Here is a 134,606-nt window from a genome sequence, read left to right as displayed (position 1 = left end):
TTATTTTACAATAGGGCAAGAAAACAAACACTAACCAAGCTGGTGGTAAGACCACAGACGGAAAGCCAACCTAAAACTAACGATAACGAAAAACGCACTCGGGAACTGAAACTAAAACTACACGAGTGGTAAAGCGGGTAAGAAGCTAATACAAACAAAAGGCTAAGAAAACGAAAGCTAAGCTAGAACGAGGAACGAAAAGAGACTAAGCAAATAAGGCTCAGTGAGACACTCGGATAAAGAAGCTATACTAAAACACACGAAGCTATAACTAGGAATAATAAACTACTCTAAAGAAACCAAGGATCACGAAGCTATACTAGCACACGAGGCTATAACAGGAATAATAAACTACTCTAAAGAAACCAAGGATCACGAAGCTATGCTAAGCACACGAGGCTATAACAGGAATAATAAACTAGACTAAAGAAACTAAGGATCACGAAGCTATACTAAAAAACACACGAAGCTAGCGGCTAATAACTTAGCTGAGGGAAACCGGAGAGGGAGCGGGGAAGGCAGGCGGAGCGGAATGCAGACGGCGCAGCAGAACGGTGGTGAGGACGGGAAACCAGGGAGACGGCAACAGGGAGTCCGGCAGGGAACGGAGGGAGAAGATGAGGGTGGTTGGAGGAGCACACACGCTGGCTGGTGGAGTCCTGGGGAAGCGGAGAGACAGTTAGCCACAGAGCAAGCAAGGCACGGAGCAAAACGAGAGCTAGAACAAACACTGACTATCAGTTGATCACGGTCCGGCCTCTGCTGATGGTTTGGAGCTGGTTTAAGTACTGGCAGAGAGAGTGAAGTGGCGAGTCAAACCCAGGTGTGGCTCCTCAGCTTGATTGCACGGAGATGAGGCACAGGTGTAACCCATCAGCGCCGCCTGCACTGCCGCTCACGCCCACCTAGAGGAAAAGGAGGAAGGGAAAGGAGGGAGGGGGAGTACCGCCACTAGTCGGCGCCAACGGCCGTGACATCAGTGACATTTTCTGCAAGTGAATAAATTTAATATAATGGGGGATGACTTGTGCTTTGACTTTTGAGTGTGTGTTTTAAAGTTGCGGTGGGATTTAATGGGATTCAGTAAATTCAAAAAACTGATTAAACTGTACAAAGAGTGCAGAGAAGGATTAGGGCAGAAGTAAAGCTGTACAGTTTTGCTGTGGCAATATCTAACAATATTGAAGTCTTGGTGATTTGTCTCATTTCTGATGCACATTTAAATATGTTGCCATCCAATTAAGTCTTATCAGGCTGAATAGAGCAAAAGAGCCATTTTCTTTGCCTATTATTCTTGCAAGAATCTCATTCATTCAGCTTTGGAACCGCTGCTCTAATCTCACAGTACACAAATATACACAATTTGAATTGAAAACATACGGCTCATCTTGAGATATAACAGAGCTGTTCATTCAAACAAGATAATTACGCTCTGTTCTCTGAATGTTTACATGCAAGTGATTTTCCCTCTTCTAAACCTAAGTATTTTGCTCATATTGGCAGCATGTGGAGGATGGAGGTCCCGCCCAAGAAGCTGGACTGTGTGCCGGTGACCTCATCACTCATGTCAACGGGGAGCCTGTCCACGGTCTGGTCCACACTGAAGTGGTAGAGCTCATCCTCAAGGTCGGCATCAGTACGATTATTAATGCTCAGCTGTACTGTGTTATATATAATAATGTAATAATGTTTCAGTGGTTTTCGCTCCTGACACATTTTTACTGACTGTGAGCTCATTTTAATTTTTCCAAGTGGAAACAGCACAAAAAAATGTCAAATAATAGAGGGAACTCAAAAATGACTTCTATACAGTATGACTATGTTAGAATGCCATAAATAAGAAAATCCAGAGAAAAAAAAAAACTTTCTTTGATTATTTCTTTTATTTAAAAAAATGAAAAAAACATGGAATTAACATATACACAGTTTTTCCAAGTGCCTCAAGTTATTACCAATACTGGACAAATTGGGATACTTTGGATATTTTACTACTTAGATTTTCATGTTTTTCAACACTTGTCTCTTTTCTGCTCTGTGTAAACACAGCCTGCAGTTCAGCCTAGTTGGGTACAACTGAGTCACTAATGGCGTCTTTGTTGTGGCGAGGAGTGCAGAATTTTTAATTTTATATTTTACAGAATCTGATTAATGCAAATAGTTTATTTCTGGTAGATTTTTAAATGAGACCTGTCAAATAAAGTGATTTTGAATTGTGCAATATCACAATTTTAAGCTTAATTGCATACATACAAGATGCCTTTCAAACCCACCAGCAGGTTTTGGGGTTTGGAAGGTTAGTAACTACCTTTAAAAAAATCAGGCTAAGGCAAGAGCTGCATGTACATACGCTTTTCTGTGGAAAATTTTAAGTATCAGTCATGTCCTGTCATTTTTCTGTGCAGAGTGGCAACAAGGTGACGGTGACAACTACACCTTTTGAGAACACCTCCATTAAAGTGGGCCCTGCTCGCAAGGCCAGCTACAAGTGTAAGATGGCCCGACGACACAAGAGGACGATGGGAAAAGACGGCCAGGACAGGTAGCTCACACACCTGCATCACTGGCTGCATTGTCCTGGGGTCTCAGCTGATCTCTTGTTACATGAACACATTGTACATCATTATAATGGTAGGAGAAAGGAGAGGAGCTGGTCTTGCATCCAGTACAATATGCACAGTAGCTATCTTGTTTGCAATGTGTGTCTTGAGATTTGCATTTGCATTTCCGGTCTGGCGCGTTATAGGATGGCAGCATAGAGCAATAGGCTCCCGATTGTGGGAAGTAAAAGTGTCCGTATATAAGTCGAATTTTCTCGAAGACGTGTTACAGCAAGGGGGGACACAGCAGGGGAAAGAACATGCCCCAAAAAGTGAAGAAAACACAAACACGAAGAAATAAACACGACGAAGAAGAGGAAGGCGAACTGTCACAAGCTAGCAGCGCTAGCAACATGGAGGATGACCTGCAGATTGACACCGCCGCTGGGCCGAGCCAGGAAGCTAGCCTGGGCTTAATCTTGACAGAGCTCCGGGAATTTAGATGGGATTTCAGTCAACACCTTAACGGCATAAAAGAGGATATTAAGAAAATCGACAAAAGAATGGAGGAAGCAGAGGAGCGAATTGACACAGCCGAGACCCGTATCCAGTCCACGGAGGAGGTTCTAGTGGAAAGAAAAAACACACTAAAAAGAAAAACACAATTTGGAGGCTGAATACTGGAATTCTAAATCAAATAAGGGAGCAAATAAAAACAGATTTTAAAAATTACTTTGAAGAAAACGATAATGGGGAAGTATCTCCTCTGATTCTTTGGGACGCATCCAAAGCGGTCCTTAGGGGAAAAATTATAGGATACTGTGCTAATTTAAAAAAGCAGAGGAAAGAAAAATGGGAAAGTTTACAAACCGATTTAAAGAAATTAGAGAACATACATGAAGTGACATTAAATGAAGAAATAAGAAAAGAAATAGACAGGAAGAAAAATGAGTTAAATGAAATCTATTTAAATGACATTAAAAAGAAGATGATCTTCCTAAAACAAAGATACTATGAGGCAGGGGGGACATCGGCTAAACTACTCGCCTACAAATTAAAAAAACAGCAGGCTGAGAACACAATATTCCGAATACGGGATCCTTTGGCAAACTCCATACAGCACAAAGCAAAAGATATCCAACAATCATTTGAAACTTTCTACAAAAATTTATATACACAACCCAAAATAGATGAATTAAAGATGGAAGCCTTTTTTGATGTGATTAAACTACCCAATGTGACAGACGAACAAAATAAACTGCTTATCAATTAAATTACAGATGAAGAAATTAAAAAGGCAATATTGCATTTAAAACCCAATGAGGCACCGGGGCCGGACGGATTCCCATCAGAGTGGTATATGGAAATGAAAGACCATTCGATCCCTACAATGAAGGCCACATATAACCATGTGATAAAAACAGGCATAACTCCCCCCTCGTGGAAAGAGGCAGTGATCTCTCTGATACCAAAAGAGGGTAAAGATAAGCTGGAGTGTGGAAGTTATCGACCGATAAGTGTATTGAACCAAGATTATAAGATCTTTACCCATATTTTGGCAAAAAGAATTGAAAATATCCTTCCCCAGATAATAAGTTTTGATCAGACGGGTTTCATTCAACAAAGGCAGACACAGGATAATATTCGCCAAACATTGCATGTGATTGATCTTATAGTTAAAAATAAAATTCAGGCAGTATTATTGAGTCTTGACGCAGAAAAGGCATTTAATCGAGTGAGTTGGAAATTTTTATATAGAGTACTACAGAAATTTGGTTTTCACCAGACGTTTATTAAAACTATTCAAGCATTGTATAGCAATCCAAGGGCAAGGATAAAAATTAACAGCTCCATATCAAACTCATTTGACCTAGAGAGAGGGACCAGACAAGGCTGCCCAATCAATCCACTACTTTTTGCAATGTTTGTTGAAGCATTAAGACAGGGGGTCGTTCAGGACAATAAGATTGTAGGTATAAAAATGTTCAACCAGGAACATAAAATCTCATTATATGCGGACGACGTTTTAATTTATTTGACAAACCCAGAGACCTCAATTTTGAAAATATTGTCTTTTTTGGATGTTTTTAGCTCCGTTTCAGATTACAGTTTAAATATTAAAAAGACCCAAGTCCTAAATTTTCAATATAAGCCAAGCCAGACCATAAAATCTAATACCAAACTAAAGTGGGACCAAGAATATATGAGATACCTAGGAGTAAACAGACCAAAAGCTCTGACAAGTCTATATGCTCTAAACTTTAACCAGTTAAGTCAAAAATTAAAGGAAGACATAACAAGATGGAATTTGATACCAGTACTAAGCTTTGAGTCAAGAATTGAATCTGTAAAAATGAATATCCTGCCAAGAATTTTGTATTAGTTTCAGACTCTTCCAATTGAAATAACTGACAAATAATTTAATGAATGGGATAAATTATTGTCACGATACATTTGGCATGGAAGAAAACCTAGGATAAAATTCCAAATTCTTCAACTGACAAAGAAGAGGGGTGGACTTGCACTCCCCTGCCTTAAGGACTATTATAAAGTGGCCCAGCTGAGGATCCTCTGTTGTTGGTGCAACACTGACTACCAAGCCAGATGGAAAGAAATTGAAGAGAATGTGTCCAGGGCAGTTACTATTCAAGCTAGGTTTGAAGATAAAGGACTAATTAAAATCTTAGTGGAAATAGGTAATAACTGGATCAATTTATCTCTGAAAGTTTGGTTAAATGTTATTACTAAATACGGCCTATTGGAGGAGATAAAGATTCTTAATTGGTGCTCTCACGATATCGATTTTACCCCAAACAAACTGGACGTAAGCTATAAAGGATGGGCGCATCAGGGCCTTTCATCATACTGCACTTTTTTTGATCAGGGTAAAATGAATGATTTTCAGACACTTAACCCGAGAACACTAACGTCAGGTGATTTTCACCTGCACGATTTTTGTCATGTGATTTTCATTGTGTTGCTGCTGTCTGATTTGCATGGGTCCTTGGGTAGCTTCATGCTGCTCATTGATGTCATTAATGGTATGTTTGTTTCCCACCTCCCATCTATGGTTTTTTCAAGAGGCATGCGTTCGGGTGATTTTCACCCGACGTTAGTGGTAGAGGATGTCATATTTCATGGGTGGCATTTACCCAATGTTAGTGTTTTTGTGTTGAAATCAGGCGCTCTTTGCACTTTTCAAGGGAAACAACATTCAGGCCGGCCACATTCTCCACATAGCTGTCATCCTGTCACAGGCTTAGTTACTCAGGCATGCTAACAAGTGAGTAACATGTAGCTAATGTTAATTTACATCTGTAGTCATTAGCTACGCAGATTTCTTTTTTTCTACTAAAGCTAAGCTTTTAGCTAGCTAGCTACAAGTGAAGTTGTAGCACTCAGAGAGAGGAAAAAAGAAGAAATGTCCAGAAAATCAGTGAAATACCTGACTGAAAAGGAAATACAAGAGCACACTAACGTTAAAATTAGCAACACCATCATTAATGCCGGGTATATTTTATCCGATATAATATTCCGGATAAAATATAGTTTTCATCAATTTATGTAAAAGTGCAACACTGTATGACAAATTGTAGTACTGGAACATGTGAGTCTTGTCTGGTGAAGGCACAGTTTGGTTCTGGTATGTCGTCTTTCCAAGAAAATTCATACAGTCAAAAAAAAATTGCTAATTTTTCCCCTCTCAAAAAATGCAGTTTTTTTCAATCTCTGCCACAGCTGTCAGTGATGCGAAGACTGTGCCTTCACCAGACAAGGCTCACATGTCCCAGGAATGGCTGGACCAAAGAACAAGTTCCCAGCTCCAATATTTTTTTTGTTTGGAAATTTTTCGTTAAGGATTTCCTGATTTTTCAATAATTTTGCTGCCTTTTTATAGAGTCCCCCATGGTACCTTTTTTGTATTTTATGTGATATTGTACATTGGGAAATTAAAGAGTATTACAATTTGGCATAAAATGTATATTTTCCCAAGATGCCTGACCTATGTTTAAAAAGAAAGAAGCCTACTAAACATCTTGCTTGTGTGTTTTTGTGTTTGTGTCTTTTTCTGTAGTTTTATTTTTATGCAACACCCCATGTTCTGTTCTAATTAATGTTGTAATATGATGTGTATTCATATGGGGGAAAAAAAGAAGGAAAAAAAGAAAAAGGGTCAGACTGTAAAAGAATGTAACCCGTGATGATAGTATAGTTGACATGTAATGATCCTAAATAAAGAAAACATTTTTAAAAAAAAATAATGTTCTTAACTTCTACTCTTATTCAGTTATTGTCAAAGATCATGGGTATCTTTAATGCAGCAGCAAGGGGAATTGTCAAAACTTTGACAAAACAAAGGAACATGAAAAGATGGCAGGTGATATAATGGAAATAAGTGACCACCTTTAAGGTAGAGAACTGATCCAACAATACATGGGGGGAATAGTCAGCAATGTAACGTATATATGATTTGTAGCTAGTGTGCTTTACATGAAAGACTGCAAACTGCAACTATACTGAAATAGTTTCAGTATGTGTCATCCCCAATTTAAACCTGTGTTTCCTGTCTTTTTATTCTCTGTCTATCCTGCAGTAAGAAGCGTAGCTCCTTGTTCCGTAAGATCACCAAGCAGTCCAACCTTCTCCATACCAGCCGCAGTCTGTCCTCTTTGAATCGCTCTCTGTCCTCCAGTGAGAGTCTTCCTGGCTCCCCGACTCACAGCCTGTCTGCAAGATCCCCGACTCAGGGTTACCGCTCCACCCCTGAGCCGTCATACCTGGGTAGGCCGCTGGAAATACCCAATAGATACACTCTCAGATCAGTTTCAGTGTAGCAACTGCACACAGAGCAACTACATTTTTAGAGCAGAGAATTGGGAGTTCCAAATTTACAAAGCACGTCTCTTGGAAAGTGAGCTTTTAATGTTAGAATATATTTTACTTTTAAATCAAATGTGTGCGTTTTCCTCAGGGATTCTTCACATCTTCACTGCCTCTCTGCTCTCTTTAGGTGCTTCCTCCCAGAGCAGCTCTCCAGCCTCCAGCACTCCAAACTCTCCCGCTCCCTCTCAGCACATGAGGCCTAGCTCGCTGCACGGCCTCTCCCCAAAACTGCACCGCCAGTATCGCTCTGCCCGGTGTAAATCTGCCGGTAACATACCCCTCTCCCCGCTGGCCCACACACCCTCACCCACCCAGTCTTCTCCTCCACCCTTGCCCGGCCACACCGTCGGGAGCTCCAACACCACCCAGTCCTTCCCCGCCAAGCTCCACTCCTCGCCGCCGGTGGTCCGTCCCAGGCCCAAGAGTGCGGAGCCACCGCGATCGCCTCTTCTCAAGCGGGTGCAGTCAGCAGAGAAACTGGGCTCACCGCTGACCCAGTCCAGCTCTACAGGAGGGCTTGGGGGGCCACTGAGGAAACATAGCCTGGAGGTGCAGCACTCTGAGTACCGGAAGGATGCCTTCCTCTGTGAGCTCGGGCTCCAGAGCCTGCTGGAGACAGATGGAGAAAATTTGCCTCCTAATCCTCCGCCTCTACCCTCATTGTCATCCACTCCAGAGACTGGTGTGCTGAAGCCTGTGAGGAGACTGGGAAGACAGGAGTCACCACTTAGCAGGGAAACGCTGCTGGCTGGAAGGGAGAGGGAGGAGAGGGAGAGAGGACGGGAGAGGGAGAAAGAGAGGGAGGTAGAGGCTGGGACAAGTCGAGTCGGAGCAACTGGACCACAATCATCCTTAGTGAGAAAACCTCAATCAAGTGAGCTGCCCTTGAACTCGCAAAGCTCGAGACTGGGTGCAGAAACCACTAAAGCTATAACTCCGAGCACCCCTACCAAAACAGGAAGCTTAGGTGGTCAGAAGAGTCAGACAGACATACCTCCAAAACAACTAGACCCCAAGGTGGGCAAAGGTTTGCTGTCAAACAGCAGAGATCTCCAGGAGCAGCAGCTGGCAGGCAGACCTGAACCAAAGCAGGACAGAGACAACAGGAGTAGGTCCGGTTTACTTGGTGCTGCTTTTGGTAGGAGCTCAGCTTCTGCTGTGGACCAAACCAGTGGTATCCCCACAGCAGTGGCAGGAGGTGCTTTAAGCATGAGCAAAACTTTTAAACCATCAGGTACAGGGGACAACCTGAGAAAGGCCGACAACAGTGACTCCAGGACTCCAGACCTCGGCTCCAAAAGCCCCAAACTGCCAACTCGGGTCCTCGCTCCGGTTGTTCCCCCACATGGGCAGCCACTCTCACTGGGAAAGGTGAGGCAGGGACTCGGTCCAGTCAACTGCTACCGGGGAACCCTCGACTGGGAGGATAAGTGTCGCCTGGAGGTGGTGGAGGAGCATTCGCCCTCTCCCTCTCCCTCCCCGACCGCGGTAACCCCCTCCCTCTGCGGACCCTCCCTCTGTAAGTCAAGGCCTGTCTCCCCCGGCGACAAGACGAGCTTCGTCAGCCAGCTGACCACTGTGGCCAAAAACGTCCTTGGGCCAATCAAGCTCGGCTCTCAGGAGGGGGCCAAGAGCAAAGACCAGCAAACTAAGGCAGCAGAGGAGAAGCAGGGTGGCGCAGCAGGGAAGTCTGACACTCCTGCTGGAGGTCGAGTGGTTGTTGGGGCTGCAGTAGTGACCCAAAGCCCTGCTGGTTCACCACTAGATAAAGCTGCAAGAGGTAGCAGCCCGCCGAAAATGTGACCCTGCAGGGTTCTTAATTGGGATTTTAGTTTAAAAAAAAAAAAGAAAAAAGACCAAAAAAAATTATGCCTTTTTTTGGAGGAACAATGCAACAGATGACAAGCACTTAAAAACAATGTACATTCCAGTTTCAGAGTATATAAAATGTTATTTATTGATTCCAATCATTGACTGAATCTAACTTAAAACCAGGAGAGAAAAAAAACTACTGTAAAGGTGCATTAACTGTTGATTTTCTATTATTAATAATTTAATAAGAAGACTCTTAATGTAACGTGAAACACTTTATCAGATGTATATGTGTGGGTCTATGTGAACGCATGTCATATGGTATGTACTGTACATGTATAATAGGTACAAGAAGGTCAAAAAGTGCTTTACCGATCAAAACATGCTGAATACTGTGAATACCAAATCCAGTCACACTATTTTGTCTCTCAACCAGCCCTTTCTTCTTTTTACCGCTTTTGAACCAGGAGAGTGAAACTGTCAAATATTTGCATCCAGCAACACAAATTAACACACAGCACACCGTTCGGCAACAGTGAAGATGCTTGAGCTCGTTTATTCATCATCCAGCAGTTTACTTTCTCTGAGTGGTCAGACAAAGCCAAAGTGGGTACTTTGTCAGAGGATGTTACATCAAGCTCCTGTCTAGCTCGGTCTGTGTTTTTGTGTGTTTGGACACCCTGGGTCTATTTCTGATGGTTCTTGAAGGCTTGTGTCCTACTGCAGAGGAAAACGGGGAATGACAGAGCTCAGGCTCAGCGCTTATCTCCCCTTCGCAGGAGGGCTACCACAGCCTTTTTCTCCCTTCGCCTCTGACTGCAGCAGCAACACACACTCGCAAACACTTGTATTGCCACAGGAGATGACGGCGTCAGCAGCTGATTTTCATGCATTTAAATTCCTGCCCCTGTGGTCCACCAGTCAGGGCACGAGTGTGTTTGCGAGCAAGTGAGTTTGAAAGTGTGTATGTGTCTTTCCAAGGAGGTCATTACACTCATCATGGTCCACTCAGCAAACTTCATGACAGAAACCAGACTGGATCCAGTAAAAATTACAGAATTTTAGGAACGACAAGGAAATCCTCTGCTGCTTGATCAGCAATCTGCTCTGGCACAATAGAGGTTGCTTATATGAGTATAGTATGTAAAAGCATAAGGATGTGGTATAAACACATGCACAGTGAACCCAATGTGTTGTTTTCAGTCACCAAAATAGGAAGAGCAGGCAGTTGTGGATGTAGCATATAGTAATTTATTTGTTAAAGGGCTCTCTAGCTAAGGTAAAGGTTTGTGCATATAGACGTGGAACCTGTTATTGTAAAAACAAGGTTATCTACAGTTTAATTAGAATGACTGTGTAGTTAGGTACTGCAAGTTCGCTCGTCCAGATTGATAATTATAACATTTGCTCACATTTTGCTGTGTAACATACTGATAAAAGGTCAATCACCTGACAAATGCTCACAGGACAAACAATTTATGTTGCTCTCTCTCATTGGTCATAATCACTTCCTTATAGCTCATGACTTAGTAATTATCCAGTGTACATAATCTTATGCAAATTGTTTACAGCTGTCTGTGAGGGCTGCTGTCACTGCAGCACTACTAGTTCCTTAGAGGACTTGGGTAGACAGAGGGGTAAAATCTAGCTTTGATTGTTAAATGTCAACTTCTGCCAATGATTTGATTTATTTTGATCAATCCAGGTCCAAATGTAAAATGATTCAGCCAACAACAAGAATGGAAATGTGACAGCGAGGCAGAAGTTCAAAGATTAACTTCAAACAAGTGATTCATCTGGCTTAACGTTCAAGTTTGTTCTTCAGCTTTTACTCTCGACCATTTCGGACTGAGTGTTCATTGAACAGCTTTGCCAGGAGCAGTTGCTTGTTGAGCTGACAGGACTGTTTCATCTGTCTGGAGAACCAAAACAGTCAGCTGTGAGTGGCTGATTTCTGTGGGGAGCTGATTTCTGCTTCATGGGCAGCATATGATGCTCCCACATAACCTGTCAATAGATAAAAACATGTCCCATGAAGTACATGCATCAGTGAGTTTTTTTTTGTTTTTGTTTTTGTTTTTTATTCAACATAATACTCTACTGCCCTCCAGTGGTTCATAATATACAGTAGTGAGCATAATGAACTTTCTGTTTGAGAATGAGTTTCTTTATTGAAGCTTAGACCACTGATCTACTGCAGAATGGATGTTATTAGCCATAGGGATTACTGAATATGCATTTATGTTTCTAATGACAAAATATTTGCAGTAATTATCAAATGAACACTTGAAACATGACTTATTGTTTTTCCGTTGTGTTCTTCACGTGACTGTTAATTATATCTTTGGGAATAGGGAATACATTTTTAAATATACTATCTTATATATTGTACTGACAGGAAGGAGTCCTTTTATATCTTGATATAATAAAGGAGTCATCAGGTCAGCTCTAATCACCCGATTCAGAAAACTTAACTGTAATCGTATACAGCAATGATGTACACTTTCAGGCCTTTTCCCAATCAGTGGTGTCTATACTAGTGTTACATGTTTGAAAATTTCTTTTTTTTTTTTTTTTTTCTATTCGTGATTGACAGAGAGAGTAGTAGAAATGCACTTTATTTGAAAGAAAAAAAAAATCTTTATTTGATGGAATTGTTCGTAAGTTACTAGTAACTATCCTGTATACAAATAAGGATTCTACAAATGAACACAGGAGTCCAAGTATAAAAACATTCCACATTTCTCTGTTCACTGAAAGTGTATTTAGTTGTACCACTGGGGCATTTTTGTTTGTGATAGATGTGATTTAAATGCAGACACCTGAAGTGCAGTATGTGGAATAAAATTCAGAGATTTGTTCCAAAAATGTGCAGCATCTCACGTTTTTCTTGCTGTAATCATATATCCTGCAGCAGCATTTAGTGTATATGACCTAAACAGAGTAAACACGTGTTTGGCTACAGCGTGCATGCAAATAATCATAAATTACTGGACATTTTCACTGAAAAATACTACTTGCTCCATCACAGCTAAACTAACAGCAGATTGTGACTGCATTCCAATAATGATCCTGGTGATATTAATTCTAGCTCACCTGCATGACTTACTGTCTAGATGTGGGTTGGGTAGGGAGGAATATGAAAATTATACCACAAATAGATCCTTTTTTTTTATATAGCATTTATACTAATAAACAACTAATAAAGTGCAATTGTTGCTGGAATAAAGCCTCCATTATTGTTATTAGATACTCCAGTGCTTCTCCTGCTGTGAAAGTTTATGAATCAGGTCCCTTTGTAAATAAAAAGTGCTCTGTTTCTACCAAACCGGTCAAGAATGAGGTTAACATCATTTATTGACAAAACCAAATGAAGTGTAAAGTCCAAGATGGACAGAAAGGGAAAATTGGGAATTACAGTGGTGGCTGAAGTACTCAGATTTAATACAAAAAAAATATTAATGTTGTACTATGAAACATTCCATTACAGATGAAAGTCGTGTCATTGAAAATGTTAATTAGGTAACATAAAAGTATAATAAGGGAATTTATTTTATTTGGATTATAATTGGTGCATTAATGTGTAAGCAGTTTTTGTATGTTGCATCAGATTGCATGGATCTAATTTGAACTTTTCTGTATGAGGCAGCAACTAATGATTATTTCATTACTGATTAATCTGCTGGTTGTTTTTTCAATGAAGCAATTTTACATTGATTGGTTCTGACAACAGTAAAACAGTCAATCATTATTATCCAAAGTGCAAAGTGGCACCTTTAGAATGCTTTCTCAGACATTAAATGAAATTATTAACATAACTTTAGAGAAGAAAATCCTCAAAGGAGAAGCTGAAACCAGGAAATGTTTTTTGTCATTGTTACCTCAATAGTCTGATAGCAAAACATAATGTGTTATTAAACTATTTGTATGTTAACTAGGAACTACAACATTTAAACATCTGTAGTGCAGCAACGAGTACGATATTTTGTAGTGGAATGGTGGTATGAAGTCGCAAAAAAAGTATCAAGTTTGTACTTCAATACAAGCGTAAATGTGCTTGTTCCACTCCACCACTGGTGAAGGATCATCAGACAGCAGTTCAGTCCAAAACAATAAAAAAGTAAGGGTTTGTGGCTTCACGTCACTTAAGCAGGACAGCAATGTTGTGTAAAAAAAAATGCAGATTTTTTTATTTGCAAAAGTGAAACATCCCTCATTATTTTAAATCTGTGCAAATAAGATGTATTTATTAAACATTCAAAAAATAACAGAATATTGCAAGCTCTTCACCCTACTATGTGAAGTGCCTTGAGATGACTCATGTTGTGAGTTGGCACTTTTTAAATGAAATGGAATTTAATTTACATGAACACAAATACGAAGATTTTACATTTATTATTGGCTCATTTGTAGCCCAAAGTTCAGATTGCATAACAGTAGGAGTTAATATTAGCTAATAGCACCCTCGGTATGGATATAAGTGCAATATTATCCAATCAGCTTTCGCGCACTTTATGACTTCAGCCAATCGCGTCTCTTCAGGAAAGGACAACAGGAAGTAAATGCCCTCTGCTGTCTCAGGGAGCTATCAAAGCGGTGGCTGACCAGGGATCCAGACTTGCTATGTTCCGGCTTATCTTCGTCTATGTGTGTACAAATTACTTCGTTTGGTAAATGGAGGAACACTTACCTTCCTCACATCAGCTGTGTTTTGTTGGAAAATCATAAAAGTCTTTGGTGAATTAGCCCTGAGTGTAACGAGGTAACGCCGGGGCTAGCGTCTCATACCGCTGAAGTTAGCTTGTTCAGCAAGCTAGTGTCAGACTGCAGACGTATGCGAGCAGAGAGGAAATCGGCGAAATGAGTGAACCAACTACAAGGTACCGACCAGCTTAACCGTCGTCTGCATCAGGTATGTAGTTATTGGTTAGTGAATCTATAATTTAAGGCGGAAAATGTGTGTTTAAGTGTGTACTGTTACGCTACCGGCGACTCCTGTTGTACAGGATATTGAATTTACTGTTTGGGTGTTTAGAAATGGTCGGAAATCCAGCTGACATACTCAAAGAAACCACACACTGTCCGTGTCGTGACAGGTAATATTTAAGCATTTCTGCAGCAAAGCACTCTAACTATATTACCCTGTGAATGATAATGACCACCATAATCAGATGACTTTCACAGACGCAGAAAAAGCTCGACATACCGGTTGTCAAATGGTAATCACATGATGAGGGCTTTTTTTTTTTTTTTTTTTCTCACAGAAACGTTTTCATCAGTGCGATCGGTGACTACACGCTGTAGCACTGTCTGTCCTCTGCTGAAACTACTGCTCATCAGTTTCAGGGCAGCAGGGGAGTGTCGCTGGTGTTTTCCTAAACCGTTTTCGGGCATTGTGAAATTAGTAGTTGACTGATTTTTCGCGCTTACGCCGACAAATTTGGGTTTGTTTATGCTTTTTAGGAAAATCGGGACTTGACTTTGACCTGCAGATGTTACAACTTAAAAGTTCGCTCCTAGCTATTTGACAAAAAATAAACAAGAACAACAAAAAATACAGTGTATAGCTTTTTTAGGAACTTTTGACTAGGGCTGCAATTGCTATTTTTATTTCTTTTTAAAATCACTGGATATGATCAACATTATTTTAGTTACTCAATAATTGTATCAATACAACTCATTTCATAAAGAAACTTACAAAGTGTTTTACAATAAAAACAAGATAGTTCAAGTAAATAAGTTTCAAAATGGCAAATGTCACAAGATAATTATTAGGTAAACCCTAGCAAATACCAACAGTTAAGAAGAAGCTATATAATAACAGTGAGTCTTTTGTGGGATTTAAAAGATGATATTGATTTTGTCTGCTGAGACCTCCATGCAGGGAGTTGAGGTGAGGGGCCTGAACTAAACTTTACTAACAACGTAAGAGTTTTGAACTTCGAGTAGGGCTGTGCTCGGGGAACTGCAGGCAGTGATAAGACTCACAGGGAGTTAGCAGATCACAGATGTAGGCAGGACCATTCAAAGCTTTAAAAACAAGCAGTAAGATCTTAAATTTAGTTATTAAACTCATTAGTAACTAGTCAAAGGAAGTAAAGATTGGTGCGTGTTAAAAGCTTGGCAGCAGCATTTTGAATTAGCTGCAGTCTTTTAATGTATCACATGCTAGTACCACAATAAAGAGTGTTACAGTAGACAAGTCTGGAGGAGATGAAAGCATTTTTCAAGTCTGCAAGGGAGAGTAATGGTCTGGTCATGGTTTAGTTATCTTAGCTGGGCAAAGCAAGACTGTACCGCTTCAGTTACCTGAGCATCAAAAGGCAATTTAGAGTCAAAAGAATACATAAACTCAGACCAGAGGAGAGATTGTTAATGTTGCAAAAAATCAAAATGCAGTAGGAAATGGACATCAAAGTTTCTCAGATCAAAGAATGTCAAATCTAGGTTGACTTGTTTTGGTTGAGTCCAAAACCCTAACAATGTACTTTCACACTCAGCGTAAACATCACAGAATAAAGGGAGCTCATTTTCATTTTTAGCAAGCTGGAACCAGCAGAATATTTTTTCTCGAATTAATGTTATAAAACAATTTACTGTCCATCAACTATCAGCCAGTCAATTTTTTAGTTTGTCAAGTGGACAGAGTTTCAACAGTTTTTATGTAATTTGACAGTTTCTTGTAAGATAAACATCAGCACTTCAGCAGTTTCTACTAAAATTACATAACCAAGAAACGAGCATCACAACAAGTTAATCTGTAACATCAGTCTTTAACATCAGTCAGTCAGTAAAAACGTGTAAAAAAATGTAGTCGATCTGTGAAATCCTATTGACTAAAGTGAGCCTGTCCACTGCAATTTGTTGAATTTAAAACTGTTTGTCCTCTGAAGAGCTTGAGATTAGACAGCATGTGTAAAGTTTAAGACAGACTATTCAAATACTAAATAAATATGTGCAGCAAGAGCCATCTGACCACAGCCAGTCAAATCATGTTTTTATGTACATAGCTCTCTATTCTCAGGCCCTTTATTTAGATAAAGAATTTAAATAAAATAATACTCTCTGCAGGACACACAAGCTGCATATACAGCGCAAACCAAAGTACCAGAAGAAAAGTAGAATGCCAGTATTGACAGGTTGAAGAACAAGTAAATACTAAGCGTAATAAGTTAAAGAGTTTCAAGCTTTTATCCTGTGAAGCGTCTTTGAGTTTTTGAAAAGCGCTATACAAATAAAATGAATTATTATTATTATAAAGTGAGGGATGAAGATGTATGAACAGTTAATATTTTACTTTGTCTCTTGCTCCTTTTCTCCTCTTTCCTCCATCAGTCCAGTGTTGGAATGAGGAGTACCAGAGTTCAGCTCTGAGGGTTCAGAGGGATGAACTCAGTTTCCCCCAGCGCAGCACAGTACGTCGGGGGAGTGATGCAGGATGAGCTGGTGGAAAGTCGGAGGCAGCAGCCCCCAGAGCGCCAGAACAGCTTTGGACTCAGGCTGCCTCAAACTCCAGACACCAGCAGAGAGGCAACCAGAGAGCCAGATGAGATGGACAGACTCAAAGCCAAAATGATGTCAGCATGGAACAACGTCAAATATGGTTTGTAGTCCAGGGTTCTCGCCACCTTTATAACAGAGTAATGGCCTGTTACGCTACTGCCTGAAAAAGTTACGCTTACGTACATGTAAGGATTCCTGCTTTTAGGTCCTTTCACCAACGTTTTTCTTTTCTCTTTGCAGGTTGGACTGTTAAGTCTAAAACCTCCTTTAACAAGATATCACCAGTCACTATCCTGGGACATTCTTATCTGCTCAACAGTGAAGGTAAGCTCCAAATACATTGTAAAAATCAAAACCCTTTCAGCAGATACTGTTTTTCCTTTCTTGAAAGAGAAACTTTAAGAAGAACAGACCCCAGATGTTGTAGTGATGTGTGTTCTGGTTAACCACAATGTTATACACCCTTTTCCTTCTGAAAGCTTGTCTGGTTTACATAAGAAAACTGTGCAGTAGGAGAAAACTAGACAAAAGCTTTCATCATTTTCTTTTCTCAGAATAATTTGAATAATATCTACTGTAGATATTATATATGGATATATGTAATCTGTATAACTGAGCGTTTTCATTTGAAATTAACACCACACACAGCTTCTTGCTACAATAAATATTGCTCCTTTTCATTTTCTTTTTTTCCCTTTCTGTCCCCCCCCCATCCCTTCGCCTCATTCCCTCTCAGACGAGGTGGAGCGGTTCCGTCTGGCTTTTGTGTCGAGGATCTGGCTGACCTACAGGAGGGATTTCCCTCAGCTGGAGGGCTCCACCTGGACTACAGACTGTGGCTGGGGCTGCATGCTGCGCAGTGGGCAGATGCTGCTGGCACAGGGGCTCCTGGTCCATTTGATGCCCAGAGGTGTGTGTCTCTCCATCTGTTACACACATTTTTACATGGATTTGGTGGTATGAGACAGCCAGTCAGCGCCTTCTAACAGGCTGGTTAATTTTTGCAGCCTGATTAGCAGGGAAAAAAACTCCTGTTTTCGCTTAAGTATGATACTTGCATGTATTTATGTCTGCACAACACAAGTAAAACCAAAATCTAAAAATACCACCTGATCTCCTTCTATCCTCTGTCTTTGTCCAGTTGCTCCTCCTTATATTTCTGCTGTCTGCCTTTATTTAGTCAAACTTAGTATATTTAGCTGCTTATCTCTGCTAGTTTTCCCTTTGTTTTATCCCCATATTTTCTAGGCCTTATAACCCCTTTTTTGTTTCTTTCTTTTTGTACTGTTGTTTGTCTTCAAAGTCCCTTGTGCACTGCTTTTCTTCTGCTGTGTCTATTTATAACATGATTTCATTGTGTGCCCATACTAATTCTTATGCCACTCAGAAGAAACTACACTGAGTGTGAAAGACTGTAGGATAAAATACAAGCAGATTCCGCCTTGCTGTACTTACATACTAAGTACAAGTCTTTCTGTATTCTATAGATTGGGCTTGGCCAGATGCTCAGCAGCTAACTGATGTGGACTTTGAAGTATTCCGACCACGGTCCCCGGCTCGGGCCGGAGGGGTCCCCATCCCTTCCTTTGGTTCTCCGCGAGGATCCAACACCCCTGAGAAGTCCCTGTCAAGCAGTCAGGCATCCAGATGTGGCCAGAAGAAATGGCCTGAGTCTGTAAAGGACCGGCAAGCAGAACCCATCCACCACAAGCTTGTCACCTGGTTTGGGGATCAACCCTTGGCACCTTTCGGTGTTCACCAGCTGGTGGAAATTGGCAAAGGTTCGGGGAAGAAGGCTGGTGACTGGTACGGCCCCTGTATAGTGGCACACATACTACGGTAAGGGCTTTATGTTTAAAGAGGGAATGTTTTTACAAGCAAGGCTTTACTATTTTTTGAAATAATTTACACAGTTCACACAGTTAAGCATTTATAGCAGTCATGAAGTTCTTATTTTTTTCCCTTAGGAAAGCTGTTGCAAAAACCTCTGTGGTCCAAAACCTGGCTGTTTATGTGGCTCAGGATTGTACAGGTGAGATTTTTAGACAAGATATTTGTTCAGTTTCATAATTTGTGATTGTGAGAGTTAAGTTCAGAGATATCAGAATGTTCATCTATTTGCTCTAATATTTTTTTTGTTTTACGTCTTTGCATTGTAGTGTACAGAGAGGACGTGGTGCGTCTGTGTGATCTGTCACTAAGCCAGACTGTCCCTGATCCATCCAGCCAAGCCTGGAAGTCTGTCATCATACTGGTGCCTGTTCGGCTGGGAGGGGAGGCCCTCAACCCGTCCTACATTGAATGTGTCAAGGTTGGTATGTTCTGCTTCACGCCATTCATCCACTGATTCCTTTGTGTGCCCAAGAAGAATGTTGTAATTGCCTAACATAATGTCTTTAACATTTGTGTTCATTTTCAGAACATTCTAAAGCTGGATTGTTGTATTGGGATAATTGGAGGAAAACCGAAGCATTCGCTCTACTTCATTGGCTTTCAAGGTGAGAATCGGCCTCTTATTCTTGTTCTTGTAAATACTTAAGGGAAGTAAATGTTCCTCTGTGTTCTCAAGATAAATCAGCCATTGTATACTTCTGCTGAACATGTAACATATGTCTGCTGTCCTTAAATCTCTCATATTTGTTTCAGCACGTAAGCAATAGGAAATATTGGATTGATTGCATTGATCAGGAACTTAGATGATGTAACCGCTGCTGAGACAGACTTAAAACCTGGCAGGCAAACAAACACTTCCCAAAATTAACATGTCACTAATTTCCTCTTTCTGGAACAATGACTCTATAATAAAAGTGTGAAAGCCAAACCTTGTTATAGAGTTACACTTTTTAAGAGGGAAGTGGGCTCTTTTTTTTTTTTTTTAACACATATGCAGATTTTTACTGGAGCAAGCATCTGTCATTATTAAAAGGAAGTGAAATATATAGCTCTCTCTTGGCTTTGGCCTCTCTGCTCTGCTTTGATAACTGCTATGACAGTCAGTGGGGAACTAGATTTGAGAATAGGGGAAATGTTATGACAGTAATATATGGCAGAGCCATTTTTCTGTATGTGGTCAATTAGCACTTAATTGATTTTATAGTGTAATGCTGTGATTTATACACATCGACAAAATTGTTGGTACCCCTCGGTGAATGAAAGAAAACCCCACAATGGTCACAGAAATAACTTGAATCTGACAAAAGTAATAATAAATAAAAATTCTGTGAAAATTAACCAATGAAAATCAGACCTTGCTTTTGAACCAGGGTTTAACAGTATTATTTAAAAAGCCCGTTCCTCCATGGACTGTATTCCGCTGCAGTCTTCGTCTCAATGTTGAATTCCTCTGCCATGTCTCTATTCTCCTCATTGTTGAACTCTCCACCGTTGTCCGTTGTCCACGAGTGCATGAAGGAGTTGACGATCTCCAAGGGCTTCTTGGTCCTCACAATATTTCCAGCACTGAAGCATGTGAAGTGGCCGATGATGTGGAGGTACCATACACCGGGTTCCAGCTCATGTAGATCCATTGCCACAGTTTCGTTGTATTCTGAGGCTAAGGGCAAACCAACCGCAGGTTTGGGCTTGGTCCTGCTGTATCTCTGACATATCTCACAGTCACGAATGATCTCCTGTAGAATGACTGAACAATCTTTGTCAGTATTTCCAGAGCTTTGGATAAGCCTCTGCAACCGGTCTGCGGAGGCGTGGCCAAACTGCTTGTGAAGCTTCACGAGAACTTTACGCTTCTCTTTTGTAGACATCTCTGCTGTGACAATGAGAATTTCACTTTCATTACAGCTCACTTCTGCATTTGTATCTCTAATGTCCACACAATAGTGTCCCGAACTTGTGAGCTCAAGAGGCACTGGTTGCTTGACCATGACAACTCTGTCATTCTCCATGTCTAAAACAGTTCCTGCTCTCTTTAGAGACATTTTGCTCAGCAATAAGGGAATATTAGCAGGAACAACTTCAGTTACAATGTGGCATTTTGTTTGACCGATCTTGGCAGGAAGCTTTACTCCTCTGTTGGAGTGTACCACTTGACCATCTCCAAATCTGAAAGGTCTGCAGCTTGGAGATTCTGTCTGTAGCAATTTGTTGATTTGGCTTTGGCTCAGGTCCATAATGTAACTATCCAGCCACTTCTCCCCACAAACGGTACGTGTGCATGCAGTGTCAATGATAGCTGATCCCAGTGATTCAGCTAGGAAGATCTCAGAGTCCGTAATTACTGCTTTGGTAAACAGTGTAATGTTACACTCCTCTACGTTACCGTCTTCTGTCAACTTAACTTCATTCCTCCGATGAGGACAGTCTTTAGCCCAATGGTACATGCTCTGGCAAATGGCGCATTTTGTTCGCTTACCGTACTTGTCGAGTGGATTAGTACCTTTCTGTGGCTGCCGCTGTCTGCTCTGTGACGGGCTCTGTCTGAATTTGCCTGGTGATCGTTGCTTTGTGAAAAAGGCTGCATCTTGAGTCTCGCTGCCGTTGCTTACTCCGGTAGTTTTCCTCCGAAAATCCTCTTCAGTGCTGACTTCATGGAGGCAAATGTGAAATCCATGCACGCTGTGAGCGCTAGCTGCCTACTCTTCTCCTTGAGACAAGCCGTGTCCAGGAGTTTAAACGCCAACACAGCGTCAGGCAAGGTCATGTTGTACTTCTTCATGCGGTTGTATCTTTGCTCGAAATCTATTATGTAGTCCGCCATGGACACCGCACTGTCTTTGGATACCAAGTCAAAATGGGAATAAGCTTCATAAGCGCGGTCTTTTTCTTCTCTTAAGAATACCGCGTCCAGCTTAGCTAGCAAGGTTTCCATACCGTTGTCTTGGTTCAGATCATCCGCGGGTATTTCCAAAGCAGTCTCTCTGGCTCTCCCTTCAAGCCCCAGCACCACCGCCAGTGCCTGCTTCTTTTTGTCCAAGTCCGTAACAAGTCTCTTTTCCAGCACTCGTATGGCCTGGCTTCGTCGAACTTCGGCGGTACTCTGTAATTGGTAACCATCCTCTGCTACCATGAAAATGCTAAAAAAAAAAAAAACGTCTTTCGTTTCCGAGAAAGTTTGTTTTCACCGCCATGTTCATTGCCGGAGCAAAACCAATAACATAGAGAGGTCTCACTTCCTCCCACGATAGATCATTACCTCGCACAGGAAGTTAACAAACATAGCAGAGCCTCCTCCATGTTTCACAGTAGGGACAGTGTTTTTTTCTTGATATGCTTCATTTTTGCATCTGTGAACATAGAGCTGATGTGCGTTGCCAAAAAGTTCCAGTTTTGTCTCGTCTGTCCATAGGACGTTCTCCCAGAAGCTTTGTGGCTTGTCAACATACAGTTTAGTAAATTCCAGTCTGGCTTTTTTATGATTTGTTTTCAACAATGGTGTCCTGCTTGGTCGTCGCCGATGAAGTCCACTTTGGCTCAAACAATGACGGATGGTGCAATCTGACACTGATGTGCCTTGACCTTGGAGCTCACCTTTAATGTCTTTAGAGGTTGTTTTGGGCTCTTTTGTTACCATTCGTATTATCAGTCTCTTCGATTTGTCATCAAGTTTCCTCCTGTGGTCACGTTTAGAGAGATTGGCTACAGTCCCATGGATCTTAAATTTCTGAATATGTGCAACTGTAGTCACAGGAACATCAAGCTGCTTGGAGATGGTCTCATAGTCTTTACCTTTAACATGCTTGTCTATAATTTTCTTCTAATCTCCTGAGACAACTCTCTCCTTCACTTCCTCTGGTCCATGTTTAGTGTGGTACACACCATGTCAGCAAACAGCACAGTGACGACTTGTAACCCTATAAATAGGCTGACTGAGTGATTACAAGTTTGTAGACACCTGTGATGCTAATTAGAGGACACGCCTTGATTGAACATGTCCCTATGGCCACATTATTTTCAGTCTTTTCTAGGGGTCCATCATTTTTGTCCAGGCCTGTTTCATGAGTTATTTTTTTTAAATAATTCTGTTAAATCACGGTTCAAAAGCAATGTCTGATTTTCATTGCTTAATTTTCATAGAATTTTTATTTATTATTACTTTTGTCAGATTCAAGTTATTTCTGTAACCATTGTGGGTTTTTCTTTCATTAACCGAGGGGTACCAACAATTTTGTCCATGTGTGTCATTCCTCTCTATGTGGCAGATGAGCAACTGCTGTATCTGGACCCTCACTACTGCCAGCCGATGATTGATGTCACACAGGTCAACTTTTCACTGGAGGTTTGTTGCCCCAACTGCATGTCTCATTACCTCTCTTGCACCTTCATATTAGCCTTTTTATCTGTTTTTCTCGGATAATTCTGCACTTGAACAATGTCACTTTCACACCTAACAGTGTTTGTAAGTAAAATTAAAGAGCCCACATTTACAAGTTTCAAAAATATTATTTTGGGCTTTACAAGAATATGTTTACATTATTTTAATGTAAAAAAAGAAACATTATTTGCTGAAGCACTTTTGTTTTAGCCCCTGTCTCTTTTAGGATTCCCTCGTGAAAGCACAGTATAATTTGATTGGTCAGCTAGTCCGATGAAAGTCAGCCTATGTTGGTTATGTCGTATCTCTGATTATGAGAATGTAGCACTGGCAGAATTGGCTCCAGTGAAGACATAGTGGCAGACTGCTATGCAGCTGTTCATTCTTTCTTTGAAGCAGCGCCAAACTAGCCGCTAGGCAAGCATTATGCAAATATGTTGCATTGTGACATAAATAAGTAACAGAAGAAACACACAGACTTTAAATGAGGCGGCTCAGGCAGATGCAGGATAGTGTTTTCTGTGGGAAAGAATAACCCCTTTTGGGGAGAGCTATAAAGAACACTACATAAAACACTAAAGGAAGGGAACAACTCAAGAACATAATATGTGCTTTTTACAGATGGTTATCCAGTTATTGACTTGGTATCATTTGATTCTGTTGACATAATCCATGTCTCCTTTTATCACTCTGCAGTCGTTCCACTGTAGCTCTCCCAAAAAGATGCCCTTCAACCGCATGGATCCCAGCTGCACGATCGGCTTTTACGCCAAGAACAAGAAAGACTTTGAGTCTCTATGTTCTGCTGTTAGCATGGTGAGTTTTACACCCTCCTCCCACTTATGTGACTCTAATTTTAACAACAGTGATTGCCAGAAATGGGCAGAAAATTGCAGCTTCTGTTTTCTATTCTGTGTGTATCTGTTCATCAAATTTAGAGCAAAATGCTGAAACAATTTTTTCCATTAATTAATTGTTGAAACTAAAAAGGTGGCAGGTGTCTTAAAAATGACTAGCTACTACTTTTCTGTGTTTTACATAATTACAAATTCCATGTCTGAGTTCAGTGCTTTTAGGTGGACAACAACAAGCAATTTGAAGACATCACATTGTGCCCTGGGAAAATACATTTAATGCTGGAACAATTAGTCAACCGGCCGTTACTCTGCTACTACTTTGACAATTGATTATTTCAGCCATTATTTTAAGCAAATAGTGCCAATCATGCTCTGGTTACAGTTTCAGAAATGTGTGTCTTTGCTGCTTTTCTTTATTGTCTATGATAATAAATTTAACATCACTGTCAACATGAAAAAGTGACAACCAGAGCAATCAACAAAAAAAATTCTTAGTTGCTCACCTTCATACACTGTACATACTCAACACAAGTAATTGTGAAAATAATCCACTAATTATAACTATGGTAACTTTTGCCCAGAAACTTGTTGAAGGCTGTATGTGTGTACTCTTTTAGTCTGACATGTTTTTAATCCACCTGCATATATGATATACAGTCATCCTCAAATTTATTAATACCCTCCCATTCAAGATGGACAAAAACAGCTGTCACTGAAATAAGTTGAAATTGACAAATGTAATAATAAATAAAAAAATTATGAAAATCATGACATTGCTTTAAAATTGTGGTTTAACATTTTTTTTTCAAAAAAAACAAACAAACAAACAAAAAAAACAGACTAACAAGCACAATGGGACCTGTAAACTAATATTTTATTGAACAACCCTTTGAGGCAATCACTGCAATCAAGTGTCTTCTGTAACTCTCAATCAGACTTCTGCACCTGTTGATAGGTATTTTGATTTTGGCCCACTGCTCATCAGCAAAGTGCTCCAATTTGTTCAGGACAGTTTTTTTTTTTTGGTTTGTTTGTTTTTTAATTATTCTTTTCAACCACAGTTCAAAAGCAATGTCTTACTTCACTAAATTATAGTTTAGCAAATTTTTATTATTACTTTTTCAGTTTCTTGTTACTTGAGTGACTATTGTAAATTTTGCCTTTTCTTTAGTGGAAGGGTATGAATACATTTCAGGACGACTGTATTCTGTGATATTTTGAGACCATCTATTTGACTGAGTGTTTTTTGAAAATCCTGCCAGGCTCTGTCATCATCCAAGGAGAAGTACCCCGTCTTTACCTTTGTAGAGGGCCAGAGTCAGGACTATGGACTTGAAGGTCACAGCAGCAACCACAGCGGACCTGCAGCTCACATCCTTCCTCCGGGCAAACTGGGCAGGAGTAACAACAGAAGTAACAGTGATGAGTTTGTCTTCCTTTAAGGCTCTGAGGAAGATGCTCTCCCAGCTGCCACCTATAGGAGGCAGACATAGACACTTGATTTTGTTTAAAAGAGAGACACGACTCTGTTGAGGGTGTACCTGCAGGCTGGATATTGCTCTTTAGTGTGTCTCCCTCATCACCTCTGTGTGGGTGACAATTAAAAGCTAACAGGCATTAATGAGTACTGGCTGGAGCACTGCTTCACTGGTCGTTTCATCAAACATCTAAAACCCTCACAGTCAAGCAAAATTACACTCGACAGAAGATCTTCTTAATATTTAATGCGCTCACTGGTCAGGTGGGGGGGGCTGCCTCATATAGATCTTGACTTGTATATTATGCCATCTGCTGTACATCTCGTTTTTATCTTTCATTCTTTACATTTATTTATCAGGTTTATGAATGTGTGTTTGCGAATGTGAGTGATGGGTTAGTGTAATTTATTTGTTTAGTCTTTAATTGTACAGATGCATTGAGGAGTCCATCACGTTGCACCCCAAAAAAGGTTCAGATTCTTCCAGGAGCGTCCTGAACGGATGTGAATTCATTGTAGTTTGGCTGAAATCACACGAATGACCCTTGGGCCTCAATTCCAAACACCCGCAGCTTTGGCTCTTTATTATTTATCATTTAGAAACATAAAACACTCTAAAAAAAAATCTGCTATTACATTGTTCCTGCTGCTTAAAGAGCTACTACTACCACGTTCAGGTGTGAAGAGAAATGATCCCCTTCAGCTGGAGTTGGACGTCTGTCTTTACCTGTTTGACTCCCTCATGAAGCAGGATTACAGAGTGACCTGGATACTTTTGCAAAGTAAAAACTAAAACAGCTCTCTTTATTTAAGTACGAGTAAGTTCTACGTTTTATTTTGCAAAGTTATACAGCCAAGTAAATAAGACCAACTCAAGCTCAATAGAGTTCGATCTTTAAACTTCAGTTGCAATGTGAGTGTGTTTTGTTTGTCCCTTTTTTTACATGAAGGCTACTACTGGAAGTTGCACTACTACTGTTATTGAGTTTATTGTCCTGATTAAACTTCAAACACTGGAATTCCATTTTATTTGTGTGCCATACTTTGTAGATTTGTACATTTGAAGATCTGCACTCTATTTTGTTCATACCTGTAAACTGTGAAAAAGAAGAACTAAATGCAGTGGTAGTCTTTGGAAAATGATTTGCTCAGAAGAACGAGTGTATTAAGCATGACTTTGTTTTGCAGTTACACTGTGCTGGAAACTCGTCTTTCATGGTTCAGAGGTGGTATGACGCTAACTTGTACTCACCAACGGATGTGAAATATCTCAGCAAGAACCTAAAGATTAGAACACAAGCATGCTGATGTCTCCGATTTGTCACTGATATTTTCTCTTTCATCACAGTGGTGGATGAGTGCAGTAATTACAGCATACAACAGGAGTGCTTCCTCGTGCAATAGCACTTAAATGTCATTGATCCAAACTGAAACATTCCACAATAAGTACGTTGCTTCTACATTGAACAGTTGGGTATTTGCTCTTGTGTAAAATTACCAATAGATGGATGGATAGAACTTTATTTATCCCTTTGGTAGAACCTCAGGGGAATTGTTGTACTAGCAACAACACAACACCAACACAACATTAGTAATAATAGTAATAATAATAATAATGGATACAGTAACAAAATTGCCAAAGTGCCTAAATATTCCACACAGTCTGGTGATAGAGCATGATGCTCTATCTCACCCCAATGTCCTCACTCCTCACCCCTCGCTCCCCACCTCTCCCCACTTGCTGCTCCTCCCCCTCCCCCGAGCTCAGAGTTGAACAGTTTGATGGCTCGGGGAACAAAGGAGTTTTTGGTCCTGTTAGTTTTGCACCTGGGGAGCAGCAGCCTGTCGCTGAACTGGCTCCTCTGGGCGATGATGACAGTGTGCAGAGGGTGGCTGGCATCGTCCATGATGGCCAGCAGTTGTTCAGTGTCCTCCTCTCTGCCACTGTCACCAGGGAGTCCAGTTTCATGCCCACTGCAGAGCTGGCCCGCCTGATTAATTTGTCCAGCCTTGATGCGTTCCTTTTTGATGTGCTGCTGCCCCAGCACACCACGCCGTAGAAAAGGACGCTGGCGACCACCAACTGGTAGAACATCCACAGGAGTTTCCTGCAGATGTTGAACCTCCTCAGGAAGTACAGCCTGCTCTGTCCCCTCTTGTACAGGTAGTCTGTGTTGCATGTCCAGTCCAACTTGTTGTCCAGCCACAGCCCAAGGTACTTGTAGTTTTGTACAAGTTCAACCTCATGTGCCTCAATCAGAACTGGTCATGGGCATGGTCCAGATTTCCTGAAGTCTATGACCAGTTCCTTTGTCTTTGAGGCGTTGAGCTGCAGGTGATTTTCTTTGCACCAGACAACAAAGTCGTCCACCAGACTCCTGTACTCACTCTCTCTGTCATCCTTGATACACCCCATGATGGCTGTGTCATCTGCTTACTTCTGTATGTGGCACAGCCCCGAGTTGTAACAGAAGTCCGAGGTGTACATGGTGAAGAGGAGAGGGGCCAGCACTGTCCCCGGAGGGGCCCCTGTACTGCTGACCACAGTGTCAGATGTGGTGTCCTTCAGTCTGACATACTGTGGTCTGTCAGTGAGGTAGTCAGAGATCCAGTCCACCAAGCATGAGTCCACTCCCATCCTTTCTAACTTTCCCCGCAGTAGCAGAAGTTTAGCTTCTATAACAGTTTAGATTCTCTATACTACAGATACAAGGTCCACAGTAGACAATGCAACAAAAGCCAGTACATTTTATCAGGGATGTTTTATCTTTTCATTACTTTATGTGTATATCTTTATTTTAATAATAGACTCAATCATCCTTTTCTTGGAGGAGACAAAATATCTGAAGAAATGTTCTGACAATTTTTTTCTCACTTTTTGCTAGAGGGATTGTGCTCCTGTACCGTTCTCTTTTAAATATCATATTTATTATTATTATTATTATTAGCTTCCTGTATTATTTACTGGATTCGTTTATTCATAATTACCGGGTGATTTGCCAGCTGTATGTGTTATGAATTATTTGTATTCTTAAATGTGTGCGGCATTTCAGATGACTATTGTGCATCTTCAGACCTCAGTTCAGACTTAAACCACACTGTGAATAGAGGTTTGCTGCCGCTGCGCACGCATGCGCACTGCTGGACGGCCGTGACTAGACATTCGGTCATAAGATCGGTGGAGGGGGGCGCTCGAGCCACGTCGGTGAAACAAATCAACGGTTGAAGGCAGATTACAAAGAGGGTGAGTAGACTAATTGCGGTAACTGCTGCGTCTTCTTTAGTCTCCCCACAAATATCAGCTCGGGAGCGCAGAGATCCACCCGGGACTGCCTGTCCTGTGGATGCGGGTAGGTCAGTCGCACAAGCACTGTCCGCCATTCCCTTTTTTTAATATTTAACGAGACACCCTTTCGTGGTCTTAGAGAGGGAATTCTCAGCAGTATGTGCATAATTTACTGTATATCCCCGTCTGCAACTCCGGTTCAGCGGTGCAGCCGGCAGCTAGGGTTGATTGCATGTGCGCGCAACGGGTGATTTGGTGCAGCGCAGTAGGAGAATAGAGACTCCACATCTGATACGCGTTGGACAAAATTCACCCATCACCCAAAGATTGTGCACCCACATTCCTTATCAGAAAAGCACAGCTCAAGTCAGAAGCTCAGCTTCACTGTACTGTTTTTATTTTTATTTTATTTTTTTGTATCCTCTTTAATCAAACCACTTATTAAATTCTTATTTAGATAAATAACTTCTGCAAATTGCATTGCCATCGTTCTGAGTGTTGAAAATTTCTCTCCTTTCTGTCAGGTCCCTGCTGCTCAACCAGGAGCAGGAGATCCAGGGCCATGTCAACGCCAGATCCCCCCATGGGAGGCACCCCTCGCCCAGGTCCCTCCCCTGGTCCGGGTCCTTCCCCTGGCGCCATGCTGGGCCCCAGCCCCGGGCCCTCCCCAGGCTCCTCTCACAGCATGATGGGCCCCAGCCCTGGTCCTCCGTCCTCTGGACACTCGCAGCCAGGACCCTCTGGATACGGCCCTGACAACATGCACGCCCTGCATAAAGTAAGGACATGCAAACAGCAGCAGTCCCACTGAGACCCTCCACCTCCTGCTGATTAATTCAGGCCTCTATTCAACAGAGGTGGCCTCAAACCAATGCATTACTTATTTAGTCTGTAAGAATAATATAAATGTATAATATTGTAATAATGAATTAAACATTACAATCATTGACAGGCAGCAGATACAGTTGAAACCATAAGTTTACATACACTGTATAAAAAGACACATAACCTTTTTTTCTCACTGTCTGACATTAAATCAGACTAAACTTTTCCTGTTTTAGGTCAGTTAGGATTACCAAAATTATTTTTTATTTGCCAAACGGCAAAATAATGAGAGAGAACATTTTTTAGAGAACTTTTTATTACTTTCTTCAAAGTCAGAAGTTTACATAAAATTCCTTAGTATTTGGTAGCATTACCTCTAAACTGTATGACTTGGGGGAAATGTTTTGGGTTTCCTTCCACAAGCTTTACTGGAATTTTGACCTATTCCTCCTAACAGAACTGGTGTAACTGAGTCAGGTTTGTAAGCCGCTTTGCTCGCACCACGAGCCCTCAAGCTTTCTACAGGTTTGAGATCAGGGATTTGTGATGGCCACTTCAAAACATTGACTTTGTTGTCCTTAAGCCACTTTGCAACTAATTTGGCGGTATGCTTAGGGTCATTGTCCATTTGGAAGACCCATTTGCGCCCAAGCTTTAACTTCCTGGCTGATGTCTTGAGATGTTGCTTCAATATTTCCACATATTGTTCTTTCCTCATGGTGCCATCTATTTTGTGAAGTGCACCACTCCCTCCTGCAGCAAAACACCCCAACAGCATGATGCTGCCACCCCCATACTTCACAGTTGGGATGGTGTTCTCAGACTTGCAAGCTTCCCCCTTTTCCCTCCGAATATAACAATGCTCATTATGGCCAAACAGTTCAATTCCAGTTTCATCAGACCACAGGACATGACTCCAAAAATGAAGGTCTTTGTCCCTGTGTGCATTTGCAAACTGTAATCTGTCTTTTTTTATGTTTCTTTTGGAGTAATGTCTTCTTCCTGTCTGGGTAGCCTTTCAGCCCATGTCGGTACAGGACTTGTTTCACTGTGGATAATGACTCTCTTTTACCAGCTTCAGCAGCATCTTCACAAGGTCTTTTGCTTTTGTTCTGGGTTTGATATGTGCATTTCGCATCAAAACCTGTTCATCTCTGGGACACAGAACTCGTCTCCTTCCTGAGCAGTATGATGGCTGGACATTCCCATGGTGTTTATACTTGCATATAATTGTTTGAACAGATGAACTTGGAACCTTCAGGCATCTGGAAATTGTATCTAAGGATGAACCAGACTTGTGGAGGTCCACAATTCTCTTCCTAATATCTTGGCAGATTTCTTTAGATTTTCCATGTTGTCACAAAAGGCAGCAGTGTGTTTGAGGTGTGCCTTAAAATACATCCACAGGTGTGCCTCCAGGTAAATGTCAATTAACCTATCAAAAGCTTCCAAAACCATTACATCATCATTATCTGGGCTTTCCCAAATAGTTTGAAGGCATAGTAATCTTAGTGTATGTAAACTTCTGACTTTGAAGAAAGTAATAAAAAATTCTCTAAAAAATTATCTCTGTTTTTATTTTGGCATTTAGCAAATAGAAATAATTTCGGTTATCTGACTTAAAACAGGCAAAGTTTAGTCTGATTTAATGTCAGATAGTGAGAAAAAAAAGGTTTTATGTCTTTTTTTACAGTGTATGTAAACTTCTGGTTTCAACTATACAGTCTGTCATGCAGCAATGAAGATTTGCACCAGTACACATTCATTCACTCTGTTTTTATTATGTTTTGTTTTACTCTTTACACTTTAAGATACAACTGTCCCACTGCAGCATTTCATTAAGAGACACATGCCGTCACCAATGTTTATCCACTGTAACACGTACATAAAATCAAACCCTCTACCTAAATTTAGGTAGAAAGCAAAAGAAAAAGAAAAGAAAGTTATCTAAAGTATCTAGCAGAGGAAAAACCAGGAATAATGACATTTTTTTTGTTCATTAATACACATATTCTAGTATAGTCTGTTTCAGTATTGCCAGTTTTCCAGAATATTTTTTTGTCAGACATCATATGATTTTCCCTTTATAGCAATTTCACTTTATTTGTTTATTTTTTTCATCTACAATGCAAGAAGTACATTCTTGCACCTGTAAAACTGGTTTTGTTGGAAACCAGCGATTCTTTCCAATATTCGCCACAAAGAATCCACTGTTTTTAACATGTTTGAATTGACATTATCTAACACATCTTTACTGTGCATTATTTTCATATTATTACTGTTTTGTACTAATTTTAATGTCTTTCCATTGCTCCCCCCCAAAAGTAATACTTTAGCAGCTGCAACTGTCTTATAGTTTAATAAACAGATTTTCCAACTTCAGCACTGTTTGATTTCTCCCACAGCCTATGGAGGGTATGCACGAGAAGAGCTTGAGTGACGAGAGCCGCTTCAGTCAGATGAAGGGACTGTCTATGAGACAGGGCGGGCACAGTGGGATGGGCCCCCCACCCAGTCCTCTGGACCAACACTCACAAGGTAAACATGCTACATGGGCTTAAGCAATTTATTTCTTTCCAGCATTGTGTAAGATTGGTGGTGTGCTTTCAAAGTGTGACTTATCCGCAGTGGTGTGGTCATGTGGTCGACTGGCTCACAGGGAGTGTCTCTGCTGTCACAAGCTATGACATGATCTGTGCCTTTGTTTCACACACTTTATATTTACAAAAAAATGAGAAACTGAGAGTCATACAGTGTCACAGCTCAGTCTAGCTCAAACAAATGCAGTGTTTATGGTCGGGCAGCAATTTTGTAGTTTGGCCTCTGCTTGCTGTTTGCTGATAGGAAGGTGTACAGCTTGAAACAAGACCGGCAGACAGACAGGCTATGAATCAGTTTTGAAAAAAAAAAAACTTTTGAAACAACAGTCTGGCGGGATTTGATCAGTGTTTGGCAACAATTCTGAGCTTATTTGGCTACGCTGTCTGGCATTTGGCATTTTGAGAAATGCAGTTCACTTTCTTTCCAACTGTTAAATTAGAAAATTGTACCTCGTTCTTGTCTATGTGTTAAGTATGAATTTAGAGGCAGCAGTTGATTAGCTAGCTTAGCATAAAGACTGGAAACAGGGTAGGGTGAAAAAATGACAAGTTGTGGTTTTATGGGGTTGTATATGTGAGAATATGTCTTGGCCAGATGTAGCGAGGTCACTGTGCTTGACTTCAGGTCCACAAGCATATAATATATAACGTATATTGAACTTTTTCTTTAAGCACGACATGTGACTGACTTTCTCCACCTGTCTGTCTTTCTGTCTGTGTCTTCCAGGCTACCACTCTCCATTAGGCGGCTCTGACCACTCCAGCCCCGTCCCTTCAAATGGTCCTCCCTCTGGACCTCTTATGCCATCGTCCTCTTCTTCCTCATCCTCTGGTGGCCCTGGCTCTGCCTCTACGCCTTTAGATGGCCCCAGTGCAGATCAGCACACGTTGGGTCCTAACAATCGTCCAGGTCCTCCAGGCAGCTCTGGACCAGGACCCAACCCTGGACCCAATCTTGGGTCTAATGTCCCTAGCCTTGGTTCTGGTCTCGAAACTAGCGGCCCTACTGGCCCTGCTGGCCCTGCAGTTCCTGGTGGCCCTGGTGGCCCGACTCCCTTCAACCAGAATCAGCTTCACCAACTCAGAGCCCAGATCATGGCTTATAAGATGCTGGCCCGGGGACAGCCCCTGCCGGACCACCTCCAAATGGCTGTACAAGGAAAGAGGCCAATGCCAGGGATGCAGCAGCAGCAGCCCATGCCCAGCCTGGCTCCTGGAACTGGAGGGGGACCAGGAGGTGGTCCAACAGGACCAGTACCAGGTCCTGGGCCAATGGGATCAGGCTACAGCCGAGCTCATGGTAAGCATGCATGGGGAATGTCTGGAATACATGCTATGGTGGTAATGTAATACCTGCGTTTAACAGAGTCTCACGCAAATGCTCAAAAAATTCCCACAGTATTCCTCTGAGATTTTAAGACACCTGTGTTTTGAAGACAGCCTGTACTGTTTTGTGTCTTAGGAATGATGGGTCCCAACATGCCTCCTCCAGGCCCATCAGGGACCCCAGCTGGGATGCAGGGGCAAAACCCCAACGGACCTCCTAAGTCCTGGCCTGAGGGTGCGTAGTGCTGCTACCATGTGAAACCTGGCTTTCTCTTTTTTAGGAGAATCTCTGGTAAAACCTAGCTTAGATAGTAGTATAAGTGGAAATTGTGTGTTCATATGCAAGTGTGTAAGGTCAGTTCTGGTCTTTTAAGTCATAATTCAATTTTCTTGATTATAAATATAAGAGTCTGTGTCCTTGGTAAGAGGCTCACTTTGTAAGCTCTGGTCAGATATACCCTAATAATAAAGCTCATTCATTCACTTAGTTTAAATATAGATCTGTTTCATAGCTGAAACGTTTACATGCCACAACAGGAAAAGTACTAATTAAAACTTTAATGGAGGCTACATTACAATTAAAGGTCACAGTTTCAGAGTCATGGAAGTAAGTATGCTGCCTCGATATCATAACTGGCTTAGACACTTAAATGGAGAAGAATCTACAAATGTCATTAGTCACATCTGGGCTTTTCTTGCATACGGTTATAATGCTCATCATACTGTATTGATTTTTTTTCTGTCTCTTACCTCACCTACCTCCAGGCCCCATGGTGAACGCAGCTGCCCCCTCCAACGCGCCCCAAAAGCTGATCCCCCCTCAGCCCACTGGCCGGCCCTCTCCTGCTCCCCCTTCAGTTCCCCCAGCTGCCTCCCCCGTAATGCCCCCACAGACCCAGTCCCCAGGCCAGCCGGCACAGCCTACTCCCATGATGCCTTACCACGCCAAGCAGAACCGCATTACTCCCATTCAGAAACCCTGTGGCCTCGACCCAGTGGAGATCCTGCAGGAGAGGGAGTACAGGTACACCGGAGCCTTGAGGGGATATGTACTGTAATCTATCACATTTAGTTTAATGGTGTAGACTATGCCTGAATTACCATTTAACTAGCTGACTCTTCAGGACGAAGGCACTTAAGCAGGACATTGATTTAGAGATTCCTCTGTAAATGTATCGTTCTTTTCATTGTTACTAACTTCTAAAAAGCAGTATAGATACACCCACATTCACCTGCTTACCAGTAATATTCAAAATAATATGATAACGTAGTATTGTTTGCTCATTCAGGTTACAGGCCCGTATAACCCATCGCATTGCTGAACTGGAGAACCTGCCGGGTTCTCTGGCTGGTGATTTACGTACCAAAGCTACTATAGAGCTCAAAGCCCTCCGACTACTTAACTTCCAGAGACAGGTATGGACTACATCGTCTGCACATCTTTATCATAACAATAATGCATCTTTTCCATCACTGTGGATCAGAGATCTTCGCACTTTTTAGTGACAGTAGTCCAACAGATGAGCTCATATTTCTGTGTACACCGCAGCTACGTCAAGAGGTGGTGGTGTGTATGCGTCGTGACACAGCTCTAGAGACCGCTCTTGATGCCAAAGCCTACAAGCGAAGCAAGCGTCAGTCTCTACGAGAGGCCCGCATCACAGAGAAACTGGAGAAACAGCAGAAGATTGAGCAAGAGCGAAAACGTAGACAAAAACATCAGGTAACGGACAATCTGTGAAGTTGCCTGTGGCTTTATTGAAAGTGGTGCATTTTACTGACTCATTTCATCTTCCTTTCTGTGTATTTTTCATCTAGGAGTACCTCAACAGCATCCTCCAGCATGCCAAAGACTTCAAGGAGTACCATCGTTCAATCACAGGCAAAATTCAGAAACTCACCAAAGCTGTGGCCACCTACCATGCCAACACCGAACGGGAGCAGAAGAAGGAGAATGAGCGTATTGAGAAAGAAAGGATGAGGAGGCTTATGGTGAGAGTAAACCTTAATATCACCACACACAAAGGGTTACACAAGCATGCACATCACACACTTACCAGTATACAAACCCTCCTACACACACTTAACTCCATCTGTTATCCAGGCTGAGGATGAGGAGGGCTACCGTAAACTGATCGACCAGAAGAAGGATAAGCGCCTGGCTTACTTGCTGCAGCAAACTGATGAGTATGTTGCCAACCTTACGGAGCTGGTCAGAGCTCACAAAGCTGCACAGGCCCTCAAGGAGAAAAAAAAGAAGAAGAAGAAGAAGAAAAAGGTATGGGAAACAGTTCCGGAAAACTGAGTATCAGCGACCTGTCTTTCTGATTATGTGTTCTGTGCTGCTGATGTGTTTCAGTGACTAACACAGCTGCAACTTGGATGTGGTCTCTTTGTGATTAGTCAACTTCTGCTTATGTTGCAGCTTGAGAATGCAGAAGGTCAGACTCCTGCCATGGGGCCTGATGGAGAGGTGAGTACAGCAGGTGTAGTGAATGAAGACTTCAGATATATAAATTAATATATCTATAAGTAGATCGTATCAGCCTGGCCACCTTCTAAAGGTTCTATAGATGACAAATCACATTCACATACATTATTTATAGAAATAGTTTTCTTTAAATAAGCTCAGCCAACAAAACAAGCCCTATTCTTTATGTTGTTGCTTTCTACGGTCTCCATAGAGATGTCAGTTCAAAGCATGGATCAGATTTCACACAAAGCCTCAGGGGGCAATGTTCTACTTCCTTTACAGTTGTCATGGCAAGGAGGACAGAGTGCACACACTCAATGAAAGTTTTGTTCACTGAAAAGTCTCTCTTAATGAAATCTTCATCAGGTACAACCAGCACTAACAAACATCACGTTATATACAGTACATGTTGTGATCTGCAACAGGTGACCAAACATAAAAGCCAATAATCAGCTAGTGATCAGTGAATAAATCGTAATTCACAGGTCAACAGTTCAAATGTTCTACATGATAAACACACTTAACACCTAGAAGAGAATGGAATGTTTTTGTTGTAAGAAAATATTAATGAACTCTGTACTAAATTATTAATAGATATTTCCTTGTGGTTAAATGGGTATTAAATTGACTGGGCAGCAGTATCACTGATGTAATACTTTACCTCCCTGCACAGATTAATTATCTGAAGCTCCATCTCATATCCATCAGCCACCATTAAATGAAGCTTAATCATGCAAGCTCAGCTTGAAACATATCTTCCCTCTTTCCTCGGCAGCCTCTGGATGAGACCAGCCAGATGAGTGACCTGCCTGTGAAGGTCATCCATGTGGACAGTGGGAACATCCTGACAGGGGTGGATGCTCCCAAAGCCGGACAGCTGGAGACCTGGCTGGAAATGAACCCTGGGTGAGAGTGGATGGAGAAAGCAAAAGACTTTTACTTTGAAACGAGATCTTTTCAAAGTAAAAGTCATGCAAGCGGTTTGGCACTTGGTGCTCGTCTGTCAGTCTGTTGGTGTGTCAGCTGAAACTTTGGCATTGGAGGAACTGCCATTAAATCTAGTACAGGCAGGATGAGATGCTAATGTATGCACGTGGGGACGCTAAATATTATATTTATAAAGTTAAGTTGCTAATGTGCTAACATTCTAATTATTACCATAATGGAATAATATAACTTTTAAAAAGTATGTTAAATATTACCAAAATACATGTTAGTTTGCTAAAAAATGCCAACTGCCACAAGTACACATTACCTGGCATGCTAACAATATGCTAGCAAGGTACATGCTAACTGTATGTTAGTGTGCTAAAATTAGATGACTGTACAATAGGCTGCTAGGCATGCTAAATGTATGCAAGTTAACTAGCATCATATATTAGTGTCCTAAACAATGCATTGCTAAACATTGTAGATGTATACATTAATAAATAGTACAAAGAATGCTAATAGTATGCTAGCTACCTAGCTATATATTATTGTGCTAAGTACTGCATTGCTAAACGGATATTATATACAAGCCTAAACATTACCTAGCTTGCTACCAATATGCTAGTTAGATAACAATAACTATAAGTTAGTATGCTAAACATCACACCACTAAATAGATATATAAACGATTTAGCTTTACCTAGCATGCTAACAGTATGCAAGCTGGCTAACTGTATGCTTAGCATACTAAACACTGTGTTTCTGAACATCATAGATATAAACATAACCTAATATTACTTAGCAAGCTAACAGCATGCAAGTTATATATGTGATAGCTATATGTTAGTGTGCTAAGCATTGCATTTCTAAACATTCTAGATGTATAAACTATTCGTTACCGAGCATGCTAACAGTGGTTGCAAGCTAACTGTGTAGTAGTGGGTTAAACATTGTTTCACATCATTTATATATACATAGCTTAGCATCACCTAGCATGCTATCAGTGTGCTAGTTAGGTACATGGTAAGTGTGCCAGCTAGCTAAGTGTATATTAGTTTGCTAAACACGGCTAAACATCTCTACTGCAACTACCTAAAGTATATATTTATGCTCCACTAGTTATAAAGGTTTAAGAAAAACAAAATTTTCTTATTATTTCTCATCAGTTCAAAATTTTGTTTGCTTGTAATGTGGCTGAAATAGATATTAGGAAGTTACATGCACCTGAAAAAGACAATGTGAAAGTATAGATTTAGATTTTTTTTTTTTTTTTTTTTAGTGTATATGGTTTTATCATTCCTGTATGTCTGTGTAGTTACGAGGTCGCTCCCCGCTCGGACAGTGAAGACAGTGAGGAGGAGGAAGAGGAGGAGGTGGGTTGTGTTGTAAGAAATGTTCTAACGCACTTATATTCACACTCATATTTACTGCTCTAGTGAGTCGAAAACGACTTTTCACTAACAAGCCGTCTTGCAGGAGGAAGAAGAAGAACCTCAGCCTTCTGCAACTCCAGTAGAAGAAAAGAAGAAGATTACCGATCCTGACAGCGAGGATGTATCAGAGGTGGACGTCCGACACATCATTGAGTGAGCACATGTGCAACTTATTACACCTGCATTCATTGTAGTGCAAATTATTCAATTAATTTTGCCATTGCATGGTCCTGTAAGGTGTTTGAATATAGGTTTGAATAAAACTCAATATGTATCATACACAGGAATGCTAAACAGGATGTAGATGACGAGTATAGTGGAGCAGCGTTTGCTCGAGGACTCCAGTCGTATTACTCTGTGGCTCATGCTGTCACAGAGAAGGTGGAGAAACAGTCCAGCTTGTTGATAAATGGACAGCTCAAACAGTATCAGGTAAAGATGCACACACAAAGACAGACACAAAGCAATGATAAATGCTCATCCTTGACTACTGATTCCTAACAGTGTTTTTATTAAATTTCAGTTAATGTTCTTGTCATGTTATTTGAACACGGAAAAAAAAATAGTAGCCAATTTTATTTGAAGGTTTCTATACGTGATAAGGCATGTTATGACTGCTTTGGTAAAATGTTAAAATTCTAAATAATGTTGCACCACACAAGCTGAACTTTTATCTGTTTTAGACTTGTTTTTAGTTTATTGTGTTTTCATTTACTGGTCCTGTGCAGCATGAATATAGGTTAGCATGAAGAGACCTTTTTTGTCATTCAGATTAAAGGCCTGGAGTGGCTGGTTTCTCTTTACAACAACAACCTGAATGGGATCCTGGCTGATGAAATGGGTCTAGGAAAAACCATCCAGACCATCGCCCTCATCACATACCTCATGGAGCACAAACGGCTCAACGGACCCTACCTCATCATTGTACCCCTCTCGTGAGCTAATCCCCATTAGCTGTAAAAGTATTTTAGATGTTTTAATCCTCTTTTATCTCTGACTTTATCTAAGCAAACACTGTAAAACACAGAAAATGAACTGTTGAATAACAACTGAGCTGTTTCTGATTGACAGAACTCTTTCTAACTGGGTGTATGAGTTTGACAAGTGGGCACCAACAGTTGTAAAAGTGTCCTATAAGGTGAATTTTTGCAATCACACCATCTCCATTTTATTTTTATTTCTTGTTGCAAACTGTAAAGCTGTATCTGTTTCTGTAAATGCTTTGATTAATGCTATTGGAGCCTTTTGCTTTTTTAGTTTTATTTTAAAGTTCTATTTTTACTGTCTTTTAGGGGTCTCCTGCTGCCAGAAGAGCCTTTGTCCCTCAGCTGCGTAGTGGCAAGTTTAACGTTTTACTCACCACTTATGAATACATCATCAAGGACAAACAAGTGCTGGCCAAGGTAAAATGGGGTGCACAGACAAGGAAATGCACAAAAACCCAAAGGCAGTCATAGTGTAATTCTTTCACTCTACACATGTACACACAACAAGATTTTGCTGCTTTTTATAATTTATTTGCTAGTCATTCGAATTTGCTTGAGGTTTTGGTGTGTTTTTGTACGTTGGCTCCCAAACCCTCTAAATCCTCTAAAAGTATTTGAGTCTGGCCAATCTGACTCCCCCCTTCTGCTGCGTCTCAGTGCTCTCTCCTAGGTCCTGCAACACATTGACACGGCCTGTAAACCACGTCTCACCACTGTCCTCTGTGACCATCATGCTGCTATGCACTCATGTAATCATATAGGGTTCCTGACTGTGCTGAGAGGTGGGTGTTGTAGTTCAGGCAAGCGTTTCCCATGTGCTGGCTCAAGGCTCTGGCTTGGGACACAACCAGCTTTAGTCACGAGGACAAAGTGGACAAGAAAGCGTCCTTTTAAGCACTTTCTGTTTGTGGTTTGGTTGGACAGAAGCAATAAGGCAGAATATTGTTACTATGGCTTTATCCAGATGTACTCCTCTCCTGTCCTCATCCAGATCCGTTGGAAATACATGATTGTGGACGAAGGCCACCGTATGAAGAACCACCACTGTAAACTCACCCAGGTTCTCAACACCCACTACCTTGCTCCGCGGAGAGTCCTCCTGACAGGAACTCCACTGCAGAATAAACTACCTGAGCTGTGGGCACTGCTCAATTTCCTCCTGCCCACCATTTTCAAGAGCTGCAGCACCTTCGAGCAGTGGTTTAATGCCCCTTTTGCTATGACTGGAGAGAAGGTGTGCAGACAGCATGGGCTACTTTGTGTTTGGGAGGTTGCAACAGGTCAAATAGCAACGAGAAGTTTCTCTTTCTTCCTCTTCAGGTGGATCTTAATGAAGAGGAGACAATCTTGATTATTCGCCGTCTCCACAAAGTGCTACGTCCCTTCCTGTTACGAAGATTAAAGAAGGAAGTCGAGGCACAGCTTCCAGAGAAAGCAAGTCTCACCTCTTTCAGCAAACAGACAAGCATGCACACATCTAAACACACCAACACAGGTCCAAATGCAGATGATGGGAAACAATTCCTTCTATTACAGCATTTCTTGTGTTCTTTAGATATATTTGTGTGAAAAACGTTTTTACATTTCACAACAGGAAAAGCACAGATGTAAATAATAAAAGGGATGATGGCTGAATTCTATTTAGGTACTTTACTTTCAGTGTCCGGATGTTGCGCGTGCTAGCTCATTGACACGCCATCATGGCTTCCCAGGAATCACAAATCACAAATTAAACGGTATTAGGATAAAGTCCCTTTGTGAAGTTATATGACAGATACTTACTTTGTCTCCTCTCCGTCAGGTGGAATACGTGATCAAGTGTGACATGTCGTCTCTTCAGAGGGTGCTGTATAGGCACATGCAAGCCAAGGGGGTCCTGCTCACTGATGGATCAGAGAAAGACAAGAAGGTGAACGCATAAATACACTGACACTGAAGTTTTTAGTGTTGGATGTCTTTATCAATGTGCATCACCACAATAAAAGTCTACATTTGATTATGGACAAAACCAAGTACTAGTGCCTGTTCTGTCAGAATCAAAAATGTCTGGCTGCTGTTTGTGCAACATGATTTCATATTAGTGAATTCAATTTTGAAAAATAATCTTAAAACGGTATAATTGGAATCATGTTGGTTTTACAGTACAGGAAAATAGTTATGTGTTTACTCATTAGTCCTTTTAGGCAGAGCTGACATAATGAAAGGAATATTCACAATTCTATAAGTTAATTTTTATCTTCTGTGTTTACCAGGGCAAAGGAGGCACAAAGACACTGATGAACACCATCATGCAGCTGAGAAAAATCTGTAACCATCCTTACATGTTCCAGCAAATAGAGGTAACACTAATGAGTTGAGAGACTGCGAGCTGTGTCGTATAATAATAATTTCCAGGATATCAGGAGCAAGGGTAAAATAATGAAAAAAAGCCTTTTTTCTCTTTTTTCACAAGGTTGGCTTTATGTTGAAAATATAGGAAACTAAGTAATAATTACTCAAAATATAGCCACAATTAAACTGTAATGCTTGACTGTGTGACTAAATCACATAATACATTTTTTCTTTTTTTCTAAAGGAATCCTTTTCTGAGCATTTAGGATTCTCTGGTGGGATCGTCCAGGGGTAAGTATTAAATCGTCTTTAGGTCATGATCACACCCACAAACTGTCCCCCTTCAATCCTGTAAAAATATCCGTCAGTCCGGACCTGTACCGGGCATCAGGAAAGTTTGAGGTGTTGGATCGAATCCTGCCGAAGCTGAGAGCCACAAACCACAAAGTGCTGCTCTTCTGTCAGATGACCTCACTAATGACCATCATGGAGGACTACTTTGCTTACCGAAACTTCAAGTACCTTCGTCTTGATGGTGAGATACCAATTTATATGAGTGTTTATGTATCTGCCCTTAATTCTCATTGCACTTAATGCATTCTTTTCCTTTCATTTCCATTTCTTCGATGCATTTGTTTTTTCCTTTCTGTCTGCCTTGGTTTATCTGTTTCTTGAATTATTTCCCTCACCTGGTTTTCTTCGCTTTTCCCACCTTCCTTACATCTCAGGCACTACGAAGGCTGAAGACAGAGGAATGTTACTGAAGACATTCAATGATCCAGAGTCAGAGTACTTTATCTTTCTCCTGAGCACAAGAGCTGGAGGCCTCGGCCTCAATTTGCAGTCTGCTGACACTGTGGTTATTTTTGACTCCGACTGGAACCCACATCAGGTGCGATGCTCATTTATTTTAATTTACAAAAAGGCAAATGACACATATAATCGCAAATCAAGTCTCGAGCTGCCTTTTTTACCACATAGAAGCTTGTATTTGCAGGATGCTAACAGTGCAAATTGTAAAACTGTGTGTTCTACAAATGCATCGAATAAAATTGGAGCCTTTGCCTTTATATTAAAACGTTGTGACTTATTTTTGAACGTACTTGTGCCACAGCATCAGGATCCACAAGGAAGCTGCCACTGCAGCAACCATATTTTCTAATGTGAAACAATACTAATTATTTTTCTCTTTCTCCATCTCCTCCACAGGACCTGCAGGCTCAGGACAGAGCCCATCGTATTGGTCAGCAGAATGAGGTGCGAGTTCTGCGTCTCTGTACAGTCAATAGTGTCGAGGAAAAAATCCTGGCAGCAGCTAAATACAAACTGAATGTGGACCAGAAGGTCATTCAGGCCGGCATGTTTGACCAGAAGTCTTCCAGCCACGAGCGCAGGGCCTTCCTACAGGCCATCCTGGAACACGAGGAGCAAGACGAGGTCTGGGGTCAAGAAGTGTGTCTACGCATGAATGTGTGTGCGAGCACCAGAAACACACAATTTGAAGATTGTGCTTTCTTATGCTCTGCTTGCCAATGTGTGTCTGTTGTATTTAGGAGGAGGATGAGGTGCCAGACGATGAGACGGTGAACCAGATGATTGCCAGAAGCGAAGAAGAATTTGACCAATTTATGGTAAGTGTCTGTGTTTTCAGAAGAAAGTATAGCTACAAACCCACCTCAGCCGGAGTTTTCTCCCTGCACCTTTGTTTCTTTCCTCTTTACTTTTCTTCTTCCCTCCCCCAGCGCATGGACCTGGACCGGCGTCGTGAGGAGGCTCGTAACCCGCGGCGAAAACCTCGTCTGATGGAGGAGGATGAACTACCCACTTGGATTATGAAGGACGACGCCGAGGTTGAGCGACTGACCTGTGAAGAGGAGGAGGAGAAAATGTTTGGACGAGGTTCTCGGCAGCGGAAGGAGGTGGACTACAGCGATTCACTGACCGAGAAGCAGTGGCTCAAGGTTGTATATGGCAGCACTGAGAGACAGATTTCAGAATATAAATCCAACTGAAATACAAGCAAAAAATGATTTGCTTTCTAGAGTAAAGTGACTGATACTTCTCCTCCTTCTTCTTCTTCTTCTTCTACTTTGTGACTTAAATCGCCACTTCAATCTCACAGTCTGTCTTTCCCATGCAGGCGATAGAGGAGGGCACCCTGGAGGAGATGGAGGAAGAGGTGCGTCACAAAAAGACAACCCGCAAAAGGAAAAGAGACCGCGACCTGGATCTCCCTGGTCCTTCCTCTTCCTCGGGGGGTCGTGGACGAGGGGACAAAGACGATGATGGGAAAAGGCAGAGGAAGAGGGGACGACCGCCTGCTGAGAAACTCTCCCCAAATCCTCCCGCTCTCACAAAGAAGATGAAGAAGATTGTGGATGCTGTCATCAAGTACAAAGACAGGTAGTAGAAAAGAGCTCAAACTGTAGATTGTTACACATACAAAGCTCTTTCAGCAATATGTATTGTGTTTGTACCCAAAGGTAAGTGTGTGTTAACTGATTTTAAAGATGTACTAAGATATTTATAGACCCTTAAATACATGTAAGTTAAACAATGGCCACTTACTAATTCACAGGAAAGATTTGCAGTAGTTCAACACGCTGGGAAGAATCCACGGGCCAAACATAGAAATCAGCAGTTGGAGTGACAGTACAGTATTTTGCGTCAGTATATTACTTAATGTAGCTCCCTTACTCATTTCTGTAGTTTTTAGTTTGAGGCCAACTTCAGGTTGAGAAGTGATGTAAGTGGTATTAAAAGAACAGAGAAAAGTCACAGATGAAGATGATGTTTCATACAGTTTTCGCAACTACTGACGCTTCCCAGAGTAATTTAGAATCTCCCACCACAACCGTGAACATAAAACTAAACATCTGCTCTGTTCTCGGCAAAATTCTGATGTCCAAGCAGTTTTTGGGTGTTTTTGGCTCCTTTCACATTTTTACTCACTGTGGACTCATTTTTAACTGCAATATAAAATCCTGCACCTCCATGGAAACAGCACAACAATGACTAGACATACAGAGAACTCGAAAAGGTCTCTACAGGTTTTACCAATGCTGTAAACAGTAGTGATTTTAAATAGCATAGATATTTTGCTACTTGCTTTTTATATTTGCTTACATACTTTTCTGCACTGCATTACCACAGCCTGCAGTTCAACCAAAAAGTCACAGAATTCTTGTTATGAGACTGCAGCTGATTCACTAATGGCTTCTTAGTTGTGCTAACAGAGTTTGTTTTCCTTTTTATAGAATCTGCTGCCAACAGTTTGTTGTCAGCACATTTTAAAGTTAGACATGTAGAATAAAGTTATATTGAACAAATATCACACTTATTCAAAGAAATTTTGTTTCTACAAAGTTTCCTGACCAAACAGAACATTCCAGATGAGTAATTAAAGGACTGTCTAAAAGTTCTGTTTTCAAGTTCCTAGATCTGATAGATTTTAAAATAGCACGCTGTTTAAATATGCTCGTGATACTAATCCCAGGGAGAGACAACAGTTACTTCTCTACCATGTTTAAACTGATTATATTAGCCTGGAGGGGTGTGATTAGATGGACCTCTATCGGCCTCACTCAGATGTTAATAAATGATTACAGTCTCGTCTTGATGATGTCATCTCATCTCTTAGTCCCTCTCTCGCCTCCAACTTGTCCAGAACACAGCAGCTAGGCTTCTTACCGGTTTTAACAGACAACATCACATCACACCTATCTTGGCTTCCCTTCATTGGATCCCTGTGCATTTTAGAGTTGATTTTAAGATTTTACTGATCACTTTGGAAGTCGAGGCTTAAATCTAAGGGTGACCAAGCTTTCTCCACCAAGGCCCCTTGATTTTGGAACAACCTGCCTGAGGAGATAAGGCTTGCGGAGTCAGTAACTTCTTTTTAATCACTTCTTAAAACCCATTTTTATCAACTTGCTTTTATGTGAAGTTTACTTTAATCTTTAATTAGTTTTAGTGTTTCATTCTGTTTTTATGCACTATCCACCTGTTTATTTTACATGTTCTCTTTTGTTTTTATTTTTTTATTTTTTTTTAGCTGCGTAGTTCTTTGGTTTGATGTTGTTTTTAATTAGTTTAATTCTTAATTCTTTAAGTATTAAGACTTCCTTGATTGTCTTTGTATTGCATGTTTTACTGTCAAAGCACCTTGTACAAGCTGTTCTTAAAGGTGCTATATAAATAAAGTTATTATTATTATTATAGGGCTGCAAGGTGGAGCAGTTGGTAGCACTGTTGCCTCGCAGCGAGAAGGTTGCCGGTTCGCATCCCGGTGGGGGCACCGGAATCTTTCTGCGTGGAGTTTGCATGTTCTCCCCGTGCAGCGTGGGTTCTCTCCGGGTTTTCCGGCTTCCTCCCACACAGTCCAAAAACATTCATCCATCCATCCATTATCTATACACCGCTTAATCCTCACTAGGGTCGCGGGGGTGCTGGAGCCTATCCCAGCCGACTTAGGGCGAAGGCAGGGGACACCCTGGACAGGTCACCAGTCTATCGCAGGACCACACTTAGAGACAGACAACCAAACACACTCACATCACACCTACGGACAATTTAGAATCACCAATTAACCTCAACATGTTTTTGGACTGTGTGGGAGGAAGCCGGAGAACCCGGAGAGAGCCCACGCTGCACGGGGAGAACATGCAAACTCCACGCAGAAAGATTCCGGTGCCCCCACCGGCAACCGGCAACCTTCTTGCTGCGAGGCAACAGTGCTACCAACTGCGCCACCCTGCAGCAAAGTGTGACAAGCCCCGAGCGGGATACGAGCTCGGGCCTTCCGATTCCGGGACTAGTTCCCGGTGTGGGAAGGGGGCACTTAGCGTGCTGAGCTATGCGCACCGCGTCCAAAAACATGTTGAGGTTAATTGTTGATTCTAAATTGTCTGTAGGTGTGATGTGAGTGTGCTTGGTTGTCTGTCTCTAAGTGTGGTCCTGCGATAGACTGGTGACCTGTCCAGGGTGTCCCCTGCCTTCGCCCTAAGTCGGCTGGGATGGGCTCCAGCCCCCCCACGACCCTAGTGAGGATTAAGCGGTGTATAGATAATGGATGGATGGATTATTATTATAACTATGATTATTATCTCCTGCAGCACCAGTGGCCGTCAGCTGAGCGAGGTGTTCATCCAGCTGCCATCTCGAAAAGAGCTGCCAGAGTACTATGAGCTGATTCGCAAGCCGGTGGACTTCAGGAAGATCAAGGTGAGATCAGAAAAGATGATTCCTCTAGAAAACATTTTTTTTAACTTCTCCAGCAAAGCAGCACAGTGCGCACACCACCAACAACAAAGATGTGGACGAATTTGTAGGTTAACGGACAAACTTGGTGTGTTATTCTCTTTTGTACACAAAGAGATGTGCATACTGTATCTTGGTTGTAGGAGAGGATTCGAAGTCATCGCTACCGCAGTCTGGGTGACCTGGAGAGAGACGTCATGCTGCTCTTCCAAAATGCGCAAACCTTCAACCTGGAGGGATCGCTGGTGAGGAAGACCACATCCTATATGCAGGGTTTACCCAGAAGCACAGAAAAACATCTGGTGTCTTTTTCTCGATCGCATCTCTTTTTTGATTCTATCACATATGAAATCAACATCATAATAATCTGAGCATTATTTTAGGATGTCAGGTCTGATGAAAGATGCAGGAAACTGTACATTCTATAACTAGATGATGCTGTTAGACACCACTTGTCCTTGTCAGAAAACGTTAACCAAACATTTTAGACAAAACTGCTGGAACATCAGTTCAGTTTTTGCAAAACCTGGAGAAGTTCTGCATCTTGTTGCTGACTGGCCTGACAGATGCTGCAGATTTTAATGACAGATGACTTGTTTTGGTTTTCCCCACGTTTCTCCTATTTTGTACTGAAAGTTAGAAAGCACCATGATGTGTTGAAGTTGAATCCTGTTTGTTTCATCTACTGTTAGCTGCGCATGCTTGATTATAATAATTAGTTGTTTTCTACGGGGTCTCTGTTGTCTGAGCAGATATACGAAGATTCCATCGTGCTCCAGTCAGTGTTCACCAGCTTGAGGCAGAAGATCGAGAAGGAGGAGGAAAGTGAGGGAGAGGAGAGCGAGGAAGAGGAAGAGGAACAGGAGGAAGGATCAGAGTCCGAATGTGAGCACAAGTCTGTGTGAAGAGATCATGACTTTCTGAGTCATGTTTTATTTCCCTGTGTGTTCTGGCTACAAATTGATTTTAAATTTTAGCTTGTTCAGTCAGTTATGTTTGAGTCAGTCAGTGCTGAAAATGTGTCGTGATTCTTTTTTGCGAAAATTTACATTTAAATTACTCTGCACACTAGAATTATTTTTATGCTTTTTTTTGTTTTGTTTTTGCTTCTGCTTTTTTATAATGTAAACATGTTCTTTACATGTGTGTTTGGATCCAGCTCGCTCAGTGAAAGTGAAAATCCGTCTGGGCAGGAAGGATAAAGGTGGAGATCGAGGGAAAGGACGCAGCCGACGAACAGGACGCACCAGAGCCAAACCTGTTGTCAGTGATGATGACTCTGAGGATGAGCAGGAAGAGGTATCTTCTTCTATGTGTGTAGTTGTGTGTTTGTGCACTAATATGTGTATAGCTTTAACTGTTCACCAGCCTTTGCTCATTTGCCTGCAGAGGCTCAAACATGCAGAAGATGTGTAAACCTTGCTCTTATTTCTATTCATCCCTTGTTCGTTTAGTTGATTGTTAATTTACAGGATATCTCATGAACCTGTTTACAAATTGTAGTAAACACATTTAAAAAAATGTGCTATATGGGACAAGTGGTAAGTTTTGAGTAAAGAAGTGTTCAAAAATATCTTAACATTGCAATATTCTTGCGTATTTGTATATCTTTTGTTGTTGTTAGTTTTCTTGTTTTTTGGATTGTTATGTTTTTTCATAACTACAGCACTTGCTTGACTCAAAAGTAATATGTGTATCGGTCTGTACTTTGATTTGATGTCCTTTTTCCAGGAGCGCTCCCCCAGTGCCACTGATGAGGAGTCCTGAACTGCACTGTGATGTGGGAGAGAAGGAGCCTAAAGGGTTATTCCACCAAATCAAGCACTACATATACAGTATCAAAACATGCCTTAGTCAGCTCCATACACTCTCAGTCAAATGTTGTAGGTACAAAAACAAAAGAAAGGGAACTTGCAATACTGTCTGTACAGGTACGGACGCATACTTATTTTTATTCAATTAGACATATGGCCATCACGAGAATCCAGGACAATATCATAAAATATACATCTTAGTCAAGATTTGCATTCAACTTTCTTCTGCTGGGCTTTAGTCTGAAAAAGTGCACAAAGGGATCAAATGAACTTTTTGTCATTCTCTGCAATTTTAGCAGTTTTTGATCATTTTTACTGAGAATGTTGTGGCCAGATATGTTTAAAAAAAATAATAATTAAATTAAATTGACCTAATATCTGTTTACGTGTTTGAAGAGAGTGACTGAGAAGAAAATTACACTGTGGAAGGTAAGAATGAGATATAATAGTCGATTGTGGCAACCCAGAAAAGCCTGCTGCCTGTCGAACACAGTAGAAAATGCATATTTATTATACGCCAAGATGGAAAAAGCTGTTGTGTTGTTTTACAAAATAACTTTTTCCAAAAATGGACAATTAAGTTAATGTGTCTTCTTCAACCCATCTTAAAACATATGGAAAATACCCTGAAGCCATGGGTAAATTCATTTTTTAAAATTCAAACTGCTTCAGTTTTACTTTATTTCAAGGGTCCCCCTGTTGAGCATTTATACACTGTAAACAAACTTTTATTGAATTATTAATACCACAGTGTAATGTGGTTGTACACAGCTTTAAGGACAGTTTTAAGTGAATTTACATCAAGTTAATGTAGTTTTTGTTCAAGATCAGAACGTCTCTATCAACCTATATTATAATTCATCGTCTGTTTTTATATCATCCACTTATGGCTGCCTGCAGGAGTTATGGTTATTGACGAGTACATAAAAAATTGAACCGCATTAAAGTGCTACAAACCATTTCATAAATGTTTATTTGGTGCTTTTCAATGCCGAATAGGGGGTTTGTAGTAAAGTGCTGCCATTAAGACAGACCTCATTGATCTTTAAGAAGGATAAAGGTTTGCTTTCCTAAACTCTGACACAACTGTGATGCCTGATTTTTTCTGTTTTTGGACTCTAGTAGGTCCTTAACTAACCTGCAGAGTAAAAACTGACATAAAACAGTAAAGTGAAGTCAACACCATTGAATGTAAACAGAAACTGTTTCCAGATAGAGTTGCATTTTCACCCTGTGTAAAGCCACCACCTTACCTCACCTCACCTTAGGTCTGGATTAAACTAACCAGGTATTTCACCTCGGCTTCCCTTCGGCCTCGTGTCATAACAGCAGTTAGCCTCTCCGGAGCCACCGCAACCACAGAGGTGTGTGTTTATCACATGTTTGTGACCTGCGCTCACTGTTTGAGTTGGATATCCAGCCTCCTGTGGGCACAGGGTGTTTCCAGACTTCTCAGAAGCTCTTTAGCAACTCACCACAGTTATTTGACTGAGGTTTTATGGAGCTGAGGCCAAATCGCTCTCCAATATTGTACATATGGTACAGCATTAAAAACAATCTACTTTACCTTTGCTGCTGCTTACCTGTTACACTTCCAGTTTAAGCACTTACAAACTTATAAACTGTTGATTGTAGATGTAAAGAATCATGAGGTTGTTATTCATCGATGAGTACTGTAACTTTAATTGCTTCTCCGTCAGTTGTTGTGTGGTGATTTTAGGATTTTGGAACTTTTTCTTCAACTTTGGCACTTTTTATGTTTTTGATTTCAAGACAAAGGACCAGAGGGACAGCGGCTCTTCTCTGCTTGTGAATGCCTCACGGCTGTATGGTGTTGGATATACTGTATAGAGTATTTTTTAGAGTATAATGTCGATGCACGTATGTACAGCTTGCAAGTTCAGTACTGTACTTTTCTCATTACAGTAGATAACTAGAGTGAACCAAAGCATCAATGTTTTCTCCACTAAATTATCAAGATCTGTCCTGTGTTGTGTTGTGTCACTGTCGCTGGAACTCAGAACGAAACAATAAATCGTTGACGTTGTGTGATGTAGTGCTGTAATTAAACTAGTCGCAATGAATCAGCAAGGATTTTGGCAATTGATAAACAGTTTGAGTCACTTTGCTGGTTTCTGAAGTGATGTATGATAGAGATGGATAAACTGCATATTTCTGGGGTTTGGACTGTGGGTTGGACAAAATAAATATCATCTTGACTTTGGGGGTGTTTTTTAAACAGCACTTGGTTATGGCAATCTTTGGCAGATTCATTAGGCATGAAAATAATATTTGCAGATGAATTTGTGTATATTTGTTATATACCTGACAGCTGGTTTGGATCAAAGAGTCTTGATGTTTTAACCATCAGTAGTTCTAGACTATTATTTTTTTTTAACTTTATATTTTTTCCACATAGGTAAAACAGACGAAGATGTATAAAAATCAATTGCCACATTTTACAACCCACTCAGTCCATATCATGTTACCTTCAGTCTTAAATACATCGAATACCTCCTTTCCGTACAAGTCAAACATAAGTCAAGATCACATATTTTACACAGATACCAACAACAATCTTGAATTCTGAACTCTCGCTAATAAATTCTCGTCTGTTTTAATCCGCTTTCTGTTACAAATCCTGCTGTGGTGACTGATTCCCTTTACTCTTGCCTTTCAACCAAATGGCTTTTCAATTTTAGCTCCAAATAAACCCAACAATAGTTTAAACCGTTGTGGTTAAGCTTTGAGATGCAGTGACCTTGTCTGACCACAGGGAGGATGTCTCACACAAACGTAGGACAAACTTTCATCTGTTCTGGTAAATTTGTCAATACTGTGCTGTTAAGGGTCAGAACAAGGCCTTTCTTCATCAAGTTTTCTTGAATTTTCTTTGTAAACATGTTAAGAATTTTAAGAAAAAACATTTTACTATAAACTCATGCATCTTTCTGGGTGTTTAGTTTTTGCCTTGGCTTGATTTGACCTCATTCCTATCTGAGTCTGAGCCTCCAACAAAACATAAAATTATTATCAGACTGTAAAACCCCCTGCAGTCACTTCTCAGTAAGGTCATACCAGTAAATGAAAACAGAAAGTCTCTATGCAGATGACAAACCATGTTGCTACACCACTCATATTTATATTTACTGTGTAAGCAGCACGTCTGGCTCAGAGGAGAAATACACCAAACGCATGGCTCAGAGGAGGAAACTCGGCACATGCTGAGATGTGAGTGTGTGTGGTTTTAAACAGAGCCTCGACAGTGCTGGAGGTAGACGTGTTTGCTCCATGCAGGGAAGAGGGGGAGGGGGATGAACTTGATTTCCTGATTTCTAGGAAACCCCCCACCCCCCTACTCACTTACAGTAAATCACAACATTCCCTGAGCTTCAAGCCAGAGTTCCCCTTATCGAGATGATCCCATTACTACATAATAACCGTCATACTTCTGTATTTCAGCAATAAATCTAAACAAGGAAGCATGGAGATTATATAAACTATCTTTTAGAGGAAGCTGTGCTGTCTGTAGGCAGCAGATATTTCAATTAAGCATTTTTATTATTTAAAAAAAAACAAACAATTTTGTAAGCTTTGTTTGATACCAATTAGTCTCTAAACATAAAGACCTTCAGTTGTGAAATCTGCACAGACACAAAGGCACACCCATGCTCCCATAAAAGTATGTTCTTATGTGTGTGTTTGTGTGCACACTTCTGATTTGTTGTCATTTTATAGAAGCCTGTTAGAGTACAACTAGTGTAGCATCACTGTTGCTGTCATCACAACGTACCACAATGTTTCATGTAAGTGTAAATGCTTATGCTTGTGCAGACTTAACAGTTTTGCGGGCCCTCAGAAACTAAAACATGGTTTTCAAATGATTGAGCAAATAGTTTCTCTGTCTCACAAAGTTGTGTTCTCTGCATAGTATTGAATTTATTGTTCATACCAGTTCAAGGCAGTGAGTTCAGTCTTTTAGATTTGCTTCATTGAAACCAGCATGAATTTATGCATGTAGCCTTCTGATATTTTAGGTTTTTATGTTTCTTTCATGTGTATTAGAGTCTCATTCTGAAACATTTTACGGGATTAGGTAGCAGTTTATATTAATATCACTTGTATGTGCAAGATGATACAAACTTGTTCTTCAGTTCATAGTTTAAAGACAAACATGGCTTGCACATTGCAGCAGCAGAGACACTGTGCACACATACTGACACTGCAGATAGGAACACTTTGAAAAACATTAGTTATCAGTATATGACGGAGAATGTTGACTGGGATTCAGATATCTACTAGTTTACAGGGACTAACACCTGCTGGACACAACTATGTAAAAGACATCATATCTTTTTTTTTATTTGCATCCAGATGTATTTTGCATTTATGTTGTATTTTTCAAATCACCTTCAAAGAATTTGTCTCATCCCCCAAAGTCACAAAATGCAGAAGGCTGCTCTCAAAGGAAATCCATCTATTTTTACAAATGTTTAAGGAGGAGTAAAAGATTCTAATGCAACACACTTCTTCTCTAATTCAGTGAATATTTCTGTTCATTCTGTGTGTGCGCTTAAAAAAAGCAGACCTCTGACTCTGTAAGTGGGAAACAAATTAAGTAGCTCAGGCCAGTTAATGCAATGCTATTACAGCCTGCCCTGTGCATGTCTGTACACAGATTCCACCAAAACTTTAAAAAAAAAAAAAAAAAAACTTGTTTTAAAGTTGTATTTTTGTGATAACAGCCATTCATCCATCCATCTGTGTCCCACTACGTATATGTGTCTGGGTCACAGGGGCAGCAGCCTAAACAGAGCTACCCAGACCCCCATCATTCCAAACTGGAGGGACATAAATTCTGTCCTGGATCAGTCTGGGCTCTCCTCCCAGCTGGATGTACAGACACTAAAACACCTCAGTTGGGCAGCATCCTGGACAAGTTCCCCCAATCACCTGCTGATATGGAGGAGCAAGGTTTCAACTCTGAGCGCCTCCTGAATGAGCAACATCTTCATCCTGTCTCCAAGGATGAACCCAGACACCCCCTTAAAGGAAATTCTTTTTTGTCGTTTGTAATCACATATTCTTTCAGTCACGACACAGCCACATGTGAGGGAAGGAACAGCAAATCAGCAGCTCTCTCATCTCCACAACAAACTAGTGCAGGCCATTTTCACATTTTGACAAATAAAATGCATGAATTTCATTTAATGCAATTTCACACTGTCATGCCTTACTGGGACACTTGAGAAGAATAGAGCCTTTGTTAATTTGTGCGTTTCCCCACAATGACAATAGTAGGAGATATTTTCCCAGTGATGTAGTTCTTTGTCTTATCTGAAAATGTCTAATTTACCAGTGTACACAATATATTTTCTACAGTGTAAATGCAAGGGGGCACAAGTTCGGCTTGGAGGATGTTATAGAGGGGACGATCTGAATGACTCAGATGTGACTCACAGTCATTTCCGGATGTCAGTGAAGTTGATGTTTTACTACATCGAGCACAGGTGACAGGTGCAGTTAAAAATGTTTGGTGCACGCATGCACATTACCGCTGCGCTCTCAGTGTGCCTCTCCGTGGGTGTGTTAACAGTGTGTAGTGACTGTGGGTGTAGCAGAATATGTAATCCAGCTGCTATTTTGACATTCCAGGAATACCTCCCACAGCTCCATACCAAGTCCTCCCCCTCTCTCCACACACACAGAATTCCCTCTTAAAAACTCTAGATATGATTTGCCTCATAAATATTACCATGGCCATGTCTCCTGAGCCAAAACTCTCTCCACTTCACAGATCACAAACTGATTAAAGTGACTGATCCATGCAATACAGCAGCTTTCAGTCACTGAAGTCATCCATTGTACTGTGATCTGAAGTGAACGAAAGAACGATGGTGGTAGCTCTTTTTCCATTTGTGTTTGGAGAATTACATAAACCAGCAAAAAAAGAGGGATAAGAAGACAGTGACGTGCAGAGATAATTTTTCCACTGAGTATCAGTCCCAGGGAACTTCATCTGCTTCCCAGAACTTCATAATAGTTTCTGTAAATTGCAGCTCTTTCTGCAGTGCACTCCAGAAAGCTTTTGCATCACTAACAATGGTGAGATTTGCTTTGCAAATTATCTGTTTATTTTAGAAGTAGAACAGTGACTGCAGACGCAAATTAAGGGAGTGTTTTACATTTGCACAGGTCAAGTTTAAAACTCATGTACTGAGTTAAAGTGGAGTATGTCTGTAGAAAACAGTTCAACTACAAGGATGGACTGATTTCTAATCAATGTACACTTCTGTGCTGCATTGACACACCGGTTGGTTACCTGCTAACCTACTAGCTTCAGTTAAAGAAGCTGTGCACATCTTCCATTTAAAATCTTATTTATAATGTAATGTTGTACAATTTTTGTTTCTCCTTTACACTATAGATTTATTTATTCATAGATGTGTTTGTTTCTATACTTTCAATATATGCAGTAAAGTGGGTGAAATATAGTAAAATAAAGGAGGCTGGTGGGGCCAAAAAGGGTATAATAACATAAATTAAATTGAAAATAAAATGGTTTGTGTGTTTTTTCCAAAGAGCTATTTAGAATTGTTATACTATTAACTTTTTTGGTGCAAATTTGAGCACAAACCAAAAAGAAAACCACAACCTCCACTCCACTCAAAAAAGAAAGTCTATGTGAGCAACGAAACTGTGAGTGAACCTTTACCCTCACAAGCCCGTACAGCTACAGAAGACTCCACATTGATTGCACACGCTCATACACACAGTGTTCATCCGTTTACAAATTATACTCAAAACAGTCAGGCTGGCTGTTTGGTTTGACTGTGGGTTTTGAGATCAATACACGAAACTACCATCAATATGGAAACTCTTCTAGAATAGATAGAATCTTTGTTAACTGTCACAGTTTACTCTTCCTTTCAGTCATTTTACCTCTTGCACAAAAACACATAAGGGAGAAGACACGCCGGTTTAGGAGGAAGAGACGGGTGGATGTACGGATGATGGAGCGACTGGGTGATGCAGCAACATTTTGGCCCCTCCCCCCGGAGGCGCTCACGTCTAATTTCAAACATCACACCACTGCTGTAGCACCGCCCTCATGCCAGCCGCATAGAAAATGGTCAGATGTGACTCAAACCCCATAATATTTTTGCTCGCACTCGTCTTTACGCACAACTTCTGTCTGCGCTTTCATCTGAACCAGAGGCTTTTACGCACAGATCCTGCTGCGCCCTCTCTTTCCATACCTGCGTTCACAGCTGACTTCTCTTTAGCTGTCAAAAAAGGGGCAAATTATAAGCAGTGGAAATGTTTGGGATGCGGAAGGGACTCACCGGATGGTCCACATGTTGCTGTCTGCTGATGCTGATTCACTGTTTGGCTCACACAGGTAAAAAATATATTTCCTTACAAATTTTCCGCTGCTGCGAAGCTAGTTTCTTCTTCTATGTGTGTATTTACACATTGTCTTACATATAAATGTCTAACATACTCTGGGTAACACTATTTATGCCTGATATTTTGGGCTTTGGGGACGTTTTTTGTTCCAGCTTTAAATGTTTTCAGGAACTCCGGCGCTGAACATGATTAGTAATGATGATAAGTCATGCATGAATCATTTTAAAATCTTGCTTTAAACTCGCTTGTAAATATGATACTTGTGAAAACTGCAATGAGAGGACATATAATATAATAATGGTGATAGCACTACTGTGTGGGTTACAATTTCGGCATATATGAATGGAATTTTACGCACGGCGCTTTGATTGGTTCGTTTCGCTGTACAATGCAACACAGCCAATCGCGTCCTTCGCGGCGCCGGCCGGGTTTTAGCTCTTAGGTGGGCGGAACAAATCGAGAAACAGGCCGTTGTCAACCAGAAAGGGAGGAGAGGGCGCGGCTGAAGCTCCAGGACTCCTCCCTGTAGCAAGACTGAGGAAACAAGATGCAGGAAAGTCTGCGTTTGTCTTTTAGCTGCTCAAGCTCATCCAAAATTAATACGTCTGTGTCTTCCTTTTGTCAATGTACCTTCTTGACAATAGGACCACACAGTGAAAGAAGTTTCTCAGCATGTTTGAGAAATTAGTTTCAAAGGTGTTTTATTATGTATGGAGGGAATGAATGAATGAATGGAGTTAATGAATAGGTTCAGTTATTTTCTGGAATCCTGATACAAGGCAGATGTATCACATTCCACAGTAAGATGACACAGCAAACCACTCTTGGAAACAGACATTATAACTTAAAAACTATAAAAGAGCCACAGAAAATATTAAATAACAATATAAAACAAACATGAGAGAAGAGAAAGTCAAAGAAATTCATGGTTTTTCTGGGGTATTCTGAGGCTCCATGTTATACAGGTAGAATATGATCCAATTTAGAACTTGGTGACTTATGGACGTCAGGTTCTTGTACTTTGAGACACTGAATGGAACGAAATCAACTTTTGAGCTGAGGTTGTATTTTGTATTAAAAAACCTGCTTAATTTTAGTTCCACAAAATCAGCCTTCAGTTTCTGCCAAAGGCCCGGCGCTGTGTCTTCAGTTTATCATTACAATGTGCCGGTGAACTTGATGTCCTTTAAGGCCTCCAATGTCCTGCAGCCTCATTCTGCCAGCTGCTTCAGTAATCCTCCATTAATCTTCACTCTCCTCTGAGAGCTTTTCAGATTTAAACTTGAGTTTTTTACCAGTTTGCAGCGCTCACTTCCAGTCATCAGATCTACTCGTGTTTGTGTGTGTATGTGTGTGTGTGTGTGTGTGTGTGTGTGTGTGTTCTCTTCTTTGTTTAAAGATTGGGCTCTGGTTTGTTTAATGCATTCACTTTGTGTTTAACATACTCCTGAAATGAGGCATCGCCATACACTGTGGTGAAGAGGGAGAGAAAAGTTTTTCCTACATGGGAGACTAAACTGCAGTGACTCACCAAGACAAGCACTTTATAGTTTCACTTATCATTTATTTAGTCACATTGGAAACATTTAGCAGATTGATTCTCCTGCAGATGTTGACCTCATTACTAAGTCTTGCACTTAATGTGTAGACCAAACACCTGAAACTAAGATGGTTTGAGGCTCTTAGCATGTAGAAATCCAACTTAATTTGACTGCGTTACGTGCAGCAGTCTTACTTCCTCAGCCGGTGAATTCATCTCTATAAAGTGCAGCACCGAATCCTCGCAAACTCTGGTTCAAAGCTGAAGCAAGTGCTGCAGGTTCTCGTTGATGAACATGCATCCAGGTTATTTATTAACTCCTGAGTGTGTGTTTAAATACATAAATGCTACCCTGTGTGAAGGTTTCCATTGTGTGTGCGTGTTGTATGCATATGCCACAAAAAGAAAGAATGCATTGTTAGCGACGAGGCTTCATGTGATCACAGGGAAGGATTGTTGTCGTGCAGCACTATGATGACTTGTCTAGCCCCTTAAGAGCATCTGCCAGTTTCTGCTGTCAAACAAGTCTCGGTTTTTATACATTTTGAACTGAATCCCAGCAGCCTGGTATGTGTTTGAGGTGGTGCTCGAATGGCCTTACATGGTGGTGTCAGAACAGTAAAGTCTGCAGGTTGTCAGCTTCACTATGTGAGTGTAAATAGTATCTGAAGGACGCATTTTCTCTGCAGTAGCAAAGGAAGCGGTTTCTATGTGACATCCTGTTAACATAGATCAGCTCATCTGCAGTTTGTGGTCTGTTTGTGATGTTATTATACCTTTCAACTGGCTGAATATGGTCACAAATCATTCTGTAGGTTTTACTATCAGCAACACATTTGCAGGACTTGTTTCTGTCAATTAGCCTCACAGTTTTGTGAGATAAAAACACATATTGTTGCTTACTTTAGGTAATTACAGGGAAGGAAAATGTGTTTAACAAGATATTTAAAATGTATTTTAAAGTATTTTGTTTGACTATGCTTGTTTACAATGAAAATACAATTTTGAATAAATAATAGGGGTTGAGTAAAAAACAACTTCACGAGGAAAGCTTAAACCTACTCTCCTACTCAAAAAAGACTTACTGTAAAGAATTAAAGGAAACCTCATATTCCAGCCTCCTTGAGCAACTCATGGCCCATATGTGAAATCGCAGGGAAGATTAACAGCGGAAAATGAAAACAGAGTTCACAGTTTCCATCCTCAGAGACGAGGTCGGGAGTGTGAAGGTCAGGAAGAGCCATTGTTTGACCTACTTTCATCCTCCTTCTCCTGTCAGTGGAATACATGGATGATTCCTAAAAAGGGAAAAAAGTGAGAGTTCCTTTAAATTTTGTTGTAGATTTATCAGTGCGTGTCTTCGTGAACAGCTGGAGTCTGCTTTGGAGACTGTATTCCTGGAACTGCTGCTGGCTGAGCGCCTGGTCTAACCGCCATGTGTGGTTTCTGTGAAAGTGTTCGAACTACAGAGGAAGTCAGTTTATTTCTCCCTTATCAGAGAAACCCAGAATCATTTTAAAAGTCCTTAAGAACAACAGAAGGGGAGATACAGTCAACTTGTCACCACTGTTTTTCCTCACACAGGATCAGAGAAGGAGGGAGGGTAAGCTTGGTGGCGTGCCCAGTGTTGAGAAAGCATCCTCTCCTTATTTTACTCTGCCCAGTCAGACCTGTCCCGTTGCTTTTTTTTTTTTTTGTAAAGTGTCATCACTTATTGACACTCTGAAGTTGACAGACTTCCTTGTGTTTGGAGTCGCCGCCTCCATCTGTGGTTCACTGTGATGATGCTGTTGTGAGGAATGTCACTCTGGGACCAATCAGCAACTGGTGGTGTGATTGTTCAACTCCTCCCATGCTATTGTCTTAAAGGGATAGTCTGACAGTGTCCCCAAGCCTCCAGGTCACAGGAGGGACGAGCAGAGCAAGAAGTGATGGAGGATGAAATGCTGAAACTCATTCAGGAGCATGAAGGGCGTGTTTTAGTTTTGTATGTGTCTTAAAGTCGATGCCTTCTTTGATTTGACATCACTTAGATGTGATTGTCTAAAGGAGCGCTACCTCTGAGGCCAGAATGCGCCTCGGTCGGTCTCTGGTCACACAGCTTCAAACTGTTACACCTTGAGCAGAGTTGTGAAGCTGTTGCCATGACGAAATCATACCTGAAATGTGTTGAACTAGAAACAGAGATGTGAGTGGTTGTTCCTCCTGAAAAGATACAAAACAAGGAAATATTAAAGAAAGTAAGCATTTAGTGACTCTTTGCTGATCTGTGCAGATGTTTGTCAAAACATTTCCTCTATTACATTTCCTTTTATTTATCATTCGCTTATCCTTTTTTTTTGATTACATCTTGCTTCTAGTTAAAACACAGACTTCCATGTGTATGTCATGGCAGAATTAAGAAAGATAAAACTTCTGGGCTTCCTCCAAATACTTCACATCAAAGTTGCATCACTTCATGTCTTGTTCTAGCATGAGTCTTTGAGCCACACTCTTTGGTTACCTGTGGTTTGTAATCTCCTGTAAGTTAAGCAATGAGTAAAAGGTGTGGTTTTCACACTGTCACTTATTTGAACTTCAGTGTCCTTCGATTGTATTTTTTTGTGTCCAGTGTGTAGTTTTCGGTCAAACATTAACTTCACAAGGATGTCGGTTATTCTTTTGTGTTGACACAAGCCCACATTACTACGAAGTGCTCACTGTCATCCTGATAATGTCAGAGCCGGTGGGTCTGTTGTTTGTCCTCGTGTCACGCTGAAATCTGTGATTTTTATCTTTCCCAGATGCAGCCTTCACATGCAGCTCCACTCAGTTCAAGTGTGGAAATGGGAGGTGCATCACCCGCAAGTGGATCTGCGATGGAGGCGACGACTGTGGTGATGGAACTGATGAGCTGCGTGCAACCTGCGGTATGTTACAGGATCACTGAGGGCCATAGATTTTTACAAATGATAAAACATAAATGATGTCCATTTGAACAGAACTCCAGCTAATGATAATTTCTTTTTATTTTGGATCAAAAAAAAAAACTTGCAATTTTTCCTTCATAAGTCCACAGGTGACATCTTTAAACTACTTGTTTTATCCAACCAACAAGTTATAGCAAAAATAGTTAGGTTATTGTCATTGCACAGTTATACAATGAAATTTTAAATCCATTATTCTCAATGGTGCAAAAAGAATAAATGTACAAGATAAACTGGTAGCAGCATACATTATCAGAAGTTGCACATATATTTTCAGTGTATTGCACATTTCCATCAGGAAAAGATTATTGCACTTAGTCAGGATATTATGTAATTTCCAGTGAGAGTTCTGTTTTTTTATTGCACGCAAGAAAGAAATAATCCAACTGTCACATTCGAGTAGCTGGAACAAGCAAATGTCACTTCTTTTTTTTTTTAAAATGACAAAATTAACAGAATTATTAGAGTAGTTGTTGATTAATTTTCAGTTTAACTTTAAGTGTGAATATGTGTTGTGTACATTAAACTCTGAAAACAAGATGAAACAAGTAAAGAACCATTCTCACCACTGGAACCTTTGACCTGTTGCCCTGCTCATAAAATAATAATCCTTGACAGCAGCACAGCAGTGAATCAGGAACACATTAGTGAAGCTACTGTAGATCAGTAGTTTCTATAAGTAAATGACTGTTCAATTTTACAATACTACCGTCACAAAACATATCATAATCAGTCAAATCTCCCGTTTCCTTCCTCAGCGGCCAAAACTTGTCTGGAGTCAGAGTTCAACTGCGGCGCTCCGATGAATCACTGTGTACCTGGAGCCTGGCACTGTGATGGCAAAGCTGACTGCGAAAATGGCGCTGATGAGAGAAACTGCAGTAAGTGCCTTATCAGGAGAACAGGAAACCCTTAAACATCACAAACAATAAAACTGAATTATTCAAGCTGTTCTGCAAGAATTAACATAGTGTAAGTTTGGCTCAAGTTAAGACAAAATAAACTGTTGATGTCCATGTGGGGAAAATGATGTACTGCATATACCACACTGAATAAAAGTGCATAGTTGTAGTATTAGCAAGAAAAATGCAGTTTTTTACACATATTTATAAATCTTAGACCTAGTTAATATGTGTAAATCTGGTATTCAGAAGCAAATATCAGATTATGACAGTCTTTCCTGATGTGTTGTTGTTAAAGTCACCTTGATCCATTTCTAGCTGTACTTAACTCTTCTCTCCTTCTCTTGTCTCCTCACAGCGGCCAAACAGTGCGCAGCGGGCAGCTTCCAGTGTGCCAATGGTCAGTGTATATCCACCGCCTTCGTTTGCGACAATGACAACGACTGTTCCGACGGTTCAGACGAGACTTCCTGCCCCAAACCCACCTGCAGCTCTCGGTCCTTCCAGTGCAACAACTCAGTGTGTGTACCGGCTCTGTGGCGCTGCGATGGAGACAAGGACTGTCTGGATGGGTCCGATGAGTGGCCTGAGAACTGTATGGGGAAAGAGCAGAAGAAGCCGGCAGGCTGCGGTGTCCACGAGTTCCAGTGCGCCAATGGGGAGTGTATCCACAGCAGCTGGAGGTGTGATGGAGGCATGGACTGTCAGGATCAATCGGACGAGGTCAACTGCAGTGAGTCAGCCTTCTAGCAGTGTTATTTATTCCTGTTTTTTTGTTATTCTATCCGCTTTTTCTTCTAAATTCCTCCTGATAAATCTTCTCTCCCAACAGCCCATTAATTCTCGAGCATACATCATATCCAGGTGCCATCCAAAGCCACGTTCACATTATTTGTATCATCAATTTCGATTTCACATCCACAATAAATCATGTCAGGGATCTTTTTTTTAAAATCATTTTATTCTCCTTCCTATTTCTGTCCGTCACTTCTCCCTCTTTGTCTCTTTTCTGTGTTTTCATCCATTTATCTTCTTCTTCTAGGTCGTCCTACTTGCAGCCCAGATGAATTTCAGTGTAAGGACGGCACCTGTATCCATGGCAGCCGCCAGTGCGACAAAGAGCCCGACTGCAGGGACCTCAGTGATGAGATTGGCTGCCACATAGGTGACTCCCACAAAGATTTAATCTAGTTTCACCAACACACTTAGCTGGATACAGAAGCCAGCGTGTTCTTTCTTGAGGGCTGTGGAAAAGTCTTGTATGACTAGGTTACAGTCATATTCATAATCCCCTGTACCTGTCCACAGAAAGTGTATGTGAAGGCCCAACCAAGTTCAAGTGTCGCAGTGGGGAATGCATCAGCATGGACAAAGTGTGCGACAAGCAGAGAGACTGCCGTGATTGGTCTGATGAACCTGTGAAAGAGTGCGGTAAGTAGAGCCCTATTTAAACATCCTGTACGTGTTCATTGCAACCAACCTGCAGTTTCAATTTTAAAATGATGTGCAGCCATGCTTGCTCTTAAAAAAATCACCAACAGAAAAAACTTAGCTGGATTGCTGCTTTGGAGAAAAAGAGAGAGAGCGAGAAAAAAAGTGAAACCATGTTACAGACTGGAAAATATGACCATAACAGCTAACCATGCAACCTTGGCTAGCAGGTTTGTGGGTTGAATAAGTGAGTTCTAACATTAGGATTTGGTTGTCATGAATACTATTTGTTTCCACAGACACCAATGAGTGTTTGACTGGAAAGGGTGGCTGCTCCCATAACTGCCATGATCTGAAAGTCGGCTACAACTGCTCCTGTCCTGCCGGGTACATCCTGAAGATGGACAAGAAAACGTGTGAAGGTGAGAGGATGGAAAGTTAAAACGTAATCCATTTAAGAAACAGGTCGTGGACAGGTAAAACAGTAGAAAGAACTGTTCCCAATATTGTATTTTCTTACTCTGAATATCAACTCGGCCTTGTGTTTGCCCATCTGCAGACATTGATGAATGTGCTGAGCCAGACACTTGCAGTCAGATCTGCATCAACCTAAATGGCAGCTACAAGTGTGACTGTGAGATGGGCTTTGTGATTGACCCTGCGACCAAAACATGCAAGGCTGAATCAGGTAATGACTGAAAGAAAGTCTGTCCCTGCTTAATGCTTTGCCCTAAGAGACAATTTGCAGACTGCATGACTTGCATTTAGAGGTCTGAAAACCACGTGTCCTCTTCTGTCCCCTCCAGGCACTGTGCCCACCCTGTACTTCACCAACAGACACGAGGTGAGGAAGATCACAGTGGACCGCAGCGAGTACGTTCGTGTAATCCCTCAGCTGAAAAATGTGATGGCTCTGGACATGGATATGCCCAACAAGATGATCTTCTGGTCTGATCTGTCTCTGAAGAAAATCTTCAGGTTAGAAAGCTTCATTGATCTGTGTATGTGAGGAAGAGTTTAGACAAGAGCTTTCAGTTATGGCTACACCAGACTAACTCTATCTGTAACTCTGTACTGATGCCAGTGAAGACAAATAACCATTTTTCCACTGTGAGTGAGAGACTGTGATGCAGACTGAACTGCAGATAGAGCAGCATCTGTCTCCAAAGTAAATCTTTCTGCTCTCACCTCCTTCCTGACAGCTCCAAGATGGACATGGCTGGTAACTCATCTCACCACAGTGTGGTAATTGGCAGCGGGATCGTGGCCCCAGAGGGCATTGCACTCGACTGGATCCATGGCAACATCTACTGGACCGACGGCATTTTGAAGACAATCTCCGTGGCAACGACCGATGGCAGTAAGAGGAAGACCCTCGTCAGAGAAAACCTGCAGAAGCCAAGAGCCATCACAGTTGACCCAGTAAATAAGTAAGTGAAAGTTTTTGCAGATATCTGAGAGTTACATAAAGTTTTTTTCAGCTTTAGATTAAGTGGAGCTTTCAGTCTTCAGTCTTTGATATATTTTAATTATTTTTGCTGTGTCCTTCTTAGCTTCATGTACTGGACAGATTGGGGTGAGGAGGCTAAAATTGAGAAGAGCGGGCTCAATGGAGCGGCTCGCGTTGCCTTGGTAACAGACAACATCGTGTGGCCCAATGGCATCACCTTAGGTGAGCATGGCTTCCTTAATGCAGTTAATGGAAACTAATCATTGCCATTCACTGCATAATGAAAGTAAGCTGCAGCAACCGGTCTTTCTCTCTGTACAGACATGATGAACCAGCGTCTGTACTGGGTCGACACCAAGTTGCACACTCTGTCCAGCATTGATGTAAACGGAGGAACCCGGCATAGTCTGATTTTCAGTGAGGAAAAGCTCCCCCATCCATTCTCCCTGGATGTCTTTGAGGTTAGTGATGAAGTCTATGTATTTTCACATTAAAATGCAGTCACTGAAGGTTGTCATAAAATTAGCATTTAATGGTAGTTATTTGATAAAGTGGCTGCTTAGAATGAATCATTTTCGCCAGAAAAATTAAAATCATAATGCCAAAGGTGGTTCCATTACATATCTTTGTGCAACTTCAAAAAGTACCCAATCTACTTCAAACCAGTCAGTCAGTCAGTCAGTCAGACTGTAATGCAGTTCATTGGTGGTTATCCGGCTGAAATGGTTTAAACTATAAAGTCAGAGCTTTAACTTCTGGGCGTACACTTTATTTCTTATGAATTTGGATCAGTGGTGCTAATTCTTGATCAGCCTTCAATAATAATCTTAATTTGTGTTGGTAGCGAGTTATGACAAAACTGATCGAGCAGTGTTGCCAAAGTGTATTGTATAATTTGCATTTTTGTTGTAAACAGGATAAAGTATTTTGGACAGACATGAACAGCCAAGCAGTTTTCAGTGCCAACCGCCTGACAGGAAAGGACATCACCACACTGGCAACGGACCTCGAGCAGCCGGAGGACATCCTACTGTACCACAACCTTAAGCAGCCAATCGGTAAAGAAACATGACTACATTTGAGAGCTACCGTAACAAAGCACCAAACTGTATCACTTCTTCTAATGTTGTTTTTTTGTTTGTTTTTAGGTACAAACTGGTGCAGAGAAGGTAACAGGATGAATGGAGGCTGTGAGTTTCTGTGCCTTCCTGCCCCTCAGATCAACCAGAACTCTCCTAAATACACCTGCGCCTGTCCTGACAACATGTTCTTGGGAGCTGACATGAGGAAATGTGTGACAGGTAGATGTCTCCTGCACATATCACTTTAAAAAAAAAGAAATGGATCTTGATTAAATTGTGACATTAACCCTTATATTTTCATTTCCCAGTAGAGTTAATCGCCCCTTCTGCCAAAAACAAAACTGATGCACCTCCTCCACCTCCCACCAAGCCTACAACAACTAGACAGCCTGGTACAACAACTACAACTACCACAGCCACCACCAAAGCCACCAAAGAACCCTCATCTACCTGGACTACCCAGCCTGCAAAGAGCACACTGAGGCCTGCTACTACTGCTCAAGGTACAGGGAGGAGTTCTAGATATTTGTGTTTGATAAGTGGCAAAAAAAACACTTGTGGTATATATCTTCTGATCTAAGGAACCCCATAAATAAAGCATCGTATTCTCTGTATTTTCAGGGAACAGACTGGCAGCCGGGCCTGAAGAAGCTCCTTCATCCCATCCTCTTGCTCTCTACATTGTCGTGCCAATAAGTAAGTTCCAAGTTTGAACTCTTCAAAGGCGGTTTAATCTCATTTTTACTTCTTCCCCTAATCTCACCGGATTACCTTCATCTTCTCTCTCGCTCCGCAGTGCTCATGTCCCTGCTGGTATTTGGAGCAGTGTTGCTATGGAGACACTGGCGTCTGAAGAACACCAACACCATCCACTTCGACAACCCCGTCTACCAAAAAACCACCGAGGATGAGGTGCACATCTGCAGGAACAGCTCCGACGGCTACGTGTATCCTCAGGTATCTTCACCTTACAAGTTGATTTATTATGAGTGAATACTGTCTCTGAATATTCACAGCAAGCATACAGTTGTACAAACTTTGCTTATGCAATGCTACTTTTTTTTTCAGAGGCAAATGGTGAGCATGGACGACATGGATATTGCATGACCTGAAGATGAAGAAAACACTGGCTTTAAATGAAGTGATTTTTTTTTTTTTCCTGATGGAAACATGAAGTAAAGGCCATTTTTTTCTACTGCTGCTGGTTAACAACTCTCCTTCCCTTCCCCCAGTGACCTCATTTTGTGGCTTATGTTTCTGACCTCAGTACTGTGCCGTCCAAGTCTGCAAAAAGAACTGAAAAAAAAAACAAACTATCTTTGAAACTTTAGTATGGCAAAACACAAGAAGCCATTTAGCTAGACCACAAAATTGTTTCAGGATGAAGGAATACTGCATGGTTTCAGAAGATGATGCTCTTAATTCTAGAGCTGTGACTCTTTTGATGCGTTCTGAATATCGCCTGTTCCTTGCTAAAATGCAGATAGTTTGCAACCAGCACATCGCTTTAGAGCGCTGTTTATCTAATGCAAGACTTTTTGTTCTGCAGGTTTACCTTGAAAAGCTTGAGCTTTACTGTCTTTACCCTCATGTGTGCCTTCCAGCCACACACTGGTAGTTTACTTGTGTGTACATTAAGTAAATACCTTATTGATCTTTCTAGCATCATTATGTCATATTGTGGCCTTCCAGGATGAGCCTAGATACAGAGTTGCACATTTGTTTGGCTCCCATATCAGAGGCGTTTATCTTCACTATCATCCATTATAGTCTGCCTCAAAAATAACTTGGATTTAAATCAGTTGTCTCGTGTTATTGAAGTTTTCCTTTTGTGTCCAATCTCCAAATTGGATGTGAGCGTGGAGAACCGCAGATGGTTTACATTGTAAATAAAAAAGCTGCTGAGTTTTTTTTTTGAATACAATGATAGTAATGTTCTTTTTGTCGAATGAAGATAATTAAGTAAAGAGTGATTGTAGTTGATGACTTATCACAACACTGTAAATAGTTTCTGTAAATACTTTTTGTAAAACACTCTGCAGTCCACTCTGGTGTTGCCTTTTGTAAATTTTAATCAAGAAATATTGTAAATATGTAATAGATTCTTTTATTTATTTATGGAAATACATGTGAGAAGGTTTTTGATTGTTGGCTGGCTGTAAAATAGAGCACCTGCGAAATATTAGCACCAAACACAGTGTGGTGTTTTTTTTTCCAGCAGAGCCAGTCTCACCTTTACATTGTGCAGCTGTTATTTAACTTACGTCAATCAAACCTTTTGGACACCTGCCCAGTTTCCTGTATAAGATACTGCTGCAAGAACGTGCTCATCATTTGCAATAGTGTGCTGCTCGGTGTCCCACTGAAGTGCTGAAGAAACTCTCTTTGTTCCTCATGCCATTAAATTATTTATGTTGCTTCTGCTTTTCATGATGTTTTATTTTAATGCGGTGGGTTCAAGGCACATACTGGTTTGTGCAAAGCATGATGTTCCCCTTCACAGTCGAATGTATGCACAAGTCGTTAAAATGATACTACTCTTTTTTTTTTTTTTTAATAAAGGAAAAACTATTTATGTGTCTCTCTCGTTAATGAGTTTCAACTGTAATTGTATAATGGCTTGGATAAACTAGACTGTATAGTGTCTCCATTCCATATTACTATACTACAAAAAAACGTAAACTTGGTGTGCTATTCTCCCACAGTGCAACGTGGGAGAAACCACAGAATCTGCACACAACTGTGAAAACTATAATGAATTAAGTTTTGTTTATTTACAAACATTGGTGGGTTTTTTTGTTTTTTTTAAGTATTCCATCTCAAATTGTCAGATTTTATAGCAATTTTGGCTCAACCATCCATGATTTGACTGAAATCTTTATAGCATAAAATACAGATATTCATTGGAGATATTTATGAAATATTAGCTTGATATATCAAACACTAATAAAATGAAATTCTACTTATAAAGTTTCAGGCAAATTAGATGATTTTTATATACAAAAAGCAAAATGTACACCCTGTAAAGATTCTCATGGTTAGATTATAGCAAAACATGAAATTTAAACTGTTCTCAGCACTGAATATTTTCCCAGAAGCTCTTCACTGACAAAGCTCATCATTTTAAGACCAGATAAACTGGATGTCCATTATACTATTTACCATTATGTTTCCTGGAGACATTGCCATTACTCTCCATCTAGAACAGATTAAAAACTTGCACACAGAGCAGATGAGTGCTTAAACTAATCACCATCAAACTCTTCCTTGCTTCCTTTTGCCAACGAGCAGATTTGTCATTGGACGGCAGAGAATTTTACGTTCTCAAGCCAACATAAACAAAAGCTTTGCATCTCATTTGACTGATCTGCGGGTTTCACCTGCTGGTTTTGTTTGAACAGAAAGACACCGACTATCTACAATATCTTGACTAATACATAAACTCTTTATTGACAAAAACCCTTCACTCCTCTATTAATTACCAAGAGTAGCAACAGTTATTTCATTCAAATACAGGAGCAAATATTAAACGTGTACAGTCTAATGCTTCTTTTTTCTTTAAAGCAGCTCATTGGGAACTTCATTTGCTTTCTTTACCAAATGGGAAAAGATTTTGGTGCTGTCATGAGGGGTTTTCTTTCTTGAAATGACTGAAACTGATATGGCATCGCAAAATATGTTGAGAACAGTTTCTTCTGTATTTCTGTATTTCTGTTTCAAAATGAAATGAAATGAAATGAATGAATGAATGAAATGAAATGAAAAATACTTTATTTATCCCAGAAGGGAAATTCAATATATTCAATATATAAAATATAAATTCAATATTCAAAAAATCCACAGAAGGGTGGAATCTCCTCCAGACTTTTAATCTCTACATTAAGCAAAGATGTCGAACGTAGAACAAGATTCAAGAAAGAGAGATATCAGATCATATAGGGGTGAAAATGCAGCTTTATCTGTGTAGAACAAGGCGTCCTGAGAAATGAAAGCAAACAGCCAGAAAACATCCCTCTCACTCGTCTAATAAACCTTCTCCATGAAACCCCCAGCTGTTCGCTATGGAGCAGAGACAAGCCAGGTGGGGTCACTGTGAAAGTGGTGGTGTGGCATTAGTAGCAATTGAGAAGTAATTTATCAACAAGATACACAGAAAAAAGGAAGCTGTATTGTTTTTATGAAGTTCAACAATAACTGACAGTGTCATTGTGAAGAGCTGGTCAATGATAATTATTTTTAAAAATGGATTTATCATGGGTGTAAATAGCACTGTTGCCTTGCAGCAAGAAGGTTGCCGGTTCGCGTCCCGGTTGGGGCACCGGAATCTTTCTGCGTGGAGTTTGCATGTTCTCCCCGTGCAGTGTGGGTTCTCTCTGGGTTCTCCAGCTTCCTCCCACAAGTCCAAAAACATGTTGAGGTTAACTGGTGATTCTAAATTGTCCGTAGGTGTGAATGTGAGTGTGCTTGGTTGTCTGTCTCTAAGTGTGGCCCTGCGATGGACTGGCAACCTGTCCAACCTGCCTTCGCCCTAAGTCGGCTGGGATAGGCTCCAGCCCCCCTGCAACCCTCGCGAGGATTAAGCGGTGTATAGATAATGGATGGATGGATGATAGTAAATGTTCAGGTAAGAGTTAGAGGAACAGGATTTACATGGAAGTTGTCATGCGGTGGTTATCAAGTTAATTTTTTACTTATTTTTTTAATCTCTACACTGATGACCCAAAAATTTGTGCAAACTGGTGACATTTATCTTATCCCATTATGTGCAAATTCTGTTTTATTGTGCAAACTCATCCATGTTCCCATTGGTCGCTTCATTATGACCCTTATACTTATGTGTTGCATCGATAAATGTTACAAAATACTTGCAGGGAAACAGTTTTACAAAGAAATAAATGATGACAAAAATAGAGATAACTTGAATTTGATTGATATTGTCTGTAGATGATGGAAAAGTAGGTTTTCTGCAGGTTTGTGAAGATGAAGTTATCTGTTTTTTCAAATGAACTGTTCAAATGAATTCAAATATCTCCAAACATGCAGCTGCTTTTGAAAAAAAAAACAACAAAAAAAAACAATGTTAACAAAGTGCCTGAATGACTGCAGTGCCTTGAGTTGTGAAAACAGGTGACAGCACTGATGTAAAGATGTGATGACGTTGGGGACAGGCCGTGCTCAGGGACATGTGGCACAATCTTCATCTTATTTTACTAAGCAGCTTCGGTATGTTGTCAGTCAGGAGCTGGGATCCACATTCCGTCGTGGATGAGTACACGCCCAACAGTATCACATCCAATAAAGGTCAAAGGTCATTTCTGGTTTTGTGCAATCGCTTCTCCTCCAGCAAACAATTAGACAAATTGGTTATTTCATGGGGCTGCAAGGTGACGCAGTTGGTAGCATTGTTGCCTCGCAGCAAGAAGGTCACCGGTTCGCGTCCCGGTGAGGACACCCAGGATATTTCTGTTCAGTTTGCATGTTCTCCCCGTGCAGCGCAGGTTCTCCGGCTTCCTCCCACACAGTCCAAAAACATGTTGAGGTTAATTGGTGATTCTAAATTGTCCGTAGGTGTGAATGTGAGTGTGCTTGGTTGTCTGTCTCTAAGTGTGGCCCTGCGATGGACTGGCAACCTGTCCGGGGTGTCCCCTGCCTTCGCCCTGAGTCAGCTGGGATGGGCTCCAGCCCCCCACGACCCTTATGAGGATTAAGCGGTATATAGATAATGGATGGATGGATGGATGGTTATTTAATCAACTAAACAGCCAACTTGCATCTACGCTCATGCTGCAGTGTAACAGCTTATTCTGTCCATCACTATAGCAGCGACACTGTTGATGCTTTGGTACAAATGAGCACCATTGTCTGCTTAATACCGGCAAGGCAACAGACAGATACCCCTGAGGCTAGAGTGACAAATGACACCTGTCCCCTGACATGCAGCCTGTCATCTGTATCCTCTCCCCATCTCACTATTTACACGTTTGTTATCCTCTTATTGGCCAGGCGGCACAAAAAAGGGTGGAGTCGCATCTCACACCACTGACTCGTAAGCGAAGGGGAGTGTCCTCAAAAAATGACAGCGGGAGGGGAGGGGAAGTGGATGGAGGAGAGATACTCCCCTGTCAGGTTACCAAACAGGTCTTCTAAAGTCTTGATGATACGGACACAACAATAGCCTGGTTGGTCTCTACTTAACAACCTGAGGACCAAACAGATCCGTGGCTGCAGGAGGCAGGACGATGATACTTGTGTTGTAAAGAAGAATCTGTTTGTGTTTATACACTGCAGACTGAGGAGCATTTATTGTATCAGTGATAGGTGGTAAAAGTCATGAGCATCTCTGCAGGATGTTCTGCATGACATCCAAAACCAGCATTCACAGCATTTGTTGAGGCACGTATCCGAGGTAGTTTCTCAAATATCCCTTTCGCTTTGATCCACCACGCTGAGATCACTTGCTCCGATCCTGACAGTGTCCTTTCACAAAAGCGCTGACTGTCCAGAGATATGAAGTTTCCCATGACACCACAATATTATATTACAGTCTATCTAACATGATACTTCGCGAGAAACTAAGATGTTTGGAGAAACACAGGTGACTTCATCCAAGCAGGCTAAAGGTCTTTAACACTGATGAAGAGATACTTTTTGAGTTTTTTTTTTTGTTATATATAAGCAGCTGATTTGTCAGTGCACTGTAAAAATATGTCTATTAAAAAAAGATGGAAATCTACCAATGACAACAATGGCGAACGTTTTAAGATAATTATGTCGGGGCGCCTGGATAGCTCAGCGGGTAGGGCAGGCGACCCATATACAGGGGCTATAGTCCCCGACGCAGCGGCCTGGGTTTGATTCCAGTCAGCGGCTCATTTGCTGCATGTCATTCCCCCACTCTCCTCCCCATGTTTCTCTGTCTATCTTTCACTTCCAACTATCATTAAAGGCGGAAAAGCCCAAAAATAAATCTTTAAAAAAATATATAATTATATCGAAGCTGATTTAAATACAGTAACACAAGAACAAATGAGTATTTCTAAGGATACAGGTTTTTGATGCAGCAATTATGCATAGTTTTGACCTTTTTTTTCCTAGTGTCAGCATGTAAATAAATACTTTTTCTTTTTCTCTTTTCACACATTGTAAAAAAAAAAAAAAAGTCTGTTACCGTTCATTAAAGTACTGATTTTTGATGTGGACCATGTTTACAGTTTTGGCCTGTTTTGTACAATATTTTTCCTATTTTTACTATGAACATACCAACATGTAAGTTAAGACTTTTTGTGTGATTTCACTACCTATTACATGTAATTTGATGAAACAGTGACTATCTGGAAATACCAGATTTATATATATATATAATTTTTAATTTTTTTTTAATGCAGAAAGAAAAAGTTCAACCACTGCATGTAAGTGGTTCAATTCAATTCAATTCAATTTTATTTGTATAGCGCATATTTACAACAACAGTCATCTCATAGCGCTTCACAAAGGCAAAAACAGAAACACCCAACAATCCAAAACATCTGGATTCCCTATAAGCTTCAGCAGTCCGCAAGCAGTCCGCAACAGTGGGAAGGAACCGAAAACCCCCACAGGGGAAAAAAAACCTCCGACAGAACCAGGCTCAGGGAGGGACGGCCATCTGCCTCGACCGGTTGGGTGAGAGTGGGATGAATCTTCTGACTCACAGAATAACAAAATCGAATTTCTATTGTTATGATGAGAAAATAATTATACTTAGCGAGCTGTTTAACTGGTGACAAATTCTCAGCCCCTGACACTGCAGTCATGTGTGGCTTTAAAGGACGATAATCAGGTAGTGTGATCAGTACACAGACTCTCCTTTGATCAGTGACTACAAAAGGTCACCTTAAACTGCAGCTTTATTCAAATGACATGATGCCACAGATGACAAGAGAAAGATGAATGAACTGTTTGCATGCTGGATGGTGGCTGAAACATAATCTTGGAGTGAGTTTCTATAGAAATGGGTTTCATTAAGTGGATGCAGGATATTAGCTTCTGGCCAACAAGCTTTCATATAGATGTTTACTCAGTGTGTGTTTTTACTATTATCTCAGTTAATGACATTTTAGGGGTAATTTACAATCTAATCAGTCAATATTCAGGTAGCATCTTGTAAACAGACTGTCTTATTGTGTTATCAATAACCTTAAGTACTTTAATTTTTCATCTTTTTAGTTTGCTGAAGTAAGGATTTTATCCAAATTGCTCATCTCTTCTTACATCCAAAGCACAACTTAAAGTAAGTTTAAGACACACTGAATTATCAAATGGGTACTTCCTCATAATTTTAAGGTCTTTATTTTGACATGAAAAACACATTTACTTCTAAAATGAGAACTGACTACATTATACTCGAATAAATCTTTTTCAGTCAATATTTTTATTTTTTCAGTGTCACCAGTGGGTTAGCAAAATACCAGACCTCCCAATAGAATACATCACTGATCCTCTGCTTTTAATTTTTGTTTATCTAATTTTACAATGTAATGATAATGTATCTAGAACCGATGTAGATTATCTCCAACAGTTGACCTTAGTTTTATCTGTAAAATGCTAAAAACATTTTTCCAAAACCCAAGCTGACAAATTCTTTGGTTTTGTTTCATCTGAGCATCACTTTCAGCAGCCAGGTTTCACAATTTCTCATAGCTGAAAAGCTGGAACCAGGGATTGTTTGCAACTGAAAAAAATTACTGCAACAATTATTTGGTTGTCAAAAACGTTGCCGGTAATTTTCTGCTGACTGACATTCATCAAGCAGACTGTGTTGCTACAGTGCATTTCAGGCTCAAGACTCTATCTGTCCCTGGTTGATGTTTATATCTCGAGGAAACATGAATTTAATTTCTAAAGGGACGCATATTAAGAAAATGATAAAGTCATTAGCACACAGTTAGGAAACAGTCGTAGAAATCTCCTGTTTCTCCATTAAGTCAAATGTAGGGCAACTTCCCTGGCCCTGCAGACGTCATGTCTCACTAGTGCTTCCATGTGTTTATGTTGGACCTCAGCCACTATAGCGGGAGGCAGCTATAACTGTATACTCTCCTGTATAATCCAAATCACATGAACCAGTGAGGGAGAGTCAAGCACGTGGTCCTATAATACATATAAAACATGCTGCTAGAGCTAAAGGGGGAAAACAATGATGTTTTTATAAAAGAAAAAATGCTCTTTCAGCTTGATTTGGCCCGTGAGGCTGAAATTTAAAACATTTGTGGACCTTGACATGGAAAAAGCAACAAAAAGTGGGAACATGCTGAAAAATCCCAGCTTTTATAAAAATGTGTCAAATAAAGTCACTGAAATGTTGCAGTGCAGGTTGATCCATGATAGTCTTACTAAAGGTCACATCCTGTGTGGATGCAAGAGGCCTAAGGTTTGGTTCTCTCATTTATAGCACTGATACAGTCACATTTCATTAAGTAAACAGTGACCAGATAAGGAGAATTGAACCTCTATGGACAAAAGGAGTGGGTTGTTGGATGAGACTGATCTCCATCTGGCTATCAGAGTCACACATTCACACGCCTCTGGTTCAACTGAGTGCTATTCTAAGTCACTGCCTTCCTACACAGCTGATAAGAAGCAGAGGCTCAGATCTGGGCCATAATACCACACAGAGAGGTCCAGAGGGGTTTATGGCTTAAGAGGTTCCCCAAGCATGTGATCGGTAAATGTTTCTACAACCCTAAAGCCAAAGGCTGCAGGTCATGCTCGCAGATAAAAGCAGAGCAGAAGTGCATCTCGTAGGTAAGATTGGTTACAGATTAGAAATATATAAAGATTTTCTCTCTTGCATGTCAGTTTTGTGCCTCCAGAAGTACAACTGCGTTCCCACTTTTAGAAGATCTATTGTACTTAAAACAGTAAAGGTTTCATTCATGCAATGCTTCAACTAAGAATGTTTTCAGGTTTTTGCAATATTTTTACACATCAGTGTTTCCTTTTGGCTTTAGGGGAGACACTTATCATTAAAGACAAAATACAGAAATACTGATTAAAGCAATGCTCAATGTTTCTTAAGTTTTCTGTCTGGATTGTCTTATTGCACTGTGCAGCCAGACCATAACGAGGTTTCTCGTGGTGTGACTAGAGGTTGCATTAAAAACTAAACTGCACTTAAGTGGCGAATAAATGGATATGTACTGGTTCTCATTCAGAGGTATTTTGTTTTTAGATTTTGATAAGACAAATGAATATCTAAATTATTTTGTTTGTTTGTTTTCTTGCAAACTGCACAAGTTTTCCTCAGATATCGGACTAATTGTGCAGAAAGTCAAGGCCGCCACACGTTGGTTGAGACTCAGTGTCTTTTATAGCTCTGACAGATAAGTGTCGTTACAAGGTCTTTGACACGGGTCATAAATGTGTGTAACAACTACAATGTCAAATACACAAGCCACACTGAAGGACAGCAAAAGGTTACAGTGGGTGACAAGAGCAGAAAACAGTTGATTTAGTTCTGAATTCATTGTCTACTATGACCTGTACCAGTAAGGTAGTTGGGATTTAATTTTAAAAAGTCTAATTGTAGTCTGTTTTGTAAGGAAACACAGGTGAGAATAACACACATTAGAAAGACACTATAGAAATGAGAAATGTTGCGTGTTGAAAAAGTGCAGCTCCTGCAAGTGTTTTGTGAATAAAACATGATTTGCATGAAAGAGTTGCACAACATATTTAAATTTTGTCCAACATGGATCAGCATTGAAGTTTTAGAAACACACATTTTAAGCAGTAGACATGACTACTTACAGTTGGAAAAGGACAGATGCTACAAAAAACATAAAATATGTTAGATAGATAGATAGATAGATAGATAGATAGATAGATAGATAGATAGATAGATAGATAGATAGATAGATAGATAGATAGATAGATAGATAGATAGACAATGTATGATTATTGCTGTTTCATCAATTAATAGGTTCAACAAACACACAATATTGCACATTGCTAAACATGTATAATTATATATAAACCAAACTTACAGAGGTGTACAAGGTTCAAGGTTACTTTATTAATACCCGTGGGTATATTTGTTTTGCAGAAAACAAATGATAGCATTTGGCAGTCCTTATCAAAATACACATTGAACCTAACAGGCAGGTACTTGATCGAGTAAGATCAAGATAAATGAAAATAGAACACAATAAGAAAAACCTTAGGGAAATTGCTGGGATAAAAACAAGGATAAAAACATCAAATTTAAGTTTAAAAGTCACAATGATAGATAGAGCTAAGAAATAAAATAAGTAGAATAAAATAAAAAATAAAGTGCAAATGTCTCTACTTCCTATTGAGCTCAGTAACTGCAACAGGAACAAAGTTGTTTTTATAATGCTTTGTCTGCGCCTTGGGACTAAAAACCTCCGTCCAGAGGGAAGAAGCTGAAATTCACCTCCAGGATAGGAGTCATCATTAAGAATTGATAAAACCATCCTCTGTATCTGTTTAGTGTACAGGGAGGCTGGACAAGACTGTGACTCACCAGTCAGGCGACTGGACCATCTCACTATATGGTTCAATGAGTTTTTCTTTGTAGCAGAGGTCTGACCTAACCATGCCACCAAGCAAAAAGATAAAACAGACTCAATAAAAGATCGATGAAACAGAGTCAAGATTGTTTGATCAATGTGGAAATGTTCAAGTTTTCTGAGGCAGTGAAGGCGCTGATGGCCCTTTTTGCAGACAGACTTGCAGTTTTCATCAAAGCTCAATTATTTGTCAGTTATGGTCCCAAGGTATTTACAGCCGTCGTCAAATTTATTCGTACCCTTTGAATAACGAAGGAAAAAAACAGTTGTCACTGAAATAAGTTGAAATTGACAAAAGTAATGATAAATAAAAGTTTAATGAAAATCATAACACTGCTTTTGAATTGTGGTTCAACAGAAATTTAATAAAAACAACAAAAAACCCACACAGACACACACACACACACACACAAACAAGCAAACAAGCATGATGGGATTCGTAAACTAATATTTTGTTGAACAACCCTTTGAGGCAATCACTGCAATCAAGTGTTTTCTGTAACTCTCAAACAGACTTCTGCACCTGTTGACAGGTATTTTGATTTTGTCCCACTGCTTATCAGCAAAGTGCTCTAATTTGTATGGGACATTTTTTTGTTTGTTTTTAAAAAAATATTCCTTTCAGCGACAATTCAAAAGCAATGTCTTATTTCACTAAATTATCCATCCATTATCTATACACCACTTAATCCTCACTCAGGTCGCAGGGGGCTGGAGCCTATCCCTTCTGACTTAGGGCGAAGTCAGGGGACACCCTGGACAGGTCGCCAGTCCATCACAGGGCTACACTTAGAGACAGACAACCAAGCACACTCACATTCACACCTATGAACAATTTAGAATCACCAATTAACCTCAACATGTTTTTGGACCTTGTGGGAGGAAGCTGGAGAACCTGGAGAGAACCCATGCTGCACGGGGAGAACATGCAAACTCCACGCAGAAAGATCCTCACTGGGATATGAACCAGTGACCTTCTTGCTGCGAGGCAACGGTGCTAACCACCGAACCCCCTTGCAGCCCTTCACTAAAGTATAATTTTGCAAATTTTTATTTATTATTACTTTTTTCAGTTTCGAGCTATTTGAGTGACTATTGTGAATTTTGCCTTTTCTTTAATGGAAGGGTATGAATAAACTTGAGGATGACTGTGAATGATTGCACGCACTGTATTTCTTTACCTTTACTTAAAGTGACTGTTAGTTGTTTTCTAAAATCACAAAACAATATTAGGTATAAAATAAAAGTAAAGCCAGGGGTTAGGCTATGCAAATTTGATCCAAAAAAAGCCACACATTTAAATAAAGCATCAACAGAAAAAGGTGCAAAACTTTTGGGCATTTTTTCTGTTTGTACTAAAATGAAGAATGGACCAACGTTTAATCTAATTAACCAGAACCTTTATGGATATAACTGATCTCAGCATGATCACATTCACCAGGCTGGATTCCGCCTCACTCAGCTGACCCTGCAGCAGCCAGAGGTGAGCAGGTGTTATGTGTGTGTCCGTGGCGCCCCCTGCCGGCAGAGAGGAGCAGCGCAGCGTCTCCTCCTCCTCGCGCCGCTCAGGTGAATGTTTTACCTGCGGCTCGTGACGTCACGGCACCTTCAGGAACAGCAGACGGTGGGTCCGAGGTGTCCGCAGCTTAACGATTTTCTCTGGTTTTCATGAAGAAACCGCGCCGGTGCCGGTAAAGAGTCGAGCTGAACTTTAAACTGTTTGCTCTGAGAAGGTTCAAACATCATGTCCGCCTCCGCTATATTTGTGTTGGACCTGAAGGGGAAGGTAAGAGGACCAGCAGACTGTTGTCTCTGGTTAAAGCTCATCCGGCTGCGACACGACTTGTTAAAGCCTATTTGTTCCGTCTTTTGGTTGTTCGGGTTTACTAGTTTTAACTGTTGCTTTAACTGTTACATATTGAACGCTTCGTTAAAAATTAATGTAGTCCTTGCGACAGACTCATTCACTGGCCTCTTTTTCTTCTTTTTTTTTTTCTTCTTCCGGATACTCGGCTGTCAGAGGAAACAGGTGAAAGTAGCCAGTTTTGTTGTAGCACCTGCAGCATCAAAGTTCTTGTTTATAGTCATAATAGTTATCTTTTTTTATAGAGCATTTTTTAGAATCCTAAAGTGCTTCACAAGGCAGCAGGACAATAACAATAATAATAATAAAAAAACAACAGCACAGTATAGAAAACTAAAACTGTTAAAAAGACGTTGAGTGAGTGAGTGAGTGAGTGAGTGTGAAAATGTGTGTTCTGAAGTAATTTACAGAATCATTAAAGTACCTCAGCTCCAACGGCATACAATTCTATGAAAATGAACCCCTTTTGTACAATATTCAGGAGAATAAAAAAGAATAACAAATTTGCAGACTTACTGACTCTGTCTCAAACACAAAATGTCCTGAAAAATGTATTTATTTGTTTGTGTTTTTTTGTGTGTTTGACAGATGTTACTGGCAAAATTGTACACCTTATATTTTGATATAGAAACAGAAACTAAAGAGAACAAGCAATGTCAACATTTCACTGTCTTCAAATAACTATAAGATGGAAATACAACTACACAATTCAAATACTTATATGGACAATTGCCAACTATTTAGCATGTTTGTTGCCTTTCTGTTTTTGTATTGTTCTTTTATAATTTCAACAACACTTTCAAAACCATTTTGACCACTTCCATCACATAGACCTACTTACTTATTCACCTAAAATATTCATACATTTAACATTTATATAAATGATCATATACATGATATTATGAGATGATGAATTAGCTACTTGAGCTTTTATTGGTGCTGAAATTCTTTCTAAGCAGATGAGTTAAAACATGGGTGTAGCAGTTGTCTTTACCTTATTTATGGCAACCGATCTGATAACATATTTAAGAGAAATTATATTTTATCCAATGTAAGAGCAAATTTTTTTTTAATACCGCATGTTTATTGTGGTCCTTAAAACCTTTCTTCCCATCAAAATGACTCAGCGCAGTGTATCTTTTTGACAATATCAAGGTGTCTCATTTTATGGAAACGGACACTGATCAGACACTGAAGGTGCTGATCTGCAATTGACAAAACAGGACACCCACTAAATTAGCATTTTTCAAAAGGGCAAAAGGGGGAAAGAATTGATTCTTAAGAATTTGCAATATGTTTATAAATGATATTTCAAACTAAATTGGAAACATGCAGTGGATATTTGTCTTGAGATAGAAGATTAGTAGTTTTTAATGTCAGAACATTATGTCGTTTTAAGTATTACTGTACGTGATGTCAGTGCCACTTTTATGATGCCATACCCATGTTAAGTTTTTGTCCTCATCAAATGTATTTTCAGCAACGCATAAGCAGTGATTTGGGTTATTTTATGTATTCCTTGAGAAGATACAAACCCTTAGAAATATCACAATATTTAAAGAAATAAAAGAGAGTTTAGAGGAAATTAAAAGAAAGTAAATTCTGGAAAGTTCTGAGAAGGGACTCAGCTGACCTGAACTCCTCGGGGCCCTGATTGCAAACACTCTGTCCCGTTCAGTTGTCAGTGCCACCCCTGAAACAGACTGAAGACCTATGCCTGAGGATCATAAAGTGCATACTGGTGCTTATAAGAGTTCAGAGATATTCTAAAAGAGAGAAGCCACGAAGGGCCTTAAATAATGAATAAAATCTGCATGGACATGATCTCTTCATGACACAAACGCCCATTTCTTTCCACTCAGAAATGTAACCTGACACACAAGTTAGTGTTACTGAGAAGCAGGAGTGGAGATGGTTTCAGATGCTCTGTGTGATAAAAGGGTGTGTGAGGGCAGCACATGATGAGACACTGCACTTCATTTACTCCAGCAAACTTTTGCTTTGGTGGGTTGTTACTCTTCAGGTGGTTGCATTCTGAGTAGGTGTCAGGTTTGACCTGTTTTTACACCTGTCTTATCTTGGACATCTGAACTGTTTGTTGTAGTGTTGCTGTTCATAAAGTAGACAGGTCTGGAGAATTAATACATTCAGAACTAATGAAGACCAAAGATCACTGTATCACAGCATCTGATTTCCTAAAATATTAAACTATTGCTGGCATTTTCCTAAAATTGAGCTGTCACCGACTAATGAAAGAGTCCGTTGTGTCTTATTATCATTATCAAAAAAATGAATGGTTATTTTAATGAACTGACATCTAACGGTGTTTTATTTGCAATCACATAAGAGAAAGAATAGCAGCAAGTCCCCATAGCTGATATCAAGTAGTGTTTGATGTTTCTGCTTGAAAAATCACAGGTCATGGTGAAAGTCAATAAAACATTGTCTGGTTTCCTCAGAATTCCTCAGCATTAATGTACTTCATGAGAAGAATTATATGTCCAGTAAATATTCCTTATTAGTATTAGTAGTGTTAAGAAACAGTACTGCAAGGGTTTGTTTGTTTTGCTGTGAGATGTAGTTAAACTAAATCTTTTTTCCCATTCTTGTTGGAATCTAATATGTCCCTGATCTTGGTCCAGCAGCAGACTTCATGTCAGACTGTTTGAGTCATTTAGCTTCTGGAAATGTTTTTTTAAATTTAACGCATTTGCTCAGAATTTCTGTGTTTTTTGTTTTTTTTGTTGTTGTTTTTGTTTTTATCATATTGCATTGACTCACCATCATTAAGTAAAAGATGCATCCCAAACGTTGTGCTCTATCACAAATAACTGCCATATTTAGTTTACAGTGCAGCTTTCTGACAACGGTGTGTGTGTTATTGTCTCGGCTCAGGTGCTGATTTGCCGGAATTACAAAGGTGATGTGGACATGGCGGAGATCGACCACTTCATGCCCTTGCTCATGCTGCATGAAGAGGAGGGACTTCTCTGCCCTGTAATATCACACGGCAACGTTCACTTCATGTGGATCAAATACAGCAACCTCTACCGTATCCTTGTCCTCAGTATTGTACAGGTTATTACTTTACTGTAAATTACTGATAGTTATAGTTTGATGGGATGAATCCAGTAATTTCAGCTTCACATTAAAATGTAATTACGTGCAGAATGGTCCTTGACCTGACCTCTGTGCAGTTGTGGCCACCACAAACAAGAACTCCAACGCCTCCCTCGTGTACTCATTTCTCTACAAACTAGTCGAGGTGAGTGACACCATGTCATGCGATTAAATGTGGGTGTGTTATCATTTAAATGCTTGTTGTTTTCAAGGAGAGGTTTATGTTTGTGTCGGAAGTCAGTGAGAGGTGACGGTCTAAGATGGTGATAATGGAAAGTGAAAACTCGAAGTTCCCCAGATAAGGATGAAGGCTATTGTTGGTATAATGCAGGTGTTCACAGAGTACTTCAAAGAGCTGGAGGAGGAGAGCATTCAGGATAATTTTGTGGTCGTCTATGAGCTGCTGGATGAGTTGATGGACTTTGGATTCCCTCAGACTACTGACAGCAAGATCCTACAGGAGTGAGAATCCCCAAGATACACACAGATGCATGTATTTTTTTTTTAAAAGAAAAAGTCTGGTGTTGCATCACAGTATTTCATCTCATCTCTTGCAGATACATCACTCAGGAAGGTGCCAAGCTTGAGGTGGCAAAGAGCAAGGTGCCAACCACCGTCACCAATGCTGTCTCCTGGCGGTCGGAGGGCATCAAATACAAGAAGAACGAGGTCTTCATTGATGTCATTGAGTCCATCAACGTACTGGTGAGATAAAGAATGAACTGATTTATGATGATGATGTTTTCTTTGTAAAAACTACAAAAGACTTTGAGCGTGGTATTGTCATGTGCAAAATATGCAGTGTGCAAAAATGTACAAAATCTATCATGTGAAAAATATACAGTATGCCAATAAACACTTGCATATCTAAACGTTCAATACAACATAAAATAGGAGAGCATCTATATAAACATGTTGAACAGTCTCAGAATACATTTAACTCATGTGTAAAAGTAAGAATTTGTACCAGTGCATTACACAACCGTTTCCTTTACATAGAATACAGCAGTTAGTTCTCATTCTGTTCAGCAAAGAGTCTGATGGCAGATAATAGAAATGACCTCCTGTTAGGTTCAGGCTGAATAAACCTCCAGAGTGTGAAGAGTGTGTGTGTGATTTCTCATAACTGACCTCATCATCCTCACCTTTGTCACGGTCTGAATAGTGTCTGTTTCAGACCTGATGATGGAGGTGACCTTCCTGAACCTGTTCTTGCTTGCTGTGCCAACACCCTCTCCCCTACAGACCACTCCAATGAACAGAATAGTGGCCACTACAGTATGATAGAAGTTGCACAAAAGAGGCCTGCTGACTTCAGCCTTCTTTATAAAAATAAAGACGGCTTTCCTTTTCTTATCATCTCCATGAGAGTGGTCTATAGTCCAGTCTGTTTCCCAGTTCCACACCAAGATATCTGTAGCTAGAGCTGGTTTGGGCCTCTTCTGAAATCCACAACTATCTCCTTAGTTTGTATGATTCTTAGTTTTTAGATTGTTTTTAGTTTTAGTTTGGAGGAGCAACTGTCAGTTCTACATTGAAAATTTGATGTGTGAAGAGTAAACAAAAAAACTTGACAAGATGGTTCCATAGAAACAGTTTTGTAGGTGCACATACTGATACTGATATACTTGACGGAATATATGGTTCAGATTGGAAGTCATTGAATTATTGAATAGATCTTTAAATGCACTTTTGCATTGGTTTGTAGTAAAAACATAATCTGTTATGCAGCATATTCTGGGATGCTGAATAGACCAAAATTTACAGGATAATGTGAGATTTTTCTATAAATGTGGGTTATTACAATATCACTTTGTAACACCATCTATTATGCTTTCTGTGACGGTACAGTGTATCCTATTGTCTGTTTTGAGTTTTCTTCTGTATTCTGTATTTCTTCTCATTTGTTCAGGTGAATGCAAATGGCAGTGTGATGAGCAGCGACATCGTGGGCAGCATCAAGCTGAAAACCATGCTGTCCGGTATGCCTGAGCTGCGGCTAGGCCTCAATGATCGAGTGCTTTTTGCCCTCACAGGACGTACGTATGCAACATCTGTCTGATCATATCCATCTGTTGCTCCAGCAGGATGCGTACGGTTTGTAATCGGCTTTATTCTAAGTTAAGGTAAACTGACTGTGCTGATTTTTGTTCAGGTGACAAGGGGAAGACGGTGGCGATGGAGGACGTGAAGTTCCATCAGTGTGTCCGCCTGTCGCGTTTTGAGAACGATCGCACGATCTCGTTCATTCCTCCAGATGGGGAGTCCGAACTCATGTCTTACCGCATCAATACTCATGTATTGTCCAATTCACTACCTTGTTTTAATAGCAAGTTGAAATATTTGTCATGTTAATAACAAAAATAATGCATATTTGGATGATTTCAGATTCAGTGTTTAAGGCCTAACTGCATCAACTTAATCCATCCTAAATTAATGTAGCTGTAGTACAAGCACACAGACAGGATGCACTAAGAATTTAACCAAAAGGCCACACACCACAGATAAGAAAAAGTCCAAATGCATGCTGAAAATGATTGCCACTTGTGGAATGTATGTGAATGTAGTGTAGAAGTTGCTGAGGGAACAAGTGCTGTGTGATATAGCAAGACATTGCTGCCTCCGCGACCCGACTCGGGATAAGCGGGAGAAGATGGATGGATGGATGATTGCTAAATACATAAATAACACTCCATCTATGAAAAGTTCAAATGCAATAACAGTCTGAAGACTAACAGAGGCTATTTCAAGTAAAACAAAATCAACCTTACAGAAGTAACATTCAAAAGTTGCATATTATAGCAGTTTAGGCTAAATTCACGATTTGGGGATTGTGCCAGTAGCTGGAGAACAAAGCCATGCTGAGCTCTATAGCGCTATGCATGTAAACATTAGATTTTCATGTAAACTGAATTATATACATATATAAGTATATAAAGCATTGCTTACTTGTGAATCATTTGCATGTTGAATCCCTGCCCTTCATCTTTTACAGGTAAAGCCTCTGATATGGATTGAATCCATCATTGAGAAATTCTCTCACAGTAGGGTGGAAATCATGGTTAAGGTACGGGAATTAATTTTGTGTGTTTTAAGCTACTTCAACAGCAAAGTCACATGCATTTCATGAATATTGTCATGGATACTTTGGAAACTACCAGCAAACTCTTGAAGCATTAAGGGTTTTCTGTTGTTGATAGAATTTCTCAGTTTTTGTTTATTTAATAATGATTCTGCACTGTCTTTACAGTAACTGTCAAATTTGTTGTTGCTGTTAAACAACACTATAGACGGTGCTGTCAAAAGATAACTTGCTATATTGTGCTGTATTTAGGCAAAAGGACAGTTTAAGAAACAGTCGGTGGCAAATAATGTGGAGGTGAGGGTCCCTGTTCCCAGTGATGCCGACTCACCCAAGTTCAAAACCAGCACAGGCAACGCAAAATATGTCCCTGAAAAGAACATGGTGGTGTGGACCATCAAGTCTTTCCCTGTAAGAACTTAACATCTGAATCTTTTTATGCAAATTGTACGAAATTGAAATTATTTTTACTTCTATTAATGTACCTCGCTTCATCTTTCTGTTTCTGCCTAATGCATCTGTCTCTGTGTGTGAATCCATCCATGCAGGGAGGTAAAGAGTTTCTCATGAGAGCCCACTTCGGTTTGCCAAGTGTGGAGAATGATGAGATGGAGGGCAAACCTCCAATTACTGTCAAATTTGAAATCCCGTACTTCACAGTCTCAGGAATACAGGTATGTGTGCATGCAGGTTTGTGTGTTATTGAGAGGTTTTCCTTTAATGTCAGAAAACCCAGGAATATGCTCTGTACCAGTATGAGTCAAGTCCATCTGTTAAAAAGAAAAAAAAAGCAAGTTTATCATGGAGGTGAAGGCCAGAAAGAGTTTACAGCCTGTGGAGAGTCAAGTCAAGTCCTGTAAGAGCTGATGAGCTCGCTGTGGGAAGGTGAATTAATTTGATTCGATGATGCATATTTATGCTTCCTGCCTCAACACGCTGTGTCTGTGTCTCTGTCTTATTCTATTTCACCAGGTGCGGTATATGAAAATCATAGAAAAAAGCGGTTACCAGGCTTTACCCTGGGTCCGCTACATTACACAGAGTGGAGGTACATTAGCGAATTTCTGTTTTATTTTTATCATCCTATTTAACCAAGTGATCACGCACACAGCAATGGATGTAAATTAATGACCTTTTCAACTTGTTTTATAACTCTCCTTGCATTTGTTGTCTTTTAATTTAGATTACCAGCTGAGGACCAATGTGTAAAGGTTTACTGTGTATTCCTCATATCCAGGACTTCCAGAGGAGCATCAATGATCACTTTAACCAGACTGAAAGAATGTCTTAAAAATTTCACTTGCTCAATGCAAAGTCAATGATCTTGTTTTATGAAATCTGTGTGGAAATTTTAATGTTTCTACTGTGTGCAAATTATTTAAATGCTTAATCATGTTATTCCCTAAATACAATTTTTAAACAGCAACCTTTTTGTGTTTCTTGTGTTGTTTTTTGTGGTGAGTTTGCAACACATAAGGGGAGTTTTTGCCAGCATATTGTAGTCTTGCATTGTGCAATCACGGTCGCTAAATTCCGCCTAAAATTAAAAACTTGCACCCGCCTTTTTTCCTCACTTGCCTCTGGAGAAACACAAGCAAAGGTTAGAAATCTGAATGAACTGTCTTTGAAGACATCAACGTATACGAATCGCCCGCTTTCTTCGCTGCGTGCGCTGATTGGTGGAGCGCTGCTGTTACCACAGTGATACCGTAGTAACAGCGTCGTAGCACCGCCCCTTTCGCCATATATGGAAGAACAACACCCTCCTGGCGAGCTGTGATTGGCCAGCGTGTGTCCTGTCCAATGTTTGTAAATTGTAGTCTGGAGACACCGCTGTATGGATCTCAGCGCGCAAATGTATTTTGTAATGTTGATAAACTCCTCTTGTTTGAATTTTTATTAAATATAACCGGTCTGTAGGAGACAGCGGGGCAGAAAATCTTTGGCGACGTTTTGGATAGTACCGAACCGAACAAGGTATGCTTAAACGCGCTGTGGGCTCTGTTTTTAATGTTAGCCGTTAGCCTGGATGCTAACTGTTTGTTAGTCGACGTGGGTTTCCTCTCTGCGGGCAGAACAAATGTTTGTGTTGAGCTGTTGTGTTTCAGAGTTTGTTAAAAAAAAAAAAGAAAGAAAAAAAAACCCGACACAGTGTAACGATACAGTCAGATAACATGGCGTCAGCGGGGAACTGCAGCTTATGTTAGCCGGATGCTGTAGTAACGTTAGCTAGCTATAGCCCAACTTCATCTTTTCGGCTCTTTCTGTGTGTTGCTTTGAAGAGCAGCCCGTGGTTTGTGTTTCGTCGTTACCGTGGTCCGTGTCTTCCAGAGCTGCCAGAAAGAGAGACTAGAATGGTCCTAAGTCAGATGGATGCCGGTAAAGCCTTGACGGCGGCAGCAGCCAGAGGGAGTAGCAGCGAGGTGCAGTGGATCCTGGAGGAATGCAGGGTGCATCCCGACACTGTCAATGAGTTTGGCAGAACGGCGCTGCAGGTGAGCATCGGCTCAAATGTTCATACACGATTCACATTTACAAGCGAATTAAAACAAGAAACAAGTAAACAAGTGTTTACTGTGGATGAAATACGCTGTTAGTCGCTTTGGTTCTTCGGTTACAGAAACCGCCTCCTTACCTCTTAACCCTCAGGGGATGTCGAGTACATTTTTGTCCTTTCAGGTGATTTTTTTGCTCAGTTTTTGGCTCTAATTTTTTTTGTGTGTTCCTCCGAATGAAATGATTTTTTGTAGGAAGGTTTTTCTCATGAAAAATCATAAAATTCAAATTTCAAATTTTTTCCTAGGTTAACGGGGGCAAATTTACTACCCTTTGAGGATATTGGAGGACAAAAATGTCCTCGCCCAAAAACTGCTATAAAAACATAACAGATTAATTTTTTTTCTACTTTTTTTTTGCTATATTTTTATTTATTTAACCCTTTAAACACCATTTTGACTACATGATGTCACTATTTTTATGAAAAGAAAAATTGATAAAATTAGTTATTTTCCAAATAATAAATGATGGAGGGCTGGGGACTTTTGTCAAAGATCGGGCCTACATATACATACGATTATTGTAGTGGCCGATTCATAATTTACTACCCTTTGAGGATGTTAGAGGACAAAAATGTCCTGCCCAAAAACTGCTATAAAAACATAACAGATTAATATTTTTTTCTACTTTTTTTTTTTGCTCCAAGTTTTCAATCAACTTCTGCTCTAATCAAAAATACCAAACATTCATATATTTTTATTTATTTAGCCCTTTAAATGCCGTTTTGATTACATGATGTCACAGCGTTTATGGAAAAAACACACATAAAATGAGTTATTTTTCAAATAATAAATGATGGAGGGCTGGGGACTTTTGTCAAAGATTAGGCCTAAATATACATAAAATTAGTAATAGAATTGATATTGATGCATTGCTATTTTTTTGGAGTGACAGATTCTTAATTTACTACCCTTAATGTCCCATTGACTCCCATTATAATCACAATTATTAAACGCCCAGTCATTACACAATGTAATCATGCAAACTCTAATTTCAGGGTTTCATTTTAGAGAAAAATTGTTTTTAAAAAAGATAGATTTTTTCTGTTTACCATGAGATGGGACAATTTTTCCATTGTAAGTCTGTGCATGTTCTGTATGCATGTTGTGTGTGTTTGTGTTTGCGCGCGTGCATGTGAGCGTGTGTGCAAGCATGTGTGTGTGTGAGTGTGTGTGTGTGTGTGTGCTGTTTCTTTGAAGTGAGAGACTGAAAGAGACTGACCTTTGCGTTACCTGATTTACCTTAGTTTTTAGTCTTTATTACACTTTTACACACTCATATACTCATATACTTTCATGCACTCTCAAAAATAAAAAATAAGAAGAGTCCCTGTTCTCGCTGCACTTCAGAGAACTCACAGTGAAGTAAACCAAAACAATGCCCAGGTGCATAAAAAGTGAGTTTATGCACCTGGGCATTGTTTTGGTTACTGTCCTGTCAGAACCAAAGTTATAAATGTCACTTGGCTGCCTGATCATTTCTTTCCCCTGATGAACAACAAGCAACATGAAGAGGCACTTCTCTGTAGAGCAGGCTTTAGATATGGTCATGCAGCCTGGACCTTCCAGTGAGCTGCAGGATTCGTCATCTGAGACAGAAACGGCCTCAGAAGAGGAATCGGATGTGGAGTTTGCGGTCGAGTCCGATGGTCCTGCTTCCTCTTCTGATCCTTCACCTGAGACTAAGAGGACACTGAGGATCCTGCTCCTCCTGCCTATAAGTGGGTTTCCAAAAATGGGCAAACCTGGTCTCAGACTAACAGTGAGACTGCCCACTTTGTACCTGATGCCCGAGGTTTGGTGCCAGGGCCCACACGTTATGCCACTTCCTGTATTCACAATGTGGAATCCTCTTTTGACTTATTTTTGACGACAGAAATGATTGACATTATTGTTAGTATCCATCCATCCATCATCTCTACACCTTAATCCTCACTAGGGTCGTGGGAGGCTGGAGCCTATCCCAGCTGACTCAGGGTGAAGACAGGTTCACCTGGACAGGTAACCAGGCTATCACAGGGCTACACTTAGAGAGAGACAACCAAGCCCACTCACATTCACACCTATGGACAATTTAGAATCACCAGTTAACCTCAACATGTTTTTGGACTATGTGGGAGGAAGCAGGAGAACCCGGAGAGAACCAACACTGCACGGGGTGAACATGAAGACTCCACGCAGGAAGATCCCGGGCTTCCTAACGGGACGCGAACCGGCAACCTTCTTGTTGCAAGGCAATAAAGCTAACCACTGAGCCACCTTGCAGCATTATTGTTAGTATGACAAACATAAATGGAGGACATTCAGTGGCTAACTGGAGTGATGTTGACATGACAGATGTGCGGGCCTCCATTGGTCTCCTGACTTTGGCTGGGCTTTATAAGTCAATCTACTCTCTGGGATACTCATAATGGACATGCCATCTTTCTAGCTGACATCCACAACTCTTTCAGTCTCTCACTTCAGAGAAACAGCACACACTCACACTCACTCACACACACACACACATGCTTGCACACACGCTCACATGCACGCGCGCACACACATGCATACAGAACATGCACAGACTTACAATGGAAAAATTGTCCCATCTCATGGTAAACAGAAAAAAATCTATCTTTTCTTACTATTTTTCTCCAGAATGAAACCCTGAAATTAGAGTTTGCATGATTATATTGTGTAATGACTGGGCGTTTAAAAATTGTGATTATAATGGGAGTCAATGGGACATTAAGGGTAGTAAATTAAGAATCTGTCACTCCAAAAAAATAGCAATGCATCAATATCAATTCTATTACTAATTTTATGTATATTTAGGCCTAATCTTTGACAAAAGTCCCCAGCCCTCCATCATTTATTATTTGGAAAATAACTAATTATATCAATTTTTCTTTTCATAAAAACTGTGACTTCATGTAATCAAATGGGCGTTTAAAGGGTTAAATAAATAAAAATTATATGAATGTTTGGCATTTTTGATTACGACAGAAGTTGATTGAAAACTTGGAGCAAAAACAAAGTAGAAAAAATATTAATCTGTTATGTTTTTATAGCAGTTTTTGGGTGAGGACATTTTTGTCCTCTAATATTCTCAAAGGCGGTAAATTAAAGCATCCCCTGAGGGTTAATGTAGCCAAAACATCAGTGCTCTCTGATGATGTTTCCAGCAACATGGTTATATGTTAGAATGAAGTGTTCACATCCTCGAAACTACACCATTACAATTCAAGATGTTAAGTGTTTTATGATTTGACTTACTGGAAATTCATAGAAAAGAGGGTGTGCACTCAGTTGCCCAATTAGAGAGATGGATAGAGATTGATTCAGAGGGAAATTCAAGCATCAAGCAGCCTAAAAATGCAGACAAAATAGCTAGGCATGTAGGAAAATATAACTAAATAGTAAAAAAGACCTAACTTACATATACTGCAAAAATATATAGCTGTAATCAGCAAATACAAGGACTAAAAAGATAGACTGAACAATATTGTAGTGCAATTTTTACAGCCAGCAGTAAACCAACCGTGGTAGAAGTTATAATGTTTACATAGGTAATTGACTTTAGAGTAATTTTATAAGCTGTAGTTTGTGGTGCTGTTCAAATGTGAAGGTTTTAATGTCTTTTGCCGCACTTTTTATATGCTGACTGATTAGGGATGTAGTTAAGAATTGTTGTCTGTCATTTCGTAATTTTTTTAATTAAATATTTGGTTTATAAAATAGTGAAAAATGTCCCGTAAAATATCGGGAAACCCAAAGTTATGCACTTTATCGTCAAATATATCATCATTTTAAGAACTTGAATCACAAGATGTTTGGGAGTGCTGCTCTATAATTGATTTAAGTGATAAAGTTTCATAGTTGTTCATCTAGTAATGACCAATATCTCTGAGATTAATGCAACACAAATGTAGCATTGTTGTGTCAGACTATGTTCTTCTCTCAAAGATGTACTTGACAAACTGATGGCTAGACTTTCCTCTTCTCAGTTATTGTATTTGTTCTGTAAAACTGTAGGCATTTACTGTGTTTAATTATTTACCAGGTTACATTTGACACGTTTTCTTTAATTATATTTATTAGGGATTCTTTCTGGAGATGCTTGACATAAAACTGTTAAAAAGTCTCTGAGTTCACAGGGTCACAACCTTCCATTTACACACAAGTGCTGAATTTGCAATAGCTCCTTCTTCGCATCTCCTCTAATGATTTCTCCAACAGGTGATGATGATGGGAAACTCCAAGATCGCCAGTTTGTTGTTAGAGAAAGGAGCCGACCCCAACGTCCAGGACAAACATGGGATAGCGCCCATCCACGATGCAGCTCGAACAGGGTTCCTCGACACTTTGCAGGTTCTGGTGGAGTACGGCGCTTTGGTAAACATTCCGGACCAGAACGGCACCCTGCCTATCCACATCGCCATCCGGGAAGGCCACCTGGATGTTGTAAAGTTCCTGGCGCCGCAATCCGACCTGAAGCACACGAACATCAGCGGTCAGACGGCGATAGACGTGGCCCGAGCCTCGTGTGTGCCCGATATGATTAACTTGCTTTTTGCTCACATTCACAGTTAGTCAGAAGTCTGGGTGTCTTCCCGGTTACCCTAACCTCACACTTCTTTCTTTGCTTCAAACCTGGTGACTTGAATTCATTGCTGTGTAAAGGATTATTTTTTTTGTTAATAGTGACTCAGCATTAATATGTGACACAGGACATATTGTCTTGGCAGCTTATTTTCAGTGGATGGGTGGCTATATACTGTAGACACCTCTTTTGCACAGTGCAGTTTAGGCACCTTATATATATTCATATATATCTGTTTTCCCTATTAATTGGGAGTGCACATTTGTAGATAGTTTCCCCCCCAGTGTTTTCTAATTATTGCATTATTTCCATTGTGTCAGAATTGTAACTGTTGCTGCATTGTATGTTTGTTTGTTTTTTATTTTACAAAACTTGACATGGTGCACCCTGATTGTTTGCATAGTTGTGTTTCTCTTAATTAGATGTACTTAGACTTTGAATTTGCTCTTATGTATTGTTGGAACAGGACTAAATATGCCTGTGACTTTTGTAAAGAGCAACATTTATTGTGGTTTGTTGAAATGTTATTTATATAAATACTTTTAAAACGAAAGTGAGATTATTCACTTTACTATTTGAAGAAGAAAGCACAAAATAAAGTGTTGAACTTGAAATTATGAAGTATGTTTTTTTTTTCCACTTAATTGTGCACTGAATCTTCTCTACGCTAGGCTACTTCTACCTGGGCTATAGCCCATTGTAACTTAAGTTCTTTCAGTATTGTTTCCTGGAATTTGGAGTCATTTTTGTACTCATGTTGAAAATTAGGCTGTTTTTTTTTTTTTTTTTTTTTTAAATCAATGGGAAAGTATTTAGTGTTTTCCTTTTCTTACTTAAATTTAATTAATGGCAATGAGGAGAAGGTTTTGAAACATGTCTGGCTTATACAAATTATATAAATAGTCACTAATCTCACTCTTTAGTGATATGCAGCAAGTGATAAGAGCCCCTGATAGGATCATGCGACAAAAGTGTTGACAACCACTACTTGAGATAAAAAATCTGTTCACAGTTTAAGTAAATTCCTGCTGACAGTACGGACTTCATGTTTTATAATCTTTATAAAATTCAAAGTTAGCTTATATTATTTTAGTAATGTGAGCCAAAAATAGGAATGTCTCCAGTGAACCAGTAATTCAATCATCTGATGTGTAGTTATATTTTGTGTACTCTGTTTGTGTTAAATACAGACAGGTGACAAATTAAAGGAAAGACTTGAATCTTTGACCCTTACCTATATTAAAGTAATCTAGTCTCTGTGATATACTATTTGGGGATTTTTTGCTGGCATGGCTTGATTCTTCCTGTCAACTTAGAGGGAAGTGTAACTCAGTGTAAATCAGTACAAAGTTGTTCTGACAGTCCCTCCATTCAAAGAGCTTGAGGTGTCAATGAATGGTTTGATGAAAATGATGCAAGTCATATGCTGTGACCTTTGCAGTCACCCAATCTCAACACAGCTGAACCTTTATTTGGAGAGTTAGGACTGACTGTTAAGAGTGTTCTCCACCTGGTGGCTCCACACTGGACATTTTATTTATTTTCCCTTTGGTTTGTTACTTGTCTGTGTGTTTTCATGCACCCTTAAATGCCCAGCGCTTCCCTGAGGTGATTAGTCAAGGGCATTTCTAATAACGCCACAATGGAATGCACGGCACAGTGAAAACCCTCTCAGAGGTCACAATGATAGCTGCGCTGAAACTCAAAATGAATGAGGGCCCTGTTTTGTTGAGGCTTGTAGGTAATGGTAGCACAGTTTGCTGATGTATGTGCTCAGGGCTCTCGTGGTACAATGGGGCATTTTGTTTGCTTGTGCGGCACTGGCCAACTTCACGAGCCAAGAAAGCAGATATAGTTCAAGTACTGTGCTGCCAGTTGACTGTGTGGAGGCCTGCGATGTCAGAAAGATCATGTACGTATGATACTGATTGAAAGACAGTTAAGCACGTTTCAACTGCTGAATTCAACAGGAAAATAAACTTCCTGTTACCTTTGTGATTTACAATTATTGGAAAGTGACCCAAATATTATATTAAAGATCAGTTTTGAGATACTCGACTTGAGTTTTCCAATTTATGTAACTTTATACTCAAAGTTTTTTTCGCCGGTAATACTACTTGTCTGCGCTTACTTAAGCTTTACAATGCAGGATTTCTACCTTATACCTCCTGTTATCTTTGGTGTCAATTTGACCCCAGTCAATGTTTAATGTCTAAATAAATGATTGCCATATTTTTTTCTGTTTTATGTAAAGGGATATTTACACATAAACTTAGGTAACAATTTATGATAATTTTGTGGAGGTTTAAATTGCAGGGGCCACATTGACCCCAAGGATAAAAGATGTCAGTAAATTGAAGGTAATAGGAGGGTTAAATGTAGGATTTTTACAATAAAGTATTGCAACTTTACTCATAAACCACAATCTAGCCACACTATTTGACTTCTGGGGAAATTTTACTGAAGCAGCTCAACTTTAAATGCCTCTTCAAGACCAAAGAATCATTTACTTTCCCTGCCTATATTTTACCAGAAAGTCTTGAGTTTTGAAACAACAATCTTCTGCTCAGAGGTCCATCTTCTGTTCAACCACAAACGGATCTTGTGTAACAAAGACACACAGCTCTGGATAATATTTAAGTATGTTTTCTCACCCTCACAGCTAAATCAGTCACAACAGCGTGATATTGAAAAACACAGCCGCAGACAGACGCAAACAGCCAGCCACTAGGTAGAGCTCAATGACTTCACTGAGCACCAATGTGGGTGTGTTGCAGAATGTGCAAATACTTCCTGATTAAACGCTGTTTGTGGTTAGTTTGTTCTGCAGGTTGCGAGGTACACTGACAGTGACAAGTTTGCATACGACAAGAAAAAAGTATGAGTAGACCAGAAAAACCAGTCATAGTCATATGGACGAGCAAACACATATAGATGTGTGATGATGAAAACACTGGATAGGAAAATTAGGTGTTTGATGAGAGAACTTTTGTTCTTGTCAACAGAAAAAGACAGCGATACGAATGTAGTTTACACTCACAGTATTTAGAGGATGAAGAGATTCTTCACCCCCTACATTTTAGGGCTTGATTAATTGGTTGATTCACAAAAAATGTTTTTGAAGCAAATATACCAAATGTTTGATAGTTTCAAGGAAACAAATGTGTAAATTTGCTCTTTGGATTTTTGACTGGTGGTCCAACAAAAGAAGATAGTTGAGGACATCATGTTGGGCTCTTTTTTTTTAACTGTACTTTGTTGTTTTCTTGACCAGCTAGCTTATTAATTAAGAAAATAATCTGCAAAATAAGAAATAATGACAATTATTAGTTAGGTACAGCTCTAATCTTTTTCTATAATATGTAATGACAAGTTTAAAAGTAATTAAAGAATTTGTCTGTTAGATTGTCAGTCATCCAGGTCATGGTAAGCCTAGAAACTTCAATAAAAAGCAACTTCATTTCTCTTTTAGGTTCTTTAAGGTCTCAAGAACCTAAAAGAAAGTTGAACTGCTTTTAACTGAAGTTTCTAAAATTAAAGAATAGTTTCACATTTTTTCAAGTCTATCGTAACACATTGCTTAGATACCAGTATATACATTGAGAGGGTAACTGGTCGGTTTAATTCTTCCTCCACTATCAGAAATCGGAGAGGCAGAGTGTTCAGAGTAAATCAAATTCCTTCAGTTTTTTTTAGTGTGAAATCTGTGTTTCCATTTTAAGTCTTGCTGAGTCCCCCAACATCAACTTGCATTTAGGCACGTGGGTGTGATTGAGTTCCCATTCATCAGCACACTTCCACATCAACTGATATTAAAATAGTAAGAAGCTTTTTGTGAGTGACGAACCTTGACACAAACTTACTGAGTGAAAAAATGTGGTCAAATCCCAAACGATGAGCCACTGTCATCTATAACATGCTCTGTTGGGCTCTATTTAATTAAATCAAACTCACAGCCTGCAGGAACTGAATCTTAACTTGCCCAACTTTGGAATAAGTAAAACTTCTGTTGCTGGAAGACACTAAATAGTCACATATTTCAGATGTAAATCCTGCAACCAAATCTGATGGCACACGGTGGCAGCATTACACTCCCCCACACCTTCAATCAACAACTTAAAGCAAGATTATTGGAGACACAACATGTTAGTTATTTAAAGCCAAGTCTGTGCCACAATGGAGCAATCACATCTGTTTTGGTTAATGCTGGTGATACACTTGACTGTCAGCTTGAGTGAGGGGAAAGGAAACAGAGAAAAATTTTTTACAAAGAATTAAGACATTCAGGTCCTACTGTGCAGCTTCTTTCTTTATCTCTTTTAAAAAGAAAGAAAAAGTTCTAAATTCTCCTCAAACATAAAATATAAAAGCAAAGAAAACACACAGGTTTTTCTTATGAGGTGTAGGCAGGCCAGTATATACTTGAGTATCACAGAGGTATGTCCGTACACTGAGTGACAGGATCCCATTTTAGAGCTGTGCAAGTCAGAACATGACTGTACTGCAGTTCAGTGGCAGAGGAGAACACACTGTTATGTCTGTGTGAGCTTTTAGACACTGGTACACAGAGGCAAGAATGGGGTAAGAAAGAAAGAATGCAGAGAGAAAACATGCATTTGTCTGTAGGAGACAAACACAAAGAATTTGCAAGTGAAATGTTTCCAATTCAGAAGCAACAAGTACTGTGCTAAACCTAAGGACTAGAATGACCTACAGTTTAGCAAGACTAAGTCTGAAGCCAGTTTATTCCTTTGTTTCAGTTTGTTTCTCTATTTTCATTTGCATGAAGTTATTATATCAGCAGAGAAATAATCCATCCATCCATTATCTATACACCGCTAAATCCTCACTAGGGTCACAGGGGGGGCTGGAGCCTATCCCAGCCGACTTAGGGCGAAGGCAGGGGACACCCTGGACAGGTCACCAGTCTATCGCAGGGCTACACTTAGAGACAGACAACCAAGCACACTCACATTCACACCTACGGACAATTTAGAATCACCAATTAACCTCAACATGATTTTGGACTTGTGGGAGGAAGCCGGAGAACCCAGAGAGAACCCACGCTGCACGGGGAGAACATGCAAACTCCACGCAGAAAGATCCCGGTGCCCCCACCGGGACATGAACCGGCGACCTAGCAGAGAAATAATGTGCAATAAAATGAGCAGAATATTGTAGGGAAATGAGTGTCTTATTCCTTTAATTGTCTGGAAGTGATACTCTGTTTCCTCCATATTTCACTGTAAATGTTTAATTGTGCTGAAGAGTTAGTAAAAAATAAAATAAAATAAAACAAAGACACAACGTACATTTTAGGGAAGCCATGAATTTGTTAAAGTGTTGAAAGAAATACGTTACTCATCCAAGAAGCATCTCAAAGACAATAGTCTTATCTTCTTTCTTGCTGTAAATGATTAATAATTGTCTACAAATAAGCACACTGAATATCACGCTGAGTTGGATTCATGATTTCATGTATGAACTCATTCTTCCCTCCATTCGACCGAACATGTGAACACATGGATGAACACCTTTTATTTAACTACTGAGACGCTTTTTTCACAAAAGGGAGCAGCATGAGCCACCACACTGTGGGAAACACTTCTTCATGCTGCACAAACCTGTCCAGCAACATACAGGCCAAAACAAACAAAATACAAGTTTGAGTGAAAAATGTTCAACCAGAACATTTGAAGGTCAAAGCTTACTCACTCTGTTGAGAGCCAAGCCCTTGTTTCACCCACACATACTAGTAACTTGACCCTAAAAGGAAGCTATACCTTACTGTGTGATCTACACCAGCAAAACCAGCTACATGAAAACAGTTGTACAAAAAATATTATGTATTTATACACCTACAGACTTTGTAAAACATTAGTTTTAAAAAAAGGTATTTTGAGCAAAATGCATAAAAAATGTCCTACTCGATTGTTCATTCATCGACAGAGTTGAACATATGTTTCATGATAACGTATCTTTTGTTTGGTTTTGGTTATAGTTTGACTTTTTGTTTTGTTTTATGTGAAAATTCCACCAATTTGCCTTAGTAGTCTGTTTTTGCTGTGCAAGCCAGAACACCATCAGCCTCCAAGACAAATCTCTCACAAGCCTAAGCTCTACAAACTCAGCTTTGAATCAGCTTGTTTCGTACATCTAACGGCAACAGATCCAGCAGGTTGTCTTCCACTGTCAGCCCACTGTGACTCAGCAGGGGACAATCCCCAATCTCCAGTGGTAGAGACTCCAGACGGTTTCCTTTAATATCCAGTCGAACCAGCTGGGCCAGGTTTGACACTCTAGAACTAAGATATGACAAGCAGTTGTTACCGAGAACCAGTGTTTTTAGCCTTTTACAGGAAAACAGCTCCTCTGGCAATGTCTCTAAAGAGTTGAAAGCTGCTGAGAAGAACTGAAGGCCCTGCAGGATGCTCACTTCAGAAGGGAGAGAGGTGAGCTGATTGTGGGAGACATCGAGGTGTCTGAGTTTGGTGCAGTAGAACAGCCGAGAGGGAAGCTTTCGTAGCTTGTTCCAGCTCATGTCCAGGGTCTCCAGAGTGTGCAGCTTACTGATATGATCAGGGATGTAAGCGATTTTGTTGTGCCACAATCGGAGCGTTACCAAACGCTGGCAGTGCTGTAAGCTCAGAATCTCCTCCACAGTGCTGAGTTTGTTTTCCTTCAGGTCCAACTCCTGCAGGTTGCTCAGGCTGAAGACAGCACTTGGGATGCGCTCCAACTCGCAGCCCACTAACTCCAATGAAATGAGGTTGGTTAACTTCTTCAGGCTGCTAAAAGCTTGGAGCTTGGCACCTTCGTTGTAGATGCACAACCGCTGCAGCTGCAATGCAATATCCCCTACGCTGGGTGGGATCTTGGTAAGGTTGGAGCGAAGGGTGAGGACACTCAAAGATCTCAGCTCGCGCAGGGAGTCCAGAGTGGCACTTTTGGACACCTCATTGGTTAGAGGACCGCTCAGATGCAGCTCCTCCAGGCCATGTAAGATGTACATCCACACAGGCACCTCTTCTAAACTTTCAAAAGCTAAACGCAGAACCTTTAGATGTTCCTTGAGGTGGTTCAGGGCAGGGAGCTGGAGCTTTGCAGGGGAGTAGATCAGTGACAACTCCTGAAGAGAGTCCAGTTTTGCCACACTGTGTGGGATGGTGACATTGTTAACTTGCTCCAGTTTGAGCGACTCCACTTCAGTTAGCTCAAAGACTGTATCAGGAAGCCCTGGCAGCATTAACAGGTGGAGCTCCAGACGGTTACTGGAGTTCTTGGTGAGACGAGTGCGCAGCTTTTTGTCGGTCCACTCATAGTTGAGGTTAAGCTGATGGAGGCGACTCTCACTGACTTCAGATAGAAAGACGGCAAATCTTTTAGAGTAAAGAGAATCATATTGGTCCACAAGGTGCAGGAGGAAGGCAAAGTCATTCTTCACATCTGGTATGTCATTAATACCAGTCTCCAGTCTGACCTGGTCGAAGGAGTACTCCTTCAGAGGCCGATGGAACAACCAGTAGAGCGTGTAGATGCACAGAATACCATACACTCCCACGAAGCAGATATAACAGTAGGCAAGTTTGGAGAAAAGATGGGCTTTGTTGTGGTTGCAGCAATAGATGTCAAAACCAGTCAGCTCAGGAGGAACATAACAACGCACAACTATCTGAATGTACGGTACCAGCACTGCAGTGTAAACAATGATCAAAAGGAACTTGAAGACTTTCAGTGATGTTTGTAGCACATACATGTGATACAAGATGTCTGCCTCCTCTACGTGAGTTCGGAGCTTCTTCACCTTTTCAAAAAGAGCTTTGGCCTGCTCCCCTTCCTTCTTATCCAACAAAGAGGGGGAAGACTGAGGCTCTGGACTTTTCTTTTCTGGATTAGACTTGACAGAGGAGGAGCGCATAAGAAGCCCTCCGGCCTCCTCTTCGTCTGGTCGTCGTTCTGTGGAATCTTTTGACATGGTGTTCCTCCTCCAGCTGACCAGCTTCTCCTCTCCTCGCTCCTCAGAAACTTCACTCAGGGCCCTCGTGGTCCAGGGAGAGTCAAAGCACTTTCCAAGAATGGTGACAAAGAGGTCAATTTTAGAAGATGTCCCAGGGAATTTGAACCAGAAGCTGCTTGCCACCATGAAGATCATAGTGTGGATCACAACCAGGTACGGGAAGTACTTGGCAAACCAGTGGACAAACCTCTCATAGCAGTAGTGGTTGACGAACACGTATTGGTGAATGTCCAGGTTGTTCTTGCGACCGAACACCTCCTGGATGATGGGGCTCCCAGGGGTAACCAGCGTATACTGTGCCGTCACGTTCTCCCTGTAGGTCCGGATGTAGCTGCAGTCAATGGCCTCAGGTGTTGGGCTGGTGAAGGGGCTGGGCAGACACGAAATTTTGTCTTGGGTGAGCTGAGGAAAACAAACGAATGAAAGAATAAATGAGGTGGGAATAAGAGGGAAAACAATGGAAATGTGTGATAATGCATTTTCCTAAAATCACAAAGCAATTTGTTGTGCTACTTGTCAAAAAGCACAAGATACCAACAACAATATCTTCTTGTGTATGGATGCTTAATCTGCTATTTACTGTGTATTAACAGGTGACAAATTACAGATGAAACCTCAAATGTAGGCATAAACATCACTTTATATTGTAAAAGATATTGGAACAAAACACTACAAGGCTTTGTAGGACCTATAGGGCCTATAGAAAGCATGAGAAAATATTAGAAACTTTTAACACCTGGAGATATTTTGTTTTATGGAAACTAAACTCAGTGCTTTAATGAAAGATAATGCATGAATTTATCTTTTTATTAATAATCTCACAAATGCTAACTTCCCTGTTTCTTCAGCCTGGATTTTTGTTGGTAAAGTTACCTCATCTAAACCTTCAGTGTTGTCTCTGTGATTCCTATCAGCAACAGTTACACCCCTGATTCAGCAGAGCTTGCGGTGGCCGTCGATGGTGTACTGTTTCAGACAGCTGCCTCGGGTCCAGTTTACTGGTCTTTTCATGGATGTTATCCCTGAACTCCACCTCTGTCGCCACTATTTACAACTAAGCTAAACGTTAGTAGACTTATCACAATGTTAGCAGGCAAATACATGGTACTTACTTTTGTTATTTAATAAAGCAACATTAATAACTTTCTGTCAGCAAAAGAGTCATTATCACTGAATAAATATGAAATCCTTTGCTTTACTTTTGTGCTATTTTAATATGACACAGAAATGATGGTGAGAGACACATTAAGCTGCGAGTTAGTGAGCTCAGTGTGCAGTAAGTGGGTCAGGGGAGACGAGTATTACAGTTATATTGTCTGTGTTTTCGCCTGACTTGGAGGTCAGATGGTAAAGCTGTGGCATGTGCCGCAAAAAAGAGAGGAAGGCGTATGAGGGAACAAAATATTCCATCAGGTAAAGCCACAACTGCTACAAATTAAGCATATTAAGTTCTGTTTACATCCACAAAAACTTATGATCCCACAGTGGCAGTCTGCAGACGCCTCACCTGCAAGGTGCACCCAAAGACTCCGAGCATGAGCATAGCAATGCACAGGTATTCTGAGAAAACATCCCACCACGGTTTCAGGACCCGAAGCTTCGAGTTCTGCTCTGTGCCGAGGTTTCTGAATTCACCCACTGGGATCATCCTGGCTGCCGCTGTACTCTGATGAAAGGAAAAAAAGAGAGGCTTTGAACAGTGAGGCTAAAATAGGCTTTCAACACAGTGCAGCCTCCGGAGAACATCTTGGCAAAGGTTTTTAAAGTTGTATGACATGAAAACACACATGTTGTCACACAGAGGACACAGCGCTCTGAGGGTAAATACCTAGGTGTAGTATATGGACGGTGACTACTACCTGGAGGTATCTGTGGCTTTGAATGAATGAAAGGAGAGGCTCCTCCTGCACTAAAACCTACATTCAAAGTGGACAAACTGGTCTGACAACAAGAAGTGACTCTCAAAAAGTGACTCTGCTTTGGAAAGAGCCCAATGAAATTCTAATGACATTTTTACCTCAGAAATAGTTACAGGAAATAAATGAAATCATACAAAGGCTCAAATAATAGCACTACACTGGAATTAGTTAATTATCCTGTTTAATTTCTAGTGTTGTTTACTACTGGCACTCAGGTAAACAAATACACAAACCACGAGAGCAAACTTTATGTGGGTTTGTTTGTTCCATTTACTACTTCTTCTACTCCTTCTCTGTTAATGTTGCTATTTCCTGATGATTCAAAGACTTTCAGCATGTCATCATAACAAGAGCTGGACTTTCTAATAACAAAATCACAGAAATCTGTAGTCACATGACCATGATACCTACCTACCGTCCATTCACTTGAAAGTCCTGAAAATAGCTTCGCTTCGTCTCAGAAGTCAGTAAAGTCACTGCAGGCGTCAGCCAGGTGAGTCTCGGCTACCTGCGTGTGAAGATGGTGTCCAGTGGGAGTGTTTGTTTCATCACCTGAGAGCAGCATTGGTGTGAAGGCAGCGGCAACCGACACAGAACATCCGGACAAGACTTTCAGCATAAACCCATCCACGGGCCACTTTCACATTTTACAACTTTACTAATGAACATGAACAGAGACGAATTAACTAATTCATTTAAAGAGCTGCAGTTTCTCCAGTGTCACTGTTTATCTCCAATTAAAAAAAACAAAAAACAAAACAAAAAAAAAAACACAGATAGAAAAATAATAGTTGTGTTTTGTACCACACTGTAAAAAATAATAATAATAAAAAAGTTTTTGACTTAAAAAAAAATAAAAACCATTTTTCCCTCTTATTTATAGATTTAAAAACAAACAAACAAAAAAAAAAACCCTACAGATAATAACTATTAAAATCACAGAACATTGCTTCCCACATTAACCATGGAAAAAGAATTAAAATATGGGCCAATGTTTGACTAAAATCTAATAAGCTCCACAATTTTTAATACTGTATTTAAATAATAAAAATACAGTTATTGTATGGATTATCCCTGTTTTATTAAATTACAAACATAACTAGTAAAATCTCAAATTACATATACAATAATAATAAAATTAAGTCAACCTTTAAAAAAAGGAAGGCAAAAGCTGTAAATAATAAATAAATGTAATAATAATAATAATAATTACTGTACTTAAATCTGAAAAAATGTACTTTACAGATATGTCCCTCCTCTGAAAAAAAACATTATATATATATATATATAATTAAAATATGCAAATGGTATTTTTTTTAAATAGTATTTTACAGATTTCCCCAGTTATAGTAATTACCTTTTTTCAGTGTGTGATGGCAAAAAGATATCATTTAATGTTTATTGCTATATAAGGCAATACAGCTCTTGAAATCCCTTTTTAAAGGTATTTTTCTTTTCTTCAGATGTCTTTTTCTCTAATTCCCTCATTTTTAATGTAAACTCTTTTTTTCAGGCTCTCTAGGTTTTAAAAAAATGTCTTGCTTTTTCTACTCTTCTGGATATTTCTGACAAGTTGAGATGCAAACACAAAGTATTTGGAGTACTTTGTTCATTATTGTTCCTTAGCAAAGGCAGCTTCAAAGATTTGGAACAGCCCTCCTCCTTCCATCAAAAGTTCCTCTGACGACTTACATGTTTTCAGTTGTTTCTGAATGATCATAATATTTTGATTTTGGACTGTTTTTCTGTTTTGTTTTGTTTGTTTTTTTTGGCTTGCTTTTGATTTTGTATTTATTTTATTTTGCCTTAATACTCCAAGACCATGTCTTACTTTTTGCACAGATTTTAGTATCTGATTGTCTTATTATAGCTAAAGCACTTTGGTCAACTCATGTCTGAAAATGTACTATATAAATTAATTTGATATTAATTTTAGCAAATCTGTTCAAGTGTAAGATTTCCTCTTAGACACTAAGAACCACATTCCTACCAAACAACACTGACTAGGACATAGTGCATGTCACCTTGGCATGTTTCACAACCAAACTACTATTTTATATTGTATTAGTGTGTCGCATGGAGATACTGAGGTCCTGATGGTGGATGTGGGTGTTGTCCAACAAACTTAGGGGCCTGTGAAAGAATAAATATGTTCAAAATATGTTGAAAGGTGCTTTTTCCTGCAGAGCACAGAATGTTACACTTTTTCTTTGTTCGGGACTGCCGTGGCCTCTCTATGTTTGGTGGGATTATGTCTTGATACTTTAGTTCACATAACAGGGGAAGTTTTCCTCTTGGATAATATTAGAATGGTCTACATCATCTACCTGCTGGGTTCAGCCAGGAAATTAGACGTGTTGGTGGATGTCATGGGTGGTCGACTAAAGAAACACGAGCTACAAGTTTAGACTGACTGAAAATCTGAAGAGAAATGTCACTTCACCTATTGGCATTTATATCTATAGTGAAACCTAAACTGGTAATAGCACATTTAATTTAAATGTGGTAGTAAAATGCAACAAGGAAACTTTTATTCAGTATAAAGGAGCTTTTGCGCCCCCGAGTGGCCACTGCTAATTTGGAAACTTGCATAACCATAAGTGCACATTTCTTAACACACAACATCAGATAGATGTGGAATGTTTTTAAAAGTCCACATATCAGAAACGACAAATTAATACAGGACTACAGCAGTACAATAAACATATATTTTACTTTACAATGTATTATTGTACAGGGTTTGTTTTTTTTTCTTGCTGAAAAAAATGTACAAAGCCAACTACTGACTGAACAGGAAAAAAAGTCCCTTTCAAGGTGAAGCAATGTTTTTTTTGTTTTGTTGTTGTTGTTTTTTTTTTACAAACATCCAAAATCAGCATCAACAGGCATTCCTACTTAGTTACAATGCATGCTAGTTATTCAAAAACACTACACCAGAATCCAATTAAGTACAAAGCTGATGTCAGTTTAGAGGAACAAGAAAATCAAAAAGGATCTGAACAAATAAATAAAAAAGTGAGCTCTAAAATTCTGTACAAGACTTCTTAGAATATCAATGTACAAAACGTCACTTAAAAACTTTTGTAGCTTAAATTGCTGTTACAAATACATTTCTTTAAGCAAGTTTTTTTTGTCATTAGCACAAACATGGTCACTTCTGTTTCTGAGGTCTCGTGGATGTGAAAACCAAAAAAAAAAGAAAAAAAAGAAAAAAGTACACTGCAGGTGGGAGGTTTTCAGTTCTGTCAGTAATTAGTGTTTTTTTTGTTGTTGTTTTCTTTTTTTTAAATAAAAAAAACACATTCAGCTAGATGCTTGAATCCAAATTTGAAAATGCTACAGTGTTCTGTTTGCTCTAACACAGTCAAAACTCGTTTCTTCATTTTGTTGCCGCTCCACACACCGGATGAGTCTCTCCGATAGCCTCAGATATTTCTCTAAATTTTACCATTTTTACAAACCTATCAGTGACAATTAGACAAGTCTGTTACCATGCAGTTACTGCAAAGCAATGCATCTCTTGTACCAACACTTACAATCTGAGACAATAGGCCTCATGCAAGAAACGCATGTATAAACACATTTGTTCTTATGTCCACTTGCACAAGTTAGTTAAGAGTGATACAGGTTGAAATTTCTTAAGATCTAGCATTGATCTTGTTACATTAAACGAAGCTAGACCACCTGCTGCTAAAGAAATATACACTCAGTTGCCAGTTTATAATAAGACACAACTAAATAAAACTAATGCAGTTTGAGAAAACAGTCATGCAATGAATCCTACTATTATGAAGGTTATAAAGCCTGATTTCTGTTGGAACTGTTGTAATGATTCAAGCTTACAATCATTTTAGAGGCTGCAGTTTGTGATGCTGTTGAACTATACTATATAGCTATTATTTTGTCCACTCTATTTATATCTGAGATAAAATTAGGCTAAGCAACCAAAACACCTGTGAGCATACTGTTACCATTAAATGGTTTTAACGAAAAATGACATTTCAAGCATCATGAAAGCAGGACTTATTGCAGGACTGTTGTACTAGAGTGTGTTAGTCACAACTAGATGGACCTACCAATATGGCAACTGAATGTCATGTTCCCTCAAGTGCAAACTCCCATTTTAGTCCTGTATGAGAGGCAAAAGGGCTTTTTTCTGAAACAAACTACTCACTCCTGTTATCTTTCAGTGCACTCATATGACTACAGTCACTTCTTTGTTCTGTGATTTTCAACACCACTTTGAAGTTGGTTAGTTCAAATTTAGTTTCTTTTTTACGCATGAATTCTGACTTTGTGAATGACACTTAAAATAAGTGAAACACATAGGGCTGTAAAACTAAAAAGAGTAAGAGAGGTTTTGGATGACCTTGCATGAGGCCCATTGTCGTGTATGAGCTTCATCTTGTGGCTTTCTGGGTTGCCTTCACCATTCACTACACACTGCACAGTGAGTCAGGCTGTGCCTCTCCAACACAAGCACCTCAAGACAATATACTGATAACAGTAATACCCGCAGGCATTGTAATGGCACTTTGTACTCTACTGCCTATACAGACAAATGCTACTTTTTTTTTGGACTTGTTTACAGAATCTGATTATTTGAAGTATTTTGCTCTCCAATCAGATTTATCTTCTGCTCTTTAAATATAATTAAGAGCTCTTGATGACTCTTTGAGCCAATAAACTGACCTTTTTAGTATGCAGCCCTTTCCCTCAAACCTGGTAAATCACGGTCTGACTGAGGGCTTTAAATGCCAAATCTGAATGCACAGACAGAAAGACTCAGATTTGAATGGACACAATCTACTGGAAATTGGACTGCGTGGGGGGTCATACTTGATTTGTATAGTTCAGTGCTGATACTCAACTTAAGTTGCTTTTTGTCACCTTATAGTTGAGCATCAGCAAAGCATTAAAATAAAATACTACAGATCAGTGAGGCAGCAAGTGGTGTTTCAGCCCACCTCTGTCTCTGATGACTTGTGAGGGTCCTTATTCTTATTTGGGAAGACAGAGTTGAGTTTTTGTGGTGCTCGTCTATGTATGCGAGTGTGTGACAGGGTTGAGTGACGAGCTTCATGTGCCTTTGCCGAAGGGACCGCCGTGCGGCCGATTGTGGTGAAAGTTGGCTGACTGGTAGAACAGTGACGCCGCACCGCACTCGCTCTCAGAATTCTGACACTGTGGCAGGTCCTTCTGGCAGGGCTCCATGGTAACAGCCACGCCCACACCGCTCCGCCCTGACGTCATGTGCGTCACCTCTGACCAGGTGTCCTGCTCTGGGTCGTAGCATTCCACGCTGTCCAGGAAAGTGTTGCCATCATAACCGCCTGTAAGCATAATGTTAACATTGACTTTAGTTTTGGATTACGCACAAACCTGGTTCACAGTGTACACCTTGCCTTGTCAAACAGAACATTAATAATATGACAACATAGTAATATGTGTGCCAGTTCCCAGGTCATGAATGGACTAACGGACATTTAATAATGACAAGCGATAAAGATGTCTTTTAATTTAAGTCATACCATTCCTTTGAAGTCAACAATGACTCCTAGCTTACAGGTACACATCGATTCTACAAGGAAATCCTTTATTAATATAAAAGTTAGTGAGAGCTAAAAATAAAATAGTTTAGTTTTTAGTGTTATTTTTCTCACCCTGAGCCTGAGGAAGAAAAAAAAATAACACTTGCACTAACATTGTTGTGTCAATAAATCAAGAATTATAACTCCTGTCTAACATTGCCCACAAATTCTAATAAAAGTTTTTTATATTACAATGTTCGAATCAGCTCATGATTAATTTTGCTTGCAATACAGGAATGAACATTTGGAAGACTTAATATGATCAGAATATTTAGTATTGTGCAATGTTTGACTGACAATTGTCTATGAAAACATAAAATTCCTTTTTTATTTTTTTTAAATATAAAATGTACAAAATTGTCTTTAAGGTTCAATGATTTCCTTTTTGGTAGCTTTCAGCACAAACTGAGAACAGACTGGCTTCAAAGAAAAAAATAAAACTGCTTGTTTCATGGGCAACATCTCTGTATATACAAAATTTAACTAAAACATTTTCTGAACAATATTAGAAAAAAACTGTTTGACATTAGCTGGACTAACAATGGTTATTTTGTCACTACCCCAGTGTCCAATTCAAAGGTGGAACATTTATGGTACTAAAATTTAAATACAGCACAATAACGACAGAAAAAATTAGTTCAAACTTTTGGAATTACCTGCATTTATACATAAATGTGTCTAGAAAATCTGGTCAGATGTTCACCTAAGCTGCAACTATAAAAACACAATCTGTTTTAACCAATAACTTACAATTCATATTGAACATGCCCCTACGCTAACGATGACAAAAGCTAACTGGACAGGATAAATGTAAAGTAACTACAATGTAATTCCTTAATTACTTTAGTCTGGTGCCTTTGTCTCAACAGGTAGTTTCTAGTTACACTACTACTCACCCAGTACATAGATGCGTCCATGTAATGCAGTGACCCCCAGAGCGCTGCGTCTGTGCCTCATTGAGGCAGCAAAGCTCCACGTATCAGTTTCTACATCGTAGCGCTCCACTGTGTTCAGCTGGTTGGTGCCGTCGTATCCACCCATCACAAAGATGTGATTACCCAGTGCACACACACCTAAAAAAAGGTAAAAGGTTAGTTTATTAAAATATTCAATGATTTAATCTAGATATGGGCACAATCTGTGAGTTGGTGAAACACCCACAAGAATAACTTGTCTCTTGTACAAATTTCTGTTGTTATGACTGCTATTATTGTCAAAAATAATACAAATAAGTATATATTTATATGTAAACTAACTCATAACATAACTCCAGCTCAAATTTGGAGTTAAAATACATTAAGACAAACCCCACTCTGGCATTCTTCCTCCACTGCTACGACAATTGTCTACAAAGCACAGATACTGTTCTCTTCATCATGGAAGCACTATATTAAGCCAAAATATCACAGAAAAACACAAACTGAAATTCATGTAGCATTGCTGTTGTAATCTTGATAGTGTTGTCTTGGATTATTGTTGACAATCTCTGAAAGTGCATCATTTTCTTAAAAAAAGTTATTAGTGAGTGCTAGTTGTCACGCTAGCCAGCTTCATGTGACCCACTTCCCCTTCATAGATTGGTTGTGCTTTTAGTTAACCTTGACTCTGACCTCTGGTCATTACTGTGCAGATCCTGGCTGCAAAATACATCATCAGCATGTGTCAATGTTGAGATTTTTAGCTTCCCTTCTAGTGAACTGTCATGCAGTTGGTCTTTATGTATGGTCTATGAGTTGACATTGCAAGATTAATATAGTTCTATCTGGCTACTTTTTTGGCATTTTAAATTTGATTTGAAAAAAAACCTAAAAACTATGCTATGACATGCAACTAAAGTTTTCTGGCAGGAATTAAATCTGACAATAGAGTTACATAGCATGTGTCCTAACCACTGTCTGGTTTAAATACTCCATAGACGTCATTAACACAAACTGGGTGGTCTGCTGAAGATTAAAATCACAGATGGGAACTTGTACGACCATTTGTGTAACTGTCCAAGCTGTTGTCCATTTCTTCCTTACCAGCTCCGGAGCGCACAGTGTTCATGGGGGCCATGGTTTTCCACTCATCCCGCTCAGGGTTGTAGCATTCACAGGAGCTGAGCCGGTTGGCCCCGTCAAACCCCCCGACAGCATAAAGCAGCCGGTTGATGACCGCCACACCCACACCGATACGTCGTGTTAGCATTGGGGCTACCAGCTGCCACTGGTCCCTTTCTGGATCATACCTGTAGGAGATAAGAATATTTTAACTTTATTTCTATGGTTTATTCCCCCGTTTTTCTTAGCCAACTAGCACAATTACTCAATGCTGTGTCAAAGTAAAGAGCTCATGAACCCCAAGATAAATGAACAGCTGCTGGAACCATGCAGCACAGATTTAGTCATGTCATTTCTCAGAATCTGTAATTTACAGTTCTGATGTGGTAAGTCACATGTCTTTCATGATATTGTGTGATCATTCAGACTGGTTTTGCGTGTTCCTCTTTCAAAGATATGTTGTTTGCCTGGTTAAAATGTTCTATCTGAGTGACACATCCAGCATTAAAAATGAAAAATATTTATATCATTTACTGTGTTAAAGGCAGCCTGCATGATTAAGGGTTGTGACACACATCTATGTCTTGATTAAACTCATACCTACGCAAATGATAAATACATTTAAGACTTGTAGGATAGGTTGATGGGCTGGGTGCTTGAAATTTATGTCACCATTTGCTCAGTGTCCAGACTGATTGTCAAGAAGCTGAACAATCAAAAATACATTTCACAGGAGTGATTTATAAACGTCTGTCAACCAGGGTTGGAATTAACAAGTGCTGTTTTTTTTTCTTCCTCAGCCTGAAGGTGAGAAAACTAACACTAAAAACTAAACTATTTTATTGTTTAGCTCTCACTAACTTTTATATGAATAAAATATTTCCTTGTAGATTAAAACATTCTCATAGTAGTTTTGTGAGAACTAAAAATGCATTGCAGGAAATGAAACATAATTAATTTCCAGGAAGTTATCCAATTTCTTTTCACGGGCAATGCATTACTAAACACAATAGACAGTCAAGAACAAGTCTGTGCTGTAATTGTCCTCTGCTAGACTTTGGTCACGTTATTGAATCAATACACTATGGGAAACCACATAAATTTAAACATATTAAAAGTCAAATCATTTTAGAACAATGGGGTTGAAAACAAATCACTAACAGTGCACTTAAGCAGATGTACCTGCAGGTCCTACAATAAAACAGAATGTGGCAATGAAGACCACGCTTTAGATCAGAATAAATTCTGAATCGGCTTTAGTCTCTTCAAGGGAATTGCTGAAGGTAATAAAAAATAACAGCAGCATTTTTAATTAAATGCCCAGTCTGCTTACCTTTCCACACTGTTGTGATGAATGCACCCATGCGATCCACCAACTGCATATATCATGCCGTCGATCACACCAACTCCGATTCGGTTCCTGGGCACGCTCATCGGTGCACACGGCAACCAGCAGTTGTTCATAGGATTGTAGCAGTCCAGAGCATTTGAGTCCATGTTGCCATCAGGTGCATTGTTTCTTCCACCAACAGCATAGAACAGTCCACTGATCACACAGGCTGCCAGGCCACTGCGGGGCACCTGCAGGTCAGCTAGCCTCAGCCAGGCTCCGGTACAGGGGTTGTAGGCCTCCAGGTAGCTGAGAGACTGACGGAAATAACCCCCTGCTGTGTAGATGAGCTGCGGCACCTTAGGAGTTCTGCAAGAAATTACTTTGGTTGGTTTGTGGAGGGTGAGGTCCTGGAAGATCTGGACCAGGTAGTCTTTACACTCCGGGTCCCAGTCCAGAGACTGGAGTTGGGCCTGCAGGAAGTTAGGGGTGAGGGAATGGCAGCGGACAGCCTGGAGTAGGGCCTGAACGTAGGGTCGCCGGTTCTCCTGGTCGTAGCGCACCCAGGCCACACATGCCTGGAAGACTTCGGACTCACAGCGCACATTGAGCTCATCGCGGCTGATGAGGGTGACCAGCTGGCAGTGGGATAAGTTGAAGAACTCTTCCTGGGTTGCTACCTGGAAGCAGGAGGGTAAAGTTGTAATAACTTTTTATAATACATAAAAGTGCTGAGCTCTAATAAATTAAATATACACCAGAAAATAAACGTATACTCATGTATCTACTCGTTAGTCATGAAACTACGTGGTGTAAAGTAAGACAAAATTGAAATTTAAACAACAATGTTGAGGAGACTACAGTTCAGAGTAGGGCTGCTTCGAAGGATTATGTTCATTATTAATTATTCTGATGATCATTTTCTCTATAAACAGACTTTTGGCAGAGTCTATAAAATAACAGAAACTAGTAAAACATGACAATCACAATTCCTCTATGCCAAAGGTTTTCAGACTGTTTTGTCTGAATAAAAGTCAAATACTCAAACAGATTTGCTTAACTATCACATGATAAATAAGAGCAGCAAATCCAACACTGGTGACGCTGGAACAAACAAATTGTGGGCATTTCTTAGTTCCAAAATACGTGCAGATTTGTTTCAGCCAACACAGTAATCAGTTAATCATGTAATTGTCATTTCTGTTAGGCTTGTTTTGATCAAAAACATCACTGTCAGTAAACAGTGCCTGAAGACCGTTTAAGTAAATCCAAATCTTGCCAAAATTAATCTCTGTATGTGCCACTTTTGTCAAATGTTAATCTTATTCAGAAGACAGAACACTAAGGTTCATTTAAACCAATGCACAAGCCAAATACCCAGGAAGTCTGGCTTCCAGCCTTGAGAGTCATAATCTGTTTTAAACTATATCTTTCGAGAGGCACACATTTATCAAATGCTAGATTATTTGTATATTATTCTACCTTTTAGAAATACAATGCCCTATTCACCTGTGTTTACCTCATTTCCTTAATAAAACACATAATGAACTGCAACATTGACAGACATATGACACATCTTTGTCTGAAACTTGACCTGTCTTTGTTTGTCTGCCTTATCAGCGTATCAAAGATCAATACTAACAGTCATATCATTACTTTTGTGTTGCACTGTACTGGCATCCTTTGCAGTCAGGTATGCTCCAACCACAGGTAAACCCACACACAAGTCAGCGTGACTCATAGCTTGCATTCTCATTGCACAAAGCCACAGGTCTAAGGCGTAAAAGTCAGCCAGCAGAAACCACAGTAGAACAAGCAAAAAAAGAATTCACTTCACCATGAAACACTTTACACACAAACAGCTTGGTTGAAAACTTGCTCTACATACAAAAACTCAGTCTTTAGTTTCAGTTAAAAGCTGTGCAACTACATTCATAATGCATCATGATGAATTCATATCTTCCTTATGTTACATTATTATGACTTAAGCTGCTGAGAGTTTCTGAATGAGCATGTGATGTCCTCAGAGTATGAGGAACCAATGTTTTCTTTCTGACTGGCAATAATCTTGATATGATCTGAACTAAGAGCTTTCTATATATCTAAGCAGGGAGAATCAACTGAATAGTGCCATTAAAATTGATGGGCAACTTATTTGCCACTAAATAGCAATTACATTGTTGGAAGAAGTTTTTTTTACATTCATGTGCACCTGACTGCTGCCCCTTCTGTTTTTAACAACAGGCAGCTAGACAATTTTTTTCTTGTGTAAGTGAGTACAGTCCTGTTCAATACATAATCTCCATCAGCAGGGACTTTCACTGCAAGTCAGCCCCGTCCCTTGGTCTCCCTCAATACATGTGTTCTTACGCTTTCAAAGTTCAAATAGAATTACAAAAAATATTCTTAAAAATGAACCAAAAGGCCTTATGATTATAGACTAAACAGCATTCATTAGAAAATGTGCCTTAAGCCTTACCTGGCTGAAGTTCATATAGATGTATTCTCTGGCCTTCTGGTGGAGCTCTGTGCAAGCAATCTGCTCTGCAAAGCTGGCGATGCCAATGGCATTGCTGGGGTCAAGCTGCTGTACGAGGAAATCGCAGCAAGCCTTGACCACGCTGTCAATCTGGTACATGACAGCACCGTTCATCACGTGGATAACACACTTTTCACCCACAGAGATGCTGGCTGTGTAGGCAAACTCTATCAGTCTGTCCATAACCTGGAAGGGTGGGACGGACAAAGGATGGGGCAATGAGAACACACAGTCAAGGAAAGAGATGAGGACAGAGGGACTGGATTGAGACAGAACTGTGCATACAAGAAAAATGCAATGGGAGAGAGAAATATAAATCTACTGCCGGGTATGTGTGCCTATTCATCTCTTCCTGGAAGGAAACAACCGATTAGCATCTCATAAACTAACAACTTTTAGATATGTGTGTTCCCATGTGTGTGCTTGGTAAACACCCAAGGTAAGCAAATCAGGTCAAACTAAGATTATTCAGCCAAGTCCTCCAGTACCTTTCACTGTTCACTTTTATTTGAGAGTAAGATCTTAGTTTTTTAAAGGGACAACTTGTATCGAAAAAAAAAATATGCAGAAACGATTTACACCTTTTGTAAGCAAACTTCCTGCTATCAGAGGCTAAGACAAATGTATCCAGAGATTTTGAGACATTATGGCAACTAGCAGTCTATGCATACATAGATATAGAAAGTGTATTACAAAAACATTTGTAACATTATTATTACATAAACAGCACTGTGCAAAAGTTAGGCATCATGTGGTACCATCCCAAATTACTTTTGTAGCATGTCAACAACCCCAAACACACTGCCAGAGTCGCAGAGAACTGTCAACAGCAGCAAGAACAAGCAGATGGTCAATATGGGATTACATGAAGAGGGAGAAGGAACTGATACAGCCTTAAAATCCACATAACAAGTGTGGCAATTTCTCTAAGACACTTCACACAATCTACCTGCCAAGTGTTATGTTATGTTACTGCCACAGTTATTTACTGTGTTTGTAAAAATACCTAAGAACTAGTGCTGTACAGGGCTAAAAGTGGTCACTCCAATTATTGAGTTCTGTTTATCTGTTTACTGCACTTTGCACGACGTTACAAATGAAAACTATTTATGGCACTATGTTTGAAAGCATCCTTACTGTACTTGTAGTGCTTCATTGTTCTTTTGCACAGTACTGTACACAACTTTGCATTACTGGTGCAACAGTCCAGTTAATCTTGATACTGATGTATAATCTGTAGCCGCATCTATTTGACACCTGTAATAATTTAAATGCTTGTAAAATTACATTTCCCATGAAACCCACTTGTTCTTGTTGCAAGGACGATGTTGGTTTATGCTACAAAAATAGTGATTCTATTCCTATTTAGTGCAGTAAAAAAACTCCTACTTTAGGCTGGAAAGCAGGAAACAAAGTCAATCAAATAAAATTCTACCCCATACAAGCAAATTGTATGTATTAAAATGCTACACATCAGACCATGAATTATGTTTAGAGATCTGCAAGTTGAACTGTATTTCAAATCAAATAAAATGTGACTAACCCTGGGGTGAATCCCTTCGATGGGCACCAACTCCATGCCGCACTCCTTCAGGCCATTGGTGAACATGGCCCGGAAGACTGGGGATGAGGAGGCCAACACCACCTTGTGAGCCACAAAGTCCACCGCCTCCAGGTCCTTGTAGCGAACACGCAGTGTGACGTCGCACAGCTGCCGCTCCAAACGCAGCTCGTTCATGATGGCGAAGGCAGCAGACGTGTGGCTCTCTAGCGTGTAGCTGAAGACGCGGTGACCGTTGCGCGTGGATGGAGTCACCAGCGCTTTGCATTCTGTCAGGCACTCTGTCATTTCCTACCCTTTCCCCTCCTCCTTAGTCTCTTTCTCAAGAACAGTGGACAGTAATATGGGGCATCCTTGCACTACATGCAAGCATGGGTAAAATAAAAGAAGATTTTTAAGTGAGGAGCTCGACAGATGGCTACACAGAAAACGCCAGGCTCTACTGGGTATTGCCTGATTTTTGTCTGAGTGAAAGAGTTCGGTCTGATTTATGAAGACATGAGGATTTCCACGCTCTGTTCAGTACTTGAGTCCAGCCATACTGCTCATCATGGCATTACTAGAGACTTGCATGCAAGCTGCTACTCATGGCTGGGTGCACTGTTACATGCTGCAGTTCCAACATGGTGACAGTGTTTAGGTAAGGATTCCTCTGGCTTTGTCTGACGGTTAACTTTTCAGAACAGAGTTAGACAATAACAGTCAACGAAGGTTTTCTGAAAGTATGAACCGCACAGGATTCAAAGTGGTCTCTCTCAGTTCAGCTGTTTGTGTTGGCAACACAGCTGTTTTTCTTTCCACTCTGGAGATGTCAAGAGAAACCTGTCAATCATTTCTGACAGGACAAACAGTATGCTCTCTCTTGTCTAGGGAATCGCCTATTTTTGCAGTTTTTGGGATAAAATGTATTTCAGTTGCTTAAATGACTCAAATAAAGCAATTCATCTGTTGCAAATAAAAACCCTTGCAAGATTCGCCAGTCGTACAACAGATTACTTTAGCCGAATTTATTGCTTCATTATTTAAAGACTGAAACCTCTTTTCAGACGGCTACACTTTGGCTGGAAGCTGCAGAGTTGAAAGCTTGTTGACTTCGAAAGGGCAAAAAGAAAGGGTCAAGTGCCAAAAGTGTCATAAGCGTAACTTGGAGCCCTTGGGAATGGAGGGTGTCCGGCTGGTGGGGGTGTTTGACAGCTTTCTCCAGAGACGTCTTACTCGAGGTTGCCCAGCTGAGGAATTTGTTTGCACCGCTGTGTTTACTGTGAAGCGGCTGGTTCAGCTGACAACTGGGAAAAGAGAAAGCGAGAGAGGTTGTGTTAGAGCCTGGCCGATACTGATATGCATATATAATTGTGTGTGTGTGTTTGTTTTCCCAGTAGAGCAATGTATTGTAACAAGATGATCAATGTTAATCACTTTACTCACTGTGTACTTTTACATGCACCACCAACCCAGAAAAATATGCCCTGCCACACAGAAAAAACTATTTAGAATTTGATTGCGGAACATGATAAAGAGCCCAGACGTCAACCTGCTGTCTGAACTCCACCTTCAACTTTCAACAATTCACAGACATTATAGGAAACCCAGAGATCCTGTGCCCATGCCCCGATGGGTTTGAGCTGTTTGGAGGCTCTACACAACAACAGGCTTTGGTGGCTGATTGGAAACATGGATAAAATGGAGTTGCAGGTCTGCTTGCCGATCCACAAATCTTGGCTGACTGATAAATTGGTCAAGCTCCAGCTGTATGCACATTATACATATATGTGTATTTATAAATTCTGCCACTGTTTAACTCTGTGCACACACACCAATGCTGACAAATGCATCGTCTTCTGTAGCAAATGACCCAGCACCAGCCTTTCACTATAAACTTACACAACATCAGTTTATTAGTGCAAAGAGACAATGACTTTTGCAGCAAGAGTGTTTTCTTCTGGGTGCAGTTCATTGGGGTCAAGGCTTCCTCATTTCAATGAGTGCATGTCTTTGATAAAAACATTCAATCTCATGCTCCATATCATGTGAAGAGAAGCTTAACAAACATGTTACTTCCACTGCTTCTGAACCCAAGACGAAGTTTATAATTGTTGCACAACTGAGGAGCGTTAGAATATGAGCAAAAAAAAAGGAAAAAAGCAAGCCAGTTTTAAGGAATACTGAGGGCATAATGTCCGTTTTGAAGGACAATGCAGTGACTTAAATTAGGCTTGATTATAGCTGGCCAGCATGAGTGTGTTTTTACTCTATCCTGTGACTAATGCAGCTGGGGGCAGGATCAGAGGGAACAGTTTGTGCAACAACCAACAAAATCCAAGTACACTCAACACTGATGTCTTGCAGACATGTAGCAACTTACAAAATCAGAATGAGAATCACGGGCTACTTTGACTTTAAGAGATTGGGAGAAATCATCTGCAGGAGATGATAAAACGAGCAGAAGACAGCTCTGCAGACTGGGTTGGAAATGAATACTTCTGCACGGTGAATGTGGGCTCTGGTCCACAGAGAAAACACTGTTGCACACCATTAAGCCAACCTGGAGGGATGCTGCAAAATTAATGCCTCACTTTGCCGTCATTCCAACTTCTCCTTTTCAGAGTATCTTCTCCTTTTCAGAGTATGAACTGCCTGTAACAGTAACACACAGTGCAGACAAGAGACACTAACTGTCTGGTGTTCTCTGATCAGGAAGAGTCAGAGTTACTCAGCAACAATGCCGCTGTGAGTGTACAGTTATATAACAATGCACCCATAGGTCTCTCACACACACACACACACACGACTCACTCTAGCTGCACACACACACACACACACACACACACACACACACAAATTATTACCTTAAGTCCTTAAGTGCTGATAAGAGGACGCAGTGCACACGCTGAGTTATCTTTAATCGGCAAAGATGAAGCCCACAAAATATTTATTATGTCTGAGCCTTTTTATTCCATCAACAGATGGTGACACGTCAGTGGCCATAGTGGAGCTCATTGTAACAGTCAGCCAGAACAGTCAGTCGAGCACACTGTAATATGAAACACACTGCAATTCCGTTTTACTGCTATGCTTTCCTCCCTCCAGGTTCCTGGGTAAAATAGTTTCACTGGAGAACATATTGCTCAACTTGCTCGCTCTCCACGGCAGACAGAAACTGCTCACTGATAAACAGGCTCCTCGAGTCCTGTTCTGTACCTGCTGCGTATTTCTAATATTTAACCAATAACTACAAAACAGGAAAGGCTCCGAATTAGACAAAAATTGACGAGTACACTAGCCTGCTTTTTGTAAACACAGACTAGTATAATTTGATGTAAACTACTCAAAAGAAGTAGATATTTGCTGCTGAATGTAGCTCTAAACTAAAACCAATACTGGATTTGTCAAGCCATGGAAACTTACTGTATTTTGATTGTTTAAGTCATTTTCCAAACAAAACAAAAGCAAATTCCCGGAATCAATTGAAATGTGAAGATTTGCTGCTTTTGCTTGTCTTACCAGAGTAAATGGATTTTTGTTTTGGATTTGTTTTTTTCCCCCAAAATCTATAGTTTATCTACAGAATTTTCCTCTACTAAACAGCATCAGAAAGTCTATCCACCCATCCATTATCTATACACCGCTCAATCCTCACTAGGGCCGTGGCGGGGCTGGAGTCTATCCCAGCTGACTCAGGGCGAAGGCAGGGGACACCCTGGACAGGTCACCAGTCCATCACAGGGCCACACTTAGAGACAGGCACTAAGCACGCTCACATTCACACCTACGGACAATTTAGAATCAACAATTAACCGCAACATATTTTTGGAAAATTTTTCCTCCTTTGTGGGAGGAAGCCGGAGAACCCAGGGAGAACATGCAAACTCCACGCAGAAAGATCCCGGTGCCCCCACCAGGGCGCGAACTGGCAACCTTCTTGCTGCGAGGCAACAGTGCTACCAACTGCTCCACCTTGCAGCCCCATCAGAAAGTTCAACATTGAAAATATGTTATTTTGCCTTACAAGAAGCAGGGAATCCTAAGATATGACAAGGTGGATCAGACAGGAAATATTTAATATTTTTGCTTGAAAGATGATTTGAACAATGTGATTGATTTTCTGTCAGACCTGTTAATACACCAGTTGTCTCAGTTCTTCTATTTGTTGCTCAGTCAAGCAGTGGATTAATCACGGATGACAATAATTTATGTTTGCAGCACTAAACTTGACACAAATTTAGATTAATGGTGCACAAAGATCCAACATCAGTGGCTTCAGTCAAACCTATGAGCCACACATACGCCCTCACACAGTCTCGCAGGGTGACAATATTTCCCTGAAGGACCCCTGAGACCCTGTACCCCAGTTTAGGAACCACCCTTCAGGCCTGCAATCCTTCTATGCCTGTCAGCACAGGAACTGCACAACAATTGGAGTGACTCAAACAACTTAAAACTGTTTTGTCTGAGTTACACTTACAGTATCGTCAGCGATTTCAGAGCTACAAAACCAAAAGTTGAAACCAAACAGAGTTCAACGTGCTTCATTGGCATTTTTTTTGGCAAAGAGCTTTCCTCGGTGACTCATCGTGAACTCTTCACCGAGCAAACAGTGGAACTGGATGTACCAAAACATGACCCAGAAGTGAAGGCAGTCCTTACATAAACCCAGATGGAATTAGATTTCCGCGCCATCTACCTGACACAAAGCTCCACTCCGATCACTGTACGGTGACCGTCTCTGCGCTTGTTTTGATCAAAATACACCACAGAAAGCTGGCGTGCGACGGGGAAACAGACAAAGCAGAATCGGCGAAATCTTCTATTTGGGGTAGTACGAGGGATGAACTCAATGGTCCCGGGATAAAACGGCCAGAGTCACCGCAAATAACAAGTTAAACGTTTCGGAAATAGAGCTGACAACAAAATAGGCTCCTAATAATAGACAGTAGAGTAGCGGCTAGAGCCGAAGCCCGCACAAACATGCTAACAAAGCGCTACCTAAACGTCTCCCTGCTACCAGCCAACGTCCAAAGCTGCCCACACGGTTCGTTTAAATCATTAGTAACTGCTGAAATCTGTATTAAAAGCAACTCACGTAGTCTAGCTCAATTCCTCCATCGCGGTGTTCTGAGCTGTGCGCCACATATGAAGGAGGGGGAAAGCTGTAACTCACCGTGACTAAGCATTGTACAGGCCGCCTCTCGCCTTCACAATAAGAGCTCGCATTCAAAGCGCCGGAGCCGCCGTTGACGAACAATGGAAGAGAAACAGTTCCCGAGGGAGAGGGCTTTTATTGCGAAGGAGCCCTCAGAATGAAGATAAAGCGGGGCCAATTGTGGGCAGGGTGCCAAAAACTGCAGCGTCAATCAAATTTGTTATAAATAAAATCTCTTTCAGACATGCACTAATGTCTGAATGAGCATCCTGGTCACTTTTCTGTAATTTTAAGCTCTTTTTAGACATAGGATATGCAGACATTGCTGGCTTCATCAGTCTGCTCAAGTGACTGCATTCTGTCATTCAGACATAAGTCACTTTTAAGTTAATGTTCATTCATTCAGACTTCCCATAGACTATCTGCAGCCATAATGTGAGAAATGATTTACTTACAGCTTTAAACTGCAACTATTCGTGTTATGGCTCACAGTGTTTCCTCTTGGATTTTTTTCAGCAGCAGGGGCAAGCTGACTGCACTTGAATGACACTTCACTGAAGATTTTACTTTGACAACCTATTTATTGAATGGCCAGCTGAAAATAAATAATAATAAATAATAATAAATCAATAAAACAATGCAATTAAATCAATAAAAATAAAAAACAATAAATAATAATTTCTAGAAGTGGTTGTAGAATCAGTGGCAAAGTTTGCACCCAGGCTCAGAAAAATAAGTTTTGCTGGGTTTTTTATAGAAGAGCTCTAAAGCTCTGTTGTAGGGAAATTCTCCGAGAGGTGGCCGCTGATGCTCAGCCGCATACATGCTGCAAGCTGATCCCCTGCAGCCTGTTTCTCAAGTCAGTCTTCACCTACAAATAGAAACAATAATCAGATTGTTTCTCTCAATTTCCTACACACTAATCCAGGGGTGTCAAACTCATTTTTATCCTGGGCCACATAAGCATTATTTGCCCTCAAAGGGCCAGTTGTAATTGTATGTGACTGTAGTGACTGTATAAATGTAATGACTCCTTAACATACTGGTAAATAATTGTCTCTGCATTTGATTATTATATATTCTATGTACAAATATTGTGCATGCCTAACCTACAAGTAAAATATATGTAGCAGGGCTCCAGACAAACTTTCCAATGGTAGCAACTTTCATCGTTAGTCGCACCAGCTAATGATTTGGTCCCACACCCCATATTTTATTGGTTCAGCATTGCCACAGCTATTAATGCACCATGCTACTGATGAATAGTTGTTTTTGCATAACTTAGTTATGTTACAATGATTTTCAGTCATACAAGACTAGATATTTGTAAAATGTTTTAATCTGAAAATATATTTATTTTGTCACCAGTCCTCCTCTGATATCGCTCATTAACTGGACACAGGCTAAACAATTGCTGAACATGTGTATGACTTGATGGTACATTTTACCGATGTTCCCTAAACACCTCACATGCTGCTCTGCTAGATGCTACCAGAGGGGTATACTACAAAGCAAGTTTGACATAGCCAGGCTTTCTTTGTATAGGCCGAATCGACAAAACTGAAAGCCCCAGCCAGAGACTACAGGGATCACGAAGGTGGTTCTAAACTTTTTTTTGTCAACTCAGACTTTCCGCTTCACACTCTGCGCGTTCACATAAAAAGGAGCGTTCAGCGCATCTCGTGACTCTTCTACACAAAATGAAACAATCATGTGTAGCTGCTTCAGTACACATGTTGTTTTAATGGAGAACAATGAGGAATGTATATATATGTATAAAATATGATGCAGTTGGTTAGCACTGTTGCCTCGCAGCAAGAAGGTCGCGGGATCGCGTCCCGGTGGGGGCACCAGGATCTTTCTGCATGGAGTTTGCATGCCCCGTGCAGCGTGAGTTCTCTCCGGCTTCCTCCCACACAGTCCAAAAACATGTTGAAGTTAATTGGTAATTCTAAATTGTCCGTAGGTGTGAATGTGAGTGTGCTTGGTTGTCTGTCTCTAAGTGTGGCCCTGCGATAGACTGGCGACCTGTCCAGGGTGCCCTTGCCTTCACCCTAAGTCGGTCGTTACAGCGCAGCTTTATGGGGGCGGGGTGAACAGAGTATTGTGGTAGTGTTTGTGATGGGAGCGTCTGGAAAATAGAATAAGCACACCTCTTCTCTCATTTCGCGACCAGATGGCTGTAATACGAAGCGAGATCAGTGGGTTATCGAGGTATGTTGTCAAAGGTAGCTCTCTTTTTACCTGGCTAAATCTCCATGGTAACTTATGCTGTGGAGCAAACCTGGTCGGGAGCAGGTTATGTTCAGAGTTTCAGATTTAAATCAGCTGGAAAGAGCGTCTCTCTTTAACCAGATCATTTCCTGACTATTATTTAATTATTTATTTATTTACATTTAATTTAATTTTTATTTAGTGATGCAAACAAACAATGACAAGAGGGACAGTGTTACATACAGTTACATACGTAAGGAGACCAAAACAAAAACCAAAACAAAAGTAAGAACTAAAACAAAACAAGACAACAAAGAATCAGTTCAAACCAGGGAAACTTATTTAACTCTGGCATTTTAAGTTTGAAAGTGGTATGTGTGTGTGTGTGTGTGTGTGTGTGTATGTGTGTGTTTGTGTGTGTGTGTGTTTGTGTGTGTGTGTGTTTGTGTGTGTGTGTGTTTGTGTGTGCGTTTGCGTGTGCAAGCGTATGTGTGTGTCTGTGTATGTGCGAACGCATTTGGGTTTCTTGGGAGGGGAACATAATAGAGGTTGTGGGTTGAAACCTTCCGTTGGAAAAATAAGTGAGAAGTGTATATGGTAGGTACAGAGCTAAGGGGAATTGGTTCCCAGGCAACTAAGAACTGTGATGTTAGCAAAAAGTGGATTCATGATTGAAGGTGAGGAGAGGGGTCCAGACAGAGAGGGTTTCCACTGCTGAATGTTGGGATGGTGTAAATAAATGTTCCAGGGATATGTGTTCTGTAAGTAAGTTTTTCCATTGGGTGATGTTTGTATTGCTCCTAGTTTTCCAATTGATGAGAATGGGTTTCTTGGCGATAGTAAGGGCTGTGAGAAGCAGTTTATTATTTGATTTGCTAAGATTTGTTTACTGATGTGGTGTCGCCGAGTAAACAGAGTGAGGGGGACATAGGGATGTGGCAGCCCATTAGGGTGGAGAGTGATTGGATGACCTTGGTCCAGAACTGTTCAATTGGTGTGTAGTGCCAGAAAGCGTGGATGCAATTGTCTGGTATTTTTTGGGTGCAGTTAGTACAGATTTCTGAGGTGAATCCCATTTTAAACATTTTCTGTCCCGTGAGGTGTGTTCTGTGAAGTACTTTGTATTGGATTTGTTGTATGTTTGCATTTCTTGACATTAAGTAAGTATTTTGGATGATTTGGCTCCAGAAAACGGCATCAGGAGCAATCGACAGATCTATTTCCCATTTTGATTGGTGCTTCCAGTACTGAGATATGGTCTTGGTTGAGTTGTGGTAGATTGATGTTATTAAGAAATGAAACAATATCTTCTTGGTTTGAGTTGTGTTCTGATGAATATAAGTTTGCATAAAATTCCATGAATATTTTGTTTATTTCTTCAGGTGAGCTTGTTGGCTTCCCTGCTGAGTTCGTAATGGTAGAGATGGTTGTCTTTTCTTTGTTTTGCTTTATTTGATTTGCCGAGTATTTGCCCGATTTATTGTTGTGATAGAAATGTTCTTGTCTGAGTCTGTGGATTTGGAATTGAGTTTGTTTATTCAGGATTTCATTCAGTTTAAATTTGCATTTCCTAAGTTTTGTATGTGATTCTTCTGTTGGGTTGTTGGCAATGATGTCCTCTAGGTGTTTGATTTTTTGTTCCAGTTCAGTTTCTTGTTGCTGCTCTTTCTTTTTTCTGTGTGCGGAGTATGAAATGATGATGCCTCTTAAAACTGCTTTTCCGGTTTCCCATATGATAGACGGAGATGACTTTGGGGAATCATTTATTTCTAGGAAGGATGTCCTCTCTTTTCTAATGAGACTTTCAAACTCTGGGTCATTGAGGAGGGATGTGTTGAAGCGCCAACTGGTGTTGGGTCTGTATGGGGTGGTTTTATTCCATGTGAATGTAACAGGGGCATGGTCACTAATGATGATAGGGTGGATTTTGGATTCTGAAATGTTTGATAAGATTGAATTGCTGGTTAGAAATAGATCTATGTGTGACAATGACTGATGAACCGGAGAGAAGAATGAATATTGTCTTGTGGATGGATGTTGAAGCCGCCAATTATCGCCAAGTCCCAGGTCACTCATAAACTGCATAACTGTTTCAGATGACTGCCAGGTTCGCTTGTTTGTATTATTTCTGCGGTCTATAGATGGGTCTATGACTGTATTGAAATCGCCTCCTATGATGATTGGACAGTTGGAATTGTTGGAGATGGCTGAGAAAAAGTTATGAAAAAATGCGGAGTCATCAGAGTTTTGGCCGTAGATGTTACCAATTGTTATGGGGTTATTGTTGACTGATATGTTTATGATGATGAAACGTCCTTCTTGGTCTGTTGTGGTGAGATTATGGACAAATGAAATTTTATTGCTAATCAGAATCGAGGCCCCTCTCTGTTTGCTATTGTAGTTTGAGGAGAAAATGTGAGTGAACTGTGATGATTTTAATTTATTTTGGTCTGAGTCAGTGAGATGAGTTTCCTGTAATAAACATATGTCTGGTTGTAATTTGGATAAATGGTTAAATATCTTTATTCTTTTTGCCTGTGAACCAATTCCCCTTATGTTCCATGTTAGGAATTTTCTTGACATTATTTTAACTCAAGAGAGTCAAGATGAAATTTATAACCATGTGTTTTAAGTTTAGATACATGTGGTTCAGTGAATAAATAACTGTAGTGTGTGTGTGTGTGTGTGTGTGTGTGTGTAATATATGTGTTGGTGTGTATGAGCGAGGTAATATACACATATACATATACACACATATGGCATGCCGTTTAGGAAATTATATATATATATATACGGTACGAACGTAAACAAAGGAAGTCCTGCAGCGGCTCTGGAAAAGTTCAGAGCTAGCTGTCTGTCTGTCTGTCTGTCTGTCGGCCCGCATGGATCCCGGCTTTCTCCCTCCTCCTTTGTTCACGTTCATACCGTTTGCACTTCCTTCTCTCTCGGGTAACTGCCGGCATTGTCTCCGATCGGCTCCGTGTCCGTGCGTCTATGCGTGCCGCTATCTCTATGTAAACCCACAGAGATTCTTTATATATATATTCAGAGTTTCATTCCATATATTCAGATTTTCATTCCATATATTCAGAGTTTCATTATATATATTCAGAGTTTCATTCCATATATTCAGACTTTCATTCCGTATATTCAGACTTTCATTCCATATATTGAGACTTTCATTCCATATCTTCAGGCTTTCAGTATATATATTCAGACTTTCATTATATATATTCAGAGTTTCATTCCATATATTCAGAGTTTAATTATATATATTCAGACTTTCATTCCATGTATTCATACTGTTACATATATATAATTTCCTAAATGGCATGCCATACACACACATACACCGCACATATAAAAACAAACATGCCTGCAAGTATAACACAAAAAACACAGAAAAAACTGTACTTTGAGACCAATAACACAAACAGAAAAACAAACAAACAAACAAACATACAAACAAACAGACAAACAGACAGACAAACAAAAAAAGAATCAAGGGTAAACATTTAAGAAAAACAACAAAAGGTTTAGGCAAAGTCCAGTGCTGATCATGGCATATATTGCTGGGAGACATTGGTACAATGATGGGTAAAAGTTTTTTTTTTTTCCCCGTTAGTTTATTTTGAGCGAGTATGATAAATGTTTTTCCTTGGAGAGGAGAGTGGAGCAGGGGCGGGGGTGTTCGTCGTAGTGGGTGGGGGGCTGTGCGCTGTCCTGTCGGATGAATGAGGTAGAGAGAGAGAGTACAGGGGGGCTTGGGGGTTTAGTAGAGCCAGGGGGTTTTGTCCTTGTCACAGTATAACTGTCCATTAATGTAAAGTTTGTCCACGGATATGATGGCCTTTTTTCCTTGTTGGATCATCTATTTACGGATGGGGTGAAGTTGTTTGCGGTGGAGCATGATTTCTTTTGGAAATTGATCATTGAGTCCAAAGTCCGTTCCTTTCAGCTGTCTTCCTTGTTGTTGTACGTGGAGCTTTTGTTTGAAATGTTCGAATTTTACAACTATTGGACGTGGGTGGTGGTGTTTTTCTGACCCATACGATGAACACGGTGAAAAGCGATATTTTTGACGGTGTCCGGGGGGAGTTTGTACGGAAGCCGCGAGCGGTCATGGCCGCACATTTTTTAAACGGCATTTTCTCGAGATAATGGGATAATTGTCTCTTTATCTCGAGAAAACGCTGTTCGTTTTCTCGAGATAACAAGATAATTATCCCGTTGACAGTTTCGGCTGTCACTTCAGCCTTCATCAGAAGTTGTCGGACTTCCTGGTGTGACGTATCTTATATGGACAGCTGACCGGGAACTCCGACATGGCCTGTCATGAGAACAGCTGACCGGGCACGACAACTTACAATGAAGCACTCATGCCTGGTCTCGTCTGTCCTCCGGCCCCCCACTGGTGACTGAGGATGGAATCCCAGGGATTCCATCCTGGACCGGGCACGAGTGAGCAAACACAAACACCAATTATCTCGTTTTCAGGAGAAAACGATTCCTGTTATCCCTACATAATGAGAAAATTAACTCGTTATCTTGAGAAAACGCCGAAGAAAGAACAATAGCGGAAAACAACTGCTCTCGGCTTCCGTAAGTTTGAGCTGGCGAGTCATGAAATCCTTAACAGTTTTTTCGGGGTCATCTGTGGGGTGCTCTAGGATGCCAGTGAAAACAAGGTTATCGCGCATGCTGCGTGCCTGGAGATCTAAGATGGTTTCCTTCATGGTTTTATTGTCGTCGGTGATAGAGTTGAGCTGGGTGGTGAGGGTGTTGACGGACTGCTTGAGTAATTTATTTTCTGAGGTAAGTGTGTCTATTTGTGCCTGACTGTATTCAAGGCTTTGACGGAGGGATTGGAATTCACGATGTAGAACTTCAATGAGAGCGATACAAGCGTCCAGTCCAGTTAGTTTCTGCTCGATTGATAATAGAATGTCGCTTACCTCAAAGCTGCCGGGTGGTTTTGCGGGTGAATCAGAGTTGGAGAGTGGAGATGGCCGGGGTCTTTTTTTGTCGTTACCTGCATTGGAGATGGAGGAGGCTCTGGAAGTTGGGTTGATGCTTGGTAAGTTTTCATCCATATTGCAGAATCTGTTGAAGCAGTCGTCGATGTATTCCTCAAGGTTATCCAGGTCGTATGGTTTTATAGTCCAGTTTAAAACGGAATGTTTGTATTACGGAGTAGACGTGAAAAACGGGTTTTGAAGTGAGAGAGAAAAGTTTGTATCACGTCTGGCAGCCGGTCGCCGCCATCTTCTTTTTTGTTTTCTGAGGTGACTATTATTTATGAGCGATACAGATTCTCAGCTGAGGGAATGTGTGTTATCTGTAAACATGCTGAGTTGTGTGTTACTAATATCACTGAACGAAGCCGTGTAGTTACAATATCGCACAGTCGGCAGAGACGGAGACCGAGCGCTCAAGACAGTACTTGGCTGCTGATGCCAGTTTAGGTTGGTGGTCACAGTTCTGTTGCCACCATCGGCGGCGACAGCGGGAGGTGTGCACGCTGGGGCAGGTTGCAGGTGAATATATATCAAATACCACCACAGCGACCAAATATTCAGATATTTGGATGTTTGGGTCCAGCCCTACTGTAAATATCACGTTGCCATGGGAACCCGACATCTTAAGTTGGCCATGCAGAAATCACATAAATATGTTTTTATGTTTGGCTCTGATTTGCTGTCAAGTCCGTTTAAACTGCTACTACTGATAGAACACAGATGAGAAAATGGATTATTCTACTGGTATTTATTATAGGGAATATTCAATCAATAACATTAGTTTCGCTCTGATTGGGCCAAAGATTAAGTGATATCCTGCATTATGGGACAGTGTCAGACCTAAATGTACTTCAATACAAGATTATGTTTAAATTTATGAAGTTTAAAGTTTAACTTTAACGTGCAGCTGTCAGTTGGGAATAAGCAGCTACATCAGGAAAATATTAGATATTAACACGTTCAACAGTTTTCTACCAGCATTCCTGCTTTGCACAATTCGCAGTAGCGGTGCTTTTTCATAATTTTTAAAATATACACTCACCGGCCACTTTAATAGGTACACCTTGCTAGTACCGGGTTGGACCCCCTTTTCCCTTCAGAACTGCTTTTATCCTTTGTGGTATAGATTCAACAAGGTACTGGAAACATTCCTCAGAGATTTTGCTCCATATTGACATGATAGCAACATGCAGTTGCTGCAGATTTGTCGGCTGCACATCCATGATGTGAATCTCCTGTTCCACCACATCCCAAAGGTGCTCTATTGGATTGAGATCTGGTGACTGTGGAGGCCATTGGAGTACAGTGAACTCATTGTCATGTTCAAGAAACCAGTCTGAGATGATTCGCACTTTATGACATGGCGTATTGTCCTGCTGGAAGTAGCCATCAGAAGATGGGTACACTGTGGTCATAAAGGGATGGACATGGTCAGCAACAATACTCAGGTAGACTGTGGCGTTGACACGATGCTCAATTGGTTCTAAGGAACCCAAAGTGTGCCAAGAAAATATCCTCCACACCATTACACCACCACCACCACCAGCCTGAACCGTTGATACAAGGCAGGATGGATCCATGCTTTGATGTTGTTGACGGCAAATTCTGACCCTACCATCCGAATGTCGCAGCACAAATCGAGGCTCATCAGACCAGGAAACGTTTTTCCAATCTTCTATTGTTCAATTTTGGTGAGCCTGTGCGAATTGTAGCCTCAGTTTCCTGTTCTTAGCTGACAGGAGTGGCACCCGGTGTGGTCTTCTGCTGCTGTAGCCCATCCGCCTCAAGGTTCAACGTGTTGTGCATTCAGAGATGCTATTCTGCATACCTCGGTTGTAATGAGTGGTTATTTGAGTTACTGTTGCCTTTCTATCAGCTCGAACCAGTCTGGCCATTCTCCTCTGACCTCTGGAATCAACAAGGCATTTGCGCCCACAGAACTGCCGCTCACTGGATATTTTCTCTTTTTCGGACCATTCTCTGTAAACTCTAGAGATACTTGTGCGTGAAAATCCTAGTAGATCAGCACTTTCTGAAATACTCAGACCAGCCCGTCTGGCACCAGCAACCATGCCACGTTCAAAGTCACTTAAATCACCTTTCTTCCACATTCTGATGCTCAGTTTGAAAGGCAGCAGATGGTCTTGACTACATGTCTACATGCCTAAATGCATTGAGTTGCTGCCATGTGATTGACTGATTAGAAATTTGCATTAACGATCAGTTGGACAGGTGTACCTAATAAAATGGCCAGTGAGTGTATATATTCCTCATTGTTCTTCATTAAAACAATGTGTTGATTGAAGCAGCTGCACGCGATCATTTCATTTTGAGCAGAAGGAGAGTCACGTGACGCGTTAAATGCCCCTTTTTATGTGAACGTGCACAGAGTGTGAAGGAGAAAGTCTGAGCTGACAAAAAAAAGTTTAGAACCACCTTCATGATCCCCGTAATCTCTGGCTGGGGCTTTCGGTTTTGTCGATTTGGCTTACACAAAGAAAGCCTGGCTATGTCAAACTTGCTTCGTAGTATACCCCTCAGGTTAGCTCCAGCATAAGCTACCATGGAGATCTAACCAGGTAAAAAGAGAGCCATCTTCGTGATACTGAAAACTCTGGGTTTAAGCTTAACATACCTCGATAACCCACTAATCTTGCTTTGTAGTACAGCCCTCAGGTGTCTGCTCCTGTGACAGGTGAGCGACCAAACATTTGTTGGAAAACAATGAAAAGCGTGTTCTACACAAATTTGCCCAAGCTGAAAAGTTTTCTATTTGCAGAGTTTTTTATAAACTGACTTCTCTACGAGCTGAGCACATTTTAAATGTCCATATCACTGGCCATCATGTTTATAGAGTCAGAACTGTGATTGCTGTTTAATTTTGAATCTTCCTAAATTTGAATGTGGGGCTACTTTTTTTTCCTAACTGACTCAGTTGAGATCTGCCTGCCTGAACCTGAACATTTATTATCAGGTGTGTCGGACCTCTCCCTCTCTTACCTGTGTGTGTGTGTGTGTGTGTGTGTGTGTGTGTGTGTGTTTTGTTATTTTTTACCATAATCTGCGATACATCGTTTTATCATTGGAACACGGTAACAGCGAAACTGAGTGTTTTACCCATGAGACAGAGAGAGACTGAGTCAATGTGGAAGAAATATGATTATTTCCAACCACAATAACTGGTGCAACAGCTACCTGTGCTGACAAAAGGAACCAGATCAGCCTGATGATCATCATTCACTCGCACAATGCGACCACCCGAAACTTTAGCTGGCACACGCTCAGAAATGGTCACATGTGAGAACATTTTGGTCGCAGTCTGGAGCCCTGTGAAGGCACATTGTTGTGTTATTAGAACATAAATTATACAATTGTATTACTTTATAATATATCAGGTAAATACTATTAATTTGTCAGATTAGGAAACACACATCTCTTGTGGGGCACATAAAATGATGTGGCGGGCCAAAATTGGCCCGTGGACCAGAGTTTGACACCTATGGATTGTAGTGTGTCGTCAGTTTCAAGGCCGCGCTCTCGCGAGTAATTAATGTCATGTGCATGTCAAGATATTCATCTGTAGTTTAGCTTAGTGCTCGCGAGTACCCGACCCAGTGCAGGACTCTGCTGGGAAGGCAAAGACATGCGGCGGTGATGTATTTGCGACAATAAAAAAAAAAAAAAGAAATTTGAAGGAGCGGCGGCTAGGATTCAGGAATGGCAGCCCGCCACTCCTAAATGAATGTAAAGGAAACACTGCAAGAGTCCCCCTACCAGTGACCGGGGTGCTAAGCAGGCGCTTAGTTCGCTTATGCCCATAGACTGTATAAAAGATGGACGTAGCTACCGTGACGTCACCCGTTGGTTTCTGCACTGAGAAAATGAAGCCAGGGGCAGTGTCCGAAATCACTCCCTATGCCCTATATAGTGCACTATATAGGGTGCACGCCATTTTGTAGGGGTGTCCGAATGTTAAGTTACAAGTGATGCACCCTATCTAGTGCACTCAAAATAACCCACAATGCACCGTGTGCAGCCGATGGTCACTAACCGAGCAATATCAACATGTGTCGAAGGAGAATGGCAGACGGACGGGAGCGCGAAAGCTTGTCGTACAAATGTAAATAATTTCCCATTTAAGTTGTATTGTTGAATCTTGTTTTTCCTGTGTCGTAGCCATGTAATAAACTCCAAATTTGCTGTGTTTGCACTACGTTTATGCAGCAGAAATCATGGCTAACAAGCGACTGAGTTTGCTAATGTTAGCTTAGCCTCCTCCATATAGTTGTTGCCGCTAAGTTTACAGTGGATGAGTGTATAATTTCTAAATGGTATGTTGTGGAATTGCATGGGTTCACCACACAATCGATCATCAATTCATTTTCTCTAAAGGGACCGATGACGACATGACAAAATTAATTCACCTGAGAGGTGAAAAGGAGAACCTTTTCTCAGGGAAGCGTTTTGCTTCAGCAGCTGGACGGGAGTGAGTATCGTTAAATTCCTGTGAAGACATCAAGTATTTTGTGTATTTATAACAAAAGCAGAGCTGAATTTTAACTTAGAACTAAATTACTGTCTATTATCGTTGTTAATGACAGCAACCAACTCGTTTGGCATCTTTCTATATAAGTTTGAATGATTTTATTATAATAATATTCTGTATAATTATGTCTTGTAGAGTTGTGTTGAAAGATATGAGCCTTGCTGGCCTGGTTAGTCCTGCCAGAGCCACCAAGAAGTGGGAGAACCTGAAAAAGACGTGCAAGGTTTGGATTTACTGTATTTAACTGGAGTCTCAGATCATGAAAGCACATATGGAAGGTGGCAGTTAGTGTTCTCTTTGCTCTGTTTGGCATTTGAAATAAACACTGCCTTAACTGTGTGTTGTTCAGACTTTCTAATGAAGATGGAAAATTTATACTGATGTAAAGCTTTTAAGTATATGTATGTAAGTACAGTACATGATTTACACCTTTTATTATGATTTATCATCTATATCTATCATCTATATATACATATATACATATATATATATATATATATATATATATATAGATAGATAGATAGATAGATAGATAGATAGATAGATAGATAGATAGAAAATGTTTTGTGTGCAGGAGCTGAAGAAGCCACCAACAGGAAGTGGTACTGAGTCTGGGTTCCCCTGATTCAGTACCACTTCCTGTTGGTGGCCACGGCTGGAACATGGAAGAGGTTCTCCCTCATGGATGAGGCGATAGGAGGGAGGCCATCCATTCAGCCTCCCTGCCTTATTGCCTCAGCCTGGGGGGAGAACCCTTCCACGTCTGGGGTGGGATCATCTGATTCAGTGCCACCTGAGAGTCAGACTCTAGAGCCAGGGACAGAGTCAGAGACAGAGTCAGGGGCAGAAGAGCCACAGCCGGCTAAGAGGCAGCGGCATGACCCTGCGGCATGACCCTAACTGCTGCAGAGGGCAGAAGAGAGGACAGAAGAGAGGGCCAGGCGAGATGAGGCAAGAGAGGAGAGACTTTTGAATTTATTGGAACGAATCATTGATAAAACGTAAAATTAAAAAAAATTAAAAAAAATTTAACTGTTTGTTTGCAATATAAAAAAATGCAACTGTTTATAAAAAAAAAGAACAAAAGAACATTGACTGATCAAAACAAATTTCTCCTAAGAAAATTTGAACACATGAACATTTCCTTAACTTTCAGATAAGTTCAAGAGATTTGAGGATAGGCTACAGATTGAAGGCTGATTTGATAATCACAATTTACACGATTTGCAAAACCAATTTAATCTGTTTACATGGATGAAAGTTTGATGACAGTTTTGTGTTCCCTAATTGGAGACGTGGTCATTGAGAGCATCAGGAATTCTGGTTGGTGCTGATAGAGCAGCAGCGATGCGTCCATGTAGCTGCTCACCACACTGCATGTCGGGCTGGAGCTGACCACCTTCATCGTCTGTCCCCATTTCCTCCTCCACAGGCTCAATTATATCTCCATCTCTGAGACAGAAGTTGTGCAAAATGGCACAACATGCAATGATCCTCATGGCGAAAAACAGGATGAACTTCCAGAGCCTTGAAAAACACGGATCGCCACTTGGTCTTCATAATGCCAAACGCCCGTTCAATAACAGACCGAGCCTTTGCATGGTGTCTGTTAAACCTGGCTGCCACTGGATTTCTCACTGGCTCTCTGTATGGTGTGATGAGTGTGATTGGTTGTGATGTACATGGGTATCCACCATCACCAAGAACACAGTACCCCTCAGGTGGTTACAATCTGCCGACATATAATGGGCTGTTTTTAAGAATTTGAGCGTCATGGACAGAACCTGGGTAACCGACAAATATGTCCAGAAACTGACACTGGTGGTCACACACTGCTTGCATTTGAATCGAATAAAAACGTTTTCTATTAAAATAGCACTGAGCATCAGCACTTGGTGGCTTGATTCTGACATGACAGCCATCAATGCTGCCCACAACCTTTTCAAATGCAGCTGATCCAGCCAGACGTTGAAAGCCAGCACCAACTCTTGGAAGCTCGTCTGCTGATGGAAAGCAGATGACCCTGTTTTTGAGTGCAATGACTTTGTCTGCAACCCTGTGAATGATGTCATTCACTGTGGAGCGTGGGATACCAAACGCTCTGGACACAGCACGGTAGGAGGTTGCACTTGCAAGCCAAAACAGAAACACCAGAACCTCTAACTCCTGACCCCAGCCATGGTCACATGGAGATCGGAGGATGTGGGTTAGGTGGGTTATTGAGGGTCTGGAGAGAAGTCAGGCCGCAGGTCACTCTGGCCGTCCAGGAACATGGCAATGAGTGGAACATGACTGTTGACTTCACAATACTGAGATGATTATGCATGCTGAAAATAAAAATATTCAAATTTAGAATTTTCATTTTTTACATCAGTTCATAACACCATTCTATGTTACCATAAAATCTGCTCTAATAGTTTACTGTACAAGTTGTGAAAGCAAAGTGGCATCAGTGCTAATTTTTCCCAAGAGGGGCTGAAGTCTGAACCATAGAATATGTACAGTCTATGGTCCATAGTTGTCATACTGACAAT

At 40.4% G+C, this 134,606-nt stretch overlaps 8 protein-coding genes across 18 annotated transcripts in view; 6 read left to right on the top strand and 2 right to left on the bottom strand.

Annotated features, from left to right (window-relative positions):
- Positions 1 to 9,237, top strand: part of mast1a (microtubule associated serine/threonine kinase 1a) — a 91,961-nt gene extending 82,724 nt beyond the window's left edge. The window contains exons 24-27 of the mRNA XM_008277117.1: positions 1,504 to 1,626; positions 2,403 to 2,539; positions 7,132 to 7,319; positions 7,549 to 9,237. Of these exons, the coding sequence (XP_008275339.1) occupies positions 1,504 to 1,626; positions 2,403 to 2,539; positions 7,132 to 7,319; positions 7,549 to 9,224 (2,124 nt within the window). The 3' untranslated portion in view covers positions 9,225 to 9,237. The remainder of the gene's footprint in view (positions 1 to 1,503; positions 1,627 to 2,402; positions 2,540 to 7,131; positions 7,320 to 7,548) is intronic.
- A 4,582-nt stretch (positions 9,238 to 13,819) lies between these two features.
- atg4da (autophagy related 4D, cysteine peptidase a) lies at positions 13,820 to 26,362 on the top strand. The gene is made up of 11 exons (XM_008277105.1): positions 13,820 to 14,145; positions 16,569 to 16,836; positions 16,977 to 17,060; positions 17,473 to 17,646; positions 18,224 to 18,575; positions 18,704 to 18,768; positions 18,896 to 19,047; positions 19,156 to 19,234; positions 22,892 to 22,968; positions 23,701 to 23,820; positions 25,124 to 26,362. The coding sequence occupies exons 2-11, from the start codon at positions 16,620 to 16,622 to the stop codon at positions 25,301 to 25,303; spliced, it is 1,500 nt and encodes a 499-aa protein (XP_008275327.1). The 5' UTR covers positions 13,820 to 14,145; positions 16,569 to 16,619; the 3' UTR covers positions 25,304 to 26,362.
- A 2,156-nt stretch (positions 26,363 to 28,518) lies between these two features.
- smarca4b (SWI/SNF related BAF chromatin remodeling complex subunit ATPase 4b) lies at positions 28,519 to 50,820 on the top strand. Of its 6 annotated transcripts, none has more exons than XM_008277090.1 (34): positions 28,519 to 28,582; positions 29,149 to 29,402; positions 31,855 to 31,987; positions 32,777 to 33,349; positions 33,512 to 33,610; positions 34,141 to 34,399; positions 34,665 to 34,791; positions 34,925 to 35,098; positions 35,194 to 35,367; positions 35,480 to 35,653; positions 35,801 to 35,848; positions 36,624 to 36,754; positions 38,094 to 38,151; positions 38,255 to 38,364; positions 38,496 to 38,643; positions 38,983 to 39,146; positions 39,283 to 39,349; positions 39,504 to 39,614; positions 40,189 to 40,431; positions 40,518 to 40,631; positions 40,999 to 41,106; positions 41,450 to 41,536; positions 41,773 to 41,819; positions 41,897 to 42,063; positions 42,257 to 42,420; positions 42,738 to 42,965; positions 43,082 to 43,159; positions 43,271 to 43,489; positions 43,669 to 43,931; positions 46,643 to 46,751; positions 46,931 to 47,032; positions 47,540 to 47,672; positions 47,947 to 48,086; positions 48,519 to 50,820. In XM_008277090.1, exons 2-34 carry the CDS (start codon positions 29,187 to 29,189, stop codon positions 48,552 to 48,554), a joined length of 5,004 nt encoding a protein of 1,667 aa, XP_008275312.1. In that variant the 5' UTR covers positions 28,519 to 28,582; positions 29,149 to 29,186; the 3' UTR covers positions 48,555 to 50,820. The 6 variants fall into 6 exon arrangements, 5 of the variants coding, with proteins under 5 accessions (XP_008275312.1, XP_008275303.1, XP_008275288.1 ...); XM_008277081.1 differs by having other exon boundaries at positions 42,738 to 42,998; XM_008277066.1 differs by having other exon boundaries at positions 42,738 to 42,998; positions 43,651 to 43,931.
- Positions 50,821 to 55,784: 4,964 nt separating this feature from the next.
- ldlrb (low density lipoprotein receptor b) lies at positions 55,785 to 67,955 on the top strand. 2 transcript variants are annotated; one of them, XM_008277047.1, is made up of 18 exons: positions 55,785 to 56,003; positions 60,335 to 60,460; positions 61,276 to 61,398; positions 61,778 to 62,152; positions 62,462 to 62,584; positions 62,728 to 62,850; positions 63,150 to 63,272; positions 63,410 to 63,538; positions 63,657 to 63,828; positions 64,053 to 64,280; positions 64,404 to 64,522; positions 64,622 to 64,761; positions 65,217 to 65,358; positions 65,449 to 65,601; positions 65,694 to 65,885; positions 66,004 to 66,078; positions 66,179 to 66,339; positions 66,451 to 67,955. In XM_008277047.1, exons 1-18 carry the CDS (start codon positions 55,922 to 55,924, stop codon positions 66,487 to 66,489), a joined length of 2,625 nt encoding a protein of 874 aa, XP_008275269.1. In that variant the 5' UTR covers positions 55,785 to 55,921; the 3' UTR covers positions 66,490 to 67,955. The 2 variants fall into 2 exon arrangements, with proteins under 2 accessions (XP_008275269.1, XP_008275261.1); XM_008277039.1 differs by having other exon boundaries at positions 55,786 to 56,003; positions 65,691 to 65,885.
- Positions 67,956 to 78,554: 10,599 nt separating this feature from the next.
- On the top strand, positions 78,555 to 86,444 carry ap1m2 (adaptor related protein complex 1 subunit mu 2). The gene is made up of 12 exons (XM_008277026.1): positions 78,555 to 78,738; positions 81,712 to 81,868; positions 82,014 to 82,081; positions 82,268 to 82,398; positions 82,494 to 82,641; positions 83,849 to 83,975; positions 84,092 to 84,234; positions 84,932 to 85,003; positions 85,271 to 85,429; positions 85,567 to 85,692; positions 85,991 to 86,066; positions 86,202 to 86,444. The coding sequence occupies exons 1-12, from the start codon at positions 78,697 to 78,699 to the stop codon at positions 86,225 to 86,227; spliced, it is 1,275 nt and encodes a 424-aa protein (XP_008275248.1). The 5' UTR covers positions 78,555 to 78,696; the 3' UTR covers positions 86,228 to 86,444.
- A 470-nt stretch (positions 86,445 to 86,914) lies between these two features.
- cdkn2d (cyclin-dependent kinase inhibitor 2D (p19, inhibits CDK4)) lies at positions 86,915 to 92,772 on the top strand. Its single transcript, XM_008277014.1, has 3 exons — positions 86,915 to 86,995; positions 87,350 to 87,513; positions 91,795 to 92,772. The coding sequence occupies exons 2-3, from the start codon at positions 87,373 to 87,375 to the stop codon at positions 92,146 to 92,148; spliced, it is 495 nt and encodes a 164-aa protein (XP_008275236.1). The 5' UTR covers positions 86,915 to 86,995; positions 87,350 to 87,372; the 3' UTR covers positions 92,149 to 92,772.
- Positions 92,773 to 97,333: 4,561 nt separating this feature from the next.
- LOC103353831 (leucine-rich repeat-containing protein 8E) lies at positions 97,334 to 102,622 on the bottom strand. 2 transcript variants are annotated; one of them, XM_008276995.1, is made up of 3 exons: positions 102,506 to 102,622; positions 101,683 to 101,841; positions 97,334 to 100,577 (listed from the first exon to the last, which is right to left on the bottom strand). In XM_008276995.1, exons 2-3 carry the CDS (start codon positions 101,821 to 101,823, stop codon positions 98,286 to 98,288), a joined length of 2,433 nt encoding a protein of 810 aa, XP_008275217.1. In that variant the 5' UTR covers positions 101,824 to 101,841; positions 102,506 to 102,622; the 3' UTR covers positions 97,334 to 98,285. The 2 variants fall into 2 exon arrangements, with proteins under 2 accessions (XP_008275217.1, XP_008275223.1); XM_008277001.1 differs by having other exon boundaries at positions 102,510 to 102,622.
- Positions 102,623 to 105,284: 2,662 nt separating this feature from the next.
- Positions 105,285 to 130,542, bottom strand: keap1b (kelch-like ECH-associated protein 1b). Of its 4 annotated transcripts, none has more exons than XM_008276974.1 (8): positions 130,527 to 130,542; positions 116,580 to 117,879; positions 115,137 to 116,440; positions 113,534 to 113,779; positions 111,058 to 111,734; positions 109,707 to 109,912; positions 108,582 to 108,758; positions 105,285 to 107,427 (listed from the first exon to the last, which is right to left on the bottom strand). In XM_008276974.1, the coding sequence occupies exons 3-8, from the start codon at positions 115,440 to 115,442 to the stop codon at positions 107,174 to 107,176; spliced, it is 1,866 nt and encodes a 621-aa protein (XP_008275196.1). In that variant the 5' UTR covers positions 115,443 to 116,440; positions 116,580 to 117,879; positions 130,527 to 130,542; the 3' UTR covers positions 105,285 to 107,173. The 4 variants fall into 4 exon arrangements, with proteins under 4 accessions (XP_008275196.1, XP_008275187.1, XP_008275204.1 ...); XM_008276965.1 differs by lacking the exon at positions 130,527 to 130,542 and adding an exon at positions 120,235 to 120,307 and having other exon boundaries at positions 116,580 to 116,620; XM_008276982.1 differs by lacking the exons at positions 116,580 to 117,879; positions 130,527 to 130,542 and adding an exon at positions 120,235 to 120,305.
- Positions 130,543 to 134,606: the final 4,064 nt, after the last annotated feature.

The sequence above is a fragment of the Stegastes partitus genome, unplaced genomic scaffold (genome assembly GCF_000690725.1).
Source record: "Stegastes partitus isolate 25-593 unplaced genomic scaffold, Stegastes_partitus-1.0.2 Scaffold3, whole genome shotgun sequence".
Lineage (NCBI taxonomy): Eukaryota > Metazoa > Chordata > Actinopteri > Pomacentridae > Stegastes > Stegastes partitus.
The sequence above is the reverse complement of the archived record's forward strand: the minus strand, read 5'-3'. Positions and strand labels throughout refer to the sequence as shown.

Bases quoted from the DNA above. Each gene is read 5' to 3' on its own strand.
- atg4da (XM_008277105.1), top strand. From the start codon at position 16,620: ATGAACTCAGTTTCCCCCAGCGCAGCACAGTACGTCGGGGGAGTGATG. The intron at 17,061-17,472 runs GTAAGCTCCAAA...ATTCCCTCTCAG, and splicing joins TTATCTGCTCAACAGTGAAG to ACGAGGTGGAGCGGTTCCGT. The intron at 19,235-22,891 runs GTGAGAATCGGC...TCTATGTGGCAG, and splicing joins CTACTTCATTGGCTTTCAAG to ATGAGCAACTGCTGTATCTG.
- smarca4b (XM_008277059.1), top strand. From the start codon at position 29,187: ATGTCAACGCCAGATCCCCCCATGGGAGGCACCCCTCGCCCAGGTCCC. The intron at 35,849-36,623 runs GTGAGTACAGCA...TTTCCTCGGCAG, and splicing joins CCATGGGGCCTGATGGAGAG to CCTCTGGATGAGACCAGCCA. The intron at 42,064-42,256 runs GTGAGATACCAA...CTTACATCTCAG, and splicing joins CAAGTACCTTCGTCTTGATG to GCACTACGAAGGCTGAAGAC.
- ldlrb (XM_008277039.1), top strand. From the start codon at position 55,922: ATGTTTGGGATGCGGAAGGGACTCACCGGATGGTCCACATGTTGCTGT. The intron at 60,461-61,275 runs GTATGTTACAGG...TTCCTTCCTCAG, and splicing joins TGAGCTGCGTGCAACCTGCG to CGGCCAAAACTTGTCTGGAG. The intron at 63,273-63,409 runs GTGAGAGGATGG...GCCCATCTGCAG, and splicing joins GGACAAGAAAACGTGTGAAG to ACATTGATGAATGTGCTGAG.
- ap1m2 (XM_008277026.1), top strand. From the start codon at position 78,697: ATGTCCGCCTCCGCTATATTTGTGTTGGACCTGAAGGGGAAG. The intron at 82,399-82,493 runs GTGAGAATCCCC...CATCTCTTGCAG, and splicing joins GACAGCAAGATCCTACAGGA to ATACATCACTCAGGAAGGTG. The intron at 83,976-84,091 runs GTACGTATGCAA...ATTTTTGTTCAG, and splicing joins GCTTTTTGCCCTCACAGGAC to GTGACAAGGGGAAGACGGTG.
- cdkn2d (XM_008277014.1), top strand. From the start codon at position 87,373: ATGGTCCTAAGTCAGATGGATGCCGGTAAAGCCTTGACGGCGGCAGCA. The intron at 87,514-91,794 runs GTGAGCATCGGC...TTTCTCCAACAG, and splicing joins TTGGCAGAACGGCGCTGCAG to GTGATGATGATGGGAAACTC.
- LOC103353831 (XM_008276995.1), bottom strand. From the start codon at position 101,823: ATGATCCCAGTGGGTGAATTCAGAAACCTCGGCACAGAGCAGAACTCG. The intron at 100,578-101,682 runs GTGAGGCGTCTG...TGTTTTCCTCAG, and splicing joins TCTTTGGGTGCACCTTGCAG to CTCACCCAAGACAAAATTTC.
- keap1b (XM_008276974.1), bottom strand. From the start codon at position 115,442: ATGACAGAGTGCCTGACAGAATGCAAAGCGCTGGTGACTCCATCCACG. The intron at 111,735-113,533 runs GTAAGGCTTAAG...TCCTGCTTCCAG, and splicing joins TCTATATGAACTTCAGCCAG to GTAGCAACCCAGGAAGAGTT. The intron at 109,913-111,057 runs GTAAGCAGACTG...TATCTCCTACAG, and splicing joins CATCACAACAGTGTGGAAAG to GTATGATCCAGAAAGGGACC.